The 144179-nt window shown below is 41.1% G+C and overlaps 1 protein-coding gene across 1 annotated transcript; it reads right to left on the bottom strand.

The window, feature by feature from the left end:
- Positions 1-7201: 7201 nt before the first annotated feature.
- Positions 7202-86004, bottom strand: MAOA (monoamine oxidase A). The gene is made up of 15 exons (XM_061137515.1): positions 85627-86004; positions 68649-68743; positions 59423-59560; positions 37500-37604; positions 37301-37392; positions 33793-33934; positions 27843-27992; positions 27029-27188; positions 26039-26135; positions 21282-21335; positions 14671-14728; positions 13377-13474; positions 11165-11276; positions 10846-10908; positions 7202-10661 (listed from the first exon to the last, which is right to left on the bottom strand). The coding sequence occupies exons 1-15, from the start codon at positions 85697-85699 to the stop codon at positions 10515-10517; spliced, it is 1584 nt and encodes a 527-aa protein (XP_060993498.1). The 5' UTR covers positions 85700-86004; the 3' UTR covers positions 7202-10514.
- Between the last annotated feature and the right edge of the window lie 58175 nt (positions 86005-144179).

Below are 144179 nucleotides of genomic sequence, written 5' to 3' on the forward strand. Positions count from 1 at the left end.
TCTATGTGTATCCCAAATACTATCTTTAAGGCAGTGCATTCCAAACTTGTTCACGTCATATCACAAAGAGAAAAAATGATTGTATTTATATGGCGTATTTTGTAAATGGATAAGTTTACTCCAGGTGGCTCAGAGGGTTAAGAATCTGCCTGCAATGAAGGAGATGCAGAAGACCCGGGTTCGATCCCTGAGTGGGAAGATCCCCTGGTGATGGGAAAGGCAGCCTCCTCCAGTATTCTTGCCTGGAGAATCCCATGGACAGAGGAGCCTGGAGGGCTACAGTCCATAGGGTTGCAAACAGTCGGACATGACTGAAGTGACTGAGTACGCATGCATGCAAGGTCAGTCCGGGCCTGGAAGTGAGAAACTTGAGGGCTCCAGCCACACGACACCTCCGCCCAGAGGGTTAATGGCCTCCAGATTCTGCACCCATTTGAGGCGGCCTTATCATCTGGGAAGACATGAAACATCATTTAAACATATATGTAATTTTAAATCTTTATGGAGGGAAAGTAAATATAATGATGTGCTGTGCTTAGTTGCTCAGTCATGTCCAACTCTTTGCGACCTCATGGACTGTAGCCCGCCAGGCTCCTCTGTCCATGGGATTCTCCAGGCAACAACACTGGAGTAGGTTGCCATGCCCTCCTCCAGGGAATCTTCCCAATCCAGGGATAGAACCCAGGTCTCCTGCATTGCAGGTGGATTCTTTACCATCTAAACCACCAGGGAAGCCCAAAAACAATGAAAAGGCATTCTAATGGAGAATCCACAGTGGGGAAAGGATTATCAGGAAAGGCATCTCTGAGGAAGTGATGTTATTAGTGACCTGAAGGATTTAGTCAAGTGAAGAATGGAGAAAAGAACCTTCCAGAATGAGGGAACTGAGACTGAAAAGGACTGGCTGTGTCTAAGGATTTATAAGCAGAACTAGATGGCTGGAAGCTTCTGAGGGAGGAGAGTGGCTCTGGGTGAAGATAGGGAAGCAGGCAGGGGATAGAGCATGCGAAGCTTTGTGAGCCCTGGTCTGTCTGTCGCATTCACAGTGCAACAGCAGCCATTGAAGGGATGTTGTCTCTGACTGAGGCTCAGATTTGCATTTTTTAAAAAGATCCCTTAGGCTACTGGGTGGTGTGGTAAACAAAAGGAAACCAGGGCATTTTGATAGAAGACTAATGAGAAAGAGGATAGTACAGAGAGAAGTACTTCAAGTTGTATTTTTAGAAGCAGTAGTCATAATAGACCATGGACTGCTATTTGCATCTTCATTTTCATTTTTTTTAATTTAATTTTTCTTAAGTCGTGTCTGACTCTTTTGCAACCATGGGATTTCCCAGGCAAGAATACTGGAGTGGGTTGCCATTTCCTCCTCCAGGGTATTTTCTCGACCCAGGAATTGCGTGACTCCAGCAGCATCTCCTGCACTGGCAAGTAGATTCTTTACCACTGAGCCACCAGGAAAGGCCCCTACACTGGACTATAGTTGGTTTACAATCTTGTGTTAGTTTCAGGTGTACAAAAAAAGTGAATCTCTTGTACATATACGTACATCCATTCTTTTTCAGATTCTTTTCCCATGTAGGTTATTACAGAATATTGAGTAGAGTTCCCTGTGCTATACAGTAGGTCCACAGTAGTTATCTGTTTTATATATAGTGGCGTGTATATGTTAATCCAAAACTCCTAATTTATCCCTCCCCCATGAATTTTTGTTTTTAAGGATAACACTTATTGTTACTAACAGCCTTACCTGCCTTATCCTACTGAATGCTCAGAACAACTGAAAAGCACCATTTAACAGGTGAGAAAATCTACATTCAATATCAAGATTCAAAGCCAGGCTGAGCTGGCTCCAGAAACCTGAGTTGTTCACATTTAAGCTCTCCTACTAAGAAGGGTAATTTAACGAAGAATCAGCTTCCAAAGAAAATTCTTAGCACTCGTAAATCAAAATGAACATGTAGGAACAAGTATTCTCAGTTATGTGTTAAATCTTAAAACTGAAACTACCATGCTTTCCTGTCCCTGAGCTAAACAGTATATGGGAACCAATCAAAAATAAGTTGGCTACTTGTCCCAGGAATTACTTGCTGCTGGAATACAAAACGCTGAATTGACAAAAATAGATTATTTTTTGAGATTAACAGCTTGCTCATCAAGACGCACTTCAAGACCCCAGCCTCACTGTGCCTACCAATCGTAAGCTATTCTATCAACGACTCTGCCAATCTGAACCAGTTTTCTGCCTTTCAAGACTGGCTTTAAAAAGCACCCACCCCAAATTGAAACCTATAGACCCTACAAAACCATAAAATCTATATACCTATAAGTGAAAATGTTGGTCCCTCAGTCATGCACGACCCATGGGATTCTCCAGGCAAGAATCCTGGACTGGGTTGCCATGCCCTCCTCCACGGGATCTTCCTGACCCAGGGATCAAACCTGTCTCCTGCATTGCAGTTGGATTCTTTACTGTCTGAGCCACCAGAGAAACCTGTATACCTATAAACTCTGCCCTAATTTCTCCACTTTGAGACATGGCTAAGACTCTGTTAATGTGATGTTCACATTCACAGCAGTGAGTCTAATAAAATAAGCTTTGCTTGATTTGACATGTTTCCTGGTAATCTTTTGGGAGGTCAGCAGCTAAGTGTCTGGTAGGAAGCTCTGTTGCCTAAGGGGAGGCCTAAGAAGGTTCTTATAAGAGCACACTACTCAGTTGTGTGTAGAGTCTGAAATGTTTTAGATTAGAACAGGAATCCCCAACCTCTGGGGTCTTATGCCCGATGATCTGAAATGGAGATGATATTGTAATAATAGAAATAAAGTGCACAACAAATGTAATGTGCTTGAATCATCCTAAAACCATCCCCACCCCAACATCCATTGAAAAATTGTCTTCCACGAAAGCAGTTCCTAGTGCTGAAAAGGTTGGGGCCTGCTAGATTAGAAAATAGAAATTTACTTGGATAGGAGAATAGAAATTTCTGGTCTCTAGTTTATTAAAGGTACAAATTTTTGTTTGTTTGTTTTGTGCTTGTGTCAGGCAAACACATTTGCGTCTGAGGACCACAGATTCCAATCCTTTTGTATCTAAAATAAAATCTAATTCACTGCTAGACCTATTTGGTGTCTATTCAGCCTGGGGTGCATGGTTTACCAGCTTAGATGTTGCTCTTTTCAGGGCAGAGTGGCTGAGGTTCTTTCTGTTTAGTTCCACTGAGATCCCATAACTGAACCTATGAGACTCTTTGGCATCATTTAAGATGTCAGGCACTATTACCCATATGTTTTCTAAATTCATAGAGCCCAGAATAATATAGGTTGTTTGGGGGGCCTCCAAGGTGGTCCCAGTACAATATAATGTGTAGTCACAATTTTGACTCCCAATGTTTAATGAGTAGTTGTAGATGTTTATTGCACCAAATGACTCCAAGTTAAACTTCCTAAAAACCCTCCTTATATTCTGTCTCCCTAGGCTGTCAAGGCAGCTTTTGAAAACCCCTCCTTCTCTCCACCTGCACTCCATAGCCCCAAGTCGATTTTTTTCTGAAATTTTCTCCTCTCCTTCCTTCTTCCCTTAGTCTGCTTTTCCCAAATTAGTTCCCTGCCCAATTTAAGGTGAAAGTAATTCCACCTCTTTCAGCTCCCACCAACGTTCTTCCTCATCCATTGCCAAGATGAATACAACAGAGATCAAAGGACCAAGCAGTTCTAACCAAAAATCTTACTGGGTAATTAAGACAGTGGAAAGGCTGTGGATATTAGACATTAATATTTTTGACCCATGTTGCAACTGGAAACTAAGAGAAACACAGGCAAATGTGTTTGGAGGAAATTCTGAATGCAGGGAATGCCTTTTAATTTCTTGAAAGAAGAAACTGTCTTGAACACTTCAGGATTCCTGTTGGAAGGAAACAGCAGTGTTTGGCCAGAAGATGGCACTCTTTGAAAACAAATTTAGGCAGCCCCTTAGCACAGAGGGCTGGCAGACACTGAGTCCTAGTGGATAAAGATCTCGGAGTACAGGGAAGGGCCGGGTAGATAGGAACAGAAAATGACTGAAGGGATGAACAATAGTCAATGGAGCAAAAGGGACTTAGCATTTAGCGCTTACTGATGATACCTGTGGTTTTCTTTACCATTTAGCCATGCTATCTGCTGTGGCCTGAATGTTTGTATCTTCCCAAAATTCATGGTGAAATTCTACCCCCAAAGTTGATGGTATTTGGGGCTGGGACATTTGGAAGGTGATCAGGTCATGAGGGTGGCATCTTCATGAATGGAGTTAGTGTTCTTATAAAGAGGCTCCACAGAGATCCTTTGCCCCTTCCGCTATGTGAGGACACAGCTAGACCTCTATGAACCAGAAAGCAGGCCCTTGCCAGAGCTCGAATCTGCCAGGGCCTTGATCTTGGACTTCCCAGCCTCCAAAATTGGGAGGAATTAACTACTGCTGTTTATAAGCCACGCAGTTTATGACGTTTATGTTATAGTAGCCCAAACAGACTAAGATGACGATCTTATTATTTTTTTATTTCCTTTCTCTGCCCTGTATAAGGTTCTTTTTTTGTCTTTTATGTGTGAATATGTGTATATATATATATATATATATATTTACACAAATTTTAATTTTTTGGCTGTGTTGGGTCTTTGTTGCTGCATAGGTTTTCTCTAGTTGTGGTGAACAGGGGCTACTCTCTAGTTGTGGTGCTCGGGCTTCTCATCGCGGTGGCTTCTTGTTGCAGAGCATGGGCTCTAGACACATGCTTCAGTAGTTGTGGTTCCCAGGGTCTAGAGCACAGGTTCAGTAGTTGTGATGCATGGGCTTAGTTGCTCTGCAGCACATGGGATCCTCCCGGATCAGGGATGGAACCCAAGTCTCCTGCATTGGCAAGCCATCAGGGAAGCCCCAGCCCTGTGTAGGGTTCTCACTGATGTGTCCCACAGTGATGATGCTTATAGAGGTTTGAGGACAGATCCTCAACACCTCCCCTCAAATCTCATGTCCTTCCGGAAACTCCCCCTCGTATCTCGTGAATGTGCTGGTGTCTGCAGCACTATGGGCTCCATGAGGTAGGCTCTACCTGTCTTATTTGCTGAATACCAGGGAACAGAGCCTTAAGCTCTGACAGAGAAGAGATTCTTACTAGATACCCAGCACCTTCCTTTGTTTGGATCCTGTTCCTCCAATGTCTCAGCCAGTTTCTCCAGGCTAAGGGATGTGTCTTGCAGTTTTACCACCATGTCAGTGTAAAGTGCATGGTATGGTTTTAAAAAGTTAATCCATTCAGTATTGATATGTTGCTTACTAGAACTGTATCATAGAAAACAAAAGAATTATAGTCAGCAGAGATTAAATGCTGACCGAAGAGCTATGATTTCTATCTTACAGAGAGGGTGCATTTTTCCCAATAAACTTTGGCACTGCTCTTATCAATCATGACATGGACACAGCAGAAGATAAGAAGTGCCTTGGGATGGGCCGCTGGAAGTGTTATTTCATGAGGGGGATTTCTGATCTAGGAGAGCTTTTTTTCTGTCTTTTCCGCCCCTCGCTTTTTGCCCTTAACCAGGCCTTTTTTACCCATTCCTGATAGTTTTACCAATTGGTTGCTGGTCTTGGTTCTCAGAACATCAAAGGCATCTGAGAAGAGTTTGGCATTCATGTGATGTAAAACCAAACCTAGCATTTATTTGAGACTGAGAATAATCTGGACCTCTAAGCAAAGCCTTCATATGTTTTGCTTGGTTAGGAATCTTTTAAAGGAATTTGGATATAAATGTTCTTCTGAGGGGCAGCTATTTCCCAGGTCAGCTACAGTCCGTACTACTCCCTAATGTCTCATGCCTGCTGCTGTTCATTTTAAGCTTCTTGACTCCTGAAGACATGGGATTTTGGACTCTTGCTTGTAAATGCACATCCCTCCTCCACTTTAATCTTTCTATTAGTAACCTGTAGAGGGGGGTTCCTTTGTTGAGATAGAGTTTGAATCACTTCCAGGGTAACTTCCAATTTTATTTTTCTTCCACATAAACAGTGCAGAATGCCATCTTTAAAGGCAATTCCCTTACCTAACAGGGATAGGTTCACGGAGACAGCTCCATTCTATCTGTAAAACTAGAGCTCAAGTCCATAATATCTTTTACCTGACAAAGGGCAACTCTCTCCATTTTTGGATGGTGTAGAGTATCCATACTGTGGGTACCCCTGCCTGGATTCCCTTGGCTGCTGGGAATTCAGGCAGAGCTCAGTTCACAGCAGCAGTTCCTCACCCAACATAACAACCCTTCCAAGCTCTGTTCTGCTTTTCAGTCGCTCACTGGTGTCCAACTCTTTGTGACCCCATGGACCAGTTTGTCTGTGGGATTCTTCAGGCAAGAATACAGGAGTAGGTAGCCATTTCCTTCACCAGGGGATCTTCCTGACCCAGGAATCGAACCTGCATCTCCTGCTTAGCAGGTGGATTCTTTACCGCTGAGTCACCTGGCAAGACTCTAGAGGGAAGCTAATGAAGGGATACAGAAGCCAGATCCCCTTGCCTCAATGGGGGATGATTCTAAAGGGCCCTTTCAGCTCCCCTTTAAGATCTGCTGAGGCCCTGGCTACAACTGCTTTGTAGGTCAACTCCTGCCCAATCCTGCCTTCCTCACCCCCTTGTGTGTATTTCCTGAGAGTCATCCCCAATTAACTTTCTGCCCTGACTCTGCATCTCAGAGTCTGTTTCTAGAAAACCCAACTTAAGTCAAGGAGTGAACGGAGATACAGAAAGGCTGAGTGACTCGTCCTGCCATATAGATAGGCAAGCACAGAATCCTGGCAACAAATGCATAAATCACATAATGTTGCCACGAAAAGAATCCTTGGGAATCATCAAGGTCAACCCACCCTTTTCCAGATGGGGAGACTGAGGCAGAGAACCAAGACATTTGTTCAAGGAATCATAAGCTAATTAAGTGAAAAAGCTCTGATCAAATTCACATCTTTTGTGACCCAGTTGGGCAGATAAGAGTCTAGCGTTTAATCAGCTTCCAGAAAACCTTGAAAAAATCCAACTCAAACTGAACTTTGAGAATTTGGAGTCCATACAAGGTGGCTTTTTAAGCCCATCCTTCATGGACGACACCTCATTGTAACCTCCTGCTATAAGAAGCCATTTAACCTTCAAGCCATCACCTAAATAGAGGAGCCAGGTCTGAATCAGAGGTGATAGTGCACTTTATTAACAAACAAAACAATACCAGACAGGCAAAACTGTACTTCGGTGTCAATACATACACACATGTGTACTCCCACGTATAACACTGGGGCACACTTCAGACAGAACATTAGGCACCAAGTTCACAGACTAAACATGGTTCACAATCCTTCAATACTGTGTCTTCAGGCTGATATACGTCCTTATTTAAAAGTTGTGACAAGAAGGTTAACTTTTCAAATCTCATTCTTAACCTTACTATTGAGTGAGGCTTGACAGCCTTCAGAACTGTGAAGCAGGTGACTGAACAGAGCCAGGCTTGATCAGCTGCTTAAACTGACTTGAGAGTGGGTGGAAGAGAAGACCTGTGGCATTTCAGGATTGGATCACCTCATGTATGTGGGGAAGTTCTCAGCTGCCATTTCACCCATAGGAACCACCTGGGCTGGCATTCATTTTTAATACTCAATCTGTAGCTTAACAGGGTTGATCTAATTAGGATGAATTAATGGGTTTGCTAAAAAGTTTGAGAAGAGGGTAAATCCCATATTCTGGGAGTCCTTTGACATTTGAGACATGTTAACTATGTTAACAACTTAATGACTGTTAAAACTGTTGCCAGTTAAATTTGTCAGCATTTCCCCAGAGGTGTGTCAGAACCAAGTTAATCAGAAAGCAAACAGAAATAACTGAAATAGATCAGGGATGTGATTTCTCAAAGCACTTTGGTATAAAATGCAGCAAGTTCTTACGCATTAGGGCATATCCAAGATAATACCAAAATACCCAACTTAGCTAAAATGCTTTTCAATTGCAAGGTATAGACTGGCAGAAAATCCTGCTTTTTGCTCTCAGGATGTAATTTTGGATTTACAATAAGGTTAATTATGTAATAAACTTGGGTTGGTTCCTCTGGCAATCTTTAATTCCCATTCAATAAAAAAATAGACAGCAGATTAGATTAAGAGTTACTGGGAGGTAATAGAAATAAGGATGTGACATGAATACTGAAAATCGGAGAAGACAGAAGCAGCAGTAGACTCATCGGCTATGAAACAACAGTGCGGCATTTAGTACAGGGGCAAAGACAGTGGTATCACTCTATTAAAAACGGTATCACTCTATTAAAAATGGCATACTCGATTATAAAAGTATAAAATAATCCAGAGATAGAACGATTGACAGGATTAATTCTAAAAAAGGAATTTGAATCTAGCTTATGTACTAAATGTGTGGAAGTGACTCCATCAAAATTTTAGTTGATTTAAAAATTTTGGCACACAAAGAACAAGCTTCAGCTAGCTAGAAACTTCATTTAAAATGAAATGCCTCATTCATCAATGATGCAGGATATTACTGGGTATCTACCACCTGGGTTGCTGAGTCCACAGAATCTTCTGAATCTTCTCAACCGCTTTATTTGATCACATCTGTGTTGATTTTCATATATATATATACACACACACACTTTATGGCTGAAACTTTTGGGTTTTTAAAAAAATCTGACAGTTTTTTTTTTTTTTTTTGCCACATGGGGCAGCTTGCAGGATCTTAGTTCCCCAACCAGGGATCAAACCCTGGATCTGGCAGTGAAAGCACAGAGTCTTAACCTCTGGACCGCCAGGGAACTCCCCCAACAGTTTTTAAAATGGGAAAGATAGGAGGTGAGCACTGTTCTGAACTCACATTTCTCCTAAGATAAAGTTAGTTTTCATATATAAAATCATTCAATTTCATGTCTTTTATAAATCTTAATAATGAAAGCAAGTGAGGTTATAAGAAGAGCCCTAATTTCCTTTCTGTGCTTGATTAGTCTCATGAAATAACAATCAGAAATTTATCATGTGCATTTCAGTACTTATTTGAGAGAAACTGGCATGGTGGTATTACTCAAAGGTAACCACATGGAAGTGCTTCCCTGGTGGCACAGTGGTAAAGAATCTGCCTGCAATGCAGGAGACACAGGTTCGATCCCTGGGTCAGAAAGATCCCCTGGAGAAGAAAATGGCAACCCACTCCAGTATTCTTGCCTGGAAAATCCCATGGACAGAGGAGCCTAGTGGGCTAAAGTTCATGGGGTCACAAAGAGTCAGACACGACTGGGCCAGTAAACGACAATAACAAACCATGTGAAAAACATACTTAAGTTAACAGATCTGCCTGATTTTATTATGGCTATAGGAAAAAAAAAAGAAAAAAATATCTGCCACTAGGGGCCTTCAGAAGGGTCTACCTGAAGAAAGGAAAATACTGCTTCCTTGGAATTGGCAGAATGTTATCAAGGACAATGAGCCAAGTAATGTCTAGCCACCTTCCAGGAGGATGCGAAGAAGCCTACTGCAGTTGGTCTCATGAGGAGCGAAACAGGAAGCCCTCCTGGGGGACAGTCTTGCCACTATTTGCTCATCTAGGGAGTTACATACCAGTCACAGCAAATTAATTTAAATATTCCTTGGTAAACACTGTCCTCTTTAAGAAAAAGAGGAAAAATGCAAACAAGCTAGCATGAAGACTAGATGTCTAGTTTAGTTTAGTTTTAGTGTTAGTCACTCAGTCGTGTCTGACTCTTTGTGACCCCATGGACTGTAGCCTGCCAGGCTCCTCTGTCCATGGAATTCTCCAGGCAAGGATACTAGAGTGGGTTGCATGCTCTCCTTAAGGGAATCTTCCTGACCCAGGGATCAAACCTGTGTCTCCTACATTGCAGGCAGATTCTTTTCAGTCTGAGCTACCAGTGTCTAGAAACTTCACAGGAATTAGAAGTGGTCAGGAGATCCCTGAGACAGCAGCCCACAAGATGTTGTCCCCACTCTGGTCTGCGGGTCTGAACCCTACCTCCACTGCTTTCCCTCATCCAAAGTGGGGGCTGCTTACCCAGGAAGCTTCGAGTCTGGGCCTACACTCTACCCTTTGCTAAGGACTTCAAAGGACAGTCACAGGCTGGGCCTTAATCTACTCAACCCCTACAGAGAGAAAGTTAAATGCTTCATTCCTGTGATCATCAGGTATTTTATGTTAAAGGGGAGAAAAATAGGACACAGAAACTGTTTCTCATGAGCATGTCAACTTTAACTTCTTGATGTTAAGAAATTGATCACAAGGTTATTTTCTACCAATCAACACGAGCTGGTCTACAGACAAATCACAAGATGGAGCTTGATCTTCCGGAAATTAAGGAGGTCATACACTGAGATTAAACTGAGGGGTTAAATCGGTTCACTTAAAGATGATCTGATTGCACGGCTGTTCTATGGGTCGGCAATTTGCTTTTGATGATACCAGGGAAGGCTAAGCAGAAAGCATGAAGCCAAAACTTCAGGATCGGCTTAGCAGCCTGAATCTGTACATCATAAACCACAGGGCAGTTATGGACGTGGAAAACCCAACGATCTTCAGCAGGCCTGATACGGAAGGCAGGTTTCTCTCCCAGAAGCTGGGGGTGATCTCTATAGCTGGAACATCCTGGATGAATGAACATAGATCATTAGCAAAAAACTCTTGTGGGAACAAGGAGTGGCAAAATATATCTGTAAAATCAGTGTCTGGATCTGCCCTGGAGAGCGGCATCTACAAGGACATCACAGGCTAGAAGCTGAGATTTTTATATGCGATTCTTGGTCTGTAGAGATGGAGCTGCCAAACTTACTTTAGCTTCAGGTTCTTGGATCCAGATGTCTTTGGCAGCCAGCTTCCCCAAAGCATTCAAGACCTGAAAGAAACAAAAAAGAAAAAAGTAAAAAAAGAAAAAGAAAAGACCTGAAACAAAGTGGCCATGGTATTATGAGGTTCTGTACTTTCGACAGATTCAAGGCCCTGCTGGCCACAGATGAACCTCATGAGTGGAGTGAGGGCAGAGAAGTGGATATCTATTAATAGACAGATGGTCAGTGGCACGATCTGGAAAGACCAGATGACAGCTATGTCAGTGGACTCAGGAGGGAGAGCCATTTGGCTTCCTGTCTTACCTCTCTAGCGGCCCGTTCACCGGCCTCTACTGCTCCTTCCATGTAACCACTCCATTGTGTGGCAGTCTCCGTGCCAGCAAAGTAAATTCTGCCTACAGGTTGGCGAATCACCCTTCAAGGGAACAGAGAGGTCATGCAGTTACCTGGGAATGCGCTGCAGGTAAATGAGCCAATCGTGGCCCTCACTTAAAAACCCCACAGAAGACAAGGAAACTCAAATTGTTTCTAAAACTCCCATGCAACTCAGCCAAAGGTGAAAGGCTCCTCCTTGTTTCCTGGGTCTGCACCAAAGGATCTGAGCTTTCAAGCCAGAGAGAATCAGGATATGAGATCATCAATTGCTAAAGGTAACGAGACCTTTTTCTAGCTAGTCAGAATTAAAATGTAAGAACATACATTAGGTCCACACTCAAGATTCATTTGCTTCATGTTTCTTATTTGCAGTCCATTCTGCTATCTACAGTAAGGGGTGTGTTCTTCATGAGATCTCACCTGACTGCCGGGAGGAACAATGGTGGTGAGTGGGAAGACAGGAAGAGGAACTCATTTCTAGCAAAGGAGAAATTCAAAGGATTATATGTCTACCTTCTTCGAAAACAACCTCTGAGAGTTTGAGGTTAGTAGATGCAAACTGTTACATATAGAATGGATAGACAACAAGGCCCTACTGTATAGCTCAGGGAGCTATACTCAATGTCCTGGGATAAACCATACTGGAAACGAATATAAAAAAGAATGTGTAAAATGCATAATTGAGTCACTTTCCTGTATGGCAGAAATTAACACAACACAGTAAATCAACTACAATAAAAAAAAAACAAAACCTCCGTACAATTAGCTTCTATGGATGTATCTAGAGACTGGCTGAGGGTAGTGAAATGGGCTTTCTCTTACAAAGAGGTCTTGGTGAAGAGAACCATGGCAAGGCTGGGCTGAATGAGCCACCGTCCCCTCCTACCTTGTTGGCTTTGATTCCTACAGACACTTACGTGAAATCTCCTAAACCATGTACCTCCACCCCAAAGGACTTCACCTCAACCTGCTGTCATGCCTTTTTCCAACTCAGGAATCCTTGGCTTCATCTATCCCTGATCCTAGTCTCCTCTCCGAGACTTCCACTTTGATTCCAGAACCACTCCAGTTCATCAGTACTGTTATCACTAACAAAGGCTATTCATTCTTGGCTTGAGATTTGACAGAAATAGCCAACACTAACTGCCCTTTGGAAAAGGAATTAAGCACCCAAGATCTAAACAGGGTTTCCCGTGAATCATTTAATCTTTCATCAGATATTGATGACTTTCACTGAAATACGACACATGTCTATTGAACTAAAATCATTGCACAATTAATAATTCACTTAAGAAAAACAAAGAAAAAGCTCATATAAAGAAAGGATTAACAAACCCTTCTGCCTTCTCTATGGACACACATGACCTTGAGTTAACATTTTAGATCTGTTCCTCTAGAAACCTGATGAAGGCATAAGGCCATATATGTTACCAGGCAACCGCTGCTTATGGTAAAAATGGCTCTCCTCCACCCCCTCACTGGTAACTTGTATCTAGGCTGGGAAAACTCATAAATTGCAAATATCTGGAAAGAGTCTAAATATCTGGGAAATGTTTGGGATTTCTTGAGTATGCTGCCTCTTGTAATTGGGCATGTCCTTTGTGGGGAACCTAGACACTGCCTATGAGGCTGTTTTAAGAGACAAAGGCTCCTGTGAGCTAAGGGGTTTCTAAGCTAAGGTGAATTCTCCCATCTTGTGCACATATCAACGGTTCACATCTTAGCCGTACACAGTGAGATGCTTCCCCATGAAGAGGAATGTCTGATGCTGCTCTGCTGGCAAGACATCTTTAGCCCATGTAGATTGGAGCCCAGGAGCCTAGGGTAGTTGTGCAAGGCTAAATGTTTAGTTGAGCTCAAGAAGGTCCCTTGGAGGACACTGCAGCTTGCAGGATTCTCACGTGTACCAATGGCCCCTGAATTCCTTGCCAGTGCTCTGCGATTGTTCTATGTGCTGCCAGGTACTGTTCTACGTATGGACATACTTCTTTTCCTATGGACACCTAGAATATACAAACTATCTGGGACATTACATATAGGAATGCTGATTCCTGTTTCTAAAATCCCCACTGAGCTTGGCTTATCTAGTTTTAAGCTTGGCACACGTCTTGTATCTATTGGCATAGTGTTTGGGTAGTACCTTCCATATTGAGTCATGATCCCTGGGGGGAAGTACGCAGTGTAGCAGCCTCCGGAGTACTGCTCCTCACACCAGTTCTTCTCTTCATAGTGCACCGGCTGCAGTTCAGTGGGGAGAAAATTTCAAAGGGAAGACAAAGCTGAAATGCTGCCAGTCAACAATAAAGGCTCTTATGTGCTTTACTGTAACAAAAAGCTTAAGTTTTTTTTTTTTTTTAAGTAGCCCTGTTTTTCTAACTTAAGGGGAAACATGACCGTACCAAGTAATGGCCTTTTGTGAGATGCCAACAGACAAAACGCATATATTTTGACTTTCTTTCTCAACCTCTTGCCTAGGGGAGACAGAAGTATTCCAATATCTGGAAGAGAGGGTATCTCTATGTGGATTCTGAAGTCTTTAAGACTCTATCAACAATCAGGTTCTGGAAGGGTCTGCTCAAATCTCTGCATTCTTTAAATAACAGACCTTACTTCCCCATCTACCAGGGCATTACTGCTGAAAAAGGGGTGGGGAGAAGGTAGAAGGAAAGCATAGTGTCTGAAAAAGGCTTTTTTCAGAACCACTTCTCTCAGCTGGAAATGTGAATGATGGGAATCCTATTAAAAAGAGGGCAGTTAAAGAAGAAAAATGTTTCCCAAGGGACGTGAGAGGACCTTCTCTGATTTCTCTAACACATTCTGCAAGTTTAATCTTCCAACAGTTCAGAGAAAATCCCCTGGAAGAGCCCCCCACTACCTGCTAGGGTCTTTAAAAAGAATTTCATTCTCTTAATTGCTTTCAGTGGTAGATTGAGAGCACCGAAATTCCTAAATGAAGTGTAAATTGAGTCTGCAGATGGAAAAACAAATTAGTATGACTTTGACCTGGGCAGAGAGTCCAGATTCAGTCTGTCTTATCAAGTATATACTGCTGTGCCTTCATCAACAAATAATGATATAGCTGGGATTTTATTTGGCAGCGATCAGTTGACACTGACAAGAGGGCACGGCCTCTGTTCCAGAGGCTGATCTCAGTCACCCTGGAAATAATACCTGCAGCTTCTGCCTCTCATTACTACTGGCTGCCAGTTATCCAGCGAACATTTAAACAGCCCAAGGAACTGCTGCATCAGAAATTGCATGCACCGACAGCAGCGTTTTAATGGCCCTTTGTGACTGCTGAAGTTAATCCTCCAGTAAGCATATCCCTTTATACTCTCTTCATAAGGCTGTCAGGAAACCAGAATCTGCTTTGCTTTACCACTCAGAGCAAACAGAGCAGAACCTGCTAGGGATTAAAGATGGGGATTTCTTACATGTAAAGCTTCTTGAGATCCTAGCACTTTGGCGTACAGTTCACAGATTTTCCTTTTTCTATAAAAAAAAAGAACCAAAGAATGTGAAGGAAGTAATGACTGATGAGTATGGAATAAACACAGCGAGTTCCAGGGTTCTTGCAATGAACCAGATTTATTAAGTGAAAAATTAAAATCAATGGCCTTCAGTAACTACACTAAATGAACAGTTCCTTGAATCTCTGCCCTCAAATTAACTCTCTTTTCCCCGACAGAGTTATGTGCTTTGGAGATTCAACCGACTCTTTGTTCTCTTTTACATTTTTGCCTCTTTCACTACCTACTACCATATCTATTCAAGATTAAAATGGAGAAAAATGAGATTGAATTAAATTCAGTTTTAGGAATTGATTCTAAGTCACTATTTGGAAATATGTGAAATTCTAAAGTAATCTCTTTTATAAGTCTATAGTAAGCATGATGGTGTCTTTTAACTATCCTATGTTTATGTTTTAAATATCTACCAACATATAAAGCTCATTTAATCTTTTAAATGTAACATAACACATGCTATACTAGGAGAGGCCTATGGTCATTCCAGGGTAGTAATCTGTCACTTGACAGAATTTTCTGTGGACACAGTACTGGGTCCTAAGGGCATGGAGGGGCAGTGGGCATGATGTGTTATATGCTGCTGCTGCTAAGTCACGTCAGTTGTATCCAACTCTGTGCGACCCCATAGACAGCAGCCCACCACACTCCCATCCCTGGGATTCTCCAGGCAAGAACACTGGAGTGGGTTGCCATTTCCTTCTCCAGTGCATGAAAGTGAAAAGTGAAAGTGAAGTTGCTCAGTTGTGTCCGACTCTTTGAAACCCCATGGACTGTAGCCTACCAGGCTCCTCCGTCCATGGGATTTCCCAGGGAAGAGTACTGGAGTGTGTTATGTGATATTACCTTAAAACAGTCTCTGACCACCCTCATAATTCATTATGCAAATGACCAGCACAGAACATGGTACATACTATATCTTAAAAATCAATAGCTTTATTCAACTAAGCACTTCTTTTTTTAAAAAAATTACCATTTTATTTATTTATTTATTTTTATTTGGCCATGCCATTTGGCCTGCAGGATCTTAGTTCCCCAACTAGGGATTGAACCACTGGACTGCCAGAGAATCCCTATCTAAGCACTTCTTGAAACAGATACATTTTAAACTCACAATCACTCTTAGTGCAGTTTAAAAGCTCTAATTTACTAAAATTATCCATTTTAGAAATGAATAGTTCTGTTTTAGAAATTGTTTAAACAGGTTAACACTGATCCAGTTATACACTTTAGGTATTTATCTTCTTTAGTCTTTATATAGGTTAAATATTGAAAGTGCTCCAAAATACTTTCTTATATACTAATAAATGACTGGAAAAAATTGCTAAAAATGTGATAAAGGGTTTAATTCAAATCTGTAAGATAAGCATTAAAAGCTAAAGAGACAAATGGCAAAAAAAATATTGGGGGGGAGGAAGGAGGTAGGGAAGGTTATAGTTATTAGAAATAAATTTAAAAAGATGCCAATTTCATGTTGCCAGTTACAATAGAAAACAAGTGTCCCCAATTTCACAGGTGTTCCCAATTTCTCTGAATAATGTTGGACAAAGTGTAACTTTATACATTTATCTGAATGCTCACACTTACATGATTTATACAACTCCTAGAGTTTCCATCTCATGGCTATATAGTGGTAAATCAAGAGAAGGAGGTGGAATGATAAATGTTGTTTACCAACACCACTTTACCATGGAAGGTTTTAAGGGAGAGACAAATGCCACTTCTGAGGTGATGTCACACATCATTAGATAGCTATTTAAGTTCCAGTACAGACAGGCAAGATTCACTGTCCTTCAAGGAGCTGTTTCTACTACAGCTCAATAATGATAAACGAAAGGTAGAACTGGAAGAAGTCTCAAGATTACTGTGTAGTCAGACTACTGTCTGTCTCTGTCTGTGTAATCCAAGCCACTCATTTCAGACATGAGGAGACTGAGGCTCAGTATGCTCAAGAGACTAGCTCAACATCACTCAGCTCACTAATGGCAGGGTCAAGGATCTACCCTCCTGAGCATCCCGCCTGTAGTAAGTGCTCAATAAAAATTTACTGAATCAAAATCCATCCTCAGTCTAGTGTGGTACCCTCTTTTATACTCTATGATATGACTGATTCTTACCTACTTCACATGAGTGTTACAAGAAATAATTCTGACATTTTGAGTCAATGAGAAAACAAAAGTATTGACAGTCATTATCCTGAAAACTTAACAATGTTTCGTTTACTTTAGGTATATAATAACATCTTTGTTAAAACAGAGTGAACCCTAAAATGTAATCAAACTACTCTATAGTTAACTTTTCATTCAAGAACAGTAAACCAGTTATCATAGAAATTTGTCATTATTGACTGTATTTCACATTATTAAATGAGTCAATGATGAGTTCTAATGAACACATAGGAAATTATCTTCTCCATCCCTTCCTCCCATTAATATAAAAATTTTTTAGAAAAGTTATATAAGATAAGGATGGTACAGCAATGCACTGGTTGCTTAGCTGGGCTCTAAAAATAACAGAGCATACGTTAAATGATGTAGAAAAGAAGTCATTGTGCAAGTTGGATATACCTACTGGTTTCTAAACCTGGCTGCTCATCATAATTACTCAAAAGGCTTGTTAAAATATGCAAATACTCAGGCCCCACCCCTAACCTACCAAATCATAATCTATCAGCCTCAGAAAAAATATATTTTCCAAACATCCTTTGGGAAATGTTGACGCAGTTCGTTCTGGGAACTATTACTTGAGTCAATAACATTCAGCATTCTAAGTGGTTTTGCCTTATAAAAACTTTTGAGAAGTTTAGCCACTATGTGGAATCAAAACCAAATGTCTACATCCAGGCTGGTATTTATTTTACTATTAATAAGGAGGGAAGGCAGGAAATCCAAAAGAAAATGTCAAGCTTAGTATGACATAATGAAAAAAAGTACACATTAGATGCTATTCGTGACTTTGTCACAAGCTGGCTATGGAGCATTGAACAAATCATTCCCCATCACCAGACCCCCAAATTCTTCCTCTGTTGAGTGAGTAGGCAGACACTAAAATAGTTCCCCTTTCCTGACATCAAATCTCATGGTTGCTATTGAAATAAACAAACCCGTGTGCAAATGTGGGAACGTCTGCGGTCTTTCCCTAACTTGCAAAGTCATCAAAGTAACTCTCAAAGCAAGATCTGCTAGTTGATTTGCTGCTTAATTTTTAAATCAAATGCAGAGAGAAGTATACATTTGCATGCACACCCTCTTCAAAAGCTAACAAAGGATTTAGGGTTATCCCTGTCGTAATGAAAGTGTTGCATAACTCAATGAAGCTATAAGCCATACCGTGCAGGGCCACCCAAGATGGAAGGGTCATAGTGAAGAGTTTTGAGACAATGTGGTCCACTGGAGGAGGGAATGGCAAACCATTCCAGTATTTTGACTGTGAGAACCCCATGAACAGTATGAAAAGGCAGAAAGATATGACACCAGAAGATGAGCCCCCCCAGGTTGGAAGGTGTCCAATATGCTACTGGGGAAGAGTAGAGGGCAATTACTAATATCTGCAGAAAGAATGAATTAAGCAGCTGGGCCAAAGCAGAAATTATGCTCAGTTGTGGATGTGTCTCGTGGTGAAACTAAAGTCCAATGCTGTAAAGAACAATATTGCATAGGAACCTGGAATGTTAGGTCCATGAATCAAGGTAAATTGGATGTGGTCAAGCAGGAGATGGCAAGAGTGAACATTGACATCTTAGGAATCAATGAACTAAAATGGACAGGAATGGGCGAATTTAATTCAGATGACTATCATATCAACTACTGTGGGCAGGAATCCCTTCAAATAAATAGAGTAGCCCTCATAGTCAACAAAAGAGTCCGAAATAATCTATGGCTGATTCATATCAATGTATGACAAGGCCCACTGAAATGTTGTGAAGTAATTAGCCTCCAACTAATAAAAAAAAAATAAATTAATTAAAAAAAAAAAAAGAGTCCGAAATGCAGTACTTGGGTGCAATCTCAAAAATGACAGCATGATCTTAGTTCGTTTCCAAGGCAAACCATTCAACATCACAGTAATCTAATCACAGTAAGTCTATGACCCAAGCAGTAATGCTGAAAGAGGAATAGTTTCATGAAGACCTTCTAGAACTAACACCAAAAAAAAAAGATGTCCTTTTCATCACGTGGGGGTTGCAATGCAAAAGTAGGAAGTCAAGAGCTACCTGGAGTAACAGGCAAGTTTGGCCTTTGGAGTACAAAATGAAGCAGGGCAAAGGCTAACAGAGTTTTGTCAAGAGAACACACTGGTTATAGCAAACACCCTTTTCCACCAATACAAGAGATGACGCTACACATTGACATCATCAGATGTAATCAGATTGATTATATCCTTTGCAGCCAAAGATGGAGAAGCTCTATACAGTCAGCAAAAACAAGACCGGATCTGACTGTGGCTCAGATCATGAGCTCCTTGTTGCAAAATTCAGACTTAAATTGAAGAAAGTAGGAAAAACCACTAGGCCATTCAGTTATGATCTAAATCAAATCCCTTATGATTATACAATGGAGATGATGAATAGATTCAAGGGATTAGATCCTGTAGAGAAAGTGCCTGAACAACTATGGACAGAAGTTTGTAACACTGTACAGGAGGCAGTAACCAAATTCATCCCCAAGAAAAATAAATGCAAGAAAGCAAAGTGGTTGTCTCTGGAGGCTTTACAAATAGCTGAGGAAAGAAGAAAAGTGAAAGGTAAGCGAGAAAGGGAAAGATAAACCCAACTGAATGCAGAGTTCCAGAGAATAGTAAGGAGAGATAAGGCCTTCTTAAATGAACAATGCAAAAATAGAAGAAAACAACAAAATGGGAAAGACTAGGTATCTCTTCAAGAAAACTGGAGATACCAAGAGGACATTTCATGCAAGGATGGGCACGATAAAGGACAGAAATGGTAAGGACCTAACTGAAGCAGAAGAGATTAAGAATAGGTGGTAAGACTACACAGAAGAATTATACAAAAAAGGCCTTAATGGCCCAGATAACCACGATGATGTGGTCACTCAACTAGAGCCAGACATCCTGGAGTGTGAAGTCAAGTGGGCCTTAGGAAGCATTACTATGAACAAAGCTAGTGGAGGTGATGGAATTCCAGCTGAGGTATTTCAAATCCTAAAAGATGATGCTGTTAAAGTGCTGCACTTAATATGCCAGCAAATTTGGAAAACAGCAGTGACCACATGCCTGGAAAAGGTCAGTTTTCATTCCAATCCCAAAGAAGGGTAATGCCAAAGAATGTTCAAACTACCATACAGTTGCACTCTTCACATGAGTGAACTGAGCATACTAAGGTTATGCTCAAAATGCTTCAAGCTAGTCTTCAGCAGTACATGAACTGAGAATTTCCAGATGTACAAGCTGGATTTAGAAAAGGCAGAGGAACCAGAGATCAAACTGCCAACATATGTTGGATCATAGAGAAAGCAAGGGAATTCCAGAAAAACATCTACTGCTGATTCATTGACTCCACTAGAGCCTTTGACTGTGTGGATCACAACAAACTGTGGACAATTCTTAAAGAGATGGGAATATCAAACCACCTTACCTGTCTCCTGAGAAACCTGTATGCAGGTCAAGAAACAACAGTTAGAACCAGATATAGAACAATGGACTGGTTCCAAATTGGGGGAGTATGACAAGGCTGTGTACTGTCACCCTGTTTATTTAACTTATAATATGCAGAGTACATCATGTGAAATGCTGGACTGGATGAATCCCAAGCTGGAACCAAAATTGCCAGGAGAAACATCAACAACCTCAGATATGCAGATGATACCACTCTAATGGCAGAAAATGAAGAGGAACTAAAGAGCCTCTTGGTGAGGGTGAAAGAGGAGAGTGAAAAAGCTGACTTGAAACTCAACATTCAAAAAACTGAGACCATGGCATTTGGTTCCACCACTTCATGACAAATAGAAGGGGAAAAAGTGGAAGTAGTGACAGATTTTATTTTCTTGGACTCCAAAATCACTGTGGATGGTGACTGGAGCCATGAAATTAAAAGACGCTTGCACCTTGGAAGGGAAGTTATGACAAACCTAGATGGTATATTAAAAAGCCGAGACATCACCTTGCTGACAAACATGCAATAGGTTTGAACACCTATGTATGGATCTGCTTTTCAGAAAAAGCACATGTTGGAGAACCTTCAAGACGGAATAAAGGTCACTGGGACTTGGCCTCTTAAGCTTTATTCAGAGCTAACTTTTTTATTATTTTTCTCCATCCATCTTACTGAGAAACCCTATCTCTTAACCAACGTAAAACAAATACAGAGATGTAAAACTAAATTAATATATGCACATGGGCAGGAGTGAGTCAAAAGGGGGGCTAGCAAAATACAAAAAAATTGATTTGTTGGGATTTTGAGATTAACAAATTATTGCATTTTTCATAATGTTATTATAGTGTTGTTAGTACAACAAGCACAATATAAAGCTAATCTTTTATATGTTTCAGATGTAAATTCTTACCTTATATCTTTATGTACTTTAGCGAGCCGGTCAGCTTTTCGAGCAAGGATGAAGCTGGAGAGAGAAATTACATTTGAATGATTAGGTGACAGTGGTTTATCGTAAGAGTTGCCTCTTCTTTTTAAAGTGTTCTTGCCTATATCTACAGTAATACCCTAAATACAAACAAGTTTCATTCCAAGAATGCATCTGTAAATCCAATTTGTTCATAAGTCCAACATAGTTAGCCTAGGTACCCAACTAACACAAGCAGTTATATAGTACTATACTCTAATAAGTAAGTAAGTGTTAGTCGCTCAGTCGTGCCTGACTCTTTGTGACCCCATGGATTGCAGCCCACCAGGCTCCTCTGTCCATGAGATTTTCCAGGCAAGGATACTGGAGTGGGTCGCCATTTCCTTCTCTAGGGGATCTTCCCAACCCAGGGATTGAACCTGGGTCTCCCGCACTGCAGGCAGATTCTTTACCAACTGAGCTACAAGGGAAGCAGGCTTATAATATTTTTCACACAAATAATACATAAAAAACAAACACAAAAATAAACACTTTTAATCTTAAGTACAGTACCTAGAAAAGTACAGGAGTATAGTACAACAGCTGGTATATGGGGCTGGCACCCACGTTTGTACCTTTGAAAGTTCACAACTTGATGGTCTGTAAGTAGGGGACGTACTGTACTCAGCACTAATACACTCTCCCACACTCTCCCATTATTTCCATCTACTAGAGCAAATGCCAAGCTGCCCTCATCTGCTTCTGGGTCCAAAACCCCTGCCAGGGGTGGGCTCCTAAACAATAGATCACTACCTACTCAATATTTTATAGCCAAAGTTCAGTACAGTTCTTGGCATACAGTAGAAAATTGACTATGTAGATGAATTAATGTTGCATTAAATGATGAGCTTGGTAATGACTGTTGCCATCTGTCAAGTTACTTGATAAAAGCTGGAAAAACATATCAAAAAGTGCTTGTTGGGAATTCCCCAGTGGTCCAGCAGTTAGGACTCCGAGCTTCCACTGCAGGGGGCATGAGTTCAATCCTTGGTCAGGGATTTAAGATCCCACATGTCAAAGGCATGGCAATCAATCAATCAATCAATCAATCAATCAAGTGCCTGAAGTGGATGCCATGGTGGGCCATCCAGATTCCTCTTCAGGACCAAACACTCAGTACCCTCAGCTCACAGCCAAATCCCTCCCTAGCAATTACACTCTGCAGCAGAGAACTGCCTGGTGCAAGGTCCCATCCCTTCTCAGAACGAATGCCAGAGTGCAGTGGGTACCAAAGCCTACCGCACAGTGCAGACACCAGTGCAGACACCTCTGAAAGGCAATCCTTACTTTGAGGCCTCTGTTGGGACAACACTGGAGCCCAACTGTTCCCTCTGCTCAATCCTGATTCCTTCCCTCCCCAACAGGTAGCATGCATCTGTGTGCTCAGTCGATTCAGTTGTGTCCGACTCTGTGGGACGCTATGAACTGTAGCCTGTCGGGCTCCTCTGTCCATGGAATTCTCCAGGCAAGAATACTGGAGTGGGTTGCCATGGCCTCCTCCAGGGGATCTTCCCAACCCAGGGATAGAACCCGCATCTCTTGCATCTCCTGCCTTGACAGGCTGGTTCTTTACCACTAGCGCCACCTAGGAAGCCCAGGCAGCACTCCACAGAGCAACTCCTGATGAACCTCCTGAACCCAAATCTCCACCTCTGAGTTGACTTCCTGGGAAACCAGTCTAGCACAGTCCTCAAATTCAGTGACTCAGTAAAACTCAGTTATGATCTGTCTGCTTCCCTTTGATCAAGTAGATTCTACTTATTATGCTATTATTAATTGCATGTATATTTTAAAGAATGGAATTATAACAAGAAATCCTTAGCTATACTATGATTAGAAAGCTTGCCAAAAAATCCAAATGAGCTTAAGGACAATGGAGCAATTTCTCCATTTAAGAAAACTTTTAAAATTGTATTTTTTTGTTGTTGTTCTAGACAAAGACAAGTAGATCAGGACTGAAAATGCAAGGGATGAAGACAGAAATTTTGTCCTCTCCCTCAAATCCCTCTCCCCCAATTAAACTGTTCCTCAGTTTGATTGACCATTCCTTTAGAGTTGTTATTTGAGATCATGCTGGGAAGCAAAGATATAAAATGTATTTGTGTTCACCCAGAGAACAGTATTTCAGAGGAAGCTGTGGACTGTTTAAGAAATTTGAACCATTGAACTCTGGGAGATATAGTCATGATTTTGCTTGATTTAACTAACACTTTATATTGTGGCTTGCTGGTAAGGTGCTAGGTGCTAAATCACTTCAGTCATGCCTGACTCTTTGTGACCTTGTGGCCCATAGCCCGCCTGGCTCCTCTGGCAAGAACATGAGTGGGTTGCATACCCTCCTCCAAGGGATCTTCCTGACCCAGGGATCAAACCCACATCTCTTACAGCTCTTGCACTGACAGGCAGGTTCTTTACCACTGTGCCACCTGGGAAGCCGTAGTAATAATGATTTTAGTTAAATTTTAGGTTTATGCAGCAATCATATGTGGGTATTTCAGTGAAAATCACCAATAGCTGATAGAAGATTAAATGATCTATCTGAAAGCCTTTTAGATCCTGGGTGCTTTTCACAGTTCCTTTTCTAAAGGGCAGCGAGTGTTGGCTCTGTCTGTCAAATCTCAAGTCCTGAATGAAATAACCTCTTTGATCTAACTGTAAGAATGGACAATTATTGTTCAACTTTCTTTGGTGTTTTATTGGGGAAATTATACACCCTGGCTTTGGGGTGGGAACATTTCACAGCTCTAAAGTACAAGGTCCTTTCCAGTTTCCAAAGGCAAGCAGTTATCACACACACAGTGCTGGGCAATTACAGCATCCCTATCTTCAAGGCTTTCATTGCCTAGAGCAAAGAGCAGGGTGGAGGCAATATAGCTTTAAGGCAAGAACAGGGTGGGAGCAATTGTCCAGATAAAACAGATTAGAATATCACTGTCTAAGTGTAAGTGTTAGTGCTCAGTTGTGCCCAATTCTTTGCAACCCCATGGACTGCAGGAGCTGCATAAATAATCCCATTACCATCTAGAAGGCTACTGCAATCCATGTCCTTGTTGCTGTGCTGTGCTTAGTCACTCACACGTGTCCGACTCTTTGCAACCCGTGGACTGTAGCCTGCCAGGCTTCTCTGTCTTTGGGGATTCTCCAGGCAAGAATACTGGAGTGGGTTGCCATGCCCTCTTCCAGGGGATCTTCCCTACCTAGGAATCGAACCCAGGTCTCCTGCATTGCAAGTGGAGACTTTTTACCATCTGAGCCAGCAGGGGAGCCCATGTCTTTGTTAATAAAGCTAAAGAAAGCCCAGAACAGTGGATGCCACAGTATTTCATTCCCAGGGCAAGAAAAACATCAATATTCTTTCATCTACAGTCAGATGGGTCTTGACCAGTAGTCTCCAGAAACCTCTGCCTCAACTTCTTGCTTTTCTTTGGCACATAAAAAGGGACAGCAAACTCCCCAAACAATCTATGTATTTTCTTGCCCAGTGGGGTCAGAGATGAATAGGGTACAATGTTCCTATAATCTTTACATTGTGAGCACCTTCCCTTGCCAGGGAGGCTGGTGCTATTTCTCACATCTTACAGCGAGAGAAGCAGTTACAAAATGTTTTGCTGGCAGTCCAGTAGCAGACAGAGTCTGCTTTCTAAGTCCCTAGGGTCATGGGTGTGCTCCTTTTGATTTTGCAATTTCCCTTCAATGACACAATGCACATGAGCTTAACTCTCCTGAGGCACAGGGGAAAACCAATGGTCTCCAAAAGTCACTTGACTGCCAGAGAAGCTGTGTTCTTTTATTGCAATGTGCTAGGATAAATAGCCCTTTTGTTGGTATTGCTTTGAGGAGGACTAAAAAGTATGACGACTTGGAGGCTATGGCACTCCTTGGAAATTTCTTTGTGGGAGCTCCAATTCCCTCTCTGGACCCCTAGTCTCCCGAGGGCAGAGCAGCTGTGTGAGGCAGGAGAGGAAAAGAGAGTTCTTCTTCCAGACGCAGAACCTTGCCCTGGCACTATTCCTCATGGAGGAGAGCCATGGAGTGACTTACTGGAAAAAGTGCCCTACATTCAAGGCCTGGCTGGCTCTCCTTCAAACTGTACTTCATTGGTCATTCATCTTATCTCCCAGGGTAACAGTGAACAAATTTTTCTTTTCTTTTGACCATGCCACATGGCTTGTGGGATCTTAGTTTGCTCACCAGAGATCGGATCTGGGCCCTTGGCATTGAGAGCTTGGAGTCCTAACCACTGGACCACCAGGGAATTCCAACAATTAAAATATTAACATTTGCTATGTAATGCTGTCTAGAATGGAGAGAGGACTGGAGCCCAGAAAACATAACTTTGGAAGGTTTTACAGGACAAAATAGTTCTCGTTCCAGAATGGCTGTAAACATTCTATAGGCAAAGTGGTCTACCATGCCATCTGTCTAGCTGTATTTTTCACTCTTGTCCTCCACATGTAAGTTTCATGGGGGAAAGAAATCAATGGACACAAGTTCAAAGTTGTGTTCACTTTAGTAAAGTTTCCCAATGTTCTCATGCCACATACTCTATGACTCTAATATTACCATACATGAAGACATGATATGTTGTCTATAGGGTTAGTTAGCGTTGCTTGAGCTTGAGTCCAAAACAACATGCTCTGCCAGTTCCCACACCAAGACACCAACATAGTTTGCAAAATGCAGAACATCCAGGTCTCACTTACCCCATGATAGCAGGCAGTGATCCATCTGGCTTGGTATCATCCAGCGTTATTGAAATTGGAGCTTCCTCATCTTCGATAATCATACAGCCACAGTAATCTTAACCAGAAGAAAAATAATAGGAGATTGAGAAACTTCATCAGGGATTTAGGAAGGACATTTTAAAATATATATATATATAAAACTATTTTGCTAAGAGGAAGGCAAAACTTAAAACTATTGGTCTTTGCCCCGATCCCAGAAGTTCTTTTCCATTAAATACATTCACTGATTAAACAAGGATGTTTGGTCACCCAGACACATTAGAAAAGGACCCATCTCGATGACCTTTACATAAAGGTCAGGTATGGTCAATGCATGAGTAAAACTGTAAGATGGCCTTGGTGTTGTGGAAATCACAAGAAACAGTAGGATGTGTTAGAAGGAATTGCCTCTGGGACATCAGGGAAGAAATGGCAAGAAGGAATCCTTTTAGTATGAGATGAAGGCTTAGCAACAACCGACACCATATCCGCCCAGACCCTGCCTCATGCCAACACCCCGACAGGAAGTCTCGTTGTTGCCATTTTATACAGAGGCTGAGGCTGAGAGGTGAAGTGTCACCTGAGGCAACACAGCTAGTAAGCAAGTGGGGTCCAGGAATGTATGACTTCAAAGGAGCACTCTTTCACGGTGGTCCTTTGTCTCACTGTGCTCATGAAGAGGAAGTGGTGAGACATATGCCAGGGGCCTGGGCAATATGGCCCTGCAACTGGAGGGCCTGCTTCCTTGCCTCTCACTGCCAGCAAGCACTCTTGGGGCCATTTTGTGTTGCTGGGGACTATGAAGAAATGGACAGACTGAGATTTCTGATCCTTTCTCTGCCAACTGGAAACACATCTTTTTTCCATTCAATGTGTAGTATATGTTCCTACTGAAATGAACTGATATGTTCTTAAAAAAGAGTGCAGTCTTTTCTTAATACAATTTAAACATGAATAAACACAGCTTACCCTTTTTCTTCCAAAAGGCCTCCTTGTAATACATCATGCACTTAATGACAGCCCCCATTGGAAGACGCTGTATCAGCTGGTTTCGCTCTGATGGAAGCTCTGGTCTAAAGTGTATCTTGGCAGTCAAAGTTGGTGGGATGGCGCTAATGACATAGCGGCACTGAAACAAAGAGACACAAAATACCATCTCAAATGTGAGTCAGTCTTTGCAGGGGACATGAAACATCACATTTATCATTTTGAGGGACACTAAGCAGTCACAATGTATAGTATGAGACCACTGTGAGGCAACAACACAGAACAAGGCACATCAGTTCAGTTCAGTTCAGTTCAGTTGCTCAGTTGTCACATCAACTAAGGCTAATAATTTGGAAGACTGAGTCAGAAATATGCCAGCATCAATCATGCCACTGCTTGGATTATATTTGGTTAGAAGCTGCAGAAGACAGAAACGTGTTAGTCGCTCAGTCGTGACTGACTCTTTGCGAGCCCGCCAGGCTCCTCTGTCCGTGGAATTCTCCAGGCAAGAATACTGGAGTGGGTGGCCATTCCTTCTCCAGGGGATCCTCCCCACCCAGGGATCGAACCCAGGTCTCTTGCATTGCAGGCAGATTCTTCACCATGTGAGCCACCAGGCTGCCAGAGACCTACTCAATATAAGCTCTTTATATTTTATTCATTTATGGGCCACACCGTGAGGCAGGCAGGATCTTAGTTCTCTAACCAGGGGATGGAACTTGTGCCCCCAAGTCCTAACCACTGGACCGTCAGGGAATTCCCATAATACACATTTCTTTTGACAAAACTGAATTACCTCATAAAGTTCACGATTCAGGGTCTCTATGGTGATGTTTTCACTTGACTGGTCAACATAGGTGACAGGACTCCTCAGTTTCACCTTGTCCCCTAGGAGCTGCATTATCCGTTCGCTTACTTGACCAGATCCACCTACAAACTTCCGTTCCTACAGGAAAAGGCAGGCAGGGATGGAAATGTGACAAACGCCCCAGGAAGGAAAGCCATATTTACCACTGATTAGAAACCTCTGGAAAATCACAGGCCATACCTCCACTCTCTGCACTGTTAACTGTTAGAAGAACTCATTAGGACAGGGACAGTCTACCAAGACACCTCAGTCACCATGCTCTGTGCAGCTTCAAGTGACAAAAAGCTGTTACTGGTTTATGGAATCACAGAATCAGTGGGAAGAGATGAACTGGGAGATTGGGATTGACATTATAAAATAGATACCTAATAAGAACCTACTGTGTAGTACAGGGAACTCTACTCAATACTCTGTTAAAGGCCTATATGGGGAAACAATCTATTAAAAAAAGAGTGGATATATGCGTATGTATAACTGATTCACTTTGCTGTATACCTGAAACTAACATGACATTGGAAATCAACTATATCTCAATAAAATTTTAAAATCAAATCACAGATTCAGAAGGAAGGTTTCCCTAGACCACTGGCACCTCGACTGAATGCAGACATCAGCAAGCTTCAAATGCCCAAGAGTGCAGTGGATGGAGGGTGTCTGGCAACAGGGAAGGTGCTGCGATTCTCCCAGGGGGAGGCGGTTTCCTTTTAAAAAAAAATGATTATTTTTTTCTAGTTTCACTGAGATAGGGATGCAGTTTCTTTTTTTGTTTTTTCATTTATTTTTATTAGTTGGAGACTAATTACTTTACAATATTGTAGTGGTTTTTGTCATACATTGACATGAATCAGCCACGGAACACATGTGTTCCCCATCCCGATCCCCCCCTCCCACCTCCCTCTCTACCTGATCCCTCTGGGTCTTCCCAGTGCACCAGGCCTGAGCAATTGTCTCATGGGGATGAAGTTTCTTAACTCCCCTCAGTTTCTTAAAGTCCCAGGCCAGGACTGTCTAGGCGCAACAGGCTCATGGTGCTCTCAAGGATCACCTGGTCATCACCAAAAGATGTTCTAAGAATCTAAATCTCAGCTGTTGAGAACTTTTTGCCAAAATGCCTGGAAGTTTCACTGGGAGGACAGAAGAGTGAAGGCTAAGCATCTGCCTATTCCTCCAGACATTGTGGACTAGCTCCCTTGAGCAGCTCTATAAGACCATGAGTGCTGCACCCTAGTGCCATCTGCTACACTCACCATGGAAATGCTTCCAGCTTAATCTAAGGTCAGTCCTTAATACAGTGTATTTGGTAAGAACTGGGGGAATATTTTTAGCCTGCTAGAGATCGACCATTCTTTGAATGAGTAGAAATACAAGTAGGCAGACTGAAGCATAGCCCAACATTGTTCAATTAGGTACCTTAATCACGTTCCTCCAGAAAGCCTGTGCCAGCAGCCACACAATAATTTTTACACTTGAATAACTGGCTATTGTTTTAATGATACCACTATAGCTCCTTATAAAAACATTACCAAAGTAGTTTGGTTTCATGATCTGTCCATCCTCACAAAACCGGAACCATTTAATAATTTGACCTCTGTTTCCAAGAGTTACTCTGAATGTTAGTATAGTGGAAAGACCAGGAACTCTTTTCCATCTTCATATCTAGTATTTGTTGAACTAAACTATTAAAGGATAAATAACTATTAAACTATTAAAGGATAAATCTAAGTTCTTTGTAAAGGTATTGTGATAATGGTTTTACATTCATAATCTGAACTATGCCCTCCAAAAGGTCATGTGGAGTTTGCCTAGAAGTATCTTGGCTCCTCTGAATGAGGAATATAACACAGTACTGTAAAGAAATTATCTTTCAATTAAAAAATAAATTAAATATATATATATATATATATAAATTGAGTCAAGATATTTCCAAAAGACCAATATAGGTTAAAAGGAGTAATATGGGATTTCTAGATGTAAAGGCACTTAAAAAATTCTACTGCCTTATGTTTGCTAAAGCTGAAGGTCAAACTGGCAACCATAAGAACAACTTAGGGACTTCTGGAGGTCTCCCAAGGAGAAGAATAATTCAATAAGTTGACAATGACTCTACACCTCATACTGTGAAACAGAGCATAAGTTAGAACTAAACTGCACCCAATTAAACCTTATCCCATCGAGGCATAACATTCCTAGAAAAGAGACACCCATTTTCTTTCACTAAGGGAGAGTCTTGAATAAAGAATCACAGAGTTTGGAAAATCCGGGAATTGAAATTCTGGCTTTAATACTGGCTTGTTGTGTATCCAACCAGGGAGCCAGATGAGTTACATTCATTAGTAATGGCTGTGGTATCAGTTCAGTTCAGTTCAGTCGCTGAGTCGTGTTCGACTCTTGGCAACCCCATGGACTGTAGCAAATCAGGCCTCCCTGTCCATCACCAACTCCTGGAGTTTACTCAAATTCATGTCCATCGAGTCAGTGATGCCATCCAACCATCTCATCCTCAATCGTTCCCTTCTTCTCCTGCCTTCAATCTTTCCCAGCACAAGGGTCTTTTCAAATGAGTCAGTTCTTCACATCAGGTGGCCAAAGTATTGGAGTTTCAGCTTCAGCATCAGTCCTTCTAATGAATATTCAGGACTGATTTCCTTTAGGATTGACTGGTTTGATCTCCTTGCGCTCCCTGGGACTCCCGAGTCTTCTCCAACACCACAGTTCAAAAGCATAAATTCACTGGGGCATCAGAGTCTTGCTGAGTTGAATCTGCTTCTTGTTGGCTCAATATTTCTTATGAAGAAGATCTTGAAGTATAGAGGTCTAATTATTTAAAATACTAAGTCATTCTATGTTTCCATTTTATTAGTGGAATATTGCAATCAGTTGTAAACTAATAACCTTATATAGTGATTTGCACAAAGACTCCTTGAACAAAATCTGTACAGTTAAGTACAAAAAGTATCTTATCTGAATGCTAAGTTTTTTCCATAATCATAATAATGGCTTTTACATTGAAAGACTAATAGGAATTCTACATATATTAATTCTTTGATAAAATCTAGACTCAAATCAGTGTACTCTCCATTTTATTGCCTTATCTGAATCAGTCCTATTAGGTTGGTAATAGATTTTTTTTATATACCCAAATTTGATTTAAAAGTAAACTCTAGTTATTAAGCACTTAAAAAAAGAAATCCAGAAGCACATTTTCCCTGCACAAATTAGTTACAAAGTTCAAAAGTGTTTCTTAGGTCTTAAGACTCAGTTTTTAACTTTGTAAACCACATCTGAAGACTTGGCACTTCTGCATTATTGTGTTTCATTTCTTTCTCTTTTTTTCTATTTTGGTTAAGAGGATAGTATAAAAAGATTTTCCGGCATTCTTGTTCACTTGGTTAATTTGTATAAGCTTCTGATTGTCAGTTGCTCAGATAACAAGTGACAAGGCAGAATTCTTGAAAGCATTAAAGTTCCTTAAACCTAAGGCTAAATCTTGAATATATTATTGAATTCTTTACTATCCTGATGGCTGGCAGATTGACAGCTGCACATTTGACATGCTGTGGTTTTTGGTTCTGGGGGTATTTTTGGACTTTATTTTTCATTGCAGATTTATTTGGCAATGTACAGTAAAATTTGTAAACTTGCATCAAGTTTATGAATAAAGAACCACTTTTAAAAAAAAGCACCAAATCTTTGGCACTCAGATTTCTTTATAGTCCAACTCTCACATCCATACATGACTACTGGAAAAACCATAGTCTTGACTAGATGCACCTTTGTTGACAAAGTAATGTCTCTGCTTTTTAATATGCTCTCTAGGTTGGTCATAACTTTCCTTCCAAGGAGCAAGCGTCTTTCAATTTCATGGCTGCAGTCACCATCCGCAGTGATTTTGGAGCCCAAAAAGATAAAGCCTGCCACTGTTTCCACTGTTTCCCCATCTATTTGCCATGAAGTAATGGGACTGGATGCCATGATCTTACTTTTCTGAATGTTGAGCTTTAAGCCAACTTTTTCACTCTCCTCTTTCACTTTCATTAAGAGCTCTTTAATTCCTCTTTGCTTTCTGCCATAAGGGTGGTGTCATCTGCATATCTGAGGTTATTGATATTTCTCCTGGCAATCTTGATTCCAGCTTGTGCTTCAGCCAGACCAGCGTTTATCATGATGCACTCTGCATAGAAATTAAATAAGCACGGTGACAACATACAGCCTTGACATACTTCTTTCCCGATTTGGAACCAGTATGCTGTTCCATGTCCAGTTCTAACTGTTGCTTCCTAACCTGCATACAGATTTCTCAAGAGGCAGGTCAGGTGGTCTGGTATTCCCATCTCTTTAAGAATTTTCCACAGTTTGTTGTGATCCACACAGTCAAAAAGGCTTTGGCATAGTTAATAAAGCAGAAGTAGATGTTTTTCTGCAACTCTCTTGCTTTTTCGGTGATCGAATGGGGTGCTGGCAGTTTGATCTCTGGTTCCTCTACCTTTTCTAAATCCAGCTTGAACACCTGGAAGTTCACGGTTCATGTACTGTTGAAGCCTGGCTTGGAGAAATTTGAGCATTACTTTACTAGCGTGTGAGGTGAGTGCAATCATGCGGTAGTTTGAGCATTCTTTGGCATTGCCTTTCTTTGGAATTGGAGTGAAAACTGACCTTTTCCAGTCCTGTGGCCACTACTGAGTTTTCCAAATTTGCTGGCATATTGTGTGCAGCACTTTCACAGCATTATCTTTTAGGATTTGAAGTAGCTCAACTGGAATTCCATCATCTCCACTAGCTTTGTTCGTAGTGATGCTTCCTAAGGCCCACTGGACTTCGAACTCCAGGGTATCTGGCTCTAAGTGAGTGATGATACCATCATGATTATCTGGGTCATGAAGATCTTTTTTGTATAGTTCTGTGTATTCTTGCCACCTCTTCTTAATATCTTCTGCTTCTGTTAGGTCCATACCATTTCTGTCCTTTATTGTGCCCATCTTTTCATGAAATGTTCCTTTGGTATCTCTAATTTTCTTAAAGAGATCTCTAGTCTTTCCCATTCTATTGTTTTCCTCTATTTCTTTGCATTGATACTGAGGAAGGCTTTCTTATCTCTCCTTGCTATTCTTTGGAACTCTGCATTCAAATGGGTATATCTTTCCTTTTCTCCTTTGCCTTTCGCTTCTCTTCTTTTCATAGCTATTTGTAAGCCCTCCTCAGACAGGCATTTTGGTTTTTTGCATTTCTTTTTCTTGGGGATGGGCTTGATCTCTGCCTCCTATATAATGTCATGAACCTCCATCCATAGTTCTTCAGGCACTCTATCAGATCTAGTCCCTTAAATCTATTTGTCACTTCCACTGTATAACCATAAGGGATTTGATTTAGGATGTGGTATAGAAGCAGGGCAAATGCTAGTAGGCAGCAAAATTTATCCCCAAAATGTAGAATTTACTATTGAAAGAGTAACCAGAAATCACTTGTATTAGAAGAATAGTCACTTCCATGCTATAACAGTTAACATAAACTAATAACTCTGAGACACAGAATGGGACCAAAAGTCTCATGCCTGGAACAGAGATGACTTTAATGACAATTTTACAAGCACTAGATTTTTTTGAAAATTAGTTGATTTTAATAACTGAGCTCCTCCTACATAGTCTAATTTCACCTACTTCCAAAAGGAAGGAACTGAATTCCTCAAACAAAATTCAAAATGAAATATTCTTTAGTCGTGAACCTATTTTTGGAAATGAGAAAATTTTGTTTTCAGAAAAGTTTTTTTGAAATTGTTTCAAATTCACTCATGTTTCAAAATATAGAAGCAATTATTAAGATACTGCACTGGCTGAGGATAAAATCAGACATGAAGTTTAGTGTGAGAATGGACACTTCATACCTGGCCTCCGTTGGTAATGGAGAATATCCGAGTGGTGCCTCCACATTGTTTCACGTACCACAAGAACCACAGGGCAGACACCTCATGGGGTTCAGAGGTCACATTGATATTCACAAAGAGAGATGCAAACTGCCGAGCAGTCCTGGTCATAGAACAAGGGTCAGGAGTAAATACATACATGCTTTACATGACATTATCTTTTAAAAACATAAGTTAGTATGGTTAGAAACCATTTCTATGCCTTTAAAAAATACTCATGGACTCAGTGTCTGACAGAATGCAGATTTGAACTCTCAGGGAAAATAATTTTTTCCTGACTTGTTGGAAATTATGGGTTAGCTCCAAACATGCTAATTCCAGTGCAGTCTAAAAGGCTAATATGCTTGTCAGGGTTCATTGAGGATATTGTTTTCACTTATTTGAACAAACTTCCTCTCCTCAACACCTCCACTGCCCCCACCCTGGTCCAGGCTACCACTGTCCCTCACCTGGGTTAAAACAGTGATGGCTGCTTCTGGGTATCCCTACCTAGTCATATGACTACATCCTCTCATGATCCTTCTCTACATTATGGCCAATTAAGTCTTTCCACAGTCCAAAACTAAGAAACAAACAAAATAAACAAAAAATAAACACTCTGCTTGGTGGTGGCGGTTTAGTTGCTAAGTCATGTCCGACTCTTGAGACCCCATGGACTGTAGCCTGCCAGGCTCCTCTGTTCATGGGATTCTCCAGGCAAGAATACTGGAGTGCTTTGCCATTTCCTTCTCTAACCCTTCAATGACGTTAACGGCAAAGGGCAAAACGTCTTGTATATGGTCAATAATGTGTCTTGCACCATCAGCCTCTCAAGTTCTGTAAACTCCTATACATCATTTCCTCATGGCATCTTTATGGTCTAGGCATACATACTGTTCACTCATTGTTAAAACATGTCAATCTACCCATCTTGGGGGCCTTCATAAGCTGCCCCTTCTATACTGGGCATGGGGGTGGGCATTTCCCACACTATCCAACCTTCATATCTCCCACCATTATTTGTGGTCGATTACTGGAAAACACCATGCCTCAACCATTCATCCTTCCATCCATCCCATCCACTATGACTTATTCCCGAAAGAAACCATCCCTCCCCCTTTACTATTTTTTCCCCATTACTATGGCTCGCTACTGCAACATCACCTCTCCTCACCAACCATATATCCTGTCTCCTCCATCCACTATGGCTCATTCCTTAAAGATACCATTTATTGCATTACCCACTTTTCCTGTCCTCCTCCATCACTGTGGCTCACCTGTGAGATACCAACACCCCACACCATCCACTGGTCCTGTTTCCAATTCATTGTGATTTATTCCTGGAACATATATCCTCCCCATACCCTGATCTCCACTCATCCACTGGGCTCATTCATGGAAGACACATCATCCCCCAACACCATCCATCAGTTCTATATCCCCCCATCAACTGACTCATTCCTTTAAGATACATGGACAAAAACATCCTCCTCACCATCCATCCTTCCTGACAGCTTCCCACCATTAATTGCAGGTCATTATTGGAAGATTCCATCCTGCCACATCATCCACCTTTCTCCATCTACCTCCATCCATAGTGTCTCATTTCAGAAAGATGTCACCATTCATATCATCCACCCTTCCTTTCTCCACCATCCACTGCTGCTCATTCCTTGTTGATACCATCCCCTCACACCATCCTCTTTTCCTCCCATCACTATGGCTCACTCCTAGAAGATACATTGCACCAAACCATCCATCCTTACTATCTCCCCCCATCCACTGTGGCTCATTTCTGGAAGATACCATCCCCTCATACCATATACTCTTCCTGTCATCCATCAACTGACTTATTCTTGGAAGATACCATCTCCCCACATCATCTACTCTTCCTGTCTCCTCCATCAACTGACTTGTCCTTGGAAGATACCATCTACACATATCATCCCTCTTTCCTCTCTCCCCCCACCCACTGTGCTTCATTCCTGAAAAATACCACTGTCTCACATAATATATCTCTTATATCCTCCACCAATTGGTGCATTTCTCAAAGATACTATCCCCACAACCACACAACCTCCCCACCTTCCTCCATCTACTGTGGCTTATCCTGGAAGACACCATCCCACCATATCATCCATCCTTCCTGTCTCTACCCATGCACTACGGCTCATTCTTGGCACATACCTGCCTCCCACACCATCCATCTTTCCTGTTTCCCCTGTCAACAGAGGCTCACACCCAGAAGATACCAGTCTGCTACACCATCCACTATTTCCTGTCCCCTGCACACAATATGGTTTATTCCTGAACACAGCAACCCCACACACCATCCACCCTTCCTTTCTCTCTCATCAACTGGCTCATTCTTAAAACACACCATGTGCACACACATCTTTTATGTCTCCTTCCATCCCTTGTGGTTTATTCCTGAAAGATACCATCCCCTCACAGCATCCATTTTCTGGTCTCCCTCATCTACTGGCTCATTCCTGGAATATACCATCTCCTCACACCAGCCCCTCTTCCTAACTCCCCTATCCCATTAATCATCCTGCAAGATACCATTTACCCACACTAAACACCCTTCCTGTCTTCTCCCACCCTCTATGGCGCCTTCAATGAAGATTCTTAATTCCCACAGCATCCACCCTTCCTGTCTCCCCCATCTATTATGGCTCATTCATTGAAGATGCCATTCTCTCAAATCATCTATCTTTCCTCTTTCCTTCATCCATTAGGCACATTCCTGGAAGATAGCTTGCCCTCACACCATCCATCCTTCCCTGTCCCTTACCACCCTCTGTGGCTCATTCTTAGTTGATGGACTAACTCCTTTGTTTCAACAAAGAATCTCTCCTTCACCCTCAAGAGAGGTTAGGTTCCCCCATTTCAATCTCTCCTAGAATTATGTAACATGTGTATAATTACAGTCTCTCCTGCTAAAAATATATCAACTCCATGAGGTTAGGGGCCATGCATCATAAGTTCACCACCATTCCGCAGTGCTTCATATGGTGCCTTCACACAGAAGCCCCAAAATGCTGACAGAATGATCTGTAACTCAGTTAATAACACAGATTCTCATTGAAAACATATAGTTTATAGTTTTTATTAATATAGACTAGCTTCCCTCAAGTTATCCTACATTTATATGAAATTACTTTAACTCCTTTCCAAATTGCTTTTGCAGCTGACCTCTGTATTATTTGAAAACACAATTACTTCTTTTATGGCAAAGCGCACAACTCTTTCATTAAAAAAAAGTTCAACTTCCTTCACCTACTTTTCTTCTTATGTTTTATATTCACTTTATGTTGAATCCTGCTCTGAGTGTCTCAAGGGCCCTTAAAGTCACTATTGATGGAAAGGTCATTAAGTTTTCCCTTAACTTTTCCTATAACTTATGAAGAAAAACTCTGAAGTTCAAGATAGGATAGGGACGATATGAAGGGAAGATAAAAAGTACATTTTAAATAGTCAATATTACTTTGTCCAGCAGATTTTTTCGATGAGATCTTTCATAGTCATCTTATCCCATTCCACTGCATGTGGGGCTTCCCATGGTGCATCAGTTGGAATCTGCAAAGAAAGGAAGGCTGACATTGTTCCCTGCACTGTGGAAGGATATTAAACATTTGTTATTGATTTCAGTCACAGGTTAAGGGCAAGCTGAACACACACTTTACCTCTTTTCCCATGTTATCCATGGTCCGCCACAGGTTGTTGTAATCCAGATAGGCAATGGGATTCCATACTGGAGGGAAGGCACCCCGAAATGGATAAGTTTTTCCCTAAAAGAAAAGGATAATATATTAAATTAGGATGACATTCTAAAAATCCCAACCAGTCAACCTCAGAGCCATTTTCAAAGAAACAGGATCCTCTACTGTGTCAAAAAGCAATGATGGACAGCACCTATATAAGACTCAAATTACGGTTAGATTATCAAGAATTCCCTAGTGTCATTTTAGCTGGTTTTGACTGATTTTTTTTTTTTTTTGGCTGTTTGACTTGTGGGATCTCAGTTCCCAGATCAGGGGTTGAACATGGACCCTGTCAATGAAAACCTAGAATCCTAACCACTTAGCCACCATTTACTTCATTTCAGTTGTGCGACAGGCACTGTGCTACTATGAAGGAAGGGTGAATCCTTAGGAAAAGAGAGCATGTCTAGATTCTTCCTAAGGCTTTCTTTTCTTTCTTTTTCTTTTTTTTTTTGGTCACGCCATACAGCTTATGGGATCTTAGTTCCCTGCCAGGGACTGAACCCGTGCCCTTTGCATTGGAAGTGCCATGGAATTCCCTTTATTTCCTAACTGAATTTCTTTTTCTTTAAAACATCTTGTATATCTTCATAAGGTCAAAACATTGTCTATTAATACATTTTGCACACAATTTCCATTTTATTTGAATAGAAACATATTCAGTATTTGTAGAAAGCCTACTGTGTGTACTGTGTGCACTGAACAATATTAAGAGCTAGATTTTTAAAAAGGGCTAAAGTAAGACTCCTGATCATCAAGGCAGGGACACAAGACAGAAGAGCATTAGCATTCATGGGTGCACACTCACACACTCTCCAACTGAGTAAGACTACATGGCGGACATTAAGTGACAAAGGAGTAATTTTCCCTTCCAGAGTAGCAAATTCAAATAACCTTGGCAGATTATATGATCTCATTTCTTATCTGAAAATGCTGTGTTGTAGTGCTGCAAGACAAAGACTCCAAATTCTTTATCATCATCACTACCACCATCACCACTATTACTACTAATAGTCATTAAGATCTTTTTCCATGCCTGGCACTGGCCTAAGCTCTTTCTATGCATTGTCTCCTGTAATGCTCACCCCAACCCTCTGGAGGAAAGAACTATTAATATTCCCATTTTACAAATGAGGAAACCAAAGCTTAGTGATATTAGCTAGAAAACAGTAGGACAGAAATTTCCTGCTCCCACAGCTTTTGCTCATAAACAATAAGCTTTCCGGCCTCTTATATGATTGATGGAATGTTGAGATAGTTTTGTCCAAGAGACATCTTAAACTTCCTGACTAAAAGAAAGAGAACTCTGAAATGTGAAATCTTCCACACATCTTTTATGTTTCTAAGGAATAAACAAGGAGACTAAGAAGCTCAAGGGTAACAGGGTCAACTTTGGAAAATATGCAAGAATGTTCTGAGAGAAACTGGCAGACACAAAAATAACTATGTACAGGAGAGAGACTGGATTAAATAATAGTTTGCCAGCAGCCTTCAGAACAGTTGGCTTTGTTGCAATTCTTTCCTTAATTGAAACTTTAAAAAAAATCTATATTTTATACTCAAGTAATAGTCTTATACAAAACTTACCTTTGCTTTGAAAAAAAAACAGTTTAAGAAAATCCTTCAGTTCAGTTCAGTTCGGTTCAGTTCAGTCGCTCAGTCGTGTCCGACTCTTTGCAACCCCATGAGCTGCAGCACACCAGGTCCCCCTGTCCAACACCAACTCCCGGAGCCCACCCAAACTCATGTCCATTGAGTTGGTGATGCCATCCAACCATCTCATCCTCTGTCATCCCCTTCTCCTCCTGCCCTCAATCTTTCCCAGCATCAGGGTCTTTTCAAGTGAGTCAGCTCTTTACATCAGGTGGTCAAAGTATTGGAGTTTCAGCTTCAGCATCAGTCCTTCCAATGAACACCCGGGACTGATCGCCTTTAGGATGGACTGGTTGGATCTCCTCGCAGTCCAAGGGACTCTCAAGAGTCTTCTCCAACACCACAGTTCAAAAGCATCAATTCTTCAGCACTTAGCTTTCTTTATAGTCCAACTCTCACATCCATACATGACTACTGGAAAAGCAATAGCCTTGACGAGATGGATCTTTGTCGGCAAAGTAATGTCTCTGCTTTTTAATATGCTCTCTAGGTTGGTCATAACTTTTCTTCCAATGAGTAAGCGTCTTTTAATTTCATGGCTGCAATCACCACCTGCAGGGATTTTTGAGCCCCCCAAAATAAACTCTCACTGTTTCCACTGTTTCCCCATCTATTTGCCATGAAGTGATGGGACCAGATGCCATGATCTTAGTTTTCTGAATGTTGAGCTTTAAGCCAACTTTTTCACTCCCCTCATTCACTTTCATCAAGAGGCTCTTTAATTCCTCTTCACTTTCTGCCATAAGGGTGGTGTCATTTGCATATCTGAGGTTATTGATATTTCTCCCGGCAATCTTGATTCCAGCTTGTGCTTCCTCCAGCCCAGCGTTTCTCATGATGTACTCTGCATAGAAATTAAATAAGCAGGGTGACAATATACAGTACTCATTTTCCTATTTGGAACCAATCTGTTGTTCCATTTTCGGTTCTAACTGTTGCTACCTGACCTGCATACAGGTTTCTCGAGAGGCAGGTCAGGTGGTCTGGTATTCCCATCTCTGGAAGAATTTTCCACAATTTGTTGTGATCCACACAGTCAAAAGCTTTGGCATAGTCAATAAAAAAGAAATAGATGTTTTTCTGGAACGCTCTTGCTTTTTCGATGATCCATCAGATGTTGGCAATTTGATCTCTGGTTCCTCTGCCTTTTCTAAAACCAGCTTGAACATCTGGAAGTTCATGGTTCATGTATTGCTGAAGCCTGGCTTGGAGAATTTTGAGCATTACTTTACTAGCGTGAGATGAGTACAATTTTGCAGTAGTTTGAGCATTCTTTGGCATTGCCTTTCTTTGGGATTGGAATGAATACTGACCTTTTCCAGTCCTGTGGCCACTGCTGTTTTCCAAATTTGCTGGCATATTGTGTGCAGCACTTTCACAGCATCATCTTTTAGGATTTGAAGTAGCTCAACTGGAATTCTATCACCTCCACCAGCTTTGTTCGTAGTGTTGCTTTCTAAGGCCCACTTGACTTCACATTCCAGGATGTCTGGCTCTAGATGCATCATCACACCTAGAGCCATCTAGGTGGTTCATCACACCATCATGATTATCTCGGTCATGAAGATCTTTTTTGTATAGTTCTGTCTTTCTTACCACCTCTTCTTAATATCTTCTGCTTCTGTTAGGTCCATACTATTTCTGTCCTTTATCAAACCCATCTTTGCATGAAATGTCCCCTTGTTATCTCTAATTTTCTTGAAGAGATCTCTAGTCTTTCCCATTCTGTTGTTTTCCTCTATTTCTTTGCATTGATCACTGAGGAAGGCTTTCTTATCTCTCCTGGCTATTCTTTGGAACTCTGCATTCAAATGGGAATATCTTTCCTTTTCTCCTTTGCTTTTTGCTTCTCTTCTTTTCATAGCTATTTGTAAGCCCTCCTCAGACAGCCATTTTGCCTTTTTACATTTCTTTTCCATGGGAATGGTCTTGATCCCTGTCTCCTGTACAATGTCATGAACCTCCATCCATAGTTCATCAGGCACTCTGTTTATCAGATCTAGCCCCTTAAATCTACTTTCTCACTTCCACTGTATATTCATAAGGGATTTGATTTAGGTCATACCCGAATGATCTAGTGGTTTTCCTTACTTTCTTCAATTTAAGTCTGAATTTGGCAATAAGGAGTTCATGATCTGAGCCACAGTCAGCTCCAGGTCTTGTTTTTGCTGAATGTATAAAGCTTCTCCATCTTTGGCTGCAAAGAATATAATCAATCTGATTTCAGTGTTGGCCATCTGGTGATGTCCATGTGTAGAGTCTTCTCTTGTGTTGTTGGAAGAGAGTGTTTGTTATGACCAGTGCGTTATCCTGGCAAAACTCTATTAGCCTTTGCCCTGCTTCATTCTATACTCCAAGGCCAAATTTGCCTGTTTCTCCAGGTGTTTCTTGACTCCCTACTTTCGCATTCCAGTCCCCTATAATGAAAAGGACATCTTTTTTGGGTATTAGTTCTAGAAGGTCTCGTAGGTCTTCATAGAACCATCCAACTTCAGCTTCTTCAGCATTACTGGTCAGGGCATAGACTTGGATAACCGTGATATTGAATGGTTTGCCTTGGAAACGAAGAAAGATCATTCTGTCATTTTTGAGATTGCATCCAAGTACTGCATTTCGGACTCTTGTTGACCATGATGGCTACTCCATTTCTTCTAAGGGATTCCTGCCCACAGGAGTAGATATAATGGTCATCTGAGTTAAATTCACCCATTCCAGTCCATTTTAGTTTGCTGATTCCTAGAATGTCGACATTCACTCTTGCCATCTCCTGTTGGGCCACTTCCAATTTGCCTTGATTCATGGACCTAACATTCCAGGTTCCTATGCAATATTGCTCTTTACAGCATCGGACCTTGCTTCTATCACCAGTCACATCCACAGCTGGGTATTGTTGTTGCTTTGGCTCCATCCCTTCATTCTTTCTGGAGGTATTTCTCCACTGGTCTCCAGTAGCATACTGGGCACCTACCGACCTGGGGAGTTCCTCTTTCAGTGTTCTATCTTTTCCCCTTTTCATACTGTTCATGGGGTTCTCAAGGCAAGAATACTGAAGTGGTTTGTCATTCCCTTCTCCCGTGGACCGCATTCTGTCAGACCTCTCCACCACGACCCGTCCATCTTGGGTGGCCCCACATGGCATAGCCTAGTTTCACTGAAAATCCTTAAATATGCCTAATCATCAGGGGACATTAAGTATGATAAATAAATATGATAAGTATGATACCAACCAGAATAGGATTTCACCCAAGGTTCTAAAGACCCTGTGGTGTGAGCTTTGAACAACAAAGAGAGGTGACAGGAGAGATGAAGCATTCAGTGAGCAAGAAGGGTCTAGCCTGGCCATCTTTTTTTAGAAATGGGAGTCATGAAATATTTTAAAAGGAGATCATAGAGGCCTTCCATGATGTTAATTTTTATCCTGTTGACAGAGGTACTAAGTTGATAAAAGGTGTTCATGAGTTTCTCTCTTAGCAGTGTTTGGCTTCTTTGTTCTTATTTCACAGAAAATCTCAATGTGCTAAAGAAATGCATGTATGTGGAAACAGTCACGTACCTCTTCCTTTCTCACCAGTGCCTGAAGGCTTATTTCCTCCATGGCCTGCTTCTAAACTAGACAATTCAAGACTACTTTCTGCCTGGGTAAATCCCTAAAACAGGGCAGTGGGAGGGCCTGGAGATGGCTCTTAACTGGGTGAAAAATGTTTGGGAATGCACCTTCATGTTATCTTAAACGTGATTCTATGCATGTGTGCATGCTAAGTCACTTCAGTCATATCTGACTCTTTGTGAGCCCATGGACTATAGCCCGCCAGGTTTCTCTGTCCATGGGGATTTGCCAGGCAAGAATACTGGAGTGGGATGCCATGTCCTCCTTCAGGGTATCTTCCCAACCCAGGGATTGAATTCCCATCTCTTATGTCTCCTTCATTGGCAGATGATTCTATAGTTTTCTCCCCAAAGTGTCAGGTGTTTCTCAATCCTAAACCACTTCTCAGCAAGAAATGCCTTTATAACCTAAGAATGTGAGACAGGATCTCTCATTTTCCAAACAGCATGGCTAAAGCAAAATTTTTTTAAAAAATCTTGGGTAAAAGTAAAGTTAATTTTGTGCCTATATTCTGAAACCGTTCTACCCTTTCTAAATGGCCTGTAATCTCTGTGTCTTTGACACAGCCAGAGTTGTTGATGTCAAGTAGAACGCAATGTCCCTGGAATTGTGCCCCAAATACTTAAGTCTCCTTGAGAAACCACATCTTCACTCTACCAATGTTCATAATAAAGGGAGACTGTTGCCAGGAGACGATAGTTTGTTGTAGCTCTTTTTTTTTAAAGTTTTTGGATGCTCGCCCAATTAAGGCAGGGGGAGGGCGTTCTTAACACATCAATGTTACTAAACAAGCTATTTAATGCTACTAAATTTTTACTATGAAATATGCTATATATGATTAAAAAATTGATAGGTTAAAGAGAAATAATAGAAATGAACAACCACATGCACCCCATCCAATTTGAGAAGCATGATGGCACCAGAAATTTAGACGTATACCATATGTTTCTCCCCAATCACATCCAGTCTCCTCTATACAAGAGGGAGCCACTGTAGTGAATTTTGTGTCTAACATTCCTTTTCTTCCATCTCCCTTGTATACATACCTGCATAATACATTGTTTGGTTTTGCCTATTTTTGAGCTTTAGATAGACAGACTAAGACACACATGAATGTCCATTCTGGAGCAGTAAAAATGAATAAACTATGAACAACACTAATCAACATGGATGTAACTTTAAAATATATCAGTGAGGGGATTCCCAGGTGGTCCATTGGTTAGGACTTGGAGCTCTCAGTGCCAGGGTCCTGGTTCAATCCCTAGCTGGGGAATTAAGATCCCACAAGTCATGAAGCATGGCCAAAAACAATTAAAAAAATATGCTGGTCAAAGAAGAAAGTCAAAGAATACATAGAGTTTGAGTCAATTTACATAAAGCTCAAAAATAAGAGAGGAGGACAGTTGATGGCTCCCACATCATTCTTTATTGTTGAAAGAAAAGTGAAAATGAAAGTCACTCAGTCATGTCCGATTCTTCACAACCCCATGGACTACACAGTCTGTGGAATTTTCTAGGCCAGAATACTAGAATGCCTTTCCCTTTTCCAGGGGACCTCCCCAACTCAGGGATTGAACCCAGGTCTCCTGCACTGCAGGCTGATTCTCTACCAGCTGAGCCACAAGGGAAGCCCAAGAATACTGGAGTGGGTAGCTTATCCCTTCTCCAGGGGATCTTCCTGATCCAGGAATCGAACTGGGGTCTCCTGCATTGCAGGCAGATTCTTTACCAACTGAGCTATCAGGGAAGCCCAACAGCTTTATTGTTGGTCCTGTAAAATAAGCCAGAAAGTAGCATTTACCAACTGGCATGGTGGTGAGTTTCAGCTCTGTACTTTTAATATTTAGTTGAACAGAAGGGAATTAGTGTTATTAAAGAGTATCATAGGTGACTGAGGGAAGCTGACAAATATTTTTCATTAATCATCTTGAAAATAAGCAGATATGTTCTGGATAGATTTAGGAACATGTCTGTGCAACCCATATGAATTCCCTGGCACCTTTCTAGTCTCACTGTTTTGTGACTGGCCTGTATGAGAAATCTTTTGGTGGTTTAATTTTCTATAGTTAACAATAATGCTTAAAATAAAGAAATTATCTAAAAAGAGACCCATTAAATAGGATCGTGTTGTATTATGTTTTTACCTCTTTCCATATGTGGGTAGCAAAACTCCTTTCAAACATTATACATAGTGCTACTTCACCGAGAAAAAGCCATCATAATTTACAAGGAAACATCTATCCTATCTTCCCCCTCCCCCTTTTTTTGGCCATGCCACGAGGTTTATGGGATCTTAATTCCCCAAGGACCAGGGATTGAACCCAGGCCTTCCCCAGTGAAAGTGCGGAATCCTATCCACCAGACTGCCAGGGAATTCCCATATCTTATCTTAATGTATTGGTTCTCCCAAGTGGCCATCTGTTTCCTCTGCTCTTCTTTGTAAGACCCTCTCTTCTCTGATCTACTGACTCTCCCAAGGTCTAATCCTCAGCCTTCCTTGGCCCATCCATTTTCCTGGGGAACTCATTCATCATCTAGATTTGTTATTATTTCATTTGCACAGCATTAGGGCTTGCATTTTTCATGCCTCTGCTCCCTCTACCTCTTATACAACTTCAAGGGCTAGCAGCACATTCTTAAATTCATGACCTCATTTTCATCTTATGCTCAGTCCCCTCTCTCAGGACTTGTATAGCTAACACAATGGGCACTTGAGTTGTGCAATCTCATCCCTGGAAAAAGAGAACCATTAAACTCAGGTATAAATGATACCATAACATCAAGAATAAAAGGTTTCAAATGCATAGTTATGCCATCTTTCCCAAGGGACTCTAGGTTATACAAATATTACAAATAAAGCAATTAATATAGAAATAATACGACTTCTTCTGGAGGTTCTTGGGTAAGTAAAGATAACTGACAAGGCATTGAAAAAATATTTTTCCTCTTTCACAAATGCTATTAACTCAAGAGAGCCAACAAGTTAGAAAAAAGATGAAAATATTACAGTATGAAGATAAGTGGCTGTTTTTCTTTCACAGTTTTACTAAGGTATCAGTCACATACTCTACTATCCATCCATTCAAAGTGCACAATTCAATGCTTTTTAGTATATTCAGGGTTGTGAAACCATCACCACAGCTAATTTTAGAACACTTTCATCAACCCAAGAAGAAACCCTTATTCATTAAAAGGGTTTTACCTCTTTACCTCGCTCTCAATTTTCTCCCACTCCATTTTGAAGAACTGTCAAAGTATTTCGCAAAGCAGCTGCCACCAACTTACATTCCCACCAGCAATGTATGAAGGTTCCAATATCTCCATATCCTTGCCAACACTTGTTATTGTCTGTCTCTCTGATTATAGTCACCCTGGTGGATGCAAAGTGGTATCTCATTGTGGTTCGGACTTACATTTCCTTAATGACTAATGATAGCCAAAATCAAATCTGTCTTGGTGAGTGGAAGGTCATATTATTGTGCCCATACATTGTCTCCATCCTTGATGCCATGGATGCCATTTTGTATGTGGGCTCACTGAGCAAGTGATAGAGGAAAGAGATAATATAATGGCTTTGTACTCTGTCAACTTGTTCAGGCTGAATTGGATTTCTGAGTTTTCTTTCCTATGTATTTCTGGTTAGGATAGGTCACAAGAAAGATTCTTATGGGAAATCTAGAGAGTAAAAGTGAAGCAGCCACTCCTTTTGGGGGTCACACATATTGCTGCTGATTTTCATGGCATGAGGGCCTGCAACTATTCCTCCCTTCTGGGATCCTCCTTCACTTTCTCCAACTCTTAGGCCAGGTATATGTATTTAGCTCTATGATGAAGAATCCTGGCTTCTGCAAGACACCCATAGTGTCAAGATCAGAGGCAACAAAGACTAATCTGGACTCCAGCTCACACTTGTGGGTTCCAGCTTGTTCTTGCTTTCCCCCATCATACGTCTATCTTCCCTTCCTGACTGCCCACCCTTCAAACTCCAGCATCAGATGCAAAGACTTATTTCCCCACAGTTAGGTAAGGCAAAGTCCCTATAATAAATCCATTAGTCATTTTGCTTATCTCACTGAAACTTGACTGATGAGGCTGATATTCTAAGGATGGATCATTTTTTACCTGATTATTGAAGCTTACTCTGCAACAGATGTTCAATGGTCAACATCCACCATGGGACATAAGGGCAACTCCAGCCAATGAGGAACATGGATAAATTTTCTCAGCTTCTCTGTTCTTTTTTTTTTTTTTTTTAGCTTCTCTACTTTTGGTGGGGGCAATTCTTTGGCATAGTCCACACAATTTCTCAGGTAGAACTAAGGGGAACTGAGCCTCAGTTGCCCACAGCTGTAACAACTCATTAACCCTTTATCGGCATTTATTTCCTTCCCTTCTATAACTCAGCCTACACTTCAGGTTCTATCTATGGAGGCTGGTAAAGTGCTATATTGAGATCTTTGGGATATTTTGAGTGATACACACTCCAGTAGAAAGTGTACAGGGGAAATGTGTCTTATACCAAAGTCTACATAAGTTCATTATTAGTGTTTGGTGTGTTTAGTACTTAAGTGGGATAGCTGAGACATTAGAGGACAGGTAGACAGACCCTTTTGAGAATGTTTTCTTTGGGGCCTCAAGTTTTTAGAGAAAGGTGCTCTTCACTGTTAACAGATTTGATCTAGAAAGATCAGTATCACTGTCTCTAGTCTGACTCCTGGGGCTTTGGTCCCTGTTGAGGAGTGCTTCTTAACCAGAACTGACTATGGTCATGTAACATAGGTTATATGTGGCAATGTCTGGAGACAGTTTTAGTTGTCATAATTGGTTGGGGGTTGCTGCTTGATAGCCTACAATGCACAGAACAGCCCCATTACAACAAAGAATTATCCAGTTCCAAAAGTCAGTAATGCCCTGGTTGAGAAACCCTGCTGTAGAGTAATACACATGTGAATGAATATCATAAACTTTTCCAGAATCCAACCCTTTCCATTTGCAGGATTTCTGGATTTATAGCAGAAGTTGCCTCAGAATAACTCAGGGTACAGATTACAGGGATCCTGCCATTAGGCCTATTAATCAAGGGTGTGTGGGCAGGCAATCTATATTTTGAACAAATCCCACAGGTCATTCTAATATTCACTAAAACTTACACAAACATTATAGTGTTTGTGTAAAATTCTTCTTATTCATTTAGCCATGCATGCATGCGTGCTAAGTTGCTTCAACTGTGACCAACCCTTTGCAATGCTATGGACTGTAGCCCGCCAGACTCCTCTGTCCATGGGATTCTCCAGGCACGAATACTGGAGTGGGTTGCCATGCTGTCCTCCAGGGGATCTTCCTGACCCAGGGATTGAACCCAGGTCTCCTGCATTGCAGGTGGATTCTTTACCATCTGAGCCACCAGGGAAGTCCTATAATGCTCTTACACACTTAATAGTATAGTGTAAATATAACTCTTATATGTAATGAGAAACAAAGTTGTGTGGCTCACTTTATTGTGATATTTTTGCTTCATTGCAGTGGTTCTAGAACCGAACCTATAGTATCTCTGAGATATGCCTGTGTGTGTGTGTGTGTGTGTGTGTGTGTGTCTAATTTGTTTAAACTCAGCTGGTACCTGGCATTGGCGGAACCAGAGTTCATGTCTCCATGCTTTTGGTTCAGACTCCCCTGGCCCCCAGTTCTGTGTCTCAGTCTCCATGTCGGAAAGATTGGACCTGCAAAGCCACTAAACTGGACCCTCCACTGAGAACCTATTAGGATGTGCTTCCATGCCTGGAGGTTGTAGGCATGAGTGAATACTGATCTGAGAGGGACATGGTCCCAAAGATCTCACCTAGCTGCCTGGATCAGGAACCACTTTAGCTTCCTCTGAATGCACTAGGGCACTTTGTTCACTTGTTCAAAGCCCTTTGCCATTCCCTACAATGTATTAAACTGAGTTAAGTACATGTCTTACCTTCTGGACTAGTCTCAACACACCTGAGAAGGATTATGCCTCATTTCCTACATTGTCTTGTATTATAAATACCAAGGTTCTAAGAAATGCTTGTTAAATGAAGGAATAAGAGGAAGACTGGAAATCTTGCTTTTTTATATCCCATCTCCTATCACATTTAGTTCCCCTAGTCCCCAGAAAGGATCCACTCTCTTTTTATGCAAATGACCCCCTCTTTTCCCAACTCAGACAAGAGCTTCAAATGAATGCCAATTTGGCACTGATTTTTCCTTATCAATTCACATGCATAGCTTTTTTAAAATAACCATAATCAATATTACCATTGGCAGTAATTACCAAATCTAGTAAATTACCATCAAAGTTACTAGAATTCAATATGTGTAAGGTGCTAAAGAGAGGAGAAAGATGAAAGACTCACTTTCTTAGGGAACCTAAATCTCTAAACACATTTACGTTAGCATTTCTCACTCTGATCTTTCTGTATGCTATATGAAAATGAGTTCCATGGCCATAAATCTGGAGAATGCTGACTTATAGTTAAACAGCCTAAAAAAAAACTGCTAGACCTCATAATACTTCTAATTTGCTAATGGACATCTTGGCTTTCAAAGACAGGCTTAGAATATGGAGCACTTTCAAAATTTATCCAACCAACAAATTCCTTCTTTTGCAAAGCATTTTTGGAAATAAAATTGCTTGGAAAATATTCCCTTAGGCATGCTTTCTTCACATGCTGGCTGTCACTGGTAGGGGCCTGAGAGAACACAGGAAAACACAGGCTAGAAAGAAAACCCAAAATAAGTAGAATATTTATTTTCCAAATGCTACAAATGCAAATAAATTCTTATGCATACCTCTGCTGGACAAAAGGCACATAGTTCCACAACACTGAGTCAAACAGAAGTCAGATGAAGTTGTTAGGGGAACCACTAACTGAAACCTCCTGCCTTGGTCAGGCCTGACAGTAAGCACATTCAGGAGGCATCTTACAATAGGAGGTCCTGGTAAGGAATGAGAAACTAAGAAGCTACCAACAACTGGAAGAATTGGGAAAGGTCAAAAGGAAGGACGAGACTCCAGTCCATATGTCCTACCAACCTTCCAGAATCCTCCTCTCTGGAATCTACCTTGGCTGAGCAATGCGTGTGCCACCAGGAAGGACCCTGAGTCAGAATGATTGGCCAGGGACAACCCAGAAACTAATCCCATCACCATAAAATCCAAGATTTCGAGCCATGTGGCAGAGAGGTTCTCCCAGACTCCCTGCCATTCTCCGCCTGGGCGCCCCTTCCCAATAGTCTCTCTCTTTGTGAGCATGTGTGTCCTCGGACAATTCATTTCCAAGTGTGAGACAGGAGCCCACTCTTGAGCCCTGGAAGGGGTCCTCCTTCCTGCAACAAAGTCACTTGTACATCTAGCTAAAACTGCAAGGGCTCTGTGTTGAGTCTCAGGTCTGGGTCTCTGCTCCACTGGGTACAGGGCAGTACAGACAGAAAGTACAGCAGAGCAGGTTGAGAGGGTCAAGGGCAAAGCAGATAGGCTGCCAGATAGGCTGTTAACTGAGAGCTTTCACTTTGTGTATCCCAGTGACCGCGCAGAGGCAGCCCTGTCCCTGTACTGGATGGAGTTTCGTCTGTGATGGCTCCTGCACTCAGGCTGGTAGAGATGTGATGAGGGCTTGTAGTGGGAGGGAGGGTGGACCAGAAACCATCAGATTCCTAGCACAGTCTCTCCAACATTTGGACATCAGAAAAGTATTTTTTAAAAAAATCTACTAATTGGGGGAAAATCACAGATATTCAGGACTTCTCGGGTGGGTGCCCAAACAATTATGTGGATTAGTGAGTGACTGCACCCACGGCTAGGCCCCAGGGTCTACTTTATCACCTGCTGCTGGTCAGGAAGTGTGAGCTGATGGTGATTTCCTACCATGTCTCTAAAGCCTGATGTTTTTTTATCAGAGCCGTTTATCTGCTGGATATGGCTGTGGAAACTAGGCCACTGGGTACTTTGGCAAACACACAAAATTAAATCTCAGCCTGAGGTTCACTGTGTATCATCTGAGTCTGACAAATTACATGAAAGCTATGGGAATGAAAGCAAATGTACTAATAGTTTGGTAATTGTTCTCTTTGTTTGAAAAATCTGACATAAGCAAAGTCTTTGAAATGAAGAGGACCCGGCTCAACAGCTTTTGCGAGCAAAGTATTCATTACATTTAACAATAATTAACACTCAAATTTTCTGTGATCCCACCTAGAATTTTCTTCTTCCAGTTGCACCAAATCCAATCACAAGGCAAAAAATACAATCAAGTGCTATGAAAACAATACTGGACCATTCAAATATAAAGTATCAACATTATTTTCATTATTTGTTGTTTTTCAGTTCCAAGTTCTGTGTTTACTAAGAGTAATTATCAACTAGGCTTTCACATCTGCCTATCTGTCTGTCTCTCATTCACTTCTTGTAGGACCTGGAACCAAATACTTGCATTCCTATAACTGAACAGGATGCTATGGGGCCTTCCTGAGACAGGCCTTCCCCCATATCCTCTGCTTTAGCTCCTCTCTGAAGTACCTAGATAATAGTACTTGATGCACATTTCCTGAGTTGTTTTACAGATGCTAAAAACTTTCCCCTTTCTTAGAGTGGGAAATGGCAACCTGCTACAGTATTTTTGCCTGGAAAATTCCATGGACAGAGGAGTCTGGCTGGCTACAGTCCATGGGGTTGCAAAGAATCAGACACAACTTGGTGATACACCCTCTCCAACAATGGAAGATGTTGAGCACCAGAAGCATATAGCCCCAGGCCTTCTGTAGCCTAAGGACTAATAATGTTAACCCCTGTGACACCACCCTGCTACTTCACCATCAGCTAGAGAACTGTGCACAAACTGGTCACAGACCCGGTGACTCCCCCTTCCTCACCTGGCTTTTAAAAGTGCTTTGACAAAACCCTTCAGGGAGCTCAGGGGTTTTTAGGGCATGAGCCCACCTGGCTCATTGCAAGTCTTTGCAATAAAACCTTTCTCTGCTCCACACTCCAACCTTTCAGTTTGTTTGGCCTCATTGTACATGGGGCACACGAACTGACATTAACGTTCTTACACCTTTCTCCTATCTCTAAAGTGAGGATAACTGTCACTTACTGAGATCCACTAGGTTTTCCAAAGATATTTGTTCACTGAGTTTGATATACAAGTGAAAAGGCTTGGAGTCCACACCTGAGACAGAGGGCTATTGATCCTGTTAAGTGGCAAGACAGGGCAATGACAGAAAAGACTTTCTGGCTGGGCCAGTGGGACAAGAGAACTTTCCCTTCTTCAGAAGGCCCAGAACGGACAAGATTTTTAAAAAAGTTAAAAAATCCAGCACCTTGGGGTTGCAAAGAGTCGGACATGACTGAGCAACGGAACTGAACTGAATGATTAAGCCTTTTGGTTGGGATGCTTGGATGTGTGCTCTAGGGTGGGAATAGGGGCTACTGAGGGAGGAAGTAGAAAGCAAGGTGTGGGGAGGCAGGGGGAGATCTCTAGCTGGAAACTGGAGTTGGGTAATCATGGAGACTAGCACAGTTTCTCTTGAGGAAGCTGCTTTTGTAATGTGTCATTCTATTCACAAGTTCTTTAGGCCATTAACCAAAATGCCAGAGTCCCACTTGAAGAGGTAATTGAAAAGTCCCACAGCCTCAGTGAGAGAAAAGCTTTGTTTGTGACCTATTGCCTTTTTCTATGCTGCCAGTGAAGGCCAGTCCAAGGCGGGTGGGTGATTCTAGACTACTTCTCAATGAATGGCTAGAAAAATGATTTCTGTAGTGAATTAAGTAAAGTTGCTCAGTCGTGTCCGACTCTTTGCGACCCCGTGGACGGTAGCCTACCAGGCTCCTCCTTCCATGGGATTTTCCAGGCAGGAGTACTGGAGTGGGTTGCCATTTCCTTCTCCAGGGGATCTTCCTGACCCAGGGATTGAACACAGGTCTCCAGCATTGCAGGCAGACGCTTTACCGTCTGAGCCACCAGGGAGAATGAATGAAAGGAATATAAAAAGTGAATGTACTTAATGTCGCTGAATTATACACCTAAGTAGGTTAAGATGGTGACTTTTAGGTTATGTCTATTTTATCACAGTTTTTTTTTCAATTAATGAAAGGGAAAGATCTAATAATTAATCTGACTTTGCTGTATATTGAGAAAATGGTTAATGCTGATCTAACTTTCTAAACAGCACAAGGCTTTAAGGGTAATTTGTCATTAAGCTTCCCTATGATCCACAAGAAGTATATGAAGCCTTTTAAAATAGAGAAGAAAAAAAGAATGGAAATTACTAGCAACTATTTCTTATAAGCTATGTCTATATTTCTTTATACTGAATACTTGATAGAGCAGAGTGAAAATATGTAAATATTTTAGTCTCTTTGCTTTTAAAATCCTATGTATAATTGAATTTAGAGAAAAACATCCTTTTTGTATTACTTCATTTCTATGATCAAAATAATTTCTTATCATGAACACAAGCCCATTACCATTTGGCTGCCCTTACCTAATTGTCTTTTCTCATCTTCTACTCTGACTTATACAAATTACTTTAAATTCTCTCTTTTTCTTTTGTAAACCAGGCAGAGTACAATGGCATAAAATAAAATACTCTTATGGATCATACTTTGACTAATAAGTTTACATAAGTCACTTATAAAAAAGAATATATAGCCAACAATTCTAAGCCAAGCCCCAGACCTCTAGCTTTAGTATTTTAACACAAGAACAAAATCCATCTTCTTCAGCCTGCTGAGCCTAACTGGGGCGGCCTGGGGCTTTCTCAGGAGTCAAGTCCTCACCGAAGGCCAGAGGAGGACAGGATCTATGGCTAAGGGTATAAGAGATGAGGCCACCCTGGTGAATGGTGCCACATATGACTCCTAGGCATACCCACTCCACACCAACCCCTGGAATCCATAGGAGCCCTTGCTGCCAAAGTGGCATCTGAGGACTCCAAAGCCTGTTGGGGTAAGATGATTTCTGTCATATCTCGGAGCAGTTTATTAAAGGGGTTCACAAGTTAACTCTGCCCACAGAATAAGGAATGGTGTGATGTAACTCACAGAACCTGAGTTCAATACCTGGAAAGCCCCACTTTGGCTCCTAAGCTCTCTGAGCCTCAGTGTTCTCATGTGTAAGATGGGGTAAATAATGCTACTACCTCATAGGATCACTGGGAAGCTCAAATGAGGCAACACAGATACATGTATATTACAGATAGAAGGCAACATCAATGCGTGGAATCAAGAGGGATGAATTCAGGTGATTAAAAGAAAGGAGGCAGACAGGACAATCGACATCCCTACAAGAGCCTAACACTTTTGGCTCCTTGGGTTTCCTACTGAGAGGGGTGGAAAGTGAAAGCATAACTTTCTTTGAAGACAAAAGAAAAGACTTCTGTGAGTTGGTATGGAAAGGTGTTAAAAGCAGCTTAAAAATATATGTCCCCAATTCAAAAGAAACACCTTATTAGAAGCAAAGGGTCAAAGTCACAGTTATATCTGGCAAGCATTAAGATGAACTAACAAAAAAAACACATCCTCTGCTTTCAACACAGCCTACTGGCAAAAACAAAATTCACCTCTTAGCAACAACAAAGAAAATTACTTAGCATTCCAGAACACACACGTTCTGAAAAGCCTTTGATTTCAGTCGTTGGCATAGAAACATGGAGTAAATGTGTGGGAAGAACAGAACCAATACTCAGAAAAATTGCTTGCTGAACTGTTACTACCAGGAAAGCCTAGACTGTTTCAAACAAATCTTTATCACATCATTCTCTAAAAACAAATGTGTGGTCTATCTAGTCTGTATTTTTATTTAGGGAGGATTAAAAAAGCAGGCAGAAAGTGAGAATGTGTAAAAATATCAATGTCTCCTTTAAAGCAGTCCCTGCAAAAAGCCTTGCTCCATCTCTGGCAGTGTTTACCCTCGTGATACCCTACCTGCATTATTATGGTCTGAAGAAACCCACAGAAAGCAAAAGAAAAGAAAACAAAGTATTTCTTCCTCCTTTTCCAAGATGCGGCAATGCAAAACTTAACCCAAAAGTCTCCATAACTCAATGAAAGTAATTCATAAAACAACTGCAATGATGGTGCATCTTCTTTACTAATACAAGTAATCAATCAATCAGTCCAAGAGACATTCAAGTCCACCTGCTTCCTGTACACCTTCCAAAAGAAAAGTTCCACAGAGTGCATTTTAAACTAAAGTATCTAGCTGACACCACCTCAAACCCACCTTTTAGGTTAAAGATGTGATTAATTTCTGTTAATTTCACAAATCAGATACAGTCTCCCAAATAAAGCCATATCAGATTCACAACATATATAAAACCTGTTCACTGTAGGAATCAGGAAACTACGATATGAGACTTGGATTTACTAAACCAGAGTTAGAATAGCAACTCTATTCGCAAGATCCATGAAGAATACAGGCATAAATGTTACTTAATATTACTTATTTACTGCTTGTTATTTACTTTTTTCCTCCCTTGAAATGGCAAGCTCTATGTGAGCAGGAACCTGAATCATGTATACATCAGTCTATATCCAGCCTAGAACAATTTCTGGTACACAACTGATTGTCCAGTGACTACTTACTGAAACAATGAATGAATTTAGCATAACCATAAGAACCTTCTAAAAATGAAGTAGATAGGGACTTCCCTGTCAGTCCAATGGTTAAGACTCCATGCTTCCATGGGAGGCGGCCTGAGTTTGATCCCCAGTTGGGATCACAACAAACTGGAAAATTCTTAAGGAGATGGGAATACCAGACCACCTGACCTGCCTCTTGAGAAACCTGTATGCAGGTCAGGAAGCAACAGTTAGAACTGGACATGGAACAACAGACTGGTTCCAAATTGGAAAAGGAGTACATCAAGGCTGTATATTGTCACCCTGCTTATTAAACTTATATGCAGAGTACATCATTTCTATGATGGGCTTGATGGAGCACAAGCTGGAATCAAGATTGCCAGGAGAAATATCAATAACCTTAGATATGTAGATGACACCACCCTTATGGCAGAAAGTGAAGAACTAAAGTTTCTTGATGAAAGTGAAAGAGGAGAATGAAAGAGTTGGCTTAAAGCTCAACATTCAGAAAACTAAGATCATGGCACCTGGTCCCATCACTTCATGGCAAATAGATGGGGAAACAATTGAAACAGTGACAGACTAATTTTCTGGGTTCCAAAATCACTGTAGATGGTGACTGCAGCTATAAAATTAAGACACTTGCTCCTTGGAAGAAAAGTTATGACCAACCTAGAGAGCATATTAAAAAGCAGAGACATTACTTTGCCAACAAAGGTCCATCTAGTCAAAGCTATGGTTTTTCCAGTAGTCATATATGGATGTGAGAGTTGGACTATAAAGAAAGCTGAGCACTGAAGAATTGATGCTTTTGAACTGCGGTGTTGGAGGAGACTCTTGAGAGTCCCTTGGACTGCAAGGAGATCCAACCAGTCCATCCTAAAGGAGATCAGTCCTGAATATTCACTGGAAGGACTGATGTAGAAGCTGAAACGCCAATACTTTGGCCACCTGATGCAAAGAGCTGACTCATTTGAAAAGACCCTGATGCTGGGAAAGATGGAAGGTGGGAGGAGAAGGGGATGACAGAGGATGAGCTGGTTGGGTAGCATCACCGACTCAATGGACATGAGTTTGAGTAAACTCCAGGAGTTGGGGTCCATGGGGTCACAAAGAGTCAGACATGACTGAGTGAGTGAACTGAACTGAACTGGGGAACTAAGATCCCACTAAAGCAGATAAACTTAGTTCTCTTGGGGAAGGGACAGGATGGAAAACACCACCCAGCATCTATCCCCAGTGCTTCAGAGGCTCAGGATTGGGACCACACAATCAAAATTTGCCCCATAAACACAATCTAGCTAAGGTCAAGACTAGCTCTCTGGTGAATAGTGAAAATCATCCTAGAGTAGGTGGAAACTGAATGTACTACAGTCTGCTGACAGAAAAAACAATCGAGGAATTCTTGAAGGCTGCAGATTAGGAAAATTTAAGAGCAATCTGGATCATAAAGAATATGGCTTGGTTTAACTAGATAGCCGCAATCATCCAGTTATTTGCCCACTTCATTTCAGTGTTATTTACTGAAAAGAATATACTGTATTAGATTACAGAAGCTGAGCTTGTGAGGAGAGCTAATGTAGAGTGTCACATAAACAATTTGCATTATTAGCCCAATGCACGATCATTCTGGCAGGAAAGAAAAATCCTTTCTTCTACCTAGAAGCAAACATAACACTGAGAGTTGAGATATTCTTAAATAAGTGGAATTATTTTTTGCTATACAATTAACTGGGCTTCCCTGGTGGCTCAGACGGTAAAGAATCTGCCTGCAGTGCGGGAGGCCTGGGTTCGATCCCTGGGTCAGGAAGGTCCCCTGGAGGAGGGCATGGCAACCCACTCCAGTATTCTTGCCTGGAGAATCCTCATGGACAGAGAAGCCTGGCGGGCTACAGTCTGTGGGGTTGCAAAGAGTTGGACATGACTGAGCGACTAAGCATATACAGTTGATTATCAATCTTACCAGAAATAGTTAAATATCTTCCTGCACTTTCCCTAATCTGGCCTCCTCACTTTCTAGTTTCCTGGTCATTTTAAAAACATCCACTACCCTGAGTATTTCTCATTGCAGAAATGATGTGATTTATCAGAAACACTAGCAGAAAGGCATTCATTCAGGTAAAATAAATTAACCTCTAACTGGTGCACTAGTTTTTTTTTTTTTTTTTAACCTTAATTTTGTAGTCTACCTTGAGTGAAAATAGGTACTCCTTGGCAGGTTAAAGTATGTGAGAGGATGGTTTAATGGTAAGTGTTTATTTATTTATTGGCTGTGCCACGTGGCTTGTAGGATCTTTATTTCCCAACCAGGGATCTAACCCAGGCCATGGCAGTGAAAGTCCTGAGTCCTAACCACTGGACTGCCAGGGAATTTCCTAACAGCATGTCTATTCTCCACATTTCCATTAGATGAGATTGTCTTAAATTAAAAGAACAATCTTTAGCATCTTAAGAATATAAGTAAATCCTAAAATTCATAAAGAGCACGTATGTTCAGGGGGTAGGTAGACCATTACTAGTTTTATACTTCTGTCAAGTCACTTGACCTCACCGAACCTCAGTGTTTTCCTCTGTAAAGCGGAGTATAAATTTGCTCAGGTTCCAAGATAATCGCCAGACTCATTTCAGTCCTAGTTGGACTAGACAGTAAATTTAGATGACTGTTTAACTAGCAGTTGAGTAGTACAAAGGATTTGGTTTCTCTCCCTACATTAAATATGATAATACAGGTCAAAGTGCTCAATACATGTTATTTAATAGTTGCTATTACTCTTACCTTTGTTATTGTCCAGGTAAACATCACGCCGTGCAGAGAAGACAAAGTGGGGAAGCAAAGGAGTTTTTCCTTTTAGATCATGGCCTATTGAAGCCAGTGTTCATAAATTTACTTTGTCTAACTTTTTTTTAATATTTTTTCCATTTCTCCCTTGACCTCTGAACCCAGTTTTTCTAAAGGCTGCTGGTTTCTTTTCTCATGTGTCTGCCAAACTCCCCCAAGCATTGCAAACCAACCCAAAGCAGCTAATCAGAGTTTCCCAAGACTCCTGACCTCACCAACTAGGCATTGGTGTCCATACATACATTCAAGGATCCTCAAATCCCTGCTCTGAAAGGCCCTGAAGATGGCACACCCACATGATTGCTGGGGGTTGGGTGATGCGTCTGTTGAGAAGTGATATGGTTAGTGGTGTGGGAATCCTGGCATTAGAAGGAGTAAATGACCCCTGCTCTGGTGACACTAGTTCCAGGAAGTGGGCTGCAGTATCAGACCAGAAACTTGATTTCTCCAGGCGCTTTTTCAGACTCCATCTGCTCCATGTTTGGCTTCAGAAAGAAAGAATAACACGGGCAACAGCTGCTGTTCCTTGAGGGGATAGCAGCACTTTGAGTTCAAACAATCTCTTGTTTAAACAGTAGGAAATTACACAACTGAGCTAGACTTCCCAAGAGTCATGGCTAGGTGTAGAGAAAACGATCAAAGTGTGCAAAGAAATGTCAGGTAAGGATGAGGATGAACGACCCATTTCGAGTCTTAAGTGGCCTCAAACAGTTGTGTTCCTTGGGGCCTTAGAATTGCCTCATAGGTGCCTCAGGAGCTGCCTGGGCTCTGTGTGTGTGTGTGTGTGTGTGTGTTTGTGTCTATTTCAGGTGCCTCAGCCCCAGAGGGATGGGAAGAAAGGAAGCTGAGAGCCTTCCACCCCTATTCCAGCTGGACTAGAGGTGGGGTGTGGCCTTCTAGGGCCACAGTGGGTGAGGTGGAAAAGGACCAAGCTGAAGAATGCCCACTTTCAGAGACTGCAGGAGTCCACAAGGACTTTTTTAAAAAGAAGGAAAGCAAGGTAGAATACTACTTTAAAGCTGAGAACCTACTTTCATGATTGCTTTGACAAAAAAAAAACAAACTGAAAACAAAACCCAATGTTTTCCCAAATAAAATGCCTCCCCACTGAGTAAAACACTTGAGTAAAACATCAGGCTTACCTTGACATAATGAACAAGACGCTCATTTACATTCACTTTGTAAGTTTCTAAACCCAGTTCCTTAGATAACCGTAAGATCCTATTCTGGGTTGGGCCTACATAAGCACCGCCAACATCTACGTAGTCAACATATTCATTCTGTAGAAAGAGAAAAAGTGGCCAGAAGACTTTGGTTAGAACTTTAAAAATATATATATACACATATATATATGTATATATATGTTGCTAAGTCTCATAAAAACAAGAAGAACCTGTTTATTTTTTACAGTTTAAATGTGCCTTACATCTCTCTTACAAAGGGCCACTGAAAATAGCAATTCTTTCGCCTCAAGAACTGATCCCCAATCCCGTATGACGTCACTAAGCAATCCCATTTGTTTAGTTACTGGTGAGGACAATTTGCCAAGAACATGCACAAAGAATAAAGAACATTATAGTACATCCTGCCCACCTAGGTCTTTTTCAAAGCATTTAGGTCATCTGTGCTTTTCTTTGGGGTTGTTGCTGGGAGGGCCACCGAGAGATTTATGAGGCCTAACTTTCTGATTTCCAGCAGATGAACTCTTCAGTCAGCCCAAACTGGTGGCCTCCTGATCCTATTTTATTTATTTATTTTTTGGTTAAAGCAACATGAAATTTGCCTTCCCCAGTTGTTTTTGTTTTTAATATTTATTTGGCTGAGCTCTCTTGTTGTGGCCCATGGACTTAGTTGCCTTGCACCATGTGGGATCTTAGTTCCCAGACCAGGGATGGAACCTGAGTCTCCTACGTTGGAAGGCAGATTCTTAATCACTGGATCACCAGGAAAGTCCCCTGCCTGATTATTTTTTATTGTGTGCCATTCACTGAACATGAGAAATGCAGAAATAATCTGAATCCTGGAAGGATTACATCTTTCTCAGAGAGGATTTATGTCTGCTTCCACCCAGCACTTGGGGATGCTAACATTACTAGATAATTCTACTGCATTTTCTGTGCCTGAGATGATTTGAAAGCAGGTTGAAATGCAACGTGGCCTAGTCATTTTACTGTTCTCCTTTAGTGCTAGGATGCAGCCCAACCCAAAGCACAAGAGTTTACAAACACCTCCTTCCATAAACACACACTTTGGTGGGCCCTGGACTTGACCTTCAGTTGCCCTAGCTTTGTTAAGATTTTGAAAGTACTGCTGCCATCCTAAAGGAGATCAGGCCTGGGTGTTCATTGGAAGGACCGATATTGAAGCTGAAACTCCAATACTCTGGCCACCTGATGCGAAGAGCTGACTCAGTTGAAAAGACCCTGATGCTGGAAAAGATTGAGGGCAGGAGGAGAAGGGGACGACAGAGGATAAAACGGTTGGATGGCATTACCAACTCAATGGACATGGGTTTGGGTAGAATCCAGGAGTTGGTGATGGACAGGGAGGCCTGGAGTGCTGTGGTTCATGGGGTCACAAAGAGTCGGACACAACTGAGCGACTGAACTGAACTGAGCTCAGTCTCTCACTTGCTTTTCTAGTAGTCAGCAAACTCCCACCTCCCCACCCCCAGGGGAAAAGCAGGTCAATGTTTTCTGGATGTTGGTCTAGTGAATCTTCACTACCTTGTTAGCTCTCTGGTGCTTTGAAGGTGTGTGTGTGTGTGTGTGTGTGTGTGTGTGTATGTGTGTGGTGTCTATGTATAATTTGTCTAGTATCATTGTATATAGTAGGAGGGCTGGGACAATTTACCTTATCTGCTATTTCCATAAAATTGAATGCCTAGAACCTTGCCTTCCTGGGGTAATATAATCTGATATTATCTTCCCATGGCTGGATATGCTTTGCTAACCTTTTGTTTAGAATTTTTATATCTGTGTTTATAAGTGATACTGAGATTGCCCCAGGAGTCTCCTCTATTCTCCAGCCCTTGTCTGTTTTCCAGCATTACAGTATTGTTAACCTCACGAGTTAGTGATCATACTTTCTTCTGTTCTTTATTTTATTATTATTTTTAGAAGGGTTCATATATAAACAGAATAAATCTCTTCTTTGAACAGTAGGTAGGACATACCTGTAGAGCTATCTAGGTTTAGTGTTTTCTTTGTGGGAAAAACTTAAACTACAGATTTAGTTTATTTTGAGGTTAAAGCACTACTCATATTTTCTATTTCTTAATCTGTTAATTTTTAGAAATTATATTTTCTCATAATATATACATTTCATATGTGTCAAAACTATTGCTGTAAAATTCAGGACCTCCTCTTCTCATTTACTGTTTATTCCATCAGTGGTTATATCTTCATTTTCATCCCTTTTATTTGTTTAGAGATCTCTCCTTTTCCTTTTTCTTAAAAAAATTAGCAGACATGTCAGTTTTTAATAAGACTTAAAAGAATCAACCTTTCTATTACTGATCATTTTTATTGAGTATTTATTTTATATATCATTGACTTATGCTCCTTTTTCCTTTATTTGGATTTTTTACACTCAATTTTCTATTTCTTGAATGCTTAGCTTATTCATATTGAGCCTCCTATCCTTTTCTGATAGAAAAATTTAGGCTATGAATCTTCCTCTCATATGGTTTTAACTACACAACTTTATTTTACTATTTCCATTACTGTGGTTTTAAGTGTTTGCAAATTTCCACTACAATTTCTGTCTAAATCAATGTTTCTAAAAGTTTTGCTGTGTTTTAATTTCTATAGCTGGAATTCTTTTTAGTTATCTTTCTGTCATAACTGCATTGTGGTAAAAAAAAAATGGATTATATGGTATCAATCCTTGAGGTTTACTTTATGACCTAGTACATGGTTGATCTTCAAAGATTTTTCATTTCAGAATGAAAAGAACATGTAGTCTTCTGTTAAGTAATATGTATGTTTTATATATGTCCATTAGAAAAAGATTAATTGTGCTCAGCCTTTGTTTGCTTCATTTATTATTAATTTAGAAAAGTATGTTAAAAATCCCCTAGTCTATTTGGCATTTATGTTTGATTATTATCAATTTTTGCTTTATATTTTGAGGCTACGTTATTCAGGATATACAAGTTTAGAACTGTTTGGTCTTCCAGGTCTCTTATCACTATTGTACTGATACTTAATTCAATGAAACATTTTTTTGTTTAAACCTTATTTTGTCTGGTATTAATCTAGTTAAAACAGCTTAGATTAGAATTTGTATATTATCTCTTTTTCTATCTCTCAGTTAAAGTGTTCTTTATTCTGACATTTCCCCCCTTTGAACTGAGTTTAACCTATTTATATTTTATTTCTTTTAAAATGTCTTAATTTCACTTATTATGGCTTTCAATTTGTCCCACTGTTAACGGTTTCCTGCCTGATTTCTTTCCTTCTTTGGGATTAAGGGTTTTCTTTTGTTTCTTTTGAAGTTTTTTCTTCTACTTATACACTCAGGCCTACTCTTTCAGACATTTCTTTTAGTGCCTAGCTTCCTTGTATGTTCTGTCACTTTTCTTTGGCTCTGTTACTTTTGACTATAAGTCGTTCGTTTTCTTTAGAACCTTTTCTGTGTAAGTTATTTGTCCTGGGTGGACAGGAATTGAGTCTATTTCTGCCAGCATCCTTGGTACTTTATATATTCTAAGGTTTTTTTCATGCCACATAGGTAGCGTGAATTTAGATGGAAGCCACAGATGAAGGCAAGGTTTATTTGTACCCCTTTGAATGGTAAGATTTATTTTGCTTTCATGTACAGAGTATAGCACAGGGGATTCCAATTTGGAGTGTTTCCTATTAAACTTCCTACTTTTGACAGGGTGAGGATTTTATCTCCTGTTCTCTGCATGCCATACATCCATCCCAGTGGAACTGCAAAGTCTTCAGGGTTCAGTAGGCATTCAAGGTGAAAGTCAAATTTTGAGCTCACTGAATTCCTAAGCTTCATGTTTTCACTTTGCTTTGGGGACTCATTAGTTCATTCAATAACTATATCTTGAGTTCCTACAAGGTACCAGGTATAGATCAAGAAGCTTCTGTTATATCAGTGAACAAAATAAAGATCTCTGCTCTCAAGCAGCTTTCATTTAGTAGGAAGAGACAGAAAATGAACAAGAACCATAATAAATAAATATCTTAGAAGTAGATAACATTTAAAAAAGAAAAAACTAGAGAGTGACAAGACAGATTGAAACTGCAGAGGAGAGAAGGAAAGATTTCAGATTCAAATACAAGTGACACGTAGGCCTCCAAAAAAAGGTGATCTTTTCATAAAGACTTGAAGGAGGTAAGGGTGTTATCCATGTGGCTATTTGGGACAGGAACATTCCCGGCAGAAGAAAGAGTCAGTGTAAAGATTCTAAGGCAGAAATGTGCCTGGTGTGTTCACAAAACACAGACTAGTGTGTCTAGAACAGAGTGAGCAAGGAAAAGAGAACTGGAGATGAGATTAGAGAAGTCAAGGGTGGGGAGGGCAGGTCATGGAACACCTCACAACGCATTGAAAGAATATCAGCTTTTACTCTGAATGAAAAGGGGAGCCTTTGGAAGGTTTCAAGCATAGAAGTGCCAAGATCTGACTTAGGTTTGAGAGCTCATTCTGGCTGTCACACTAATAGTAGATTTTATGGGACAAGGGTAAAAGCTGAGAAAGTAGTTAAGAGGCTATTGCAGTAATCTTCCCTGGTGGCTCAGATGGTAAAGAATCCGCCTGCAATGCAGGAGACGTGGGTTCAATCCCTGGGTCAGGAAGATTCCCTGGAGAAGGGCATGGCAACCCACTCCAGTATTCTTGCCTGGAGAATCCCATGGACAGAGGAGCCTGGTGGGCTACAGTCCATGGGATCCCAAAGAGTTGGACACGACTGAGTGACTAACACTTTCCCTAGAGATGATTGTGGCTGCTACCAGGTGGTAGCCATGGAAGTGGAGGGTAAGGTTGAATTCTGGATATATTTTGAAGGCAGAGACAAAAGAATTTCCTGACAGAATGAATGTAGGGCCTCATGGGGTTAAACATGACTCCAGGTATTTGGGGAGTTGCCATCCTCCCTTATGGGGAAGGCTGCAGGAATAGTGTTCTTGATGAGGAAGACAAGAATTCAGCTTGGATGTGTTAGATCTGAGATGTCTGCTTAACATCCAGGAGATCTGCAATTTTCTCACTTCAAGGTAGCACAATATATTTTATTCAGCATTTTACTTATTTTAAGAGGGACAGTCAGTCATTCCACCATAATACAAGAAATGAAGTGTTCCTCTGACTTCTGTCCCTCATATAATCCTAATGTTCCCTTTTACTAACTACTGGTGCTGTGCTCCAAACCTTCTCCAGTCTCCAACATCCTTATTAAGATGTGAAGAACAAAATTGGAGTCAGTAGTCCAATAAATTTAACTAAGACAGCAAGATGACTCTTGGGAGTTTCTAAACAGGATGTCTTTAGAATACTGACACTGTCTAAAGTAAATAATCCCAAGCGAAGCAGTAAAAAGAATGAGACATTTCATAGAATCTTTCTTTACAAAGTGGAAGCACTGGAAAGGAGATGCCCCAGCTTCAGCAGGAAGACAGTAGAACTATAACACCATATTCTGCTATGCTGCCCCTCAGTCTTTAGGATCTTGGTTTGGATCTCATTACTCTGGGAAAGATTGAAGGCAGGAGGAGAAGGGGATGACAGAGGATGAGATGGTTGGATGGCATCACTGACTCAATGGGGACATAAGTTTGAGCAAGCTCTGGGAGATGGTGAAGGACAAGGAAGCCTAGTGTGCTGCAGTCCATGGGGTTGCAAAGAGTCGGACACAACTGAGTGACTGAACAACAACTCAGCCTTTGAAGAAGCCATAAACACATAACCATATTAGGAAAACTAATACACCATCCCTGTGGTAGCCTTGCAGGCATTTCAACTTCATTCATCTGGTCCTGAAGAATTATGGGGGAATCACGCTAGCACAAACTGGGAAGTTTGAATGAATAGAAAATGTATCTGAACCACTGCCAAGGGACAATATAAAATTTGATATTTCAGTAGTTAAAGATCCAGAGTAATTTTTATGGCATCTCCTCCCCACACTCTAATTGATTATGCTGGTAGAAACAACTGTAACAATATTCAATTCAGTTTCTGATTAGATACCATTTCTGTGCCTGCTTTGTAAAGCCCTTTTTACCCCTTCTATTCATTTGAATTCATTTGAAATCTTATAGATGTCAAGTCCTAGTTTCTCAGCATTTCAGAGTTAATTTCTCACATTCCAAAAGGGAATTTTAATATCATACTCAATACACAATAGTTCCTATATGCCACTGATATATATATAAATGATGCAGCATGAAAAAGCAGTCTGGGGCAATAACATAGATGGGGCTAAGCACATTGAGATTCTCATTTCCCTTGCCCAAAGAAACTTGTTCCAGACTCAAAGACATAGAAAACAAACTGGTATTTACTAGAGGGGAGAGAGAAGGGAGGAGGGGCAAGCTAGGGGCATTGGAATAAGAGATACAAAGTACTACGTATAAAATAGATAAGGAACAAGGATATATTGTGGAGCACAAGGAATTACAGCCATTATCTTATATTAACTTTTAACGGAGTATAATCTGTAAAAATACTGAATCACTATGCTATAACCTAAAACAATATAATAGTATAAATCAACAATGTGTGTGTTAGTCGCTCAGTCATTACTGACTCTCTGCAACCCCATGGACTATAGCCCGCCAGGCTCCTCTGTCCATGGAATTCTCCAGGCAAGAATCCTGGAGTTGGGTAGCCATTCCCCTCTCCAGGGGATCTTCTCGACCCAGGGATCGACCCCAGGTCTCCCACATTGCAGGGGGATTCTTTACCATCTGAGCCACCAGGGAAACTATACTTCAATTAAAAACAAAAACAAAACTAAGTTCTGCCAAAAGAGAACTGAAAAATCCACAACATGACTGATGCTCCTATTTAATAACCAAACGGTTTTAGAGATAAGAAAAGTAGGGCAAAGGGACAACTTAATACCTATCTCCAAAATGAAGGAATATTCTTCAGAAAATGACAGATGAATCATATCTATTAAGGTGGTACAGGCAGAATATGCAATCCTTCTTTTGCACTACAACACACTACCTTTGATTAGAACCTGAAGTTGGGGGGAGCTTCAAGCCCATTTATATCTCACTGCCCAGATGAGAAAACTGAGATGTAAAGTGCTAATAGTACTTACCCAAGGTAAGACAGGGTGTCAGGCCAGTACAAGGGTCAGAGCCCCAGTCTCCTCACTCCCAGACCAATAGCCTCCTTCTGAGGAGGTACTCAAAAGCTTCAAATGCAGTTTATGTAGATTCACATTCATTTAAAGCAAGCGAGCCTACAGCAAAGAGCAGCACTTCTGTAGGGCCCCCTAAGGATCTTGTCAGAATGCAGAGTCAGCAGGTCTAGGACAGGGTCTGATACTCTGCATGTCTGTCAAGCTCCAGGGTGATTCCCAGACAGGTAGCTCACAGTATACGTTGAGTAGCAAGGCTGTAGGGTTCTCTTAGAGCTGAGCAAAGTAAAAATAGGCCTATGATACATCCTTGTACGTCTGAAAAGGCAGAAAGTGATGGACAGAAGGGGAGCTTGGCTTGGTGTGACTGAAAAGAGCTGGTACAATATCCTTGTTTAGATGTTGGTTGACTATTTTATACCCATGTATGTTCCTTTTCCCATGCCTGCTTCTATTATGCAGCCTGGAAATGTTAAATACTTGCTTTCCCAGGCTCCCTGGCAGCTGAGGGTAGCTGTGTGCCCCAAATCTAGCCAATGAGACTAAAGCAAATGTCTCACAGGGTCTTCTGGAAAAAGAAAGGCTTTGTTGCAGATAAGATTTGGGCCGCCTCTTCACCGCCCTTTCCTGCCTCGAGTGAGGGCCTGATGCTGCGAGATGCTAAAGCCATCTGGTTACCACTAGGCAAGAAGCCAACAGGAAAAGAATGGCTGGGCAGAAGGACAGAGAGATCCTAAAGATTTGCTGACAGAGCTGAACCCCTGCACCAGCCTGGACTACAAACCACCAGACTTCTTCTTATATAAAAGGACTGAATGTTTGGATTGCTTAAATCATCATTATTATCACTGCATAAGCCATTCTATTATAAGTCTGATACATCTTCTAATTAGATGCTTCCTCTCCTTCCAGTCACTTCAACAGTCTGATTTTGTCCCTGTTGCCAATCCTCAGCCTTTAATGCTCGATTTGTGTGCTTTAGCAAAGGGGCTCATTAATGACCTTCTAAAAGCCAAATACAAGAGCCTCTTAACAGCCTTCATCCTGTGTCAAATGCCCCTGGCATTTGATTCTGTTTATCATCCCATCCTCTTTACTGATTTTCATGGCACTGCCCCAATCTGGTCTTCCTCCTCTGCCTCTACCCGCTGCTCAAATCTTCATGTTCCTCAACTTCCATCTTTGTCTTTATTTCTTCCTTCCCTGTATCCTTTCATCAGATCTCCACAGATCCAACAACCTGCAACCATTTCTTTAAATAGTTGTAAACACCAGTTAGCTTGCATTTTCCCCAAATTGGTGATGTAAGTCTAAGTATTAAAAGGCTGTGATGGGATGGGGAATACATGTAACTCCATGACTGATTCATGTTAATCTATGACAAAACCCACTACAATATTGTAAAGTAATTAGCCTCCAACTAATAAAAATAAATGAAAAAAATAAATAAAAGGCTGTGATGTAGCAAGAACTGGGATTCCTTCTCATGTCTCACTGACCCCACCTGAGCAAAGAGTGCCTCTCTCAGCAGTGCACCTCGTGGAGAACAAAGGCTAAGGAAAAAGTTGCACAGAAACACGTTACATTTGCCTCTGCTTTCTGTGGTCACACTTCTTTTAAGTTGTGTGTCCTTGGATAAATAAACAAGGAATCTATATTGTGTGTGTGTGTGTGTGTGTATGTGTATGTGGTGAAGGTATAGTCACTTCAAGTCCAGCTAAACCTTACCTCACCTGAGATACTATATCCTCTATTTAGGTCTCTGGTATGGAAATGATGATGCTGTATTGAAATTATTTGTCCAGGTTTGTTTCCTTCACTAGAATGCAAGCTACTGAAGGTCAGAGGCTGACACTCTTTGGTGGGTGTTTGTTGAAAAGAACAGATACTTATTTAATAAAGTAGTCTAGGACTATGGTGGATCAATGGCTTAACTGCATACACTCTTGACATTCCCCCCAGCTCTGGAACTTCGAATGACCCCACTTCTAGTTTGTGTGAGATTTTGTATTTAAGTAGGTATCAAAATCATTTACCCTCACTGTGTATGTTCTTCCTCCAACTCTCTCCCGAGCTTCTAAAACCAAAACATTAACTTCATGTTCGGCTAAGAGTTTGGCAGCAGATAATCCTAGAAGGGGAAAAAAAAAAAAAAAGTTGAAGAACATATTAACATCTAAATGTGAAATATTGAAGATTTAAGCAGGTCTACATATAATATAAATGCAGAACATCATATACAATTCATTGATTGTCCTGTCTATCTAATAAATTTTGTGATTCTATCTAATCACCTCACTGTGATTACTGAGCCCAAAATTTTATAATCTAGCATATATTATATTATGTATCATAATTTAATTTTATTATCTATCATAAGGTTGGTTAAAAATGTAATATTTAAAATATATATATATATATTTGGGGGTTTGGTGATAATCAAATCATATGCAAAACAATCTGTTGAACTCCTCAATCAACCCTTATCATGCCGCTCTTCTAGAAATCCTGACTGTATAAACAGAAGTGTTTTCCTGGAAACTCGCCCTACCTTACACCAGCCCACAGTATCTCTGTGCTTTACTCAATTTAAATCCCCCTATAGTGACCTCTGATTATCTATATCTGGATTACATGCTAGCTAGATCTTGTTTTCCCAACTAGATTAAAAATTGCCAAAGGCAGGAACCACGTTTCATACTTTTTTTTATTTGCTCAAAGTTGAGTACAGGCTTTCACTCATAAATAAAAATTTTCATAAAAAGGATATTTTTAAATACAGTATAGTAAGGGAATTCTCTGGTGGTCCAGTTGTTAGGACTCATTGCTTGCACTGCCATGGCCCAGGTTCAATCCCTGGTTGGGGAACTAAGATTCCACAAGCCAAGTCAAATCAAACAAAATGAAAGAAACAACAACAACAACAACAAAAACAGTGTAGTTAATACCAGAAAAGTAGAAGCAAATGTTGTAGATTAACATTATATCAATGGTGCATGCTATGAACATGACTTATCACTGATGTTAATCTTGATCACTGAGGCTAAGGTAGTGTTTGGCCAGGTTTCTCCACTGTAAAGCTATTCTTTTTCTCCCCTTCCATGCTATACTCTTTGGAAGGAAGTCTATGTAAAGTCTGCACTTTAGAAGTAGAGAGTTATGTCCTACTTCCTCAAGGGTGGAGTGCTTAGTTGCTCATCCATGTCCGACTCTTTGTGATCCCATGGACTGTAGCCCGTCAGGCTCTTCTGTCCATGGGGATTCTCCAGGCGAGAACACTGGAGTGGGTTGCCATGCCCTTCTCTGAGGGTGGAGTACTGACATAAATTATTTGAAATTCATCTGCACAGGAGATTTGTCTCTTCTACCCCACTTATTTATTTATTTAACCATTTACTTAAATCCTTATGGATTCATAGACAGTTGTTTTATACTTTTGGTTATAATCCAACATTATGTTACTTCTTTTGTTGCTCAAATTGTTTCAGCTTTGGCCACTTAGCATTTTGTGTGTATGTATGTATTTGAGGACTTCGTTACTTTCTGGTATTACAAGATGTACCAGGCTTGTCTTTCTCTGCCCAGCCCTACAATCAGCTATTTCTCCAGTGAGCACTGGTTCCTTTTATTATAGAACAGTTTCAGAAACCAAGATCTGGGCTCTAAGCATGCCCATTGATACTAGAGAATCATATTTCTAAGACCTCTCAGCTCACAGAGTAAGGAAAAAAGGGCATGTATACACATTTTTAAATCTACCTTTTTTGTACTTCAATTTCTCTTATACCTAGTTATCTTTATACTCCTCTATTATAAAAAAAACATGAAGCAGACTACGTAGATAAATATACTCAAGGAGAAAAACATGTCAGAATATCAGGGTGAAAGAGAAATAAGAATGACACCAGAGATAAGATTAGTAAAATGATACCTAAATATGTGTACAAGTGGTTAAGAAGAGGAACTGTTTTTAGTGATTTTTAAAGCCCAGTAACGTGACAGTTCATTTCTAATGGTATATATCCTAAAAACAGAAAAGAACTGCAAACATTTTAATCAGTAATCATTTTGTGGGTGCTAGGTTTAGAATTGTTATTTTGAGGCCATTATATATGTAATGTGAAACAAAGCAAATGAGTATCAGGCTGCTATCACTGTGATCCAGGATTTGGGGCCTAGAAATAAGGAAATTCAGATGTAAGAACAATGAGACTAAGTAGAAATCTGGGGCAAGAAATGTACAAGATGGGTCTGGAACATCAAATCATAACAGAGAGCAAGGAGGCCAACAGAGACCACTAGGATCATGACAAAGCAGCTCAGAAATCTATCTATAAGAATTCCCACTGGCCAAAGTTGGAACAGTTTGAGTATCAAATAAAAACAACTGCAGGGAGTTCCCTGGTGGCCTAGTGGTTAGGAATCTGAGCTTTCACTGCAGTGCCCCAGGTTTAATCCCTTGTTGGGTAACTGAGATCCTAGCAAGCTGTGCAACATGGCCAAAACAACAATAACAACTCCCAGCTGGAATGGCTTAAATTCACTCATAATAATAATAAATAAATAAAAACTCTCATTGGTCACCTTTGGAAAATACTAAGGAGTCAACTTATTTAAAAAAAAAAAAGAATTTGGCATTCATCCTATCTTCCCTATTTGCACTGAACCTCAAAGTAACCAGGTAGCTAACAAAGGGAGATTTCACTGTATAAAAGTATACTAGTTAATAAGTGAAGACAGAAATAATTAGAATATCAGCATTTTGCAACCTTTAAGGAATTAATAGATATAGTGCAATGATTGTCGACAGATGCTAACATGACACACACAAGAGAGAGATAACCAGACACTACCAATCTCTTAAAGGAAGTGCATACCACCATGTATGAAGTAATTAGGAAGAAAGGAAGGAAGGAAGGAAGGGGAGAAAGGGAAAGAACAACTAAACTAAATTCTAACGTGATCTAGCCTCTAGATATGACACTTGGGGCCAGAAGAACATGTTAAATAATATTACTGGGATGCAATCAACAAAATCTAGACTGTAGGAAATTATACAGGAGTACCTGGTTTCTTTCATTCTTTTAAAAACAACTTGCCTGCTTCTGCTCTCTCTCCCCCTTTATCCTTCACCAGGATTTTCCTATAACAAACTTCTAAACATGGCTAGTTCTGTTTTGATGTCTGCTCTCAGAGGACCCAGACTGACATGGTATTTTGTTGATACAGAGAATGGTATAAAGTATACATACCCAGAATCAAGAATGAGTTTGGGTCTATAAGATCTAAAATGGAGGAAGGCTAAACCATAATATCCAGTGCTGCTCTCTGCTAATGTTTGCATGCACCTTTGACTCCTTCAAGTACAGTGTACCATTGCATTACTGACATCCATCCAAGATTTAGGTATGCAACAAATATTTGGAATCTGCTCACAAAAAAGGCATCCCGTGACAGTTTAAATAAATGTGAGCCAATGTCTGCAAACTTTGGTGCAATGTGTTTTCTGGGACAGAGCCAAAGGCCTCTTCTGCTGACCATCATAAGAAAAGAAAAAGGATAAAGGTGTGATGAAAAACATATTTACACAAAAATCTTTGTTATGTTTATTTCTGTAGGATTACATCCTAGTAAGGCAGATTACTAGGTCAAAAGATATGAACATTTTTTAGGCTCAAAGCACTGCTCTATATTGAAAAGAAGAGAAACTCAGATGCAAAAAGTTTTAACTTCTTCCCAGTTTCCCTTAATCAATCTAACCATAAGCCAATTAGATTGATTAAAACACCCTTGGGTTTGCTAGAATTACTTGATTAGCTCCTCTTCTAAGGGAGGAGGGACTTGCCCTCTGCATGCTGCCTAAGGAGAAGCAGAGGTGGCTCTGAATTCCAGCAGCTGTTCGGACCTGTAGCAATCATGCCCCCCCGAGGCAGCCTGACAGTTGGTTTAGGGCTTCACATCCTACAGATCAATTTCAGGTGCCTTTCCTGTTGCCTCCGTCTTTCTTCAGAATAGGTTTATTACCCCTATATTCCTGATAAGGAAACCAAGTGCCTGATATGTCCACAACAAAGTCTCCTAAAAAGTGAAAAATTTTATTTCTTACACACTAACTTATAAAGCTGGAGCCTCAGTAAAGTAGAATCTAATGTGTAATTCTAAACAAGCTTGATGAGTGGGGTCCAGTGACAGTAGTAAATGAACACTACTCCAGAGGCTAAAGGAGGTGGAGGAAGCAGGGCTAGCTGAGCCAGGACAAATGAGCACACCAGTAACAAAGGTCATTTTGCACTTTGGCATTTAAGGATATAAACAAAATTTAAAAGCTTGGGGGTGGGGGGAAGGTTTCTACATTACAGGAAAATGATTGGCCCTATCTCAGCAAGGGCCAAAAAAGCTTGAGCTCTTAGTTTGAGAAATAAGTAATATGTTTAAAACCTTTCAAAGGGATTCCAGAAAAAATGGTTTTCAAAAGATCTGTTAGGGAAACTAAAATGGAAGCAGTCTTATTCAGGCTTCAGAAGTAGGGGAGCAGGCCTCTGACCAACTTCTGATCCTTCTTGGACTACATGTCTGCCTATAAGCACACCAATTGTTATCAGCAAGTCAAGCGGCACTTTATAGATAAGAAAGAGTAGGTATTAGAATTCCTTAAGCCCCTGGGAACCTAGCCAGGCCCCCAGGATTTAAGGAATCTTATTAAGACTCACAAGATGAAACAAACAGCATTGTAAAAGTTAAAAAAAAACAGAGCTGGATTTTTGCATGCAAACTGATGATAATACCAGTTTGTGGCCTAAGGTTATAAGCAGGACCCCCAAAGCTGCAATCTAAAGTCTCGCCAGTAGGATGGAGGCACCGGCAGGGACCCTTTACCCAACTGGGACTCCAGATTGCTGTTACTTGGAGCTTCCCAGTGCTGTTCAAGTCTAGAGGCAGGTTTCAGCTCAATTTGGTGATGTATACACTGTTATTTCTCTCTGTTGTTTCTATACCTTTCATTTAAATGACTGCATATTGAAATTAAGTTAGATAAACTTCTATTAAAAATTGAAATTCTTTTTTTTGGTTGTTATTTTTTGTTTTAAAATAAAAAATTTTTTTTCCATTTATTTTTATTAGTTGGAGGCTAATTACTTTACAATATTGTAGTGGTTTTTGTCCTACATTGACATTCTTTATTTGTGTGTAACAAGTGGTTTCTTTTGTTAACGAATCCTTCAAACCCAAAATGAAAGTAAAACTTCAGGCAAAACAAGGCCTTGGAATTTTAAAGGGAAAGATTTAAGTCATTTAAAAAAATACACTTTCTAAGATGCTGAATAAATTGGGGGTGGGGAGTGAATATTTCAGCTTGCATATTTACTGTGAAGAAGACTCTGATAAAGAACTTCCATGATAATTTAAAGCTGGAAAATACAGAATATGAAAATACAGTCAAGATGCCATTAGAAAATTTACTTTTGAACAATAGCTAATTTTGAATAAATAACTCAGTTAAGTCATAAATAAAGCACAGGCAAACATTTGTGGTCCAAAAGCGCTTTATCTAATATATCAACTACTGTCTGTTGATTTGAATGGGAAAAAAAAAACACTAAAATAATGCCTTCTTCAAGGTATAAGTATTCAGTTATATTTTTTAATTCTTTTTTTTTCTCCTTATTCTGTGTAATCACTATGCATTCTACCCTCCCCTCATCACTACAAAATTCAATAACCACCTATGGGAAAAAATCTTCTCTCAAATGTCAACTCCACAGATTAGTTTAAGGGCTTTTGACATATATTTCAAAATCAATAAATAGAAGCTGGTTTTTTTTGATAAATGGGATAAAATTGTTAGAAAAGAAAAGATTTTTAAGTCTGAAGGTAAGTCATCAAATACAATGTAGCTACTAAAAATAAATTTTAAAATCAAATTTTTTATTTTCATATTTGTTATAGAAAGAGAAAATGTCATATAAACCTATTTCATTTTGTTCCAGAGATATACAGATTAGCCAAAGCTAAGAGTATTGTGCATGATAGCTCTTCCTATCATTCATTTTCTATCATTTAATGGCCACATGGAATCTAGGGCAATAAAAGAAGCCAGCTTCCCACCCACCCCTCCTGGCACCCCTCCCCACCTTCAAGATAGGGGAAAGGGTTTTAATAGTGGTAGGCTAGTAAATGGTTAACAACCATCCCTAGCCTCAGGCCATGGTGAGGACGCTCGATTTGCAACATTTGTATCTCCATGATATATATACACTCTCATCATGGCTGATTTGGTTCATCAGAGTGATTACAAGCTACCAGTGTGATATCATTGAACGTGAAACTGGGAAGACATATGTTCGATCAGGCTCAGTCCTTTCAAGACAGTAGAAGCTGGCTCCAGCACATGCTGTTAGACCTACAGACTCCTGGACTCATGTCAGAAATGGGAAGGAAAAACAAGTCTTGCAGAGGCAATCTATTAAACTTGCAAGTGTATGAGATTCATTGGTATCCTAGACTCATAAGTGTCATAGAGATCTAAGGGGGGCACTGGTAAAATATTTCTGCACCTGCACCAAGAGCTCTTCCTCTCCCAAATCGTGGCAAACCAAGTTCATTAGGAGGAATAGAGCCCCAAACTCCCAAATGTCCAGTGGTTTTCTGTGACAGTAGTAGGTTTTCTGTCACAGTGGTCTTCTGTGGAGAAGCTAAATGCACAAAGAGTTTGTTAAAGTCCTATTATGTATATAAGGATCTGATCAGTTTCAAAATGCAAAAACCCAAAAAAGGGAAAACGGCAGAAGAGAATCTTTAATCACTTTGCAATTAAGTATTTTAAATAAGGATGATGAGCTTAAAACAATATAATTTCTTTTCTGGCTTCTCTCTCTTCAACCATTTGGGTTTTAGAGAAACCAAAATAAAATAGGTTAATGGATTTATTAGAGAGGCTTAAAAAAAACTCAAGTCTGCTAAAAGCACACCTCATATGAGAGTTCAGGCAATTGTTAATCCTGGTTATTAGATCAGGAAAGCCTGGGTGAGATGATGTATGCAGCCAGCATCGGTGTTGCCATAGCAACCTCAAACCAAGCTCCAGCTTCTTACAGCTGCTGCCCATGGAAACCGTGCTTCCACAGATTCAGCAGTGCTTCTGATATCCTGAGATGGCTCCTCCCCATAGAAATGGGATAGGAAATGATTTAAGCCACACAGCACACCTGGAGAAGGAATTAATATCAGCAATGAAGACTTTGAGGAAATGGCCCTTTGCTTTCTGGGCTATAATCTGTAACTGTGGAACCTAGCTTCATACCTGCCTTCTCTACCTCCTTGCCAAGGGCCCTTTCTTTTACCTTACTTCTTCAAGTACATTCACATTAGGAAAAGACAAAATTTGTCCATTTGACTTGTGCTACCCTTTCCAGTTCAATTATTGATTTTCCCTCTACAACAAATGATTAGAATAAACCTTGAAATGTAGCATATTCCTCATGAAAAATGTTCAGTGACCCCACTTTCAATATGGACAAGTGATATAATCATCTCTCACAATCTGTTACCCTGCTGTGTTTTTCTTCTTAGCACACATCACCACCTGGCACTCTCTATACATCTGCTGCTTCCCACCACTGTAGTCATGGCCACTCTTGTCCAAACCACTGTGGCCTTTTGCCCTTGTCCGAGGCAACATAACCACCCGCCCAGAGATCTGCCTCTTGACTAGTGTCTAATATGTGTTATACACCTTTGCATCCCTGGAATCTAGCCTGCTGAGTTGCAGGTGCTCAAACGCTTGCTGCAATGAACAGAGGAACTACATACCAAGAAAACAAAACTGTGCCCTGGATGAGGGCAACAGTCAAGCTTCCAAAGCTACTTAGATTATATTTATCTCAAGCAACTAAGAAAGACTGACAAGGATAGAGTGCCTGGTCATTTAAACCTTTATGCCTAAGTAAGTTAGGAGATTCTTAATACTACTAGTACATTTTCTACATACATACACATGATAAAACCATTCTTGTTATCTATCTACCTATCTATCTATCTATATCTACCTGCATTTTGTGCTTCCTTTCAGAGAAATAATTATCTGCTTTTGAAAATGCCAAATCTTCTAATCCCTTTGATAAGCTAAAAAGACAGAACTGTCTCAAATGATAAATAGATAAAAACTAGCAATTAACTTTAATTTGCCCTGAATTCGACAGACTGGTTGTCTAGACAGTCCTAATTTATTTGATTATTGTTTAGCATTCATCTTCACTTTAGATAAATGGATCTCACCCAACTTAGGGAATGCAATTACCCTCTAACTCATTATTTGCCCCATTCTTTCACTGAAACTGAAAATACACTCAGGGGCACTCCACACTGCTGTACTCAGATTCTACATACTCGGATGCACTGTGGTTAGGCAGCAATTTCCAAGATGTTTTATGGAATACTAGTCTTCAAGATGCTCTGGGGTAAAGTATCAATGGTCATGGAAGTTGGGACATATGCTGTTTTCCCTTCTGGGAAATGTTATGATGCATGCTGACATACTAAAGGCTCTGATAAGTCCTGCAGTGAAGAGACTCCTTTAACTTAGCATTGCTCCACCTTTTGCCTAAAAAAAATTACATCTAAAAAATACACTTTGGGAAATCTGGTTTCATTTCTTAAAATATTGGCAACTATTTAGTAATAAACTCACCTAAGCAGGGTCCCAAGTGAACAATGCCTAGAGCACAAGCTAAGGGTTGAAGCAAAGCTTTAGTGTAGCTATCGTTTATGTTCTGCTGGCTCTCCTAGTTCTTCCTGTTTATTTCTTAAAGTGGGATTTTTCTTCAACTTTGACGTTCATCACCACCTATGAATGTGTATAGTGTATATCACATATTAAATATTTTATTAATTTTCTATTATTCAGTGACGTGTTCTCTGACCAAAGGATTCTTACATTAATGGCACTTTTGGACTCTTGGGTCGAATACTACAAGGAAAAAAGTACAGTCAAACATCAGTTCATACTGAAGTTTTAGAAGCAATGTTCCCAAAGATGGAAAAAAGCTAAAACCATAAATTTTGTTCAAAGCACATATTGAGCATTCAATCAACATTTACTGAATAAATAAATAAATGAGTGAAGAATATATGCAGACATGCAAGAAAAAGATTTTTAACTTAGGCCACAGATAACAGTTAATTAATTTAACCTGAAAAAAAAAGTCACTTGAAAGGTCATTCTTGTTACATTTCAGAATTCATCCAGGATCCATAGCACTTCTGTCAAGCATTATTTCCACCATGAAACACTTTCCTGTTTGTCATTTCCTTCTCCTTTTTGTGTCACCACTGAACTAGCCTCAAACATCAAGGCCACTTCAGGTTCATAGTTGTAACCCCTGCTACATAGAGGGGGCCTATGCCTCACACGGTCACTGGATAGATAAATGGACTAACATAACTTAACTCTTCCATTTGGGTCTGAATTCTGTCAGATGCCTTCAATGACCAATGACCTTATTTGGTATTACAAATGTATATTAAATTGAAATGTATATTTAACACTGATGGTTTCAATTCAATACATAAAATCTGTAAATGCCAATATTAGTAGTTAAAAATCACATTGACCACCACAGCCTTCCATTTTCTTCACCAGTGTTCTCTCCCCAAGTTCTTTCTTTTCAAAATAGGCAGGTTCACTGTTCTATCTGGATGAACCACAAGCTGGAATCAAGATTGCCAGGAGAAATATCAATAACCTCAGATATGCAGATGACACCACCCTTATGGCAGAAAGTGAAGAAGAACTAAAGAGCCTCTTAATAAAAGTGAAAGAGGAGAGTGAAAAAGTTGGCTTAAAGCTCAACATTCAGAAAACTAAGATCATGGCATCTGGTCCCATCACTTCATGGCAAATAGATGGGGAAACATTGGACACAGTGACAGACTTTATTTTCTTGGGCTCCAAAATCTCTGTAGATGGTGACTGCAGCCATGAAATTAAAAGACGCTTGCTCCTTGGAAGAAAAGCTATGACCAACCTAGGCATCATATTAAAAAGCAGAAACATTACTTTGCCAGCAAAGGTCCGTCTAGTCAAAGCTATGATTTCCAGTAGTCATGCATGGATGTGAGAATTGGACTATAAAGAAAGCTGTGCACCGAAGAATTGATGCTTTTGAACTGTGGTGTTGGAGAAGACTCTTGTGAGTCCCTTGGACTGTACGGAGATCAAACCAGCCAATCCTAAAAGAAATCAGTCCTGAATATACATTAGAAGGACTGATGCTGAAGCTGAAGCTCCATTACTCTGGTCACCTGATGCAAAGAACTGACTCATTGGAAAAGACCCTGATGCTGGTAATGATTGAAGGCAAGAGGAGAATTCGGTGTTAGAGGATAAGATGGTTGGATGGCGTCACTGACTCCATGGACATGAGTTCGAGAAAGCTCTGGGAGTTGGTGATGGACAGTGTGAGTGAGTATCTGGAAGAAAGACCCAAATACTGATTTAAGTTAGAGTAGGATATCAATATGAAGAATGATGAAAATCATTTTCAAAATACAACATGGAAGAAAAAAAGAAAAAGCTTTGAAGAAGGGGTCCAAAAGAGAAAGCTGAAGACAGACCCTTGAACCAACTATATTGAAAAAGATACTGGAAGATAGATCATGCATAACTTAATCCAACCTCTAATTTTACAAATGACAGAACTGTCAAAGATGTTAAGCTGCCTTAATTCATAAGGCTAGATGACAACAGAATAAAAAACAGATCATCCAAAGGAAAACACAAATTGCTGGTAAAACTGCAAAACATTTTTCAAATAAAAGGATAAAGTAGTCCTAACAATCAACTTGTCTCAAATAGTTACATTTAAAATGTAACTTGACTTCTTTTGATTCATTTTATGCAGTTCTAAACACTTGAATTTAAAATGAAAAGTAACTATCATTGTGAAATCCATCTACCTCATACATGCAAGGAATTCCCTGGTAGCTCCGACAGTAAAGAGTCTGCCTGCAATGCAGGATAACCAGGTTCGAACCCTGGGTCAGGAAGATCCTCTGGAGAAGGAAATGGCAACCTACTCCAGTATCTTGCCTGGAAAATCCCATGGACAGAGGAGCCTGGCAGGCTATAGTCCATGGGGTTGCAGAGTCAGACACAACTAAAGCAACTTCACTTCACTTCACACATGCAAGTGTCATTTTCAAACCAGTGCTGATTGGATGTCTACACTCTTGCAAACCCCTGTGTGTGATATGAAACTGCAATATTACCTCAGTTTTGGGGAGTATACCTGCATTTAAATACTGGCCAGATTTATCATATGTAATATATGTGTATGTCACACCTGCACAAAGGCTGCATGACCCAATACTTGCCAATAACAGACTTCCACATTTCCTTTTCTCAACTACTGGTCTCTGTGATCCATACTATAGTTATACTATACTTCTATAATTATATTATACTTAGATCTATTGTTTTATGTTTGTTTGGGTTTTTTGTTTGTTTTTCCTTTTTGGCAATGCCACAGCATGTGGGATCTTAGTTCCCCAACCAGGGATTAAACCCATGCCCCCTGCAGTGGAAGCACAGTCTTAACCACTAGACTACCAGGGAAGTCCTTAGATCTATTACTAAATAGCCAAGGATTATGTATAGATTCATATAAATTAGTATTGGCCAAATGCTAAAACTGCCCATTAAATGTCAGATAAACCCCAAAGCTCATTCAACCATGAAGACATCAAAAAATCAGAACCAAATAAATTTAATTCTTGTATTCTTTGTTCATCATCAAAAGTTAATAAAGTTAAAGAATCCTAGCTTAGAGAAAAAAATAGGGGCAAAGAAGTGGTCCTGAGAGGCAGAAAATGAATGCTTAAGTTGCAGTGAACCACAAAGTATCTAAATAACCAAGGCATGGAAACTAAGTGTATTGTAAGCTTTTCTTAATCACTACAAAACCATACAGTATATGCTGCCAAGTTCTGGGTTAAAAATGCCTAACACACTGATAGCAGAAATGATTCTTCATGGTGGTGTAGTTCAACAAAAAGGGAAACTGTGGTATGTTGTGGACTCGCTGGCAGGATTCAGAACATTAGTCAGTCTTGCAAAATGACTTTTCTGTCTCCAGTGATAAGAAAGATTCCATCCTTGCTGCTCTTACACAGCACAACGTTCTGAGTGGCTAGTGCTCTCAAGTCTTTTAGTGGAGCTCAGCTTGTGGATATAAATACAGGGAGGTTCTGTTACTTAGTCACTATTTAGAAATACCTCTCTCTACAAGACACTTGAAATTTAATCTAAAAAAAAAAAAAACATGGAAAGACTTTAATCACCCAGGACTATCCAGTGTTATGATGAAAGTGCTTTCACTGTGTCCTGGCTAACCATGGGGGCAGACGTGACACACCAGTGTGACCTCAGCGACTACCAGGATCACATCACTAGAGGCACAGCAGGCAACTGTTTTCCTTCCCTGGGACTCGTGGCATAGGTTTAAATTAAACACTGCTCATATGTGGCTTAGGGCTTCCCGACTCTGTATCTGTACTCCTCTGGACTCTCTGATATGTCTTTTTTCTATCCTCTTATCTCTACCTGTTAAAAATCCTACTTATCTCTCAAGGTCCTGGCATTCTGTTCAGATTCATAATATTAATATTTCTCTCATTGTATGAATGTCAATTATTTTCTCACTTGGTTACTGTTCACAAGAGGATGGGGCACTGTGTAAGCTGGGACACTTGTTATTCCTCTTTATCTACCTCTAGCTCTGTGATCTGGTAGGCATATGGTAGCAGCTCCCAAAATGCTTGAACGAGTTTCCAGGCCCCAGAGCCACCCCTGCTCATAATGAGCTGCTTTCAGGGGTACAGCATTCTCTTTCCCTAGATGTGTCTGTTCAAAGCTGTAGCCAGGAGATGCTGTGGAGATGATTAAAATCTTAGGGGACTGGACTAGACTGTCTTTTAAAAACTCCTTTGGCCCAAAGACTCTGAAGTATTCACTGTCCCCTGGAGGTGGGATTTCCCCCCCCCCCGCCTCTCTCCCTTTTATTCTCTCTTCCTAAAGAGAGCTAATTCAGAAATTCCCAGGGGCAGATTTTAAAATCTTACACCACTGGGTTTCTGTCATTTGCTTTACCTATGTTGGTTCGTGAGTAAGAACTAGCATGTAAAGTCAGTGACTCAACTGCTATCCTTAAAATAACATCAAGACATAGGACATAAAATAAGTTCAAATGGTCAGATATAGATTACAAGCTCCACAAGAGAGAAAAGTCAAGGAGAGGCAAAAGGATCAAGCAAAAGGGTTTTAACCGGGTATTGAAGAATGGATAGGATGCAAATGTTCAGAGAGAAGCACTTCTGTGTTAAGAGAAACAAAAACAGGGAAGGACCAGAGGGACAAAATAAACATGGTGTAGCATTAAAGACAAGATAGCAGTGTGACTAAAGCCATGTTAGGGATGGTGGGAAATGCTACTTGTCCAACAAGGTGGGACTAGATACTTGTGTGGGGTGGGGAGGGAAGCTTGAGAGGCTGGCAATAGACCACTGAATGTCTTGAGCAGAACAAGCTGATGAAAGAAGTATTTAAAAAAAATCAAGTCTGGGATGGACATGAAGGGAGACCCCAAAGGGTGGTCATTAGCAAGATGGTTAAAACCTGGTTAGTCAAAGGGGTTAAGGGTCCTTCCTGGGGATGGCGGACATACAAGAGATGAAAGAGCTCCAAGGAGGAGTTAGAAGGATCTGTTGACTGGCCATAGAAGATAAAACAGAAGGAGTGCCCCAAATGATGGAAAGGATAGTGGTGCCAAGAACAGAGTTGAGGAAGTGAGTAAGAGAAGCTGGGCTGGACGACAAGGAGGCTTTGGAACACGTTGAATATGAAGTAAGAATAAGACAGTCAACTCTGAAATATAAATATCCAAGAGCAGATAAGCTATGGGACAGGAGTTGGGACAAAGCAAAGGATTCAAACTAGAGACTTAAGAGCTTTGTGTAGATAAAGTGAAAGGTGAGGTCCTAGAATGAAAATGAGAGGGGGAGAGTGCATATGAGGCCCAAAGTGATGAATAACTGAACCTTGAGGCCATTTCAAAATCAGAAGGTTGCAAGAATATGGGCCCAATGAAAGGACTAGAAAAGGAGCAATCAGTGTAGGATAAAAATTCAGGATCTGATGATGTCATAAAAAGCATGAAAGAAGTTCCAGAAAGGACTTGGTGATGGATGACAGATGATGGATGAAGGGTCAGAGCATACTGAAGATAGCATAACACTACTTACAAATGAGTAGCAAGGGTTGCCCCTTCTCAATTAAATACATAAAATTTAACTGGTGAGTGGGAGGAAAAAGGGATCTTGTGGTTGTAAGACATGCTCTGTTCTATGATTTTTAATGACAAAAGGGAGATACCTTAAGATGTTGCTGTTCTTTGTGCAGAGATAGTTACAAAAAATGAAAGATAATTCCGTGCATATGGATTGCTTTTGAGGAATTTAGGATTTGTATGCTTTGCAGAGCTATTTTGTTATATAACAGGAATAACACAGCAGATGCAAAGTATTGGCCATATATTATAAGTATGTATATATGTGGCACATTAAAATGTGCCAGTTCTGACAAGAGTTTTAAGAAATACCCAAAAGCATTTAAAACTGATACGGGGACTATTAAGTAAGTCATGGGATACTCCTAAGAACACACAAAGATGATGTGTTTCAGAGCTCAAGAACCATTGCAAAGTAACCTCTCTCACCTGCTTGGGAAACACCCGGTCTACGTGCAGGGTTTATCCTGAGCTAGACTTACATCTACTTTCATTTTAGTTGTGAGGCATCTGGCAAGACACCACAGCCTGAAAGCAATGTTTCTGGTCAATTTTGGTGTTAAAATCAAATTTGACTGATAAGAGATGATATTAAAGGAATCCCAGTGCCTTTTCCACTGTCACTGATGAAGTGGAAGTTGGGTTCTGGAATAGGAGTGTGAACTACCGTGCAAGAAATACTCTCTTCTTTCCGCATGTGGAAATGAACAAAGTAATAATTCTTAGTGACCATGGAAAGATCCAGATTTTGAGGAGCCTAAAGCTTACATAATTTGGTTGCCTCTTCAAGAAAAAAAAAAAGAATACAAAATTCTAAATACAAGACTCAGTATGAAACTGGTTATTTTTTTTAGGACGAGAACCAGAAGGGACCTGCAGCTGTAGAACCTTACATCAGCTACATGGTAAATCCAATTCTGTTCATGACCAACTACTTCGAGTAAAGTGTGGAAAGGGAGAAGAGCCAGTCATCAGGCAGAGAAAAAGTAAAAGACAAAATGCTCCTTAAGGGATACTAGAACAAGAAGAAGACAGGCATAAAATCACAGTAAGAACCCTAAACTGTGAAATATGAATGATATGGAAATGGGGAACGGAGACGGAACTCCTAGTCAATTTACACAACACATTATCATCATCTTTATTTTCCAGTGATGAACAATCACATTGCTTATCTAGGAGGCTTGCATACAAGAATCAGGCTTTTAGAAACACCAGTCCACTTCATTGCAGGCACTCAACAAGTGTTTGCTGAATGAATAAAGAAGCTAATAAATGAATGAAGGGGAATAAGAGAAATACTTTTTCATACTCTCAACCAAGATCTGCTTTCCTAATGCTCTGACATACATGTGTTTTTGCTGGCCCTGACTGGAGCTGTCAGAGCAATAGCGCAAGTCAGTTTCCTCCCTGGTGGTTAAAAATGTTACGCAAAACAGGCCAAGTCAAAAGCTATCTCCAAGCAAAATTCATTTGTAAGCATGTTCAGTCTCCTCAAAGGATTATACATAAAAATGGCTACTTGGAGGCATCCTACTTACTCCCTCCCACCTCATTTCTCCCTCCTTCTAAATTAGATCCTGCAGGTATATTTCAGAAGTGATTAACATCCTCCCAGGTCGTGGACAAACTAGTGTGGGACTCTATCTAGATGTGAAACACAATTCTTAAATTTCAAACATTTTACCAATTATGACATCATAAGTGACAATTTAATGTTTCAATCATGAGGAGGTTTCCAGGAAGATCCAAGGAAACTTCCTACACCACTCAGTTGGTCAGCTACAAACCCAAACCGGGACTAGAGGAACATAGGCTTGCCAGCTTCCTCATAACAGGGCAAGATTCAGTCGGTGAAAGACACAAACAAGGTATTCCCTTATCTGCCCGCAGCCCCTGCTTCACAGAGGGATTCCCTTTGAGCAATAAATGCCCTACACTTTCTGCGAGTTCTAAAAAAAAAGGGGGGGGGGGTTGGAGTAGGTTAAAACTAAGAGCCCATGTTTCTCCCCCTGCCCCCACCTTTTTTTTTTTAAAAAAGAAAGAAACCTTTTCCTAAAAGATTCTTCCTCCTTCCTCTCCAGTTACCAGATTTTCTAAGGAAAAACACTTGGAGAATAGCAGGACTGGAACAACACTATTACTACTTCGATATACTACAAAAATCCATAAACTGATGTTCTGTTTGGGGCAAAGGGCGTGAAATCAGCAAGGCAGAACAACCACCGCCGGAATTAGGAGTAAGGGTCTCACGTGAGAGAAAACCATTGTCACTTTCCCAGCTGGGTGACGTGACTTCTCAGAGTTACCTCCGTTTCTAGGTTTTGTAAAATAGGGACGAGTAGAGTACCCACCTCACAGGACCGCTGAGGACTGAGAAAATCCACGTAAACTGCTAAATGCAACTGCACGGCAAGAGCTAATTAAATATTAGTATTTCGTAGTAGTAGTAAAAATTATTGTGCCTGCCTCCCCCAGGTCACACCACCGGCTCAATCCCATTCCCACCTCGCAGGATCGGGGGCCCGGCAGCTGTAGCAGTCTCGCAAGCACAAGGGAGACCCCCCCCCCACCTCCCCACCCACCTCCGCCCCCAAACGCCACTTTCAGACGGCAAGTCCCCCACACTTGGCCGGCCAGGGTCCCTCAGGCTAGTGCTACGGTCCAGACTGACCTGAAATGCCGCCTCCTATCACGACTACGTCGAACATCTGGCCCGCGTCACTCGTCTTCTGCAGACTCTCCATGCTCTGGTTGCGGCTCTCCCGGGGCGTGGGTACAGGAGTGGGTCTGGCCGAGGGCGGAGCGGACTTTTCTACCGAGTCTCTGGGGGAGCCTGAAGGCGGAGCCGATTCCTCCACCGATTCGTGGGCGGAGCCGGGCTCCAAGGGCGGAGCGACCCCTGGTACTGGTACCCCGGGGGAATCCGGGGGTGGAGCCGATCCTTCCACTAATCTTTGGGGGTAACTTTGCTCTGAGAGCTGAGTGGACTCTTGTGTGGACACTTGAGAGTTCACGGGAGTAAGAGGTCCTGGTATCGAACTCCGAGGGGTGCTAAGATCTGAGGGCGGGGGGGGGGGGGAACCCTCGAATCGACACTCGGGAGGAGTCCGAAATCGTGATAGATCCTCGCACCAAACTCTCAGGAAAGCTGACCACCAAGGGCGGGGTAGACTCTTGTACCGACTCTCGGGACAAGGCTGAGAGCCGGGCAGATCTTTTTGCAGCTAACTGCTGGAAGTCGGGCATGGAGACACGGTTGGACTCTTGTCCTGACAGTGGGGGGGAGGTTACTGGGTGTAGGTGGTCCCTGCACCGAACCCAAGGGGGAGCCGGATACTGAGGGCGAGGTTAATCCAAGAAGTGACACTGGGGGAGTGTTATTGGGTGGTGGAGGTGCTGGTACCGATATTTTGATAAAGGCGGGCTTCACGGGCGAGATGGACCCCTGCACCGACCCTCTGAAGGTGTTAGTGGGACTAGGAGTTTCTCCTATTGATATCCGGGTGGAGCCCGGTGCTGAGTGCAAGGTGTTCTGTAGGGGCAATCGGGGAGACCTTGAGGGCGGGACAGATCCTTGTACGGATACCCGGGGGTTGTTGGGGCCCAGGTTAGAGGCCGAGGCGGCCTCGTCTGTGGTGGTCGGGAGGAGAGCAGACATACGGACCCTGTCGTTCAGGCCGCCGGCGCCAAAGCCCCAGATGCCAACCCTGAGACCTGTGTCAGTTCTTAAGCCCAAACCCGGGATAAGTCGGGAGGGCGCGCTGCAGCCTCGGGTGTATCTGGCGTCCGCTGCTGTGGACGTGTTCGACAGGCATCTGGAATGCTGGTGGGAGGTCAACCACTCTGTACTGGTGTTCCCGGACGAGGAGGACGAGGCTACGCCCGCGATGTTGGCGGCCTCCAGAATCTCGGCCGGGAGGTTTCCGACTCCCGGCGAGCGTTGTAACTCGCGCCCATTCCCGCCGCGGCGGCCGTTGCTGAAGGGGGCAGCCGAGTTGGGTGCGCTCATTGATCTGGGGCGCGGGGCGGGGGAGGGGGAGCGGGGCTGGGGGCGATGTTCTACTCTCCTTCACCCCTCACTCAGGGGCGCGCGCCTCTCCCGCCCAAGCTGGCCGGGATCGGCACTCTTACAGCCCAGCCCGGGGAGCCAGGCCCGCTATGGGGCTGAAGGACTAGGCGCTGGAGAGGCCTGGCTCCGCCTTCCCCGCCCGTACGCGCCGCGCGCGGGAGCCCTCCTGCCGGTGGTGCCTGGGGGACGCCACCCAAGTAGGGGGTGTGGCCTGACGAGAGTATGGGCGTGGCCACGTGGAAATTCAACCTGGTGCTTTTATTCTTAACGATTTAACTAAAAGGGGAGGACTGGGCGGGGATAGTGGGGTGGTCTTAGGGAAGGAAGCGGACCTGAAAGGCCGATAGCAGGGCTGCCCCCCCCCAACTCCCCGCCACCTGGTTTGGCTCTTTTGTGACATCACAGGGAGGTCTGCGCAGTCGCGGTCCCTCCCTCGAGAGGGGGCGGGGCGCAGTGAGAGGTGTCCCTAGGGGAAGATTTGGCAGTTATTGGTGGTCTATAGGGTTTTTCAAGCTGAAGTTCTTTAACAAACTCGAAGCAAGTAGGCAAAAAAGTTAAGAACTCAAAATCACAGATTAAGTGGGACATACAGTTTAAAAGCGAAGGTCAATGAATGACTAAAGTGCAGAAACAAATTTTAAAAAAGAAAGCTTATTTCCCGTTCAACTGGAAGGAATATTAAGTGCATATGTTTTATTGTTCAATCAGTCTCTTGTTTTGCTAGTTTTATCCCTTAATTTCCACCTTATCCTCCTAGAGCTGGATTTGTCATCACTAGAGCCCTCAAAAAGATGTAATTTTGACGTGAATTCAGAGTAAATGTTGAGAACTCTAAGAAATTAATGAAAATCTATTGGCACTTACAAACATTTCTCTTGCATGCCCGCCTACCCTGATACCTCCATTCGTATCAAATAGTATCTTCTTGAGGAAACTAAAATACAAATTTAATTTTTTTCTTTATCCAGTTTTAATAGTTTTTACTTTCTAGTAAAGGAGTTGAAACATGACTAAATTGGTATCATTTTTAGACGTGGAAGCAAAGAAACAGGAAATAATAAAGAATTCAGCACTTTCTAATATGATTCTGTCCAACTTTCTCATTAGTCCCACTGCATTATTTTCATTCAAATATTTGATTTCATACAATGGGCTAGGCATGGGACAAGGTACTTGGGATACACAGGTGACACAAGACAGTTGGAGACCTCCATTGCCATACAGCTTACTAGAGGAGCTGTGGAGGAAGTAAACCACATGGTTGGTGTGTCAGTTCAAACTCTGATAAATATTATTTTGGGAAGGTCCATAGCGATAAAGTGTCAGAGTGTCTAGACCATTCTGGAAGTTAACATTGCTAGGGAGGGTGTATGTAAAATGTTCCAGAAAGAGAGAACAAGGAGGCCCCATAGTAGAAAGAAGCATAGTTCACTGGAACAGTTGAAAGCCAACCCATGGAGCTATGGCAAGGAGAGAAGCACAGGAGGCAAAGCTGCTGAGATCAGCTGGGCCAAAATAAGATCCTGGTCTGTATTCTAAACCAGTGGAAGCCACTTCCTAGTTTTAAGCAAGGGGCACTAAGACTGGATGGAATTTTGAAAAGGTCTCTCTGTCTGCCATATGAATAATAGATTGAAGTGGACAAGAGTAGATGGATAAATACAGGGAGACCAAGATTTGGAGTTCTCCGAAGAAAGAGATGGTGGTGTCTTGGACTAAGGTGGGTGGTGGCAGTGGAGCTGGAGAGATATGGACATACTAGAGACATTTACATGTAAAATTGACAGGACTTGGTTGTGGATAGGATTTGGAAGATCACGAAAGAACTTGTTTTTGGACATGTTGAGTTTCAAGTGCCTTTGAGACATCCAAATGAAGCATATATGATAAGAAATTGAATATAAAGCCTGAGGCTCAATGTAGGAATTTGGAGATTAAAATGTGGGAATCTTATTAAATATATAATGGATGGAATAGATGGGCAGAAATGTATTTTCTCTCTTCATTTTGCTTATTTGTACTGAATATTATGCTTATCTTTTCTAATAAAAAATGCAAGTTAGTTTAAGATAGATACATAAATAATTGTGAAATATCCTACAAGTATCATTTCCTCCCTTTGGAACCTTGGGCAAATTACTTAACTTCTCTCTGCCTATCTCAGCCATAGTATCTCTTAAGTTGTTGTGTCTGTCAAGGTTCCAGCAGGAAACAGGAAACTTCATTTAGAGAGAGTATCACAAAGGAAATATTTTAAAAGATATGGGAAGGGACTTCTCTGGTAGTCCAGTGATTAAGACTCTGACTTCTAATGCGGGGGAGGGGGGGAGGGTTCAATCCCTGGTTGGGGAATTAAAATCCCACATCCCACAGTGGGAAAAGCTATACCCATTTGAATGCAGAGTTCCAAAGAATAGCAAGGAGAGATAAGGAAGCCTTTGTCAGTGATCCATGCAAAGAAAAAGAGAAAAACAATAGAAAGGCAAAGACTAGAGATCTCTTAAAGAAAATTAGAGATACCAAGGGGACATTTCATGCAAAGATGGGCTCAATAGAGGACAGAAAAGGTATGGACCTAACAGAAGCAGAAGATGTTAAGAAGACATAGCAAGAATACACAGAAGAACTACACAAAAAAGATCTTCATGACCCAGATAACCACAATGGTGTGATCACTCACCTAGAGCCAGACATCCTGGAAAGTGAAGTCAAGGGGGCCTTAGGAAGCACTGCTATGAACAAAAGCTAGTGGAGATGATGGAATTCCAGTTGAGCTATTTCAAATCCTAAAAGATGATTCTGTGAAAGTGCTGCACTCAATATGCCAGCAAATTTGGAAAGCTCAGCAGTGATCACAGGACTGGAAAAGGTCAGTTTTCATTCCAGTCCCAAAGAAGGGCAATGCCAAAGAATGTTCAAACTACCACACGATTGCATTCATTTCACATTCTAGCAACACAATGCTCAAAATCCTTTAAGTTAGGCTTCAACAGTACGTGAACTGAGAACTTCCAGATGTTCAAGCTGGATTTAGAAAAGGCAGAGGAACCAGGGATCAAGTTGCCAACACCCTCTGGATAATAGAAAAACTAGAGAATTCCAGAAAAACATCTACTTCTGCTTCATTGACTAGGCTAAAGCCTTTGACTGTGTAGATCACAAAAAACTGTGGAAAATTCTTAAGGAGATGGGAATACCAGACCACCTTACCTGCCTCCTGAGAAATCTGTACACAGATCAAAAAGCAACAGTTATAACTGGACGTAGAACAACAGACTGGTTCCAAATTGGAAAACGAGTATGTCAAGGCTGTATATTGTCACCCTGCTTATTTAACTCATCTGCAGAGTACATCATGTAAAATGCTGGGCTGGATGAAGCACAAGCTGGAATCAAGAGTGCCAGGAGAAATATCAATAACCTCAGTTATGCAGATGACACCACCCTTATGGCAGAAAGTGAAGAAGAACTAAAGAGCCTCTTGAAAGTGAAAGAGAAGAGTGAAAAAGCTGGCTTAAAACTCAACACTAAGATCATGGCATCTGGTCCCATCACTTCATGGCAAATAAATGGGGAAACAATGGAAACAGTGATAGACATTATATTTTGGGCTCCAAAATCACTGCAGATAGTGACTGCAGCCATGAAATTAAAAGATGATTGCTCTTTGGAAGAAAAGCTTTGACCAACCTAGACAGCGTATTAAAAAGCAGAGACCTTACTTTGCTGACAAATGTCCATCTAGTCAAGGCCATGGTTTTTCCAGTATTGATGTATGGGTTTGAAAGTTGGACTATAAAGAAAGCTGAGAGCCGAAGAATTGATGCTTTTGAACTGTGGTTTTGGAGAAGACTCTTGAAAGTCCCTTGGACTGCAAGGAGATCAAACCGGCCAATCCTAAAGGAAATCAGTCCTGAATATTCATTGGAAAGACTTATGCTGAAGCTGAAGCTCCCATACTTGGCCACCTGATGTGAAGAACTGACTCATTGGAAAAGACCCCGATACTGGGAAAGATTGAAGGCAGGAGAAGGGGACAACAGAGGATGAGATGGTTGAATAGCATCACCAACTCAATGGACATGAGTTTGAGCAAGCTCTGGGAGTTGATGGTGGACAGGAAAGCCTGCCGTGCTGCAGTCCATGGGGTCACAAGGAGTCAGACATGTCTGAGCAATTGAACTGATTGACTGATGCCTCGCAGTGCAGCCCCAAAAAAGTAGTACAGATGAATTTATTTAAAAAAATAAAAAGATATGGGAAGATGGAGAAAAACCACAAGGAATTGCACAGTACCTCCAGCCTGGTGACATCACTATAAAAGGGTAGGAGTAGACAGCAGTAATCTGAACCTGGTGAAAAAGGTGTTTGGAAAGGGTTGCCTGATACCAGCTGTGACCTTCAGTTCTGAAAGGCAGTCAGCCCACAGGAAGCCCAGAGAGAGTTATCCAGGACACATAAACCCCCTACCTCTCACCCTCCAACAATCTCCTGCTGGTTCTCTCCATTGACCTAAGACAACCAGAAGCTAGAAGGCAAAGAAACCTGTTGATGCAGTTCATACAAGTCAGCCTTCAAGGGACATAATAGGCTAGGGAAAAGTGGTGAGTGCACCTCAAAGGCCAAGAGAAGATATCCAGTACCCTTGTAGTGAGATTTCAATGAGCAAATGACTAAAAATACTTGAATAATTACTCATACATGCCCACATTTTAATTTCTAAAAACTACATTAATGTCATGGACTATAATTTACTTAATCATCACATTAAACATTTAATACTTTCCATTTATTTTATATAATAAACATGGAGTTGAACCTTTTTGTGCATAAGTTATGGTACGTATTTTTTAGAATTTCCTTGAGATAGAATCCTAAAAATAGAATTATTGGGCAAGAGAGTAGCAGCATCTTTAAAGCTCTTTGACTGAAATTACCCAATTTCTTGTCCGAAAAATTGTCCAGATTTGCACCTCATCAGCAATATCTGAGAATGGCTGTCTTCTTACTACCCCAACTGCAACATCAAGCAAGTTAACTTTTTAACCATTAACTTGAAAAGTCAACATGGTACTGGAATTCTAAAAATCAGTGTTTCTTTGGTTATTAATGAAACAATTTTTTCACATATTTAATAGCCAGTTCAATTTCTTCTGTAGTGGATGATCAACGCCTGTCTTTTTGTAGTTGATTCTATGAGTGCTTTATAAAATAGCATTAACCACTTACTTGGTATTTTCACTGCAGGTAGCTTTTTACAACTCATATTTTAGTATTGTTTATAGTGTTGTTTTGGACTTCCCTGGTGGCTCGGGCAGTAAAGAGTCTGCCTGCAATGTGGGAGACCTGGATTCGATCCCTGGGTCAGGAAGATCCCTTGGAGAAAGAAATGGCAACCCAGTCTAGTATTTTTGCCTGGAAAATCCCATGGACAGAGGAGCCTGGTGGGCTACAGTCCATGGGGTCATGGAGAGTCAGACACAACTGAGCAAAGGAACTAAGGATCCCATCCAGATGGAGGATGGTAACTTCAAGCTGAGCGCAAGATTCCTGGAACACCGCCCTGTTATCTCACCACCCACCAATCAAAATAAAGCCACACAGCCTTCAGTCCTTACCCTAAATCTGTGGCAGTATTGGTAGCTCAGCTGGTACAGAATCCACCTGCAATACAGGAGACCCCAGTTTGACTCCTGGGTCAGGAAGATCTCCTGGAGAAGGGATAGGCTACTCACTCCAGTATTTATGGGCTTTTCTAGTGGCTCAGTCAGTAAAGAATCTGCCTGCAATGCAGGAGACCTGGGTTCAATCCCAGATTGGGAAGATCCCTTGGAGGAGGGCATGGTAACCCATTCCAGTATTCTTGCCTGGAGAATCCCCATGGACAGAGAAGCCTGGCAGTCCACAGTCCATGAGGGCACAAAGAGCCGGACACGACTGAACAACTAAACACACACATGGCATTTTAGATATGCAGAAAATTTCAGTGTATGTGATCCTACCTATTCTCTAGTGAAAGGATCCTTGCTTTCAAACAAAATTAATTTATTTATTTATTTGGCCATGCCACTTGGCTTGTGGCATCTTAGTTCCCTACCCAGGGACTGAACCCAGGCCATGACAGTGAAAGCTCTGAATCCTAACCACTAGATGACTAGGGAACTCCCTTCCATTGCTTTTAAACTTAGAGACTGGAAGGGATTAATCTATGTTTTCTTTTGTTTTATTTTGATGGTTTGATATTTTAAAAATGAATTATTTAATCCTAATCTATTGGTATGGATTTTGTTATGTGCTGTAGAATGAGGTTCTAAATAACACCCCTCCACACATACACACACACAAATAGTTAATCAATCATAACAAAACTATCTGTTGAAAAATCTTTTCATTTCCCACTGATTTGTTTTATATCATATGATAAATCCTGGATCTGGTTTTGAACTGTTTTTTCTGTTTTATTGACCTGCTTATTTTTGCCACATTGCCATCAACACCACATTGCCATCAAAGCCACATTGATTTACTTGTTGTCACTTTATAGTAGGTTTTACCAGAAGGAAAGATGAATCCCTTCTTAATATTCTTTTTTACAAATTATTTGTTAGCTTCTCACATATTCTTTCTGTTAATATATTCCTATAGAGTTAAACGAATTTTAGAATCATTTCATCAGTTAAAAACTCTGGTGATTGATTTAATTGGGATGATGATTATACCTAAACATAGATCTAGGATCTATTTGGCATTTTCATTTAATATCTTTTTTTAGGGATTCCCTGGTGGCTCAGATGGTAAAGAATCCACCTGCAGTGTGGGAGACCCAGGTTCAATCCCTGGGTTAGGAAGATCCACCGGAGAAGGAAATGGCAACCCACTCCAGTATTCTTGCCTGGAGAATCCCCATAGACAGAGGAGCCTGGTGGGATACACAGTCCATGGGGTTGCAAAGAGTAGGACATGACTGAGCAACTTCACTTCACTTTAATATCTTTTTAAAATATGTCTTTATTTTCAGAATACTTACAGGAAATTGTTTTATTTACTTCTGAAATTAAACAATTTTGTGAGAATAATATGACTGTATGTGTTTGTTATCATAAATCCTTTCAACCTGTGGATTTTAAATTTAATTAATTTAAAATTAATTTAATTTGGGGTTAAATTTGACTCTAACTTGGATTATTGCATCTTTTTTAAGTGATTTCTTCCTAAGAAACACCTATAATTATGTTATTAATGCATTGTCAAAACCAGGAAATGCACTTACAAAGGTTAATACATGCTCACAGCAGCGCTGAAGTTATTTCTGAATGATACACCACATAGACCCTTAGCAAGCATGCTTGATTTACATACGTATCACTATTGAAGAGCTAACACTTTAATTTTTAAAATATTGCTATTAGGTAAACTCTGAGTAAGAGATGCAGTCTAGCTGTATTGTCAATGTCAATTTCCTGGTTTGGCCCTCCACGCTCCTCTCCATTCTGCTTCCCTACCCCCTACTCCCAACACACACATGTTCTATGCACCAGCAAGAGCAGCACAGTGGTTCATATTTTTCTGTTAATGTGCTGCCTCCGGGGCTTCATTCTTCCTCTATATGATTTTTTTTGCCATTATTTATTTATGGTTGCAATGGGTTTTTGTTGCTGCGTGGGCTTTCTCTAGTTTCCATAAGCAGGGACTCCTCTTCATTGCAGTGCAAGGGCTTCTCATTGTGGTGGCTTCTCTTGTTTTGGAGCACAGGCTCTAAGCACATGGGCGTCGGTAGCTGTGGCTCCCGGGCTCCAGAGCATGGACCTAGTAGTTGTAGCCCATGGGCTTAGTTGCTTCTCAGCTTGTGGAATATTCCCAGGCCAGGGATTGAGCCCATGTCCCCAGCATTGGCAGGCAGATTCTTATCCACTGTACCACCAGGGAAGTGCTCTGTATCCATTGTTCTAGACCTAATTTCCAAATGAGGCTGTCACAGATTAAGGATTCTGTGGGTAGCAGATATTGAGTTGAAACTAGGAATGCAAAAAGTTTAGTAGAAAAGGAAAAGGGCAGAAGTGGAATTGGGCAGCATTGCAGATCTAACTGCTGGCCACTCAGCAGGAGCCCCAAGCAAAGGGTACCATCAGAGGAGCCCCAAGTTGGGTGGAAACGGCCAGTCTGGAGTACCAGAGCTTTGCTCAGTCACCACTGGGAGTTGCCCTGAGAAGGCTGTGCATGCATGCTCAGTTGTTTCAGTCATGTCTGACTCTTTGCAACCCTATGGATTGTAGCTCACCAGGCTCCTCTGTCCATGGGATTCTCCAGGCAAGAATACTGGAGTGAGTTGCCAAGCCCTCCTCCAGGGGATTTTCCCGAGCTAGGGATCGAACCCATGTCTCTTGCCTTAGAGGCAGATTCTTTACTATTGTGTCACCAGGGAAGCCCCTTAACAAGACTGCTTTTGCTTAATTCTTGGATTGTGCTTCCCCAAGAATGTTGCCAAGCAGGCTCTAAAGTTGAGACAGATTCTGAAAAAAGTAACATCTAGAGCTCACGAGCTAACCACACTCCTCGCCTGGGCAGAAGGTCCTTTCTTTTCTTTTTTTTCCCCTTTCTGTCAAATTTTTAAATCTTTTTTATTGATGTAGTTAATTTGCAATGTTGTGTTTGTTTCAATTGTACAGCCAAGTGATTCTGTTATGTACATATTCATACACATGCACATATATGGGCTTTCCTGGTGACTCAGACAGTACAGAATCAGCCCTCAATGTAGGAGACCCAGGTTTGATCCCTGGGTGGGAAGATCCCCTGGTGATGGGAATGGCAACCCTCTCCAGCATTCTTGTCTGGAGAATCCCATGGACAGTGGAGCCTGGTGGGTTACAGTCCATAGGGTCACATAGCGCTGGACACAACTGAGCTACTCTCTCTCTCTCTCACACACATGTACATATGTATGTTCTTTTTCAAATTCTTTTCCATTACATGTTATTACAGTATGGTGCCCTGTGCTATACAGCAGTTCCCAGTCTGTTATTTATAGAGAGTCCTTTCTTGAAGAGGGAAATGAGTGGCACATGTCTACGACAGCACTTGGGACTGGCTTGCTGGGCATGTGACCTGTGCAGTCCCACAGGGCTCCACGATCAAGAGGGTCCTGCCATTATTTTAACACCCTGAAGTCACTGTCATGAAACAATAATTTTATCTTTGAACTTGTGTTTTGTAAGTGAAGCCCAAGGAGACAATGACACATGCGTGTGAACTGAGGAGATAAACACAAAATGCATGTTCTCTGTTTTTTATTGCCTCACTTGCATGTGGCATTAGTGATGTCCTTTTTGAACAAGGGGCTTTGTCTTTTCATTTTGCATGGGGCCATGCAAATTATGAAACTGGCCCTTGACAATAGCCCTCTTTGACCAGGCTCCAATCTTGAATAAATGTCTGTCTTCTGATCCTACTGTATTACATCTTCTACTGCACATAGTATAAATATATTAAAATTGGCTGTTCATATATCTGTTGCCACATTACAGGTTAAGATTTTTTTTTTTTACCATACTCCACTCTTAAAAAGGATAAATGCCAAGAATTTATGCATTTTTTCTGTTATTTTATCTCTTTCCCTCTCTAATTTTCTGTTAATTCCCATCTTTTATTCCATTATAAATTGTTATAAAACAAAATTCAACTGAGTAAAAATTTTAAGATTTTATTGGCTTTATTCAGTGATTCAAGAATCAGGCAGCATTCGATCTAGCAAAACGAAAGGAGCTTCAAGGCACTGTACAAAATGAAAGATTTCTATAGGCAGAGGAGAGCAGGAAAAAGAAAGTTACACTAGGCAAAAAGTATACTGGTGATTGCACCGTTACTTTCCCTTTGGAGATGACAGGGCTCTATCTTGCTAACCTAACTCGTGCTTATCAGGCAATTCCTGATTGTCTGGTTTAAAATTCCATTTCTAGGAGAGCTGAAATTGTAATTAAGCCACAGTATGATGATGTGGGGGGCCTTCCCTGGTGGCTCAGCTGGTAAAGAATCTGCCTGAAATGCAGGAGACCCCGGTTAGATCCCTGGGTTGGGAAGATCTCCTGGAGGAGGGCATGGCAACCCACTCCAGTATTCTTGCCTGGAGGATCCCCATGGACAGAGGAGCTTGGCAGGCTACAGTCCATGGGGTCACAAAGAGTTGGACATGACTGAGCAACCAAGCACAGCACAGTATGGGGGGGGGCTTAGCATAAGTGACCCCCTTTGGGGCCTGTTGTCTTGTTTTTAACAAAATGAAAGATCACTGTGATTATCTTCATGGAAGACACAGTGAGTTATACCCCAATATCTGTTTTCTCTTTTCTCCTTAGAAATGGAACCCACAGATTTTGCTGCTCAGAATAAAGACTGTAATTTTCCAGCCTTCCTTGAATGACTCAGTTCAGTTCAGTCACTCAGTTGTGTCTGACTCTTTGCGACCCCATGAACCACAACACACCAGGCTTCCCTGTCCATCACCAATTCCCGGAGTCCACCCAAACCCACATCTATGGAGTCGGTGATGCCATCCAACCATCTCATCCTCTGTCATCCCCTTCTCCTCCCACCCTCAATCTTTCCCATCATCAGGGTCTTTTCAAATGAGTCAGCTCTTCGCATCAGGTGGCCAAAGTATTGGAGTTTCAGTTTCAACATCAGTCCTTCCAATGAATATTCAGGACTGATCTCCTTCAGGATAGACTGGTTGGATCTCCTTGCAGTCCAAGGGACTCTCAAGAGTCTTCTCCAACACCACAGTTCAAAAACATCAATTCTTTGGTGCTCAGCCTTCTTTATAGTCCAACTCTCACATCCATACACGACCACTGGAAAAACCATAGCCTTGACTAGACAGACCTTTGTTGGCAAAATAATGTCTCTGCTTTTTAATATACTGTCTAGGTTGGTCATAACTTTCCTTCCAAGGAGTAAGGGTCTTTTAATTTCATGGCTGCAATCACCATCTGCAGTGATTTTGGAGCCCAAAGATGGGCTTAATAAAGGACAGAAATGGTAGGGACCTAAGAGAAGCAGAAGATATTAAGAAGAGGTGGCAAGAATACACAGAACTGTACAAAAAAGATCTTCACGACCCAGATAATCACAATGGTGTGATCACTCACCTAGAGTAAGACATCCTGGAGTGGGAAGTCAAGTGGGCCTTAGGAAGCATCACTGCGAACAAAGCTAGTGGAGGTGGTGGAATTCCAGTTGAGCTATTTCAAATCCTGAAAGACGATGCTGTGAAAGTGCTGCACTCAATATGCCAGCAAAGTTGGAAAAATCAGCAGTGGCCACAGGACTGGAAAAGGTCAGTTTTCATTCCAGTCCCAAAGAAAGGCAATGCCAAAGAATGCTCAAACTACCACACAATAGCACTCATCTCAAATGCTAGTAAAGTAATGCTTAAAATTCTCCAATATGTGAACTTCCAGATGTTCAAGCTGGGTTTCAAGTTCTAGCAAATAGATATAATTGGAAATATCAAGTGAAACTCCCAGAAAGTTTTCTTAAAGGAGAGATTGTCCCCTCATCTTTCCTTCCTGTTACCTGGAATATGGACATGAAGGCTGGAATTCCCATTGCTGTTCCATTCCCTGAGACTATGAGATGAAAGGAGGCTGGCAGAGTCATAACATGCAAGGAGTATGTATGTTTGTAGGCTTCTTTTACATGAGAGATACATTTCCTTTTATTTAAGCCATTATTATTTGGAGTTTGAGTCACAAACAGCGAGCTTAATGCTTCCAATGTAACTCTGTGTAATGCTTCCAATATAACTCTTTAAATGAATGTGAGACAGTAAATTCTATCTACTGTTTCCCTGCTCAAAAAGGATACTCCCAAATGTTTCTGTTTAGGTCCAGCTTACCAGGGGCAAAGATTCTCCTTTCTTACCTGCCATCCCCATCTTGTGGTCAAATGTGGGGTGGGAAAAGAGACTTATACATGTCCAGTATTTTCAAAAGGTGTTTGTCTGGAGATTATCAGTTGGCTAGGAGAGGGGGAGGGGATTCCTTTTACTCAGCACTCTGGTTGTTATGACAGAAAATTCATTCCTCCCACTATTCAGTGCTTCTTCCATTTGGGCTTCTGTTTTGCCATCTCTTCCCACTTTGCTTAAACTCTGTCTCAACTAATTTCTGGGAGAGGAAAAACTGGTACACACATTTCTGAGACTCTTCATTTAACACAAAGCTAGAAGTTTTTTGAATATCTTTAAGATTTCTTTATTTCATCTACAATGTAGACTGGAGGAGAGTGAAATTGACCCTCTGTGTATCCGTGAAGGGAGGGTGGGCAGAGAAAATCAGAGAACACTAACAGAATAATACTTTTACATAAAACCCCACTGTGGGAAGGAACCACACTGATTATCATGGTGATGACCAGAGATAGGGCATATGTGGACTGAATGAAATTCTCAGAAGAGTGTACCACATCCAAGAAGTAGAAATGTTGGTGGTTGAGTTTCTGAATCAGTAACAGGTGACTTAAGCACAGAGCAAGGCACTGAATGTAGAGCAGTAAGATAGAAACTAACTTTGTCATCTCAGCTGCTGGCCCCTTTAAAGAGGGTCTTGTGTGCAGTGACATTGATCGGGGATAGGTAAGACTTTCCAAGCACATCAACATCAGTTCTTTCCCAGACTTCTGGTCAGCAATGATATTGAATCAAGCCCTTTAGATAATTTTTTTAATGCCGTCTCTGGCTGTCTGCATCAATAGCCCCTAGAGGGGCTGTGTCTGACATTTATAAACGTGTTTACTTTTTCCCTTACCTCAACAGTCGAAGAGTCAGAGAACCTTCTGTATCATGTTGCTCTAGGCAATTTGAAGTCCGGTTTCTTTGAATCATCTCTTTAACTTTTAATATTTCAAGACAGAATTTGAACAACAAGAATGATTAAACAACAACAACAACAACAAACAGGCAGTGCTTTCCTTGGAGCAGATAAAAAATTTAAGCTCAAATCTGTCTCACTTTAGAGATAAGGTCCAGGCATTTCCACTGACTGGGACCAGGAAGGCAATGTCAGATAGTAAGGTAAACAAACAATTATCTCCACAATTTGATCAATAAGGGACTGGAATGACAGGCAAACAATACGTTCCTTAAAAGCATCATCTTCTGAGGGACTTGAATTATAAACCAGATAACCGTTTTCAATTTCCCCAACTTGTTCTTTTGTATAAATACTGTTCAAAAAAGCTGAGGCCGTGTGCTGGTTATTCCCCATTTCTCCCTTCTGCAAATTGATTTTCCGCCCTTCTCTACCTTGCTCTGGCACCCATGGAATACATGGCCTGGGGACTCCTGCCCTTTAACTTCTCATTGGGCTAAGCCATAGGAGTGGGAGGTGCCAAGAGAGTGAAGGGCAAGGGAGAAAGGTCAGAGTGTATATTCCATTAACTTCAACATCTCTGTCCCCCTTCTCCCGCCCCCACACCTTCTCCCCAGTTGTATGAGGTCATGGCCATGGTTGTCTTCCTCTAACTCCTTCATTTCTTCCCCATGCCCAGTTAGGCCAAGTAATGGCTCTCCAACATGGCTAATCCCTGCAAGTTTCAGCATCTCTTATTGATTCCCTTAATGCAGTTCATACTTTTGTAAATGTTCCCTTCTTTAAAGCCTATTTTAAAAAATCCCATCTGGGATACATGTACATGGATGGCTGAGTCCCTTTTCTGTTCATCTGAACTATCATGACATTGCTAATCAGCTATACCCCAATACTAAATAAAAAGTTTTTAAAAATGCCCAAGGGAGTCCCTGAAAAGTCAACTCTAGTTACTTAAAAACAAAACAAAACAGGATACAATAATCAATGCTTAATATGGAATGCAAATTCAGCCCAGGTGGCACTAGTGATAAAGAACCTGTCTCCCAATGCAGGAGACATAAGAGATGTGGGTTTGATCCCTGGGTTGGGAAGATCCCCTGGAGGAGGGCATGGCAACCCACTCCAGTATTCTTGCCTGCAGAATTCCATGGACAGAAGAGCTAGGCAGGCTACAGTCAATAGGGTCACAAAGAGTCAGACACAACTGAGTGACTAACACTTTGACTTTCAATATGGAATGTAATCAATCTTTATTTATTAAAAAAAAACTCATTGTCATGTATTTCTGATCAGGCTCCTGATTACCAGTCAACTGCATCAATGTGACCGTCTGAGAAGCAAGAATTTGGAGCTATGTTTACTTTCTATGTTCTATTTTTGAATGAGTCCCTTAAAATATTTCAGAAATGAAGTTGTAATCCCAGTGTATATGCATGGTTGAGTATACCATTCTAAATTTGCTGAGCTGGGAAAGAATGTTTAAAAAGAGAAGGTGTGACCCGGTGTCTTTTATCATCACCATGATCCTTTGCATGGAGGTGAAAGTTCTTTAGAACAGTTTGGATTGATAAGTATGAGTCTGAGTCAGCTTCATTATTTTCAATTGCTTCACATTCCATATTTAAAAAAAAAAAGGATCTAACAGCTCTTGCTACAAGTACAGAACAACTGTGTTCACAGAAATCCTTTCAGTGTACATTTGTGATACATTAAGATGAAAAATTTTTAAATGTCCTGAGGGAACTAAAGTCTGAAATCATGATTATGATAATTTTTTTTTCAAAAGATGAGTTACGTAAGGCCATCAGATACAGGGCAAGCTGAGAGAGTTATGGGTAAAAAGTTATGAACAGATACTGTGCAAATAGCAGAGTCAGAGACACTGCCCAGTCTTCTGATTCAAAAAGGGGGTGGGGGTCTGGAAAGCCTTGGGTATTGTCTGAGCATGTAGCTTGGTATATAATGGGGATTTTCTCAGGACACACTAGCAGAGCCAGTTTTGGGGGGTGTTTGAGAAGACCACAGATTTTTGGGGGTTCTTAAATGAAGGTTAACTAATAGAATTCAGGAAGATCTGTAATCGTGAGAAGGAAAAATCTTACATCTTCATTTTTGATGCTAAAAACTCATCCTGCGTACAGCAGTGCCGAATTGAATTTTGGAGATAGAGTTTTGTGAAGTAGACAAGAATAGCTTTATTGCTTTGCCAGGCAAAGGGGAACACAGTGGGATTTTGCCCTCAAAACCATGTGTCTCAACCTGGAAGGATTTGATGAGGAGTTTTATAGCAATGTTTCAAGTGTGGGGTTGCTGATAAAGATAAGGGTATATATAGGGCTTACACTTCTTTAATGTGGTTTCAGGTTGTCTCTTGATGAGTTTCTCTAGTTTCTTTAATCTGGCCTCAGGTAGTCCTTTCTGGAAAGAAGAATGCTGACATCTTCTATCCTTTTGGGGTTTCAATCCTGTAAAGAGCTCAGAGATATTGTTATGTGCATCCCCTGAGGTGGAACCAGGGCCCTGATCCAAGATTGTACTACTGTTTCTTGGCTTCTCCTCCCTTGTCTCTGCATTCCCTCTCTTCCCTTATTCATGTTCTGGCTCAGTCCTGTCTGACTCTTTGCAACCACATGGACTGTAGCCCACCAAGCTCCTCTGTCCATAGAATTTTCCAGGCAAGAATACTGGAAGGGGGTGCCATTTCCTCCTCCAGGGTATCTTCCCGACCCAGGGATTGAACCCACATCTCCTGAATCTCCTTCATTGGCAGGCAGAATCTTTACCACTGAGCCACCTGGGAAGCCCAAGGTGTCAGTCGCTCAGTCGTGTCCAACTCTTTTTCAACCCCATGGACTGTAGCCTGCCAGGCTCCTCTCTCCATGGGATTTCCCAGGCAATAATACTGGAGTGGGTTGCCGTTTCCTTCTCCAGGGGCTCTTCTCAAGCCAGGGATCAAACCTGGGTCTCTTGCATTGCAGGTAGATTCTTTACCATTTGAGCCACCAGGAAAGCCTCTTCCCTAACAGATTAGCAACTATTTGAAAGGCTTCAGTGCCCAAGAGTCTCACAGGGTCCTGCTGGGTTACACTTTCACCAACCTCTAACTGAAATTAGCATTTTTTCAATTTCAGATGTGGGTAACAAACCCCAGTAATATTAGCAATACCTGTGACTTTGTCACCAACAAGAATCACAAGCATTGTTATATAGTAGTTCTTGCAACAATCTTGAAAATCATTTGTACTTATTACAATACTTCAAACTAGTTATAAAGTCCACTGCTACACCTTTCTATTTAATGCACTAATTAAAAAATCACACACACACAAAAAATAAAATAAAAAAAATCACACGTATACTGTGTTACAATCTTCCCTATGGCTCAGCAGGTAAAGAATCTACCTGCAATGCAGGAGACAGAGGAGATGTGGGTTCAATCGCTGGGTTGAGGAGACCCCCTGGAGAAGGAAATGGCAACCCACTCCAGTGTTTCCTGGCTGAAAAATCCCATGGACAGAGGAGGCTGGTGGTCTACAGTCCATGGGGTCACAAAGAGTCGGACACGACTAAGTAACTAAGCTTAATACTGTACCATAAAAATTTTAATACTTTGAAAACTGTGTTTTGATGTAATTGGTTTCCTTTGTAATCTTAGATCATTTGCTTTATTTATTTAGAAAAATTGTTATCCGTACTGCCAAAGGGTCCATCCCACAAAAATACATGTAAATCCATGGCTGATTCATGTCAATGTATGACAAAAACCACTACAATATTGTAAAGTAATTAGCCTCCAACTAATAAAAATAAATGAAAAAAAAAAAAGATCATCTGCCTTAGTTAACCAGCTGTAACTTAGAAATCACTGAAAGTTTTCTAGTCTCTATTGATTCTTAGGTCTCAATGATCACTTCAGTCATTACTTTTTCAATGATCAGAACAGATGTTTAGCTTCTGCTGTGTTTAGGAGGGAGTAAATTCCTTGGATAATGCACCCAGAAACACTGTCTCTGGGAACAGAGAAATCCATTTTCTCTTACTTTTGCTGTTCCCATCAAAGGATAACAGAATATGCCATACCTAAATGTCACTTTGGTATAAAGATCATTTTCAACTGGAGGCAAATGGGAATCAACAGAAGCAAAAATGAAGCCTTCCAGAGCTTTCCTTATCTATATACAAGGAGACAGTTCTGAGAAATGAGGACTGCCATAAATTCCCTCTCCCAGGCAAGTTTTATGACCATGAAGAAGATGCAAAGTCAGCACCAAAATGGGCCTGAACAAGTAACCTTTACCTGCCATTAGTTTCTGCCCTGTATTTACCTTCCCACACTTTGCTACCCTCAGAAGCCTAAAACCCTGGTTCTTTGTCTTGTCAAATCTCTGCAAATTTATTGTTCTGTTCTTAAGATATTAATACTATATAAGCCCAAGTTTTGACCACTCCTTTGAGTTACTCACTGCCAAGTGCTTCCACGTACGCACATTATACACATGTTAATAAATTCTGCTTGTTTTTTCTTGTTCATCTGTCTTTTGTCAGTCTAGAGTCTTTTCCCTTCTACACCATTTTGAAAACTTCACTTGCCCACAACTGAGGAGCAAAGGACAAAATTACCAAGTCTGATAGACCAAAGTCATAGTTTGCTTATAAATACCTGATGTCTCAGAAAAACAGCAAACAACCCTTTGAACACTTAGACTGAAACTTTTGTTAGCCCTATTATCTTTGGGCTACATGAAATTACCACTGCAGCGAGTTCCCAGCTGTTCCAACAGAACTGCTTGCATTTTGAACTCTTAAGAACTTAGTGTATTCATTTCTATTTGCATTGTTCAGCTTCCCAGCTGGATTGCATGCTTCCATATGACAGAGGCTGTCTGCGTTTCATGCCAGTGATTGTGATAATGATAGTGAAAAGTCACTCAGTTGTGTCTGACTCTGTGACCCCATGGACTATAGAGTCCATGGAATTCTCTAGGCCAGAATACTGGAGTGAGGAGCCTTTCCCTTCTCCAGGGGATCTTCCCAACCCAAGGATCGAACCCAGGTCTCCTGCATTGCAGGCCAATTCTTTACCAGCTGAGCCACAAGGGAAGCCCAAGAATACTGGAGTGGGTAGCCTATCCCTTCTCCAGCAGATCTTCCCAACCCAGGAATCGAACTGGGATCTCCTGCATTGCAGGCAAATTCTTTACCAACTGAGCTATCAGGGAAGTCCTTAAATATACTTAAATAGGTTGATGCATGCTCACAATCATCAATGAATTTATTTCTTTCTCTTTTTTATGTGCTCTTTTTAAACAAATTATTTATTTATTTATTAACAGTGCTGGGTCTTCATTGTGGTACATGGGTTTCCTCTAGTTGTGGTGCACAGGTTTCTCTTGTTGTGGCACAAGGGCTTCTTGTTGTGGTATGTGGACTTGGTTGCCCTACATCATGTGGGATCTTAGTTCCCTGACCAGGGATTGAATCCATGTCCTCTGCATTGGAAGATGAATTCTTAACCATTGGACCACCAGGGAAGTCCCATCACTGAAGTAATTTCTACATAATAGTCCACACAAACCATTAGCAGTCACCCTTGACTTATATACCTATTACTATTGGAATGCTAATACTTTAATTTTTAAAATATTGTTATTTGGTAAATTCCAAACAAGATCAGTAGTCTAGCTAGTCATATTGCCAATGTCAACTTCCTGTTTGGCCCCCACTCTCCTGCCCCAATTCCCACCTCCTACACATACATTCTAGGTACCAGCAAGAGCAGCACAATGTTTTATAATGTCACCTCTTTATTTGCATTGCTTCCTGGGCTTCATTCTCCCTCTATGAATTTCTGTGTGGATGATCTTTATTTGTTCTTTTCGGCTAATTTAATCATTATCTGAATGAAACTAAAGAGCCTCTTGACGAAAGTGAAAAAGGAGAGTGAAAAAACTGGCTTAAAACTGAACATTTAAAAAACTGAGGTCATGGCATTCGGTCCCATCACTTCATGACAAATAGATGGGGAAACAGTGGAAATAGTGACAGACTTTATTTTCTTGGGCTCCAAAATCTCTGTAGATGGTGACTACAGCCATGAAATTAAAGGACACTTACTCCTTGAAAGGAAAGTTATGACCAACCTAGACAGCATATTAAAAAGCAGAGACATTACTTTGCCAACAAAGTCCGTCTAGTCAAAGCTATGGTTTTTCCAGTAGTCATGTGTGGATGTGAGAGTTGGATTATAGAGAAGGCTGAGCACTGAAGAATTGATGCTTTTGAACTGTGGTATTGGATAAGAGTCTTGAGAGTCCCTTGGACTGCAAGGAGATCCAACCAGTCTATCCTGAAGGAGATCAGTCCTGAATATTCATTGGAAGGACTAATGCTGAAACTGAAGATCCAATATTTTGGCCACCTGTTGTGAAGAGCTAACTCATTGGAAAAGACACTGATGCTGGGAGGGATTGGGGGCAGGAGGAGAAGGGGGTTACAGAGGATGAGATGGCTGGATGGCATCACTGACTCAACGGACATGAGTTTTAGCAAACTCCAGGAGATAGTGAAGGACAGGAAGCCTGGTGTGCTGCAATCCATGGGGTCACAAAGAGTCAAACATGACTGAGTGACTGAAGAAAAACAACAACTCCAAAATAATCAGACTTAGAGTTTATCTTTCTCTCTTCTCATCTCTTTTTTGTATTCTTTGTCTTTCTCATCATTTTCTTGTCTGTTTCACCCTTGTGTTACCCCAGAAATCTCCCTGTTCATGTCAGAACTTTTAGATGTGAACCTATTCTTTCTGTTCATGAAGGTCTTTAAAAACAAGATCCAAAGCTCATTTTCATATTGTTATCTCAAAGCCATATGCCAAAAGGATCCAGAGAAGATTTAGGGTTAAACAACAGTTCCAAAGCAGCCTCAGAGGGAAGATATATTCAATAGGATTAATCCTTTGCTTCAAGGAAGAAGACAGATCCAATATTCCTAACTTGTTTAGGATATCTGCTTCCGTGGCTGGCACATCAAATCAGAGATAGCAGACCCCCAGGCTTCTGGCCTTCCTTTGTTATCACTCTCTCTACTTTGCTCTTACCCAACTGAAATGTAAAATCTTTCAATTGGGTTTAACTTTTAAATACTAACTGATGCTTGGAGAAATTGTCCATGGGTGGAGTTTTACTAAAAGAAGAGATTCTGCAGAATGATATATGTCCTCACATGCACTTCCTAGACACCTTTCCTTGCCTACAGAATAGGCTGCAATCTGTCAGGTGAGTGCCTGCTTTGTATTCTAAGGGTTTTTAATTTTTTATATCCTTCTCTCTTGGATGGAGAAACTTTAGATTATATTTGGGTCAGGATTTTATGTGCTCAGGATTCTACTTTGCTGTTGCCAAATCTCTGATGGAGAGATTGCATTATTGTTGATATTTTAATAAACTCTCTATCTCTCCCAGGGGTATTATTATATAGCTGAAGACCTAGTGAATAGAAAGGCACTAAGTAACTATCCCCTCCATAAGATTCTTCTAGCTCTGTTGCTTGTCCTTGTGTAGCTTCCCAAGCAATTCCTTGGCCAAGGATGGAACCCGGGCCCCCTGCAGTGGAAGCATGGAGTCTTAACCACTGGACCACCAGGGAAGTCCCCTAAGCAATTCTTTAAAAGACAAGATGTATAGATTTTGTTTCCTCTTTTAAAGAAATTCAGTAATCACATCTTATTGTTTTTTCTTACAACCTTTGTTCTGTTGAACATTATTCCTTCTATTATTTATTTATTTTTAAAGACCTCATTATATTAATATTTATCAATTTATTATTTACTTGACTACCTCAGGTATTAGTTACAGCGTGTGGATCTTAGTTCCCTGACTAGGGATTAAACCCACGTCCACTGCATTGGAAGTAAGTGAAGTTGCTCAGTTGTGTCCAACTCTTTGCAATCCTATGGACTGTAGCCTACCAGGTTCCTCTGTCCATTGGATTTTCCAGGCAAGAATACTGGAGTGGGTTGCCATTTCCTTCTCCAGGAGATCTTCCAGACCCAGGGATCGAACCCGGGTCTCCCACATTGTAGGCAGACGCTTTACCGTCTGAGCCACCAGGGAAGTCCACTGCACTGGAAGGTGGATTCTTAATCCCTGGATCACCAAGGAAGTCCCCTTCATTTTTATTTATTTTTTGGCTGCACTGGATAGCTTGTGGGATCTGGGGCCATGGCAGTGAAAAATGCCAAGTCCTAACCACTGGACCACCAGGGGACTTCCAATTTTTAAAGGCTTTATTGAGGTATAATTGACATACAGCAAACTGCATAGATTTAGAGTACAGTTTCATACATTTTGACTTGTGTATACACACCTGAAACCATGATGACATTTTAGAAAATGAACATATTCATCAGCCCTCATCAAAGTTTCCTTGAGCTACTTTTCCATCCTACTCTCCTACCCCTGCAGACTCCTAATTCCTGAGCAACCACCAATCAGCTTTCTATGACTTTAGATGAGCTTGAATTTTCTAGAATGTTGGATACAAGGACTCAAAACAGAATGTATTCTTTTTTATCTGATTTTATTCAGTGTATTATTTTGAAATTCATCCATGATACTATATATATCATCAGTTCATTTTTTATTGCTGATATGAGATATCTGTAGATGATGGACAACTGTAGATATGTTAGAAGAAGAACTGACTCCACGTTGGATCTGTTTCTTTTACTTTAACCTTTGCTTCTCATTGCTTTTGTTCATTAAAAACATACTGTCCATATATAATGGCCAGCCTTGGGGAACCCTGCCCCTCTGCCTGAATATTAAACCAAAGTGCCTTTGTCCACCTGTGGACGGCTACAGGAAGGAAGAAATTAACACATCCCCTTCCCAAGACTGCCCATTCCAGGAGATATTTGCAAGATTAATGGCCTTTTTACTTTACTTCCTCATCTCCCCCCATCTCTGTTCTATAAAAGAACCTGTCATCCAGATCCTAATAGGACGGCTATTTTGAGATATCAGTCTGCCATCTTCTTGGTCAGCTGGCTTTCCAAATGAAGTTGTATTCCATGCCTCAACACCCTGTCTCTAGGTTGATTGGCCTGTCATACAGCGAGAAGAGTGAGTTTGGACTTGGTAACAAATATATCACATTTGTTTATTCACTCACCTTTGAATGGAAATTTAGATTGATTTTAGGTTTTGTTTATTACAGTAGAACTGCTATGAACATTTATGTGCAAGTATTTATATAGATTTATACTTTCATTTCTCTTCGATAAAACCTTTAGTTGGAATGGCTGGATTGTACAGTGAGAGTGTGTTCAACCTTTTAAGAAACTGTCAAACTGTTTGCCAAGTGGTTGTACTATTTTACATCCCTATTAGCAATGTACAAGAGTTCCAGTTCCTCCATATCTTTGATACACTCTGTTGAATGTTGACTGTTCTCTTAACAAAATTGATTTGCTCTAATTACTTTGCCAACAAAGGTCCATCTAGTCAAGGCTATGGATTTTCCAGTAGTCATGTATGGATGTGAGAGTTGGACTGTGAAGAAAGCTGAGCGCCGAAGAATTGATGCTTTTGAATCATGGTGTTGGAGATGACTTTTGAGAGTCCCTTGGACTGCAAGAAGAGCCAACCAGTCCATCCTAAAGGAGATCAGTCCTGGGTGTTCATTGGAAGGACTGATGTTGAAGCTGAAACTCCAATACTTTGGCCACCTCATGTGAAGAGTTGACTCATTGGAAAAGACTCTAATGCTGGGAGGGATTGGGGGCAGGAGGAGAAGGGGACAACAGAGGATGAGATGGTTGGATGTCATCACTGACTCGATGGACATGAGTTTGGGTAGACTCCGGGAGTTGGTGATGGACAGGGAGGCCTGGCGTGCTGCAAGTCATGGGGTCGCAAAGAGTCAGACATGACTGAGCAACTGAACTGAACTGAACTGAATTACACCTGAGGATAAAGATTTTTTTTTATTTGTTTGTTTTTGGTTTTGGCCACACTGTGAGACTTGTGGGATCCCAGTTCCCCAACCAAGGATGGAACCTGAGCCCTCCTCAGCAGTGAAAATCCATGTTAGGACACAGAGTCCTAACTATTGAACTGCCAGGGAATTCCCTTTGTTTTTGGTATAGGAGTGTATGTAAATCTGTGGTTGAGACAAATAATCATACTGTTACAACAAATGTTAAATGCTCTTAAAATTCATGTTGTTATTACCTTCTTATAGAAAATCATATCCCACTGAGAAGAAATAAGACAATAAAAAAGTATAAAAAAATAAGAAAACCACTGATTTCATATTTCAAAGCCAAGATAACACATATTACAAATAACTTTTGCAAATTTATTCCCAGGTGGCACAGTGCTAAAGAATCTGCCTGCCAATGCAGGAGAAGAAAAAGATGCAGGTTCAATCCATGGGTTGAAAAGATCCCCTGGAGGTGGATATGGCAACCTACCCCAGTATTCTTGACTGGAACATTCCATGAACAGAGGAGCTTGACTGGCTACAGTCCAGGGGGTTTCAAAGAGTCACACATGACTGAGCACACATGCATACATGACAAGAGGATAAATGATACATTTCTCATCATTTTTTTAATTTGAAATGCAAATTTAAACATTTAAATTATGTTATACGAACACATTTTTTGGTAATATGTAAGTGATTTCCCAAGTACTGCTCTGGTAACAGAATAGACTTTTATATGTTATCAAACTCATCAAGGGCAGTGATGCTAAGGAATTAAGTCACAGATCAAGCTATCCAATTAGCATTTCTTCCCTCAAGAAGTATTGTTTGAAAAATGCAGAGAAATGCAGAAGTTTGTCTGTGTTTCTAGTACCTAACTGTAGATTTTACTCTGGAACATTTATATAAAACATAAAGCCATTACCATTTCTTCTGGCTGTACACCACTCATAGCATGTAGACTAACTGGTTAATGATGGAGCAGTTCTTCCTGCAGGAGCCAACACCAACAGGATGCAGTCTTTCTGCCAGAAAGTCCTTGGGTTTCACTGTTGATGGCTTTATGCGTTGAGTCACCTTGAGGTAAATTTCCTTTGGTAGTTCAGTAAATAAAGTCTTTTTACTGCATTTGCCAGAGCAAATAGAGTTAGGGCGATGATCCAGGGCTTTGAACTATTTAAAAACCCTAAAATTCTTGAAGTTATCCCACAGTGGGACAGTATTTTAACCTGCTACTGTATTGTGTTCCAATCAAAAGTTCCAGTGAACCATTTTGTCTGATTGCTGGAGACAATGGATGTGAAAGAAAGGTGTCCAACACAACAGTGATCATCTTAAAATGAAAAAAAAAAACCTGAGATATACAATATCTTTTCAGTATCTTAAATTGTTGAGAAAAAATACTTTAAATGTGGGATATAGTTGTCCAAAAGTGATATCAGGTGGAAGAGAAATTTTCCACTCAATAGAAGAGGGGAAATACACAATGTATGTATCTTTTAAAACTTTACTTAGCATTAAGTTATGAGCATTTCCCAAATTTTTATAAACTCTTTGTAATCATTTATGATTGCATAACAGTCCATCACATGCATAAATAGGCTTAATGTCTCACATTTGTTTTCACAGTTTTGCAAATTGAATTAATGCTGTGATGAAAAGAAATGTAGAACAAAACTTTTACCATATTTGGAATTGTTTCTTGAGGATTAGTTAGTTAGTTCAGTTGCTCAGTCATGTCTGACTCTTTGCAACCCCATGAACCGCAGTATGCCAGGCCTCCCTGTCCATCACCAACTGCTGGAGTCTACCCAAACCCATGTCCATTGAGTCGGTGATGCCATCCAACCATCTCATGCTTTGTCGTCCCATTCTCCTCCTGCCCTCAATCTTTCCAGCAGCAGGGTCTTTTCAAATGAGTCAGCTCTTTGCATCAGGTGGCCAAAGTACTGCAGTTTCAGCTTCAACATCAGTCCTTCCAATGAATACCCAGGACTGATCTCCTTTAGGATGGACTGGTTGGATCTCCTTGCAGTCCAAGGGACTCTCAAGAGTCATCTCCAACACCACAGTTCAAAAGCATCAGTTCTTTGGCACTAAGCTTTCTTTATAGTCCAACTCTCACATCCATACATGACCACTGGAAAAGTCATAGCCTTGACTAGACAGACCTTTGTTGGCAAAGTAACGTCTCTGCTTTTTAATATGCTATCTAGGTTGGTCATAAGTTTCCTTCCAAGGAGTAAGCGTCTTTTAGTTTCATGGCTGCAATCACCATCTGCTGTGATTTTGGAGCCTCCAAAAATAAAGTCAGCCACTGTTTCCACTGTTTCCCCATCTATTTACCATGAAGTGATGGGACCGGAAGCCATGATAGGTTCCAAGAAATGGATTTAGTTTAACCAAGGATGTTAATCTCTTAGTTTTACTATCAAACTTTAAAGTACTTCCCCAAAAGACTGCCAATTTGCACCCCACTGGCAATAAGTAAGAACTTATTTTATCGAAACCTCAGTAGGGTTAGGAATTTCATAATTTTTTAATGTATTCTAATTTAATAGGGAAAATATTGCTTTGTTTAATTTCAGTTTAAATTACTAGAGATGTTTTTAATATATGCTTGCTTTTGAGTTATCTACTCATATCATTAAACATTTATATCTTTTGAAGTATTCATGCTTTTATTTATTGATATAGATGAGATTTTTAGATATTAAAAGTGTCAACCCTTGGTCTCTCCATGCACAGTTTACCACAGACAAAAACTCAGCACTTCTGCTGGGTCTCCAGTTCTAAAATAGCTGTAGGCTGAAACATCCCTAAAATTAAAACGAAGTTTAAGCTAAATCTTTTTTTTTTAATTGCAGTTTTGTTATGGACCCTCCTGAGTTGGTCCCCATCAAAGGTCCTTCTGCCTGGTGTCCTTGGAACCAATGGAAGGAAATCAAGTTCAGTTCAGAAACAAAAGGAAGCTTTTAATCTTCATCAAAGAAAGACAGGAGGTGTGAGCAACTTGCTCTTCACCACTGGTCAGGTTGTGGGCGGGGCTGCTTTGTAGATATCTCTGGTTCAGGGGGAGGGGCGCAGAGTTCTCTCCAGCCGTGCAGACGTGTTAATCACGGCCAGGATTTCAGGGTGAAGCCCAGCATCTCTGCACACTCCCTGCCGCCATCATCTTGAATCCAGGTGTGGCTGCTGCCTTTTTGCACCTGGAACTCCAGTCTTTTTTTTTTTTAATTTTCTTTCCATTTATTTTTATTAGTTGGAGGCTAATTACTTTACAATATTGTAGTGGTTTTTATCATACATTGACATGAATCAGCCATGGATTTATCATACATTGACATGAATCAGCCATGGATTTACATGTATTCCCCATCCCGATCCCCCCTCCCACCTCCCTCTCCACCGGATCCCTCTGGGTCTTCCCACTCCAGCCTTAAGTGCTGCGTGCAAGACCTCTGTAGGCGGCACCCTCTGAGCAAGTGAAACTTGACTAAACACAAAGGGAAAGCAAAAGGTTAGACTTTGTTTTATTGCCCAAATTCTATTTGTTATTTCCTGGGCATTGTTCATGGGCTTTGCCCGTGACAGTTTCACGTTGTCCTCCTTTCAGTGTCTCAATTTACTGCTTCTAAAATAATATTCCAAGGAAGATATTTTCTGCTGCATTCATATTGTAGCTATTTACATTCATGACCTTTAAGTTTCCCAAACTTATAATAACTTCTATATTTTATAAGGGTTTGTTTGAGGTCAGGTTCCCTGTTCCCAGAAAACTGACTCTGAGTTGGAGCTTGTGAGCTTGTTTTCAGTCGCACAGTTGTGTTCGACTCTTTGCGACCCCATGGACTGGAGCCCACCAGGCTCCTCTGTCTGTGGGATTCTCCAGGCAAGAATACTGGAGTGGGTTGCCATTTCCTTCTCCAGGGAATCTTCCCGACCGAGGGATCAAACCTGGGTCTCTTATGACTCCTGCATTGGCAGGTGTGTTCTTTACCACTAGGGCTACCTGGGAAGCCCCTAGCCTTTGTTAAATCTAATCTGGTCTCAAGTCCAATCAATTCTTGGTCTTATCTAGTGCTTTATCTTAGAACTTTGGATCAAGTTCAGGTTCCTCCTGGGATACAGAACTGTCATTTCTGACGCTCACATGGGGGCTATGTGGTTATGTTGGTTTATGTGAATTACACATATTAATCTTATTGGCCCAAGGTGAGGCCTGCACCAAGCCCTCAAGATCTGATAGAATTCTGGGAAAACTGGACTTCCTGAGACCACTTTATGACTTTATACGTCTCACTTCTTTTCCTCTAATAGCCTACATTCTCATTCAATCAGGACTTGATAATCCTTGATTGGTTCATAAATTAATGTCTTGAACATAGATGTTTAAGGAGTGGTTACCCAGGCATTGGCTTAAATGATTTCATCAGCTTTGAAGTGAAATTTCTAGGCCTGTTTATTACTATTTATAACCAGAGAACAGATGTACAGAGGACCCTAGAAATAAAACATGGCTGCACTCAGAGCCTAGCTATGTCAGTGGTTAGACTCAGTGAACGCTTAATGAAGATTCAAAGTTTCAGTGCTCAAAAAAAAAAAAAAAAAAAAAAAGAATGTCAAGTGCCACTCAAAGCAGGTGGAGAGGAGTCATGGGAGATGTTAAAGGGAGTCTTGAAGATGGTCATTGCTCACAGAGGATCTTCTTATCAGATGGTTCTTCCTGAGATGGCCCAAGCCTAACTCCATTGGCTCTGCCTCTTCTCTTTCCAGATTGCCATGTACTCATACAGGGAGTAGTAAGAGGCATACTGTACTGCTCCTAGAGTCAGAGGAACTTGACTCCAGCCTTTCTGCATGTGCAACTATAAAACAATTGGATAACTTCTCTGGGCCTCAATGTTCTCGTCTGTAAAATGGGGTAGTGGTCCTCACCTGGATCTTGTGGTTGTTCTAATGGCATTAATGTATTAATACTTTATTTCTTGAGCATCAGGGAAGCACAAGGTACTCCACTTAAGTCAAATTTGCAGATAATAGACCCAACTCAGTGGCATGATATTAACTATTTTTCATGGAAATCTTTTAAAAAGTACATCACACACTTGGAGTTTTAGAAAGTAGTTCACAATAAACATAACTTAATCTTATTGATCACTTAGGCCACCATTATGAACATTTGTTATTGTACCTTGATGTCACATGGTCCATAGAAAGTATGTTTTTCCTCAATTTTCACTGTTTTTGGAAATATAATATACATCCAGAAAAGTGCACAAACTGAATACAGTTGGGTAGTTAGCACCCAAATAAAGAAACAGAACCCGCATCCCTCCAAGAGAAAGCATCATACTGACCTCTAGTAGCATAGATTAGTTTTGCCTTAAACATTCTCATTGTCATTATATTTATTAGACAAGGAGAATTTATCATCTCTTCTTATGTGCTCTCACAAATTTTATCTTATGTGTAATTCAGTATACTTTCATTCTGCTTTGTTTATTGTTTAGTTGTTTTTGAGCAATTCATTTATTCAAGCTGCATTTTTGAATGTCTGCCATGTGCCAGGCCCTATTCTAGGAACTGGGGATAAGACACACATTGTCCCTGCCCTCATGGAATTTACACTCTAGTGGGAAATACAAACAGCAAAAGGAAACCCATAAAGTGACTACAGATTGTCTTTGGTGTTATGATGGGAATCATTAAAGTGCTATCATAGGTAGTAAACTGAGACATTTTTAATGAAATTATCAAGGAAGAGTGACATTAGGGTTGAATAAGAGCCAGTCATGGAAAAAGCCAGAGGAAGCATGCTCTAGGCAGAGGAACAGCAAGTTTAAAGCCCCCAAGTTGAACAGGAGTTTAGCGTATTCTAGGAACTAAGATGGGGCCTATGTCCCCGTGTGGAAGAGATGATTTGCTTTTTTTTTTTCCAGTTATGATAACTTTTTTTTTTTTTTGGAGGTGTTTTGAATGAGGGAAGTGTTGGAAGGTGGTCAGGAAAACATGTAGGGTCTTTCAGGGTATGGTGATAATTCTTATTTTCTGAGCAGTTGGAAACTGTTAGAAGGTTTTATGTAGGTGAGTATAATGATCTGATCTATGTTATCACTGTTGGTTATCAGGAGGAAACAAGTTCAGTCAGTTCAGTTCAGTCACTCAGTCGTGTCTGACTCTTTGCGACCCCATGAATCACAGCACGCCAGGCCTCCCTGTCCATCACCAATTCCCGGAGTTTATTAAAACTCATGCCCATCGAGTCGGTGATGCCATCCAGCCATCTCATCCTCTGTTGTCCCCTTCTCCTCCTGCCCCCAATCCTTCCCAGCATCAGGGTCTTTTCCAGTGAGTCAAATCTTCGCATGAGGTGGCCAAAGTACTGGAGTTTCAGCTTCAGCATCAGTCCTTCCAATGAACACCCAGGACTGATCTCCTTTAGGATGGACTGGTTGGATCTCTTTGAGTCCAAGGGACTCTCAAGAGTCTTCTCCAATACCACAGTTCAAAAGCATCAATTCTTCGGTGCTCAGCTTTCTTCACAATCCAATTCTCACATCCATACATGACCACTGGAAAAGTCATAGCCTTGACTAGACGGACCTTTGTTGGCAAAGTAATGTCTCAGGACTCAAAATGGAGTGGTTTATGCTAAGCCTCACTTTACCAAACTGAGCTGTAATTTAATTACACTCTCAGCTCTCCCACTAATGGAATCTTAAACCAGCCAATCAGCAATCTGATCAGTGCTAGTTAGGTAATCTGACCAATAAACCCCTGCCATCCCCTAAAGGAAAGTAATCTTGCAATAATCAATCTGCTTTGTTACCTCATCCAACTTCCTGGTTTCTGCTTCCTTCTGTCTATAAAATTCTTACCTTGTATGGCTCCTCAGAATTCCTTTGTATCTGCTAGATTGGATGCTGCCCAACTCATGAATCACTGAATAAAGCCAGTAAGGTTTGTAAATTGTATTCAGTTGAATTTTTATTCTTTAACAGAGGCTACTATAGTAGTCCAGATGAAAAATGTTAGTGGTTTGGATTAAGATTGAGGCAGTGGAGATGCAAATACCAGTCAAATTCCAGACTTGTGTTAGAAATAGAATTGACAGGGCTTCCCAGTGTTGGATACAGGATGTGTGTGTGTGTGTTGTGTGTGCATGTATGGAGGGTAGATGAAGGAAAGGAAGGAGTTAATGTTGACTCCTGGGTTCTCCTCCAAGCAACTAGATGAATGGTAGAATGATAGGGTTACCATTTACTAAAAGAGGGAAGATTTTTTTTCCATTGGTTTGTAAAATTAAGACAATTTTTTCATAAAAAATTTGATATTCTCATAAAACCTATTATAGTACTTTACCATCTGAGCCACTAGGGAAGCCCTATTATAGTACTAGGTGAATGTTTGTTAAATAAATGAATTTTATGCCTTTTAAGATAAGAGTTGGACCCTAATAAATCCACTCCTTTTAATTTCTTGTTTTTTATCTTATGTGGCCTGGAAAACCCAACAACAAAATCCTCTCAACTTTCTGCAATTACATCTACCAACCTTTATCAGCATTCACACTAGTCTTTTCCTTCATTCCTACCAGTTGCAGTGGGCACTGTGCTCTGAATTCTCTCTCCTTCAGTATTTATATTTCTGGTCATTTTCATTCCCTTTCTTGCTCTTCATCTCCATCTTCCTCTCCGATGTTTATTTTTAGCCCTTTCTTTTCTACACTCTCTTTCCCATCAAAGTGTGAACCTGCAAATATCTCCCATTCAAAAGACAAAGAGAAAAAAAGTCTCTCTTTTTAAAGATTGAAGTACAATTGATTTACAATATTGTGTCAGTTTCCCAGACCATAGAAAACAAACTTAAGGTTGCCAAAGGCAGGGGGTGAGGGGAATGGACAAAAAAAAAATATTTTTGTCCCATCCTGCTTCACCTATTACTTAGTCAATTCATCCTCATTTTGTTGCCCACTCACTGTCCAAGCTCTCTCAACTCCCTTGCACAGCCAAACTTCTAGAATAAATTGTCTATACTTGATGTTTCTCCTAATTCAGCTCCCACTCTAGCAATCTGTACTCTGTCTCTACCACTATTCTTAAACTGGTTTTGTCAAGTTTATTCTAGTGTTTTATCACTAATTTAATTAACATTCCCCAGTTGTCATTTTACTTGGCTTTCCACAGCATTCAATATTCCCTCTCTCCCTGAGGCACTCTTTCTTTTCTTTTTGGAGCCCTATAGTCTTGGAATTCTACCTTTACTTTTCTCGTAGCTCTCTCTCTAACTCTTTTTCTTCTACCTTCAGATGTTTTTGTCTTTCATTGTATTGCTCTAGGCATCCTCTCCTCCATTTCCTGTCTTCTGACTGGGTGAGCTCATTTACCCACTCTGGCTTCCTTTACCCGGCTTCCCAGGTGGCGCTAGTGATAAAGAATCCGCCTGCCAATATAGGAGGTACAGGAGATACAGGAGACGCAGGTTCGATCCCTGGGTGGTGAAAGATCCCCTGGAGTAGGAAATGGCAGGTCACTCCAGTATTCTTGCCTGGAAAATCTTGTGGACAGAGCCTGGTGGGCTACAGCCATGGGGTTGCAGAGAGTCGTGCACGACTGAGCACACACACACACACACACACACACACACACACACACACACATCCTTTACCAGCCATATGGTGAAGACTGCCAAGTTAGAGGTCTCTTGTGAGCTCCAGACAAGATTCATCTGACTGCCACCAAAATATAACTTGTGTGTAGGCACCATAAGCTCACTCAACAGACCTAGAATAAAATTCATTTCCTCTGCTGTAACTACCACCCCTCCTCTATGACCTTAATGAAAGACATCATCTTTCACCTGACTGGAAAGTCCGCTTTTCCTGACTGCCTTCACTAGTTTCTGTGACACATGTTCCCTCAGTTCTCCTCCAGTAATGACACTACATTTTAAAATTTATTTTATTGTTTCTTGATGTAAGCCTGTAATGCTATGAACCTTCCCCTTAGCACTGCTTTTACAGTGTCCCATAGGTTTTGGGTTGTTGTGTTTTCATTTTCATTCATTTCTATACATATTTTGATTTCTTTTTTGATTTCTTCTATGATTTGCTGGTTATTCAGAAGCGTGTTATTTAGCCTCCATGTGTTTGAATTTTTAACAATTTTTTTCCTGTAATTGAGATCTAATCTTACTGCACTGTAGTCAGAAAAGATGACTGGAATGATTTCAATTTTTTTGAATTTTCCAAGACTAGATTTATGGCCCAGGATGTGATCTATTCTGGAGAAGGTTCCGTGTGCACTTGAGAAAAAGGTGAAGTTGATTGTTTTGGGGTGAAATGTCCTATAGATATCAATTAGGTCTAGCTGGTCCATTGTGTCATTTAAGGTTTGTGTTTCCTTGTTAATTTTCTGTTTAGTTGATCTATCCATAGTTGTGAGTGGGGTATTAAAGTCTCCCACTATTATTGTGTTACTATTAATTTCCTCTTTCATACTCGTTAGTGTTTGCCGTATATACTGTGGTGCTCCTATGTTGGGTGCAAACTCCTAGAGGAGAACGTAGGCAAAACCCTCTCCGACATAAATCACAGCAAGATCCTCTATGACCCACCTCCCAGAATATTGGAAATAAAAGCAAAACTAAACAAATGGGACCTAATGAAACTTAAAAGCTTTTGCACTACAAAGCAAACTATAAGTAAGGTGAAAAGACAGCCCTCAGATTGGGAGAAAATAATAGCAAATGAAGAAACAGACAAAGGATTAATCTCAAAAATATACAAGCAACTCTTGCAGCTCAATTCCAGAAAAATAAATGACCCAATCAAAAAATGGGCCAAAGAACTAAACAGACATTTCTCCAAAGAAGATATACAGATGGCTAACACATGAAAAGATGCTCAACATCACTCATTATTAGAGAAATGCAAATCAAAACCACAGTGAGGTACCATTACACGCCAGTCAGGATGGCTGCTATCCAAAAGTCTACAAGCAATAAATGCTGGAGAGGGTGTGGAGAAAAGGGAACCCTCCTACACTGTTGGTGGGAATACAAACTAGTACAGCCACTATGGGAAACAGTGTGGAGATTCCTTTAAAAACTGGAAATAGAACTGCCATATGACCCAGCAATCCCACTTCTGGGCATACACACTGAGGAAACCAGATCTGAAAGAGACACGTGCACCCCAATGTTCATCGCAGCACTGTTTATAATAGCCAGGACATGGAAACAACCTAGATGCCCATCAGCAGATGAATGGATAAGGAAGCTGTGGTACATATACACCATGGAATATTACTCAGCCGTTAAAAAGAATTCATTTGAATCAGTCCTAATGAGATGGATGAAACTGGAGCCCATTATACAGAGTGAAGTAAGCCAGAAAGATAAAGAACATTACAGCATACTAACACATATATATGGAATTTAGAAAGATGGTAATGATAACCCTATATGCAAAATAGAAAAAGAGACACAGAAATACAGAACAGACTTTTGAACTCTGTGGGAGAATGTGAGGGTGGGATATTTCAAAAGAACAGCATGTATATTATCTATGGTGAAACAGATCACCAGTCCAGGTTGGATGCATGAGACAAGTGCTCGGGCCTGGTGCACTGGGAAGACCCAGAGGAATCGGGTGGAGAGGGAGGTGGGAGGGGGGATCGGGATGGGGAATACGTGTAAATCCATGGCTGATTCATATCAATGTATGACAAAACCCACTGAAATGTTGTGAAGTAATTAGCCTCCAACTAATAAAAAAATTAAAAAAAAAAAAGGGAAAAAAAAAGAAAACATTAAACTGAATGATGAATTTACAAGTGTTTATTTTTATGCCTTATAATATATATAATCAAATATTACATAATAAACACAGATTTAAGCTTGTCAAAAAAAAATAAAAAAATAAAATTTATTTTATTAATGCTACATATTTTATTATCATGTGTTGTTTCATTATCTATATCTGCCTCCCCCAGCCCCACTATACAATGCGAGATTCGTTAGAGCAGGAACTGTTCCTATTTTCTTATAATCCCAATAACTAGCATAAGGAGCTGACCTAGAGTAGGTGTTCAGTATTTGTTTAATGAAAGAATGAAATATGTTAGAATTGTAAATTAACTCAGAGTGATAAATTAGGACTCTCTAGTAAGAAAAAGTTACATGGGATTTAGTGCATGGATTTTCTTTTAGGTGATTAAAGAGAAGGTGAGGGAAAGGCATAGATGTTTCCTGTGCATTGTTAGATATTTCTTCAGCCATCTCCCTCTCTTATTCATTGAAAAAAGTTCCAGACCTGAAGTCAAGTAAATGCTTTCCTGATTTCAACCACTGCTACCTACCAGAGTAGTTAAGCTTTAAGTGGACCACCTGAATTTCAGGAAAAATATGTTGTTCAAGTAGTTCTGCTAATTGTTCTAGCCAGTTCGTCCATTTTAAAAGCTAGTCTCATAATAAAAAATGAATTTGATAGTCCCCCTGTGTTTAGAGAGTTTTAAGCTATTGAAGTTAACTTTTATTATGATGTTTTCCTATAATTGTTCACATGCAGTTTTATTTGCTGATTTGCTTCTGGGGGGCTTCCCTGGTGGCTCAGTGGTAAAGAATCCGCCTACCTATGCAGGAGACATGAGTTCGATCTCTGGGTCAGGAAGATTCCCTGGAGAAGGAAATGGCAACCCATTGCAATATTCTTGCCTGGGAAATCCCATGGACAGAAGACCCTAGCAGGTTACAGCCCACGGACTCATGAAAGAGTCAGATATGATTTAGCAACTGAACAACAACAACAACTTAGTGTGAAGCCATAGGAATAATAGACCTTGGCCTCTGCCCCTGGTTCCTGGCACAGAGCTCTTAAAACCCTTATCATTTCCTAAGTGATGAGAATTAGAACATCTCTTGTTCTAATGAAGCAATGCTTTGTGGGTTCCTGGGTGGGGACTGGTTACCAGGAAGACAAGCTATGACAAGAAATTTGGAACTTTCGGCCCCATCCTCATCTTCCAGGAAGGGGAGATGAGCTGGAACCTGCCTTCATGATGAATCTTGCATAAGTGATGAAGCCTCCATAAAAATTCCAGTGGTATGGGGTTTGGGGAGCTTCTAGATTGATGAACACATGGAGGTACTGGGAGAATGGTGCTCCTGGAGAGGTCCTGGAAGCTCTGTGTCCTTTCCCATGTACTTCGTCCTCTGTGTCTCTTCTATCTGGATATACCCTTTATCTTATCCTTTATATAATAAACTAGTAAATAGTGTGTCCCTGAGTTCTGTGTTTTCTAGGAAATTATCCAACCCAAGGAAGGGATCCTGGGAACTTGATTTATAGCCAGTTCGTAAAAAGTACAAGTGATAACCTGGACTTGCAATTGGTATCTGAAGTGGGGCTGGGGCAGTCTTATGGACCTGAACTCTTACCTTGTAGGAGCTGATGCTAACTCTTGATAGATAGTATCAGAATCAAATTAATTTGAATTATAGGACACTTCGCTAGTGTCGCAGAGAATTGCTTGGTGGGGGAAACCCTATCTCCCACACATTGGGTGGCTAGAGTGTTGGAAGTAAAACATTCTATATGAGTCATAAAAAGACACACCAGACAGGTGAGTTTTTCTTACTCACTTAGCAAGTCACAGAGTTGAAGTGAGAAAATAAATACTAAAAAAAATACACCTATGGTTAATTCATGTTGATGCATGACAGAAATCAAACCACTATTGTAAACCAATCATCAATCAACTAAAAATAAATAAATATTAAAAAAGTCAGTACTAAGTGAGCATTGCATGATAGTGGTGGAATATCACATAAGAAGTGTGTACTAATTCCTTTCCAATTCAACAAGGTAGGCTTCATTTCATCCTCTTCATTGTCTATATTCTTAAAATCCTTAAACCTGTGTGAAAGATTCATTGCAATATGAAATCTGTTTAAAAACTATAAAAACAGCTCTAGGTGACATAGTTTTTCACACCAAAATCCTTGAACCATTATCTAAATACCACAACTGTCACTGCTTTCATGAAATATATTTGCTAAATATAGAACAGTTGTTAATCACGGGATGGGTGCACGCACTGTGCAAATGTCTGGAAAAGGAAAAGGAGACCAACACACTCATTTGACAGTAAAAATATGTTGCAAGTTGGCATGTCGGCATATTCCCCTGAAAACATAGAGCCAAGAAAGAATCTCAGGATTAAGACCAATCCTGAAGTTGCATAACCTCGGCCCTTCTCAGTGATTTGTAACTTACATTAAGGCAGTTTTGCATATATCCGTACATGACACAAACTTAATAAGTGCACATTTCACCTAGGGATAGGTATCTTGGAATATCAAGATGTGAGTTATTCACTTCTGAAAACTTCCTAGGAAAGCCTAATCACTGACAAACAAATGCATCTTTTGTTTTCCTTAGAAGTCAGGATTTTGCTTTCTTCAGACTTGCCAGATTCTGGGGTTAGTCCTAGACCCATGGAAGCCTGTTTTTCTCTTCTGAGAACGTCTTGTTCGCTGCCAAGTTTAATCCATGCTACTATTAGTCAGGGAGAGAGACTAGAACAAAGTTTATACCATTTAACAGTCCAAAATTGTAATGCTTTCCACCTAACCTGAATGTGATTGCATTAAGATATGTCTGTAATAAGTACTTATGCTTTACTTATAACTTCTGGATACAGATCAGTTTATTTTAGGTTAATGATCATCTACCATTAGTATAGTGTTAGTCTCTCAGTTGTGTCTGACACTTTAAGACCCCGTAGACTGTAGCCCACCAGGCTCCTGTCCATGGGGATTCTCCAGGCAAGAATACTGGAGTGGGTTTCCATTTCCTTCTCCAGGGGTTCTTACCAACCCAGGGATCAAACCTCCTGCATTGGCAGGGGGATTCTTTACCATTGCACCACCAGGGAAGCCCTTCTAGCTATGTAACGTTGCACTACAAATCACCCTGAAAAGTTAGTAGCTTAAAGCAACAAACGTTTATTACCTTCCAGTTTCTGTGGGTCAGGAATCTGGGTACACCTTGGCTGGGGCCTATGATTCAGGGACTCTCATGAGGCTGTAGTCAAGGCCTTGGCTAGGGTCACAGTCGCCTTGAAGCTCTAGTAGAGGGCAACACACTTCCCATCACATTCATGTGGTTGTTGGCAGGATTCAGTTCCGCGTGTTGGGCTGGGGGCCTCAGTTCCTCCCTAGCTGTTGGCTGGAGGCCATTCTCGGTTTCCTGTCCCGTGAACCTCTCCATAGGGTGGATCACAACATGGCAGCTGGCTTCATCAGAGCAAGCAAGTCAGAAGTATCAGAAAATGAGCAAGGCAGAAGTTACAATCTTTCTGCTCTAATTTCTGGGAGATTATCTCATCCATATTTTCCAAACCATCTACTGAAGTTTTAAATTTTTGCTGTCTTGGTTTTGAGTTCTGATAACTCCTTTGGGTTGTTTTCTAAATGTCCCTTTTGTTATAGTATCCTAGTCTTTTTGTTCACAGATGCAATATTTTCTCATAACTCTCTAGGGACATTAATAATTAAAGTATATACATCCATTATGGTTCAACTAGGCTTTAGAGGCAGAGCCACAAGGATGTGTGTGTGTGTAAATCTTTGTGTCTGACGCTAGAACATGATGCCCTCAGGGCAGGCAATCAGGGAGGAAAGATAGCTGTAAAGTGGAAAGAGAAAAGGCAGCCTGGAACCCCCAAGGACAGACTGAGATCCATGTTAGCTCTTGTTGCCCTTGACCTTAGTGGGTGTGACTGTTATGTGTTGTTAAAGAGTTGACGACACACACCTGCCTCAGGAATTGGAGATGCTGCAGGGGAATTCAGGCAAAGGTAGAATGATCTCAGATCTAGCCTCACACTAGTGAGTGAGTCAGCAGATCAGCATCGATATGTCTGAGCTACAAAATGCCTGCTGCTTCCCTTCTGGGTTCCGAATTTCCCAAGAATCTCCCCAGTGGCTGACCCTCACTGGAAATGTACAAGAAAGGGAATTCTGGAAAATGTAGTTTCGTCTAGCCAAGCTGACACATTATAAAGCCACCGCTGTTACCAAGACACTGCTATAGATTGCTAGCTAATCAATTCAGTCACAACACTTGAAAAGAAGGAGAGATTTATTTAGTCATCCTACATGTATTGAATTCCCATAGTTACAGTCGCTGCCTTCAGGGAATTCACAGTTCAATGGGAAAAGCAGAAAAATCAATGGAGAGCAAGAGTTCAGGAGGAGCTTTCCAGAACTCTACAGTCTCTCCTGTAATCTATTCCTCAGTCTCCACCTCACCATTGACAGGAATGAGAAGGAAACCAGCACACTACATGTTTCTGGCAAAACCTCCATACCCAAGTCTCCTTTTCCTGCTACTATCTGCCTTGAGAGCACCAGGAACCAGCTCACAATGACCCAAAGCCCATGACAACTCCCAACTCAGCTCCCATTTGTCTTCCTTGCTTTGTTTTTCCTTGTAGCACTTACAACCTTTTGACACACTATTTTTCTCACTGAATTATTTATTTGTCTATCTGTATCCACTAGAATGAAAGCTTTAAATGGGTAGAGAATTCCTCTGTATGGCCACTGTTTCATCTTCAGAGAAAACTGCCCCACACTTAATATATGTTCAGTGCATATTTGTAGAGAGAAAGTAAACCATTTACTCATCTCAAGGAGGCAGCCTGTGATACCAGTCTATCATGGTTTTGTTGAACTGAGAAAGAGATGGAATGAATAAAAGATACTCAGACACTGTATTTGTTTGTGAGTTTAGATGGCATGCATGTTCTGGAAATATTCTGTTTATTCATATATTTAGAAGAAATGAGACAGAGAAACAACTTCAGTGAGCTACCTTATCCTGCCATCTGAGGGAGAATGTGGAAGAATGCTTTTTTGGCTCCTTGCTGTTTTGACAGACCACCAGTCCTCTCTTGATTCTGGTTTTCTTAAAATTGTGAAGATTTTGTTTCTAAAATAGTATTTGAACTTGAGCATATATTAATATAGCTTTTCAATCCTACTCATCATTTTTATACCCCAGTAGTTTCAAGATGTATAGATAAGCTAAGACAATAGTCCCTGGGTACCAAGTTGTCTCAAAATTTAATGTCTTCTTCCCCAAAGCAGTTGTTTGGTGTTGCTGATATACAGTGCCAAATCTGGGATTATTTAACCCAGATAAAAGTAAGAGTAACTGAGAAGTGGGTTTGAAGGTGCACCAGGATTTTTTACAGAACCAAACTGCCATCTATTCCTCATTGTGCAAAAGGCAATGCCATGTGCTCACCAAATCCATTCCATTTTCTACTATCTTGATACATAGGAAGGTTACAGTTTCCAACTTCTATTGTCTTGAAGTTGCAACCATGGCACTGGATTCTGGTTAATGAGCTGACATGTAGAAGTGAGTGGAGAACATGTTTTCTGAAGGGCATAGCTTCAAGATGGTGGACCTTCTACACCTTGGGTGACTGAGTGTATATAGCACAGTGTCCCCTTGACTGTATAATGTGAGTGAGAATTAATCTTTTGTCATGTGAAGCCACTGAGATTTTAGGGTTTATTTGTTACTGTTTCCTGACTAATACACCCGCCATTTGTGGAAACCTGTGACGGAAACAAAAAATTCAGAATTTATATGAGAATTATATTTTGGTTCCTAGGCAAACATTGGAGTACATGAGTACAAAATGAAGCAGGGCAAAGGCTAACAGAGTATTGCCAAGATAATTTACTGGTCATAGCAAACACCCTTTTCCAATAACACAAGATAAGACTCTACACATGGACATCACCAGATGGTCAACACCGAAATCATATTGATTATATTCTGTGCAGCCAAAGAAGGAGGAGCTCTATACAGTCAGCAAAAACAAGAATGGGAGTTGACTGTGGCTCAGATCATGAACTCCTTATTGCCAAATTCAGACTTAAGTTGAAGAAAGTAGGGAAAACCACCAGACCATTCAGGTATGACCTAAATCAAATCCTTTCTGATTATACAGTGGAAGTGACAAATAGATTTAAGGGATTAGATCTGAAGAATGGTGGACAGAGATTCATGACATTGCACAGGAGGCAGTGATCAAGATCATCCCCAAGAAAATGAAATGCAAAAAGACAAAATGGTTGTCTGAGGAGGCCTTACAATAGCTGAGAAAAGAAGAGAAGCAAAAGGCAAAGGAGAAAAGGAAAGATATTCCCATTTGAATGCAGAGTTCTGAAGAATAGCAAGGAGAGGTAAGAAAGCCTTCCTCAGTGATCAATGCAAAGAAATAGAGGAAAACAATAGAATGGGAAAGACTAGAGATCTCTTCAAGAAAATTAGAGATACCAAGGAAACATTTCATGCAAAGATGGGCTCAATGAAGGACAGAAATGGTATGGACCTAACAAAAGCAGAAGATATTAAGAAGATGTGGCAAGAATATATGGAACAACCATACAAAAAAGATCTTCATGACCCAGATAACCATGATGGTGTGATCATTCACCTAGAGCCAGACATCTTGGAACGCGAAGTCAAGGGGGCCTTAGGAAGCATCACCATGAACAAAGCTAGTGGAGATGATGAAATTCCAGCTGAGCTATTTCAAACCCTAAAAGATGATGCTGTGAAAGTGCTGCACTCAATATGTCAGCAAATCTGGAAAACTCAGCAGTGGCCACAGGACTGGAAAAGGTCTGTTTTCATTCCAATTCCAAAGAAAGGCAATGCCAAAGAATGCTCAAACTACCGCACAATGCACTCATCTCACACGCTAGCAAAGTAATGCTCAAAAGTCTCCAAGCCAGGCTTCAATAGTACACGCACCATGAACTTCCAGATGTACAAGCTGGATTTAGAAAAGGCAGAGGAACCAGAGATCAAATTGCAAACATCTGCTGGATCATCAAAAAAAGCAAGAAAGTTCCAGAAAAACATCTACTTCTGCTTTATTGACTGCCAAAGTCTTTGACTGTGTGGATCACAATACACTGTGGAAAATTCTGAAAGAGATGGGAATACCAGACCACCTGACCTGCCTCCTGAGAAATCTGTATGCAAGTCAAGAAGCAAGAGTCAGAAATGGACAGGGAACAACAGACTGGTTTCAAATAGGGAAAGGAGTACGTCAAGGCTGTATATTGTCACTCTGCTTATTTAACTTATATGCAGAGTACATCATGTGAAATGCCAGGCTGGATAATGCACAAGCTTGAATCAGGAGTTCTGGGAGAAATATCAATAACCTCAGATACGCAGATGACACCACCCTTATGGCAGAAAGTGAAGAATAACTGAAGAACCTCTTGATGAAAGTGAAAGAGCAGAGTGAAAAAGTTGGCTTAAAACTCAACATTCAGAAAACTAAGATCATGGCATCCAGTCCCATCACTTCATGGTGAATAGATGGGGAAACAATGGAAACTGTGATAGACATTATTTTGGGGGCTCCAAAATCATTGTAGATGGTGACTGCAGCCATGAAATTAAAAGATGCTTGCTCCTTGGAAGAAAAACTGTGACCAACCTAGACAGTGTATTGAAAAGCAGAGACATTACTTTGCCAACAAAGGTCTGTCTAGTCAAAGCTGTGATTTTTCCAGTAGTGATCTATGGGTGTGAGAGTTGGACGATAAAGAAAGCTGAGCACCGAAGAATTGATGCTTTTGTACTGCGGTGTTGGAGAAGACTCTTGAGAGTCCCTCGGATTGCAAGGAGATCCAACCAGTCCATCCTAAAGGAGATCAGTCCTAAATATTCATTGGAAGGACTGATGCTGAAACTGAAACTCCAGTACTCTGGTGACTTGATGTGAAGAACTGACTCATTGGAAAAGACCCTGATGCTGGGAAAGATTGAAGGGGATGACAGAGGATGAGATGGTTGGATGGCATCACTGACTCAATGGACATGAGCTTGAGTAAACTCTGGGAGTTGGTGATGGACTGGGAAGACTGGTGTGCTGCAATCCATGGGGTCGCAAAGAGTGAGACACGACTGAGCAACTGAACTGAGGCAAACATTTCAGTAAAAGCTACTTCACTATGTGGAAAGTTTGTAAGTAAACTGGGAGTTTGCTGGGTCCCTCCCTTCTTTCTTGACAGTGAAAGTGTTAGGCACTCAGTTGTGTCTGACTCTGTGACCCCATGGCCTGTAGCCAGCCAGGCTTCTCTGTCCATGGGATTCTTCAGGCCAGAATACTTTCCTTCTTCAGGGGATCTTCTCGACCCAGGGACTGAGCCCAGGTCTCCTACATTGCAGGCAGATTCATTACCGTCTCAGCCACCAGGGAAGCCCCCTTCTTTCTGAAGAGTTGTCATTTTCCTTATCTATAGCCATAGCCTAAAGGTTTGGTCTTATTTTCTGCATATGCTCTATCCAGAACATTTCTCTTAGGGGCTTGGTGCTTTCTGCTACCTCTGGCTTAACTGGGAAAATTCCCAGGGCCAGAAATCACCATGGTGTTCTCTCTCAGAGATATGGGAGACACCCTCTGGCTACCCTGTCCCTAAAGAGAGAAAGTTTTTATAGAAGAGAGGAACAGAAGGTAGAGATAGAAATCAAAGTTTTTGCTTCATTTGAGTTTCCAGTCCATCTCTCAAGGGATGTGCCCAGAGACACAGGCCTTCCCTTCTCCAGCTTTCCCTAACTCTTAGTTGGCTTTTCTCTCTTGAGTTTTGGTCTCTGTTTCCCAACAACTGTTTCTTTCAAATCTTTCAGTCTGAATATCCTCTCCTCCCTATCAAGAAAACCACATCCCATCCCACTGAAGAAGACTGATGTGGCTCTGTGTTCAGCACAGTGATGCACCATCCAGCTCTTTCTTCAAGGATTTGCTCCTAGCTGTGAGGCGTGGAGTCAGCAGGCAGCTTCCAGCTGTCAGTGCCATCAGGGTCTCTTCCTCTGCAGAAGGCAGTCTTGTGAAAAGTCATACTCTTCCAGGGGAGCCCACATCCAATGACTAAGGGACACAGTGGGGTAAAGGCCTTGCTGTTTTATCTGGCTGGGAGACACCTCTGATGGACGATCCCATCTTCACAGATTCTCACTGGATTGAACTAGCCTGTATCGGGTCTGCACCATAGTTCAACTTCTCCCTCTGCTCCCCTTTCTTTCAAACATTTTGATCTCTAATAGTCATCTTGTGGCCTTCCCAGATGGCACTAGTGGTAAAGAACCCGCCTGTCAATGTAGGAGATGTAAGAGACACAGATTCGATTCCAGGGTTGGGAAGATCCCCTGGAAGGGCGTGGTAACCCTTTCCAGTATTCTTGCCTGGAAAATCCCATGGACAGAGGACTCTGGTGGGCTATTGTCCATAGGGACTCAAAGAACCAGACATGATGATGAAGCAATTTAGCACACAGTCGTCTTGTACCCCAGATTCTATCACAGCATCTGCTTCCAGAGAACTGAATCTGCAAGAGGTTCTTTGGGTGCCATCTGGCTCCTGAAGTCATCACTAAAGCTGATGCATTTTGCTGAGTAGATCTTGATGCTTGTTACTGGTTGTTCTGCAGGCGGTGGTAGGGGTGGGGTATATGTATGGGGGGCAGTCCACTATTGTTCGGGAGAGCTGTTGGCTATGCAGGTCCATTGTTCAGTGACCTGATCAGCTCTTTTAAATGCCATCACTCATTTCTTTTAGAGCTCATATAATCCAAATACATAATGAGAAAAACTATTCCCTCAATCAGCAATGAGCTGTCTCTGCTTTTATAGACCATGTAAAATGTCTCTTTTTGCTATTATTTGAGAATAATACATCTGCTATCATTCATATTTCTGCTAGAATTCAATAATTTGTTTCTGCTATGGAAAAGAAAATTAAATGGGACAGATGAAAACCATAAGAAGTGTTAAGCATAAATAGTAATAAGCTAGAAGCTCATAAGATATATGCAAAATTCATAGGATGTGTTAAGTATAGACAATGAGTAAGCATGTAGCTTGTGAGACAGGCAGAACTTTTAAGAGGTTTTGAATTTAGATAATAAGTTAGTAACCTAAAAGATATGTCAAGGTTAAATAGAACAAATGAAGGATAGAATAGAATAGACAAGAGTGTTCTTATGGATATAAAGTAATGGAAAAAACAAGACCAAATCATGATCATGCTACCTCTGGTTGACAGTCATGTCACCTCTAAACTGGCCACACATTGGTGATATCCTGCAGGGTTCAATTATGGCTTCACATGTGCTCTTCCCAAGAGAAACAAATAAATCTCATAGCTGTTCAGCAGGCTTATTGACAGCCTACATCTGTGTCCAGGAATGCCTGTCCCTGAAACCCACAGTGCAGTTTCCTAACTCCATTGTCAGTGGGCAAAGGCTGATGTCGCCCAGAAGGGGAGAGAAGGAGAGAGGGAAAAAGGGGGGGGGGGGGGAACAGAGAGAGAGGGGAAAAGAGAGAGTAGTCTAAAGATTTAGGTGTGCAGTTCTTCTGTTCTACCTATCTTAAGGGTATTAAACTATCCCATCTTTTCCTTCTTGTTTCTCATTGTGTTTCAGATAGCTTTAATAAACTCTATGTTTATTATTTGCATCGTACTTTGGTCTGTGAACTTTTCTGTTCTGTAACCTCTGGGATTCTGGGATAGCTTGCTTAATATTAATGATTGCATCAAAATAATTTCCCATGTGACACAGCAGGTCACCATCACTCTTAACAGATAATCACAACAGAGCACCGCTAATGTATGATAGGAACTTTTTCTGTTTCATGGGGAAGCATTTTAGTTTTTTTACTTCAGTGATTATGGTGATTTTTTTAAAAAGTTCACAAATTCTTTGATGCTTCTCCTTTCAAGACAGGATGTGGAGTTTACTTTCTTTAAGTGTGGGCTAGACTTAAGAGATACTTCTAATGAATAGCATATGACAGAAGCGATGCTATTTAATTTCAAAGGCTAAGTCATAATCATATTGTGGCTTCCCCCTTATTTTCCTCTGTCTTGATCTTTTCCTCTTAGGGAAACCACCTGCCATGTTGGGAGGACACTCAAGCAGCCTATGGTATGACCCATCTGGTGAGGAACTAAGGCCTCTGGCCAGAAGCCACATGAGTAAGATTAGAGTCGGATCCCCAACCCCAGGCTTCCATTCTTTTTGAGTGTAGGGTGACTTCAGTCCTGGCCAACATTTTGATTATGCCCTCACAGCAGACCCTGAATCAGAACGACCCACTAAGCCACTCAAATTTTCGACCCACAGAAAGTGTTTGATAAATACTTGTTGTTTTAGGCCACCAAATCTTGAGGTAAATTGTTACTCAGCCATGGGTAACTAGTACAACAATCCACTATGATGGGTAGCTGAGGGTGAGGGATTCTTACCTATGAATATTCTTGGGAAAGAAGTCTTTAATTTACTTTCAAAAGTTTGACTTTATCTTATGACACACAGACAGCAAGGAAACCATAAATTTGTAGTGTTAAAAAAAATCTCTAGGTTTTGTGGAAAAGACATGCAGGAAACTCTGCATTTAAAATTGTTTAATTTTCACAAGGCTGTGCCACCTTCACGATATTAAAAAAGCTTGGAATGATTTTCTTTGCCCTTTCTGTGTTTTAGTGATGAATGATATCTCCAAAAGAGTCAGTACCTCATTGGAGGCAAAAACCTCATGTGAATTTCATGCCTTATTGTTGCTTCTCAAATTTGTATTTAACCTAAAGTTGTATTTAATGTATCAAAACCCAAAACTTACCCCATGGGAAAATATATTTACTTAATTTAATATTAGGCTTAAGTCAGGCTTCAGGGAACCTCAAAGATTCAATACTTGCAGCAAAACTGATTAGCAGTCCTGCAACAGATTTACTTCCCAGCACAATCAAGCTTATGCACTTCTTGTTACCATGGCCTGTCTATCTTGTGGTCATGCCAAAGTCATATATTTTTTTCAGTGGACTTGATAAATGGTTCAAAATGTTGGAAGACAGAAGTATTTTGGCTTTCAGCAGCTCTTTTACGGTCCTGCCTTTCCAGCTTGAATTAGCTGAAAAATCTTTTTGTTTTAAACCGAGCATACATTTTATTCATAGAGTACTGATAAGAACTCAAAAGAGATTCTTTCCTCAAATAAAGATCTTCATTGAAAAGGTAGACTATGAAAATAATAAGATCATTTTAGAAAAGTTTTGTCTAATTAATCTTTATGAGTGTCAAATATGGGATATATAGGGTTCTTCAAAGCGTCTTTCTTCTCTCTCTTTTCCCAGATGACTTGATATCAAGAACCAAAGTTCATACACATAGTTGATTCTAGCTGAAAATCTTGAGAGATGACTGTGTGCCTTGATTTTCTAAACCAGTGCACCCACACAATTGGAAGTGTTTTAGAAATTTGTTTCTATATTTTGTAGCACTTGCAAAACTTGGTGGCATAAATATCAATATACAATTTTGTCCTAAGCTTCAAATACCATCACTGGTTTGTAAATTCCTTGTGGGCTGTGAAGAACAAAGAAGAAAGCATAGACAGGCTTTAGAACCAGACAGATATGGGCCTAACCTCTGGCTTTACTGCTTCCTAGCAGCCTGACTCAGGCACTGAACATAATGTCCTCGAATTTCAGTTTCCTTCTCACTAACATGAACACAGTGATTTTAGCCTCACAGTGATCTTGTAAGGGCTCCGTGAAGTAAAGTATGCTGACAATCTGTCACACAGTAGACATTCTTCCCCTTTCCACCTTTATTCATCACTCTGAGCCATCAACCATGCCTTCTACTATTGCATGTTCTGTAATAGTTCATGGGTTTCTCAGGGAATATATATTGAGTTGGGGCTTCCTTGATGGCTCAGATGGTAAAGCTGCCTACAATGAAGGAGACCCGAGTTCAATCGCTGGGTCGGGAAGATCCCCTGGAGAAGGGAACGGCTATCCACTCCAGTATTCTTGCCTGGAGAATCCCATGGACAGAGGAGCCTGGCAGGCTCCTGCGTCCATGGGGTCGCAAAGAGTTGGACATGACTGAGCAACTTATGCACATGTACTGAATTGAGGTATTATTATTTTATTAATTATATCGATAATACTTCCTTCCCTCAGCCCATAGATCTTTCTTTTTCAAGATATATCCTGCATCTGCCCTCTTCTGTCACTCACCCTTGACACCATCTTAGTACAGGTATCGAGCGCTACCATAGCCCCAAACTGGCTTTCCTTTTCCACTCTTGATCTTCTTTAGTGCCTCATTCCAAGTAGCAGTAGAAGTAACCTTCTTAAAATCTGAAACTGATCATATTACCCGCTAGCTCAAGGCTCTTCCTTGACTTCTCTCTGTAGCGAACAATAGCTGACCTCCATCCCATGACCTACAAGATCCTGCAACACTCGTCCATGCTCATCTCTCTAAGCCAGGCATGGACAACTTGCCCCTACTTGGTGTGCTGCAGCCAGACATGTTTTCACTTGTTCCAACATGCCCAGCTTCCCCTCCCTTTCCTGCCCCCAAGGGGGGATTTGCCAAGTTCTTCCCGATCTTTGATCTTTTCTTTGGGCTGCTCTGGGTTGTGGCATGTGGGTCTTCGATCTTTAGATTGAGCAATGAGAACTCTTAGTCGCGGCATGTGGGATCTAGTTCCCTGACCAGCGATTGAATCTGGGTCCCCTGTATTGGGAGCATGGAGTCTTAGCCACTGGAGCATCAGGGAAGTCCCTGATGGTTGATCTTTGTGGAAGTCGCTTCCTTCTAACTTCAGGTCTCAGCTCAAATGTCATTTTCCCAGAGAAACCTCCTCTGACAGCCCATTTTAAGGTAGATTTCCCTTTCCTTCTATCTCCTCTCTATCAGTCCCTTATTTCTCTCCTGTATAGTATCTATGACGTATAATTATTTGATTGATGCCTGAAAGTGAAAGTGTTAGTTGCTCAGTCATGTCTCTTTGCTACCCCATGGATGGTAACCTGCCAGGCTCCTCTGTCCATGGAATTCTCCTGGCAAGAACACTGGAGTGGGTAGCCATTCTCCTCTCCAGGGGATCTTTCTGACCCAGGGATCGAACCTGGGTCTCTTGCGTAGCAGGCAGATTCTTTATCGTCTGAGCTACCAGGGAATCCCCGTTGATTCCTACATTTAATCATTTTTTCTCTCTCTCCCCTACAAACTGTGTAAACTCCATGAAGGCAGGGTACTTGTCTCATTCAGCATTATTTTCCTGGCGCTCCTTGCATCTTATGGTGAATGACACAAAACATTTGCTAGCCACCCCCTCTCCCCCGCTTTCAGTTCAGTTCAGTTCAGTTCAGTCGCTCGGTTGTGTCCGACTCTTTGCGACCCCATGAATCGCAGCACGCCAGGCTTCCCTGTCCATCACCAACTCCCGGAGTTTACTCAAACTCATGTCCATCGAGTCGGTGATGCCATCTAGCCATCTCATCCTCTGTCGTCCCCTTCTCCTCCTGCCCTCAGTCCCTCCCCCCCTCCCCACCTTACTATTCAACAATCTTCATATTACCTTCCTTTTGTCTATATATATATCTGATGGATAAGATATCCAAAGAAGGATATAAAGTTGTTAAAAATTGAGGACAAACAATTGATTGATTTAGTCTGAGTGATTTACCTTTCCAGTGAAAAACTCTCACTGTGCAGCTGTACAGCTTAGTAATGGAGCTGGCAAATAAATACAGCTTAACCAAGAGGCTTTAAAACTCCTTTAACTATTAAGAAAAGCAACAGAATATATTGAGGAAGGGGAGCAGAGAATCTTAGCTTTAATACATCCCAAACTTGCATCAAGAACCCTACAACAAAGAGAATGTAAATAATCTGCTGTCTTAAGGGAGTAATTAGCTTAAAAAACCATCTAGCAGATGATACTCCCACCTAATAAAATACCTGGTAGGTCTTTTACAGGATTCCTCTTGTTAGACTATTATTATGAATCCTCAGCAGGAGTGCTTCAACACAAGGTTGCCAAGGATATTGCTAATCATCACCCACCCACCCCCCTGCCCCCGCAGGTCCTAGTTCAGGGCTTCCCAGGTGGTGCTAGTGGTAAAGAATCCACGTGCCAATGTGGGAGACTTGAAAGACTCGGGTTCGATCCCTGGGTTGGGAAAATCGCTGGGTTGGACACAACTGAGTGACTGAGCACACACCATGAATCAAAATAGACAGCCAATGGGTGGTTGGTTGTTTAGGAAATAATTGTTTGCGCAAAAAACACCAGGGCAAGACTCCTTCTGAAAGAAAGAGAGCTGAGCCTGTCAGATTTTTGGCTGTTTGGAATGGTTTTGTAAGTTGCCAATGGCCAAGATTTTGGCCAAAATGTGGCTTAGCAGGGCCTCAGTGTCCTTTGCAAACAGTTTTTCCCCTTGTGTGCAGCCAATCCTTTCTCCCCTATGTCCCACATACAACCAGCTCAATTTTACAGTTGAGAATAAGGAAAGAACCTACATACTTTCATGCTGGTTTCTAGACAGAGGTTTCTCTTGGAGAATGGCGTTCTTCAACAAACATCTGTCTGTGCTACAACCTGATGAGACACTTCAGTAATCCAAGGAGTTAATCTCTGTAGGAACAACTTCTCTTGTGACACAGAGCACTTACTAAAGCAGCCTGGCCTGCTTTGAGAACAAACAACCTTTCCTTGGCCAGACATCACTTGTGTCCTGTGCCTATGAATATTAAAAAGCTAAAGTTCATGGTTGGTAAATCCCCTTGGTTTTCTCTTCCTGTTCTACCTGATTTCTCATCTTAAGTCTGCAAGTGAGGAAAATAAACTGGAAAATTTAACAACTTTTCTTATTCTTCACGAAGTCTCTCTAATTCAGACTTTGCTTTTTACCCACAAGTGACTTCCACCTCTTAAACTTGGACATGTTGTTCTAAAATACCTAAGCAGTTAACTGTGGAGAAAAATTGACTAAAGTCATTAAGTCAAGTCATATCCTTTGAGGTGTAAGGGTCTTGATTTGCCAAGACTTTGACTCTGCCTCTTTCTTTCTTTATCGTGTGCATCTCTTTTTCCTCCTCAGTTTCCCAATCTGTGAAAGGACAGGTGAGTTTCATTCCATGTCCATAAACTCTGTTGGACTCCAAAATTTTGCAGAATTTCCTGTTTTGTTATCAGAAGCCCCTGGGGCTCTGAGTTGCGGTTTGCTTTGTAGAGGTTTGCCCAGTTGCACGACTGCTCCTTACCATGTGAGGGCGCTGTGTGGCTGCAGTTGACTTTGAATTTCGTCCTGCCGGACTCTTTTGCGACTCCATGGACTGTAGCCTGCCAGGCTTCTCTGTCTGTGGGATTCTCCAGGTAAGAATACTGGAGTGGGTTGCCATGCCCTCCTCCAGGAGATCATCCCCACCCAGGGATCGAACCCGCGTTTTTTAGGTCTCCTGCATCGGCAGGCAGATTCTCTACTACTGGGCCAGATGGGAAGACATCACGTAGACTACAGTAAGTCCCTTACATATGGATGAGTTATGTTCTGAGAGCACGTTTGTAAGTCCAGTTTGTTAAGTCCAACAGAGTTAGCTGAGGTACCCAACTAACATAGTGGGCTCTATGGTACTGTACTGTAATAGGACAAAGGCCCAGCTCAGCTGTGGCCATGTTGTGACAGACCTTGGGGAGTAAAACCAGTGGGGGACCCCCAGGAAGAGAAAGAACCTATTGGGTAGAATAACAGTGCAGGTGTGGACAGGCTGGTTATATATGGATCTGAAAGTGGCTGAGAGTTCAGAGTGGCTCCAAAAGAGGGCCACGTGCTATTTGGAAACAGAGAGAGGGGCTTGGACTTGCCTCATGCTGTATCAAACATGAATGGTTTCAGGTACACAGCAAAACAACTCTGCCATACGTCTACATGCGTCGATTGCTCCAAAGTCCCTTCCCATCTAGGCTGCCATGTAACATGAGCAGAATTCTATGTGCTATACAGTAGGACCTTGTTGGTTATCCATTTTAAATATAGTACAGTGTATATAATACAACATTACTAATTGGCTACTAATTGGCTCTACTCCAATATAAGATAAAAAGTTTTAAAAAATGGTTGAAGAAATCTTAAAGGCAAGTAGCCAGTTAAAAAGTCAAGTTGCCAAATCAGATATAGGATAATCCACTCTGTTTACAAGGGTGACTAGTCCAATAAAAAACCCAGGAAGTCCTGAACAACAGAACCCATTGAGATAAGTTAAATGACTGGTGGCAGCTGGGGACTTCTAGGATATTGAGGAGGAGTGATATGCCCCAAGTGGTGTCCGTTTGGTAAGCATTCAGGAATAGATGCCAGAGGTATAAAAGCTGTAGTTTGTGTGGAATGGTTTTGGGGGTGATCCATGCAAACCCACCCCAGTATTCTTGCCTGGGAAATCCAATGGACAGAGGAGCCTGGTGGGCTACAGTCCAAAGGGTCAAAAAAAGTTGTACACAGTTTAACAACTAAATAGCAGCAACAAAAATTGCTGACTATAGTATAGGTGCAACATTGATGTTATTCATGGGATATGAAATAGCATATATATGTATCTCTTAAACTCCACTGATGTACCTTAGATGCCTGGGAGTGATGGGAAAGGAGCTGTGGGTACAGACTTGAACAGACTGGAGCTTATCCTCAAAAATGTGACTTGGGCTAAAAATAAAGTGCTTTAGCCCACATGTCATAAAGTTTCACTAAGCAAGGTGGTAGTGGATAGAGTAAATGTGGTACCTGAGTTAAGTCTGACATATGCCATTTCTTTGAAGATGTCCACTAGTGTAGACACAACAGTCACTGGGAAAATTCATAAAAAATCCAGAGATGTTCAGGGCTTGGAAGGGTGAATGATCTTGAAGTTCTCATACCTGGTTCTAAGCCAAATTCAGGTGTTGCAAAGAGTTTCTCAAAGGTTGTCAGTTATGTCACTAGGCATCTCTATATTACAAGTGTGGTGAAAGGAAGAGGTGAACACAGGCTCCTTGGAGCTATTGAGTCTACCTGAAGCAGGTTCTCAAGGAGACAATGCCCAGGTGAATTGCCCGAATTCCATTCATAGTCTTGGGTTTTGTCCTTGCTGTTGGTTGGCATCCAGCCATTGTCCAAACCAAATTGTTTTCTCCTGCTTCAGTAACAGTTAAAAGTCCTTTCTGAAGGCTGGCAAGACTGGGGGTATCCCAGAGGTATAGTTTGATAAAGACCTGTGACCTTCACATGTGAAGGATCAAAAACAAGGAGTGAGTGGGCTATGCTCTGATCTTGGTGACACAATAGAGGTTGAACTCTCCATTAGCCAAACTGTGGATTAACAACCCCTGCTGCAAGTTAGCATTAGCAAACTTCATCTGGCTTCTAGAAGGGAGTCTCCTTTTGCTATGGACTGGGTCCTGGGAACTAAGTCAGTTGTGCAGGAATATAAAACGTAGAGGCAACTCCCTTGTCTCTGTGTTTGAAATATTTGTAGAGATGGAGCACTTATAATATGAATATAATGAGCAAGGTGTTGTGGGATACATAAATAGGTCAGGTGGCACAGCTGAAAAAAATAGTGGCTGGATCTTGTGGTCACACTGATGAAGCTTGTAGCTTAAAGAATCCTAGTGCCAAAGGCTCGGTAAAGTCAGTAAAGTAAGGCACTAGTCTGTTTCATAGGGTGGTCTTGTGAGATATCACCCCATCCTTGGCAGAAGTTACCCATCAGCAGGTGGCTTTCATTTTCTACTGGACTGTTGGACCAAGGCTTGGTTCACAAATCTGCAGATTCTCTTTGATAGACCATCATGTTGGACTGGAGATGGGTGTATTCAGCAGCACTGCTCAGAGGGATGAAATGAGCATGGGAAATGGGAGATACAAATAAGGGCCTGCTTGTCAGTGTCTACTACTGGCCCAGGGTGCTTTTTAGCAGAAGGGGCAAAGGCTTTCTGAGCCTGGGGCATCACACTGTAGCAGCCCACCTGTAGGGCACGCCTCCTGTGTGGGAGCTAGTGTGAACACGGCTGGCTGCAGGATGCCATATCCTGTTCAGTGGAGGTAAGCAAGGAATATGGTGGGGGGAAGGTGAATAGAATTGATCTCCAGCCATTCTCAAATCTACTCACTTAGAGGCTGGGCAGCCCATTGGGCTGGATCATTGCCTCTCTCACCTCCATGTTCCTCTTCCTGGGCTTAACAATGGGGCCAATGCCATTGATCATGGATGTATGTGCATGGAGCACATGTCTTGTGATGAAAATGTCATGATTTCTCTATGGATTGCCAAATGTCATGACTAGAGTTGTGGTTCTACCCCATGTCCCACCTCCTTAGTAAGCTGGGACCTAAAGAATGTTGCTGTTCTGTTCCCTATGAATTTTGGATTCTGTAGCTCCATATTTGGTTATAGCTGAGCAGCACAGCTGGACAAGTGGGTGAGCTTGATGCAATTAGACTTGGATGGTAGCAACTCAGGCACTGCAGCATCAGAGCAGTTACTACTTGAGGTTACAGGGCTAGCATTTCTGACTCAGTGGTTTCTCTGCAATCCTACTCTTTTCAGCAACATCTGAGTTGCAGAGCTGCCCTCAGCAGCTTTGGGAGCCCTAGAATCTGAGAGGTTGGTTTAATCTGCTTCAACTGATCAATGAATGGGTCCTGCAATGAAAGAGGAAACTCTGGTTCCGAAAGCTATAGGCTTTGATTAACTCTGATTTGCTCACCTACTAGATGACCCCAATTTGAAAAGGAACAGACTCCAGTGTCCATCTCTAGAACAAATTGGGGTCATAGTTTTTTTCCTCATGTCAGGTCTTCCAGAGGTCTGTTAGACTTCTGTCATATATGAAAGACTTCCTAGTGTATTCATTATAAACCCTAAAAGACGCTTGCCCCTTGGAAGAAAAGCTATGACAAATCTAGACAGCATATTCAAAAGCAGAGATATCACTTCACCAACAAAGGTCCATATACTCAAAGCCATGCTTTTTCCAGGAGTCATGCACAGATGTGAGAGTTGGACCATAAAGAAGGCCAAACACTGAAGAATTGATGCTTTTGAACTGTGGTGCTGGAGAAGACTCTGTGAGAGTCCCTTGGACTGCAAGGAGATCACCAGTCAATCCTAAGGGAAATCAATTCTGAATACTCGTTGGAAGGACTGATGCTGAAGCTCCAATACTTTGGCTTCCTGATGCAAAGAACTGACTCATTGGAAAAGACCCTGATGCTGGGAAAGACTGAAGGCAGGAAGAGAAGGGGACAACAGAGGATGAGATGGTTGGATGGCATCACCAACCATTAATGAACCCAATGAACTCAATGAACATGAGTTTGAGCAAACTCCAGGAGATGGTGAAGGACAGGGAAGCCTGGTGTGCTGCAGTCCAAAGAGTTGGACATGACTTAGCAACTGAACAAAACCAACAACAATTGTTGGCAGGATCTACTGTTAGGACAGCAAATGGGCAAAGTTTGCATTGAGAAGGAGATGCTTATCTTTGTATGGGAAGCATCAGGTAGATGTCTGCTTATGTCTGATTCTGAGAATAGAGCATATAGGGGGAAAAGGAGCAGGTAAAGTGGAGAGGAAGCTGTCTCAAGCTGAGTAACAGAGGTAAGTAAATACATTTAAGAAACAGAATAAGCAGATATTAGACAGAAATCAAATAACTGTACTTATAGGCAACCTTAGCTAACAGAAAGAACAGTCAGGAGTGGTTGTCACTGAGTCAGGCAGTCATAAGACCTGGCAGACTATTGATAATTTATCCCCAGGATCTAGAATGAGGACTAGTGGTACTAGTGAAATGACACATGCATATCAGAATGTTTAGAACAAAGTGCCATAAAGACCGGAGAAGGCAATGGCAACCCACTCCAGTACTCTTGCCTGGTAAATCCCATGGATGGAGGAGCCTGGTAGGCTGCAGTCCATGGGGTCGCTAAGAGTCAGACACGACTGAGCAACTTCACTTTCACTTTTCACTCTCATACATTGGAGAAGGAAATGGCAACCCACTCCAGTGTTCTTGCCTGGAGAATCCCAGGGACGGCGGAGCCTGGTGGGCTGCCGTCTATGGGGTCACACAGAATCGGGCACCACTGAAGCGACTTAGCAGCAGCAGCAGCCATAAAGACAAAACAGGGTTATGTGGTTGGGGTAGCTCCAGCAAGGTCAGCTATTTTAGTTAAGGGTATAAGGGAGGCCTCCGTAGTGTAGAGACCTGAATGGGAAGGAGGCAGTAGAATGAATGCCTGGAGGGATGGAGGGAATTTCTTTTTACCAGTAAGTGCAGGAGGACAGAAATATGACCAGTGTGGCTGAAGAGTACTGAATAAGAAGGAAAACAGAAAGATATAAGGCAGACAGGGACAGGATTGTGTAGTCTTGCAGACTATGGTAAAGAGTTGGCAGTTGGGATTTTTTTGTTGTTGTTGTTAAGTATCAACATATTGTCACCTCATTGGGGCTACGTGGCTTGTGGGATCTTAGTTCCCTGACCAGGAATCGAACCTGGGCTCCTGGCAGTGGAAGCACAGAGTCTTGATCACGGGACTGCCTGGGAAGTCCCTCACTGGGAGGTTTTAAGCAGGGACAGGATACTTGACATATGTGGTCGATAGGTCACCCTGACTCATGCGGGGGTGAGAATAGAGCAGAATCAGTTAAGAGGACTTGGCAGTAGAGTCAAGGTGGTGGTGGTGCAGGTGGGTTTGAGGAAGGTAGTGAGAGGTGGGTCTAATTTTGAAAACTTTGAAGCTTTAACTTCCATGACTGTTGACGAGTTGGCTGTGGGATGTGAGATAAATCCAGGGTAGCACAGAATTTTCTCCCAGACTATTGGGTGGATGATGACATGAGCTGAGATGAATAAGACTGCGTGTGCGTGTGTGTGTGTGTGTGTGTGTGTGGCGGGATACTGCATGGGGATCCTGAAGAGTTCTGTTTTGAACATATCAAGTCTGATATGCCTAAATATGCAAAATGATAAACTACAAACTCATTGAGGTCAAGAACAGTCATTTACCTTCGGATCTCCATTGTCTAGCCCTTGACACATGGCAGGTGCTAAAATGATTGAAATGGATAGAAATATTTCCATTAAAAATTATAATGTTAGAATCAGGGAATTTAGCAAGGAACTCATCATCCTCTCAGTAGGAAGCCTCTCTTAGTCCATCTTTTGTTTCCTGATTATCTTAAACTTGCATTCTTCACTGATTGATTCTCTTTGTGTCCGAGACCATGAAATGGGGACCTTGTTGATTCCATCATGAGCCTTTTCTTCAGTGTATTGAGGTATTTATATGTATCTTGTGTGTGAGTCCAGATTCTGGTTCTTCCTCAAAGAACCCACCTGGAAGTCCTAGCTGACCTAGGCACAGAGCAGTTGACCCAAGGGTCGCCATGCTTTGCAGTATAAGTTTTTTATTTTTTAACTGGAACAAGAATATACAATTAGATGCCTTTGATCCCAGGGAATTTGGTTTGTATTTCTACTATCTGACTTAGTTGAAAAAAGCCATCTTTCTTACATCCATAATATAGCAGTGAAGATTTACAAACTAGTATCAACTCTGCTACCCACAGTGATAATTCTGTGTAGAAAGCTGGGAAGTTTTTCTAAAAATATCAAATGTAACTCTGAAGACAGTGCCATTTTGGGCTGATATAGGAATCTGCTTTAGGTGCAAACTATTATATATAAGATAGATAAAAAATAAGGTGCTGCTGTGGAGCACAGGGGATTATATTCAATATCCTGTGATAAACCATAATAGAAAAGGATAAACACAACATTGTATGTCAACCATATTTCAATAAAACTTTTAAAAAGACATATATTTGAAATTCCCTGGAGGTCTAGTGATTAAGACAGCGCTTTCATTGTCAGGGCCGGGGTTCGATCCCTGGTTGGGAAACTAAGATCCCACAAGCCACTTGGTGCAGACAAAAGGAAAAGAAATAAAAAGACAGGTACCTTCACAACCCTGAAAAAAAGTCTGCTTCACAAATTTCTGTGTACTAATTGCAAACAAGCAATCTTGGAGATATCTATTTGCTGACCTCTTTTAAGGGTTAAATACTTTTCATACAGAAAAGTCAGAGGCCACATCTTTTTTGTTACTCCCAATCAAATTGACAGTATGCACTTTGGAACTTTAGATTGAGGTAGAAAAGAGCCAGAGGCTCGTTGTTGCTCACTATTGATATATTTCAGTACAGCATTTTAAAAAATGCTGCAGTGATTTTTCTTGTCCTTTGGAAGATGTGTTCTCTGCAATTGCTGCAAGGCCTCTGTGCTTTTCCCCGTGATCTACTTTTATAGTTCAAACTCTGGGCAGTTCAGAATAATGTGTATAAGTCTAA

Source organism: Dama dama, chromosome X (genome assembly GCF_033118175.1).
Source record: "Dama dama isolate Ldn47 chromosome X, ASM3311817v1, whole genome shotgun sequence".
NCBI lineage: Eukaryota > Metazoa > Chordata > Mammalia > Artiodactyla > Cervidae > Dama > Dama dama.

Coding starts and splice junctions, on each gene's coding strand:
- MAOA (XM_061137515.1), bottom strand. CDS start 85,699: ATGGAGAGTCTGCAGAAGACGAGTGACGCGGGCCAGATGTTCGACGTA. Junction 37,393..37,499: donor TGGATAACATGGGAAAAGAG/GTAAAGTGTGTG, acceptor CTTTCTTTGCAG/ATTCCAACTGATGCACCATG. Junction 14,729..21,281: donor AAAGTACATAAAGATATAAG/GTAAGAATTTAC, acceptor TTTTTTTTATAG/AAAAAGGAAAATCTGTGAAC.